The sequence below is a fragment of the Salvelinus namaycush genome, chromosome 7 (assembly GCF_016432855.1).
Source record: "Salvelinus namaycush isolate Seneca chromosome 7, SaNama_1.0, whole genome shotgun sequence".
Taxonomy (NCBI): domain Eukaryota; kingdom Metazoa; phylum Chordata; class Actinopteri; order Salmoniformes; family Salmonidae; genus Salvelinus; species Salvelinus namaycush.
The window spans coordinates 20,627,403-20,771,581 of record NC_052313.1 but is presented as its reverse complement, the minus strand read 5'-3'; the positions used below and the strand labels follow the sequence as shown (position 1 = coordinate 20,771,581).

General features: G+C 42.5%; 5 protein-coding genes and 1 pseudogene across 5 annotated transcripts in view; 2 read left to right on the top strand and 4 right to left on the bottom strand.

Annotated features, from left to right (window-relative positions):
* The window catches only part of LOC120050659 (patched domain-containing protein 3-like), a 23,326-nt gene extending 8,178 nt beyond the window's left edge, over positions 1–15,148 (bottom strand). The window contains exons 1-4 of the mRNA XM_038997237.1: positions 14,840–15,148; positions 14,489–14,616; positions 14,105–14,250; positions 7,039–8,558 (exon numbers count right to left, since the gene is read on the bottom strand). Of these exons, the coding sequence (XP_038853165.1) occupies positions 7,039–8,558; positions 14,105–14,250; positions 14,489–14,616; positions 14,840–15,148 (2,103 nt within the window). The remainder of the gene's footprint in view (positions 1–7,038; positions 8,559–14,104; positions 14,251–14,488; positions 14,617–14,839) is intronic.
* A 1,461-nt stretch (positions 15,149–16,609) lies between these two features.
* LOC120050658 (patched domain-containing protein 3-like) lies at positions 16,610–19,777 on the bottom strand. Its single transcript, XM_038997236.1, has 4 exons — positions 19,070–19,777; positions 18,700–18,833; positions 18,412–18,557; positions 16,610–18,132 (listed from the first exon to the last, which is right to left on the bottom strand). The coding sequence occupies exons 1-4, from the start codon at positions 19,775–19,777 to the stop codon at positions 16,610–16,612; spliced, it is 2,511 nt and encodes an 836-aa protein (XP_038853164.1).
* Positions 19,778–22,626: 2,849 nt separating this feature from the next.
* Positions 22,627–31,762, top strand: LOC120050656 (probable polyketide synthase 1). Its single transcript, XM_038997235.1, has 6 exons — positions 22,627–22,684; positions 24,271–24,424; positions 24,667–24,827; positions 24,929–25,135; positions 25,593–25,774; positions 26,183–31,762. Exons 1-6 carry the CDS (start codon positions 22,627–22,629, stop codon positions 31,760–31,762), a joined length of 6,342 nt encoding a protein of 2,113 aa, XP_038853163.1.
* Positions 31,763–35,032: 3,270 nt separating this feature from the next.
* LOC120050377 (retinol dehydrogenase 12-like) lies at positions 35,033–48,799 on the bottom strand. The gene is made up of 7 exons (XM_038996962.1): positions 48,630–48,799; positions 48,129–48,244; positions 44,973–45,128; positions 41,643–41,747; positions 40,369–40,578; positions 39,909–40,101; positions 35,033–35,555 (listed from the first exon to the last, which is right to left on the bottom strand). Exons 1-7 carry the CDS (start codon positions 48,638–48,640, stop codon positions 35,453–35,455), a joined length of 894 nt encoding a protein of 297 aa, XP_038852890.1. The 5' UTR covers positions 48,641–48,799; the 3' UTR covers positions 35,033–35,452.
* A 12,022-nt stretch (positions 48,800–60,821) lies between these two features.
* On the bottom strand, positions 60,822–64,659 carry LOC120050655 (annotated as a pseudogene).
* A 208-nt stretch (positions 64,660–64,867) lies between these two features.
* On the top strand, positions 64,868–127,407 carry LOC120050376. The gene is made up of 8 exons (XM_038996961.1): positions 64,868–64,929; positions 66,877–67,058; positions 113,362–113,489; positions 117,915–118,004; positions 122,233–122,368; positions 122,821–122,954; positions 123,612–123,817; positions 126,309–127,407. Exons 1-8 carry the CDS (start codon positions 64,868–64,870, stop codon positions 127,405–127,407), a joined length of 2,037 nt encoding a protein of 678 aa, XP_038852889.1.
* The last annotated feature ends 16,772 nt before the right edge of the window (positions 127,408–144,179 follow it).

Here is a 144,179-nt window from a genome sequence, read left to right as displayed (position 1 = left end):
GCTTAAACCATGTGATTAAACAGAAAATAATATTGATTCAGATGACCAACCTACTCATGATAGATTACGGAGACGAAATCGGCAGGTAAGGGTGCTCTCGAGCGGCTAGATGTTCTTTACCATTCGGCCATCAGATTTGCCACTAATGCTCCTCATAGGACACATCACTGCACTCTATACTCCTCTGTAAACTGGTCATCTCTGTATATCCGTCGCAAGACCCAATGGTTGATGCTTATTTATAAAACCCTCTTAGGCCTTACTCCCCCCCATCTGAGATACCTACTGCAGCCCTCATCCTCCACAAACAACACCTGTTCTGCCAGTCACATTCTGTTAAAGGTCCCCAAAGCACACACATCCCTGGGTCGCTCCTCTTTTCAGTTCGCTGCAGCTAGCGACTGGAACGAGCTGCAAAAAACACTCAAATTGGACAGTTTTATCTCCATCTCTTCCTTCAAAGACTCAATCATGGACACCTACTGACACTTGTGGCTGCTTCGCGTGATGTATTGTTGTCTCTACCTTTTTGCACTTTGTGCTGTTGTCTGTGCCCAATAATGTTTGTACCATCTTTTGTGCTGCTACCATGTTGTGCTGCTGCCATGTTGTGCTATTGCCATGTTGTGTTGCTACCATGTTGTTGTCATGTTGTGTTGCTACCATGTTGTTGTCATGTTGTGTTGCTACCATGTTGTTGTTATGTTGTGTTGCTACCATGCTGTGTTGTCATGTGTTTTTGCCATGCTATGTTGTTGTCTAATGTCTCTCTTTATGTAGTGTTGTGGTGTCTCTCTTGTCGTGATGTGTGTTTTGTCCTATATTTTTATTTTAATCCCAGCCCCAGAGGGTCCCTGCAGGAGGCCTTTTGCCTTTTGGTAGGCCGTCATTGTAAATAAGAATTTGTTTTTAACTGACTTGCCTAGATAAATAAAGGTGAGAAAATAGTAAAAAATAGTAAGTGTCCAGGTCCTGACCGGTTCCCATGCGAGTTCTATAAAACTTTCAGTAAATAACTAATACCACTGATCAGAGAGGTTCTTCATGAGGTGATAGAGCGCAATAAATACCCAGATACTTGTTGTGACGCAACCATCACCCTGTTAACATGCAAATGTTATCTTTAGATAATCTTCGGAACTCATTGCAGGTTGAATTACAGGTGCAGATATCAGAGGAGAGTTGGGGGAATATATGGAAAACACTATATAAAGACACAACAGTACATGTATCCGAACAAGGGAGTTTCAATTCAAAGTACTGCATCGTTTTTTTATGAGCTCTGATAAACTTAATACAATGAAAGAAGATATATCCGCTACGTGATGGAGGCAGTGTGGACAAATAGGTACTTTATCACATATATTTTGGCTAGGTCTGAAAATCCAGTCTTTTTGGTCTGAAATTCTCCATGTTATACAGGACATCACCGATATTATTATTCAACCAGACCCATGTCATCTCCTTCTAGGTGTTGTTCCTGTGAATACACTCCAGTCCTCTCCTCTTAAATTTATAGACGATCTTTTAGCAGCAGCACGGAAATGTGTAACAAAATGCTGGAATAATTAACATGCACCCTCAAAAGATGTGTGGTTAGGACTATGTGGGGAACTTGCTGACATGGAGAGAATGACATCAATCTTGCAACATAGACAGCGTAGGTATGAAGGTGTCTGGTCAGAGTTCCTGACATATCTTATTGGTCTTATTCCGTCATTTCTGTTTTTATTGTTTGTTTCTGTTGTTTTTCTGTGGTTTTACCACGAATTGTATTCTTATTCAGACTCTTGAAAAATTTGATCCATACAGGCAAAATTTACCCAGAGTGGCGCAGCGGTCTAAGGCACTGCAGCTCAGTGCTAGAGGCGTCACTATAGACTCTGGTTCGATTCCAAGCTGTATCACAACCAGCCGTGACTGGGAGTCCCATAGGGCGGCGCACAATTGGCCCAGCGTCGCCTGGGTTTGGCCGGGGTAGAAGAATTTGTTCTTAATTTTTAACCCACTTGCCTAGTGAAATAAAGGTTAAATAAAAAAACATGTGAATGTAATTACGCTCCTTTGTAAAGACAGCAAAGATATGTTGTGTATGTATGGTACATGTTCTTTTGTTTAAATGCACTAAAGTAAAACTACCAAAGAATTGGCAAATAAATTAACTTTATGTCCTAAAACCTCTGTAATGTTTGGGGCAAATCCAACACAACACATCACTGAGTACCACTCTTCATATTCTCAATCATGATGGTGGCTTCATCATGTTATGGGTATGCTTGTCATCGGCAAGGACTAGGCAGTTTTTTAGGATGGAAAGAAGTGGAATAGAGCTAAGCACAGACAAAATCCTGGAGAAAAACCTGGTTCATACTGCTTTCCAACAAACACTGAGAGACAAATTCACCTTTCAGCAAGACAATAACCTTAAAAACACGGCCAAATATACACTGGAGTTGCTTATCAAGATGACGTTGAATGTTTCTGAGTCGCCTAGTTACAGTTTTGACTTAAATCAGCTCGAAAAATATATGGCAAGACTTAAAAATGGCTGCCTAGCAATGGTCAACAACCAACTTCACAGAGCTTAAAGAATTAAAAAAATGAATAATGTGCAAATATTAAGAAGGCACTCTTCATATACTTAATAAAAATGTCTTCATGGCATGTTCAATGGAAACAAAGATTAAAACAACAAAGATCTGACGTGTTTCTGCTGCATGGCCTTCATCAGGGAGTACAAAGATATGATAATACAATGTCCTCTTTTGAACAGCTTTTTCCAATCAAACCTGATAAGCAATACTATACACATTAAAAAGTGAAGTACTGTAGATATGTTATCAAAATGCAAATCAAGGCTAGAAGCATAAGAACCCCTAGAAAGGTAGTTCTAACCTTGAATATGACTGGGCAAAGTGCTACGAATAGGAGAGCCATCTATTTTACAGTACACTAGATCACAGCAGACATGGACCACAACAGTCTAAACATAGCTGAGGGCAATAGAGCAAAATGTCCACTAGATTAGAGCAAATGGACCTCTCACGAACCCTACAGGAAAGGTGAGAAATCCATATCTTTATTTCAACCCGGGTACTTAGTGGCCTGGTTTGTAAATCCCAAAATGTTCCCTTTGGGTTAGCTGTTTAAGACAATCCCCTTTTCTAATTGAGGCCAGAACATGATCCATACCCATAGCTTGTAGGGAGGCAGGATCGCCATGGTGTAAGGACTTGTAGTGCCTTGCAATGGGGTAGTCTTCATTGCCTACCCGTACGGCGTACTTGTGTTCCGCTAAGCGGTCTTGAAGGGGTCTCTTTGTCCATCCAATGTAGAACACCTGGCACTGTGGACATTCCGATCTGTAGATGACATGAGCCGTGGCGACCCGTCATTCAGGGCAGAGCCCCACCTGTTTTGAGCCCCACATGTTTAGCACCCAAAAAAATATCTATATATATATTTTTTTCTTTTTTGGGGGGGTGGGGGCTTGCCTATTTTGCATGTTATTTTGGCATTAATACGTGTCACATATCAGTTTGCAAATAATGTAAAAAAATATATAACTCATTTGAGTTAATAAAGCCGCATACAAACATGGTCTCTTTTTTGATTTCTTGAGTAAGGCAGCTCCAAAATGCAGGTGTTTCAGCCAAGCTCAGTGCTTTCAGTGGTGGTGGGGCAAGCCAGGAGAAAATAAGAACATTGCGCCGTGATTGGCTCAGTTTTCTATCACTTATGGGGACACTACGTCACAGGCCAAGTCTAAGTCCTTAGTAAGGGTAGACATCGAACATTTAAGCCCTTTGGGTCCTACCATAGAGTTACATTAGAAGAGCCCTTCCAATAAGGCTCATGGTCATTGGCCACAGATAAAATGACGTCAAATCATGTTATATGTACAGTAGCTTTGCTTGGGCTGATCATGTCAACATCTTACTTTCAAAATCTTAGCTCGCAGTCATCATCATGAATCAAGCCGACAATCTACTGGCAAATCCTTTTAAATCCTTGTCATATGAAGAGAAATAATGAAGATAAATTATAGATAAAACGTATCGGTACTCATTGGCTATTGGACATAAACATTACACAACAAGTTGGAAATCGCAAATTCAACAATGAGTGGTTTGGAAGGAATCAGTGGCTAACTGCTAGAATTGCAAAGCAACCACTAGTCTGCTAGTCATTGGAGTGGCTGTGTGTTTTTTTCCAGAGTTCCCACCATAAATCCAGAGAATGCCAGACTTTGATGACAAGATTTGCCAACGCCAGGACCGCCGCTCCACTTTCCTGTTTAAGTGGGCACAGCACAAGGTGAGTCCAAAAACGTCTTGTAACGTTATGCTGCTCCATAAATGATGTAATATGCACGGGAGATATGTATATGCTATGTGTATGTTGTGTAGTAAGCTGTTAGCCCATGTGCCTCACCCTAATAATTTGGTCTATTTTCACCAACGAGGTATTGTAAACACATCGTTCGTGGCCGGTTTTGTCTTGTTTGCAGACTTTTTTTGTACAGCTTTGACAGTACTACTGATAGTAGTGGTGGTGCTTGACTTGCACGTGCAAATTCAGCACACACAACATTCTATAGTAGAATTGTGTTATTGACGTGTCAAATTAAAAGCTTATTTAACACAAAGACCCAAACGGCGTTCAATGTGCCTCACCCTAATAATTTGGTCTATTTTAGTTTGGCCTACTGTTCTAAGTTGGTGGTGCACATGTAGCCTATAACCTGTTTTAAAGAAATGTAATAATTGAATATTGTAGAAGCTTTCATTGTCAGCTTAGATACCCCCTTTATTTATCCTACGGTTCTGACTTGGTCTACAGGGAGTACACTGTAAGAACAGCCCAGTTCTGAATTCTGTCGCTGGACATTTCAAAAGTGCTGAACAAATAGTTATATTGACTACGTCCGTCGTCACTCGCTCATTAATGTCTTAATCGAAATGACGGATTGCCTCTTATCTGCTTGTTGTTCCCTTATGCCATAGTTTGTACATTTCAACAATCAGTAGAAACCACATTTGTTTAAGCAAGTCAGCCATATCAGCTATGTTTTTTTTAAATGCAGTAAATGAGGCTGAATGAACTGTTTCGCTGCCAGACAAGGCTCCGCTGATAGCCAGGTGTAGCAGTGATTGTCATTGTCCAAATTAGAAGCTACTTTGCTGTGAAGCCACATTATTTTTAATGCCTCATTACTCTCTTACTTCACACACACAAAATGTAACCCTAACTTCAGTTGCCCTAACTTCAAGTTGCAAGGAATGTTTGTTTTCTGTAATTTTGAACCATCCAAAAAGGTCAGATGCTTTTGTCTAATGACCTCAAATACTCAAGTCAAGACGAATAAACGTCCCACACCATTGGTTGTCTGTAAATTCATCAATATGCCTTACCCCCAAATGAACGGAAAAGATAAGCACAGACTAAAAACAGGAAATTGTAAGTTACTAACATTTTCATTCATGTTGTATTGAAAGATACAGATGGCCTTGGGAATGGCATCATTTTAACAACACTTTTGCAGATGTCTGAAAACATCTGATAGACTTTGATTTTGGAGTGAACTGTCTTGATCTGCTGTGGTATGCTGACTAACTTGTGAGACTGGATCAAAATACAACCGTATATCATCATGTACCTACTTGATTAACAAAACTTTTGGTTATAAAACAAAAATGTTGTCCTCACTACACATTTTAAAGAAAGTGTGGAAGGATCTACCTTAAAAAAAGGCCTAACAGGGCCTCCCGGGTGGCGCAGTGGTCTAGGGCACTGCATCGCAGTGCTAGCTGCGCCACCAGTCTCTGGGTTCGCGCCCAGGCTCTGTCGCAGCCGGCCTGGGCAGCCGGCCGCGACCGGGGGGTCCGTGGGGCGACGCACAATTGGCCTAGCGTCGTCCGGGTTAGGGAGGGTTTGGCCGGTAGGGATATCCTTGTCTCATCGCGCTCCAGCGACTCCTGTGGCGGGCCGGGCGCAGTGCGCGCTAACCAAGGGGGCCAGGTGCACGGTGTTTCCTCCGACACATTGGTGCGGCTGGCTTCCGGGTTGGAGGCGCGCTGTGTTAAGAAGCAGTGCGGCTTGGTTGGGTTGTGCTTCGGAGGACGCATGGCTTTCGACCTTCGTCTCTCCCGAGCCCGTATGGGAGTTGTAGCGATGAGACAAGATAGTAATTACTAGCGATTGGATACCACGAAAATTGGGGAGAAAAGGGGAGAAAAAAAAGATATATATAAAAAAAGGCCTAATAGTCAATACTTTTATTTAAAATGTATGAAATTATTCTGCATTTGCATCTAATGTATAGGCCATATGGTGTGGATGTTGGCAACAATCTGTCACTGAGAAGACTTTAGTCATTCTTGCTACTTAAATCTATCATCAAAAAGTCTACCTGGAATTCCTTCATTTCTTTATTAAAAACACAACTGAAACATCTTTATCCGATTTCACAATTATGAACAAATGAACATTTCATTTTATGTTACAGTACTTCTACATGAAACAAAATAAATGACAGAATCAGTGATAAGGCGGATGTGGCAATTGACATTTGATTTGAACTACTGTACTGGCCCCATCAGCATAGAGCTGAATGAAATAAAACAAAGGTAAAACATGAATGTGTGTTCATTTACACTTGACCATAATAGGTTATTCCCTCTTGTAAACGTTATTTGTACAGTTTTTAACCCATTTGTTCTACCTTTAATATTTAATTAATTCCTTACAAACAAAAAAACAGGTACAGTGGAAATGCCTTGTAAATCTGGCCTCAAGACAACAGTTTTAGGGGCAGTCTTCAATGTTTTCGTAAGCACTATTAGTTTTCCCGTTGACACTATGTGAATAATAATGTGAGCTTTGGTTAGAACTGATTGACCTTACATTTGAATTAGCTGCTACAGCCCTTAATTCACGCATATTCTTCATGTTGAAATCACCTGTGGTTTGGGTGACACACATCTGACCACTTTGAGACAAAGTGTTAGACCTACCATCATCTTTTTTATCACTGACTTTGCCTCCGCAGATTCCAAAGAAGGTCAGAAACACTGGGATAAACACTATACCATGGACCGCCCCAAACAAAATGACCAAGAACATGATCTTAAAGAAGGTTCTGAAGATGTAGCTCTCAGCAGCAGACAGCACCACCACTCCTAAAATAGTAGACACAGCTCCCTGTATGATGGGATACCCCAAGTGATAGACAGCATCTACAGCCTTCTTATTAGCAGTGACCTCTTTGCTTGAGACAAAAGCATAGGAAATGTGAGCAGAAAAATCCACTGAGAAACCAATGCAGATGACAAGATTGATCATGGATACAGAGTCTAGATTGACATCCCATAATGCCATGAAACCAGCAACACCCACTATGACAGAGGCAATGGCAAAGGTCACCCACAGAGAACATATGGGGTTGGGGATCAACATGAGGGAGATCACCAGCATGGCAAGAGTGGCAACCACAATGTTTTGGATGGTATTACTAACAATGACTGCATACTGGTCAAAGTATATGAAAGCAGGGTGGTAAACAACCAACTTTTCTGAACAACCATTAGCTGTCTCTCGAAGCTTATTCAACATGTTCTTTTCATCAACGGCTGTACTGACGTTGATTGTCTGAATAAACATACGCGAGGCAATTATGACTTTGTTTGAAATATTCACATCTTGTGTGAAATCTGATCGTTGTAAAAACGCAGGTAAACTATCCATGAAAATGGTTTCGTTATTTGGATTTATAACTTTCACATATTCATTAAGCCAAGAAAGGGTCATATTTTTTGCAACCAATGATCGACCATCCAACGTTAGACTCTCAAAACGTTCAAGACAATTATCAAGACGCTTTCGAGCAGTTTTGTCCCAATATTGAAACTTACTGTCAGTCACAACAACCATAACATTTGGACCATACTCTGAAAAGTATTGGTCCTCATTATCGTAATAGCTACCCACGTATGAGCTATCAGCTGCTAGGTTTTTAAGGTCTATGCCTTCTTGGATTTGGAAGCAACCATAGATACTTGAGCCCAAATATCCAGCATAGAGCAGGATCACAAACACCTTGGTCCAAGTCTTTGTTAGAAATGGCCCATAGTACATCTTAAAGAAGTTGTTAATTGGCATAACTTCCTCTTTTCCCGTTTCATGATCATAAGCTCCCCCTACACAGCAGAGGTTGTACTTTTTAGAGTTCTCCTCTGGTTCTGGAACCTTCATGCATGTCAGCCAGTGTCTGTTGCCCTTTTCACGACTCCCATTCAATGCCAGAAATGCACCAAAGAAGGTAATATTGTACAAGTAACAGAACAGGACAGCTGTGCCAGTATACATACAAAAGGATTGTACAGAACCAAATGGAGTTAACAGACCAATATAGAAGGCCAGGGCATCAGTTAGTGTTGTGATGGTGATAGAGACAGCTGCCTCTTTGTATGTAGCTGCCATACGGTCCTCTACGTTGTCATGAACTTGAGTCTGCTGCCAGCAGGAAATCATGATGAACATGTCGTCAACACCAATTCCTGTGGAGAAAATACACTCTCTTATAAAATGTCAAACCTAGTTTATACCGGTGTTCATTTCTGTGATCACATCAGAGTACAGGTAAATTGGGAGGTGCCGGAACAGAAAGTGAGGTACCGGAATGCATAAATATTTATTTATTGTATAATAAAGCATTGCATGCATATCATTGCGTTTTCGTAAAGAGCAGTAGAGTAGAGGCGCTTACAGAAATTGCACATATGGGGAACATTTTTTGCTTATAAAGTCCGGGGAAAGAATTAGCCTTTAATAAACGGATTTCATCCAATTCTTAATAATTTTACATGACTGGAGACTTTAGCAGAATATTTGTGATGCCAAACAAAGGATGGAAATGACAGGCTACTTTGATACTGACAAACTGAGATCAGTAAAAACAACCTCATCTTGAATAATATAGTCCTGAAAAAGCCTACCAGTTTCACTGACTCACTCACACAATGATGTGCAGCTCACTCACCAGCGAGGGCCGATGCGCTCGAGCCGAAAACCTATCCTACTGGGCACACACTGGTTGAATCAACGTTGTTTCAACGCAATTTGCCAACGTATTGTGACATGGAATCAACGTGTAAAATACGTGGGATTTGAAAAAAGTTATAAGGAAATAAACGATGTTTCATCTCATTTCAACCAGCGTTGTAAACATTGAAATTAGGGTAAAACTTCAATACATTGATTTAACCTGACTAACAGGTTGTTACATCAATTCAGTTGCCACATAATCATCAGAATAACTATGTACACTACCATTCAAAAGTTTGAGGTCACAAATTTCCTTATTTTTGAAAGAAAAGCAACAAAAAAATGTCCATTAAAATAACATCAAATTGATCAGAAATACAGTGTAGACACTGTTAATGTTGTAAAGGACTATTGTAGCTGGAAACGGTTGATTTTTAATGGAATATCTAAATAGGCATACAGAGGCCCATTATCAGCAACCATCACTCCTGTGTTCCAATGGCACGTTGTGTTAGCTAATCCAAGTTCATCATTTTAAAAGGCTAATTGATCTTTAGAAAACCCTTATGCAATCATGTTAGCACAGCTGAAAACTGTTGTGTTGATTAAAGAAGCAAAATTAGCCTTCTTTAGACTAGTTGAGTATCTGGAGCATCAGCATTTCAGGGCGGCAGGTAGCCTAGTGGTTAGAGCGCTGGGCCAGTAACCGAAAGGTTGTTGGATTGATTCCCTGAGCTGACAAGGTAAAAATATGTTGTTCTGCCCCTGAACAAGGCAGTAAACCCACTGTTCCCCGGTAAATAAGAATTTGTTCTTAACTGACTTGCCTAGTTAAACAAAATTTATGGGTTCAATTATAGGCTACAAATGGCCAGAAACAAAGACTTTCTTCTGAAACTCGTAAGTCTATTCTTGTTCTGAGAAATGAAGGCTATTCCATGCGAGAAATAACCAAGAAATTGAAGATCTTGTACAATGCTGTGTACTACTTCCTTCACAGGACAGCGCCAACTGGCTCTAACCAGAATAGAAAGAGGAGTGGGAGGCCCTACACAACTGAGCAAGAGGACTTGTACATTACAGTGTCTAGTTTGTGAAACAGATGCCTCACAAGTCCTCAACTGGCAGCTTCATTAAATAGTACCCGCAAAACACCAGTCTCAACATCAACAGTGAAGAGGCGACTCCGGGATGCTGGCCTTCTAGGCAGAGTTGCAAAGAAAAAGCCATATCTCAGACTGGCCAATAAAAATAAAAGGTGAAGATGGGCAAAAGAACACAGACACTGGACAGAGGAAGATTGGAAAAAAGTGTCATGGACAGACTAATCTAAGTTTGAGGTGTTCGGATCACAAAGAAGAACATTCGTGAGATGCAGAAAAAATGAAAGATGCTGGAGTGCTTGACGCCATCTGTTAAGCATGGTGGAGGCAATGTGATGGTCTTGGGTGCTTTGGTGGTGATAAAGTGGGAGGGTAAAAGAGATCTTGAAGAAGGAAGGCTGTCACTCCATTTTGCAAAGCCATCCCATACCCTGTGGACAGCGCTTAATTGGAGCCAATTTCCTCCTACAACAGGACAATGACCCAAAGCACAGCTTCAAACTATGCTTGAACTATTTAGGGAAGAAGCAGTCAGCTGGTATTCTGTCTATAATGGAGTGGCCAGTACAGTCACCGGATCTCAACCCTATTGAGCTGATGTGGGAGCAGCTTGACCATATGATACGTAAGAAGTGCCCATCAAGCCAATCCAACTTGTGGGAGGTGCTTCAGGAAGCATGGGGTGAAATCTCTTCAGATTACCTCAACAAATTGACAACTAGAATACCAAAGGTCTGCAGGCTGTAATTGCTGCAAATGGAGGATTCTTTGACGAAAGCAAAGTTTGAAGGACACAATTATTATTTAAATTAAAAATAATTATTTATAGGGGGAAATTTACCATGTGAATTTGTTAAAGAAATGGAATGCATATGATGTAGTCTACTCTTTACTCTTTATTTATCAGCACGCTCGACCTAGCACGCACGACCTACCTAACCCTAACCCTAACCCTAACCGTAACCCTAACCCTAACCCGGCCACCTTCCAGAGGTTAACTGCCAACCCAAGGAAATGTCGGCTCGGCCTACGGGAGGCTGAGTACCTGGGGTACACGATCGGGAGGGGATGTGTAAAACCTCAGGTGAAGAAAGTGGAGGTGATTCGGGACTGGCCCCGCCCCCTCAACAAAGAAGCAGATCCGCACGTTTGTGGGGTTGACTAGTTACTACAGGAGATTTATCCCCCACTTGCTTCTCTAGCCAGCCCTCTGACAGATCTGACCAGGAGACGTCTGCCCACCCAGGTGACGTCGACTGAGGATACGGAGAAAGCCTTCCAGGACCTAAAGGGAGCCCTGTGTTCTGGACCCATGCCGGTGACCCCGGACTTCTCCAAACCACTGGTGGTACAGACCGATGCGTCCGAAACAGGGGTGGGTGCCGTCCTATCACAGCTACAAGAAGGTGAGGAACACCCAGTCGTATACATTAGCCGGAAGCTGTTGCTACGGGAACAAAGATATTCCACTGTGGAGAAAGAATGTCTCGCAATCAAGTGGGCACTGGAGATGTTGAAATATTACTTACTGGGATGGCATCCCACTTATGTTGATATTGAGTTGAAAATTACGCAAACTTTAAAAATCGTTTTCATCCTATATTAAATAGTGAAAGTCTAAACATTCCTTGCACTTTCTTCAATTTGCTGTCTTAAAATTCTAGCGATCTTACAAATCTAGAGATCCTATAGAACATAAAATATATATTTTTAAAGAAAATTGATTGCGTATGTCTTCACACCCCCAGAGTTAATACTCGGTGGAAGCACGAATGGCAGCCATTACAGCTGTGAATCATTTTCCATAAAATTCTACCAACCTTGCATAACTCTTAGGGAAACAAATATTCATTGTTTTTGTCATAATTGATCAAGCTCAGTAAATTCGGAGTGAGGATGGGTTTTTGTAGGCTACATTGACATATGATTTGCTCAAAGGACACCGTCATTAAAATAGTAAAGCTTTATTGAATATTTGGAAGTTTAGAAGTAGTTACTATTAGCCCTATAAATAAGGTCCCAAATTCAAGATATTAATAACAATACACTTTTACCTTGAATATTTAATATGTTATTAATAATATACAGTACACTATCCAAACAGAAGATACATCTCTTTTAAATGTTGATATTTGGTTGCGTTCACAATTCAATATCCAGTTTTTCAGATTAATGATTGATATGTTGGATTCACGTCTCCATCTCAACCCAAAATGTGATTTTATTTGGTCCTATTCTTCAACTTAGATTATTGGTTGGGATGGAGATGTGAATATGCATATTCTTATAATATGTATATAATTCAATGTGAAATCAACCAGCCATCCTTCATATACAAGACAATATCCAAAGATAAAAATCTTGTCAGCTCAGGGATTCAAACCTTTTGGTTAATGGCCCAACACTCTAACCGCTAAGCTACCTGCCGCACTTAAATGTACCCGTAGGAGTCAATGTTCAGGCAGAAATCATTGGATTGTGGCTTCACGTTTCATTTCAATATACCTCATTATTTAGGTTGATAGCATGACATTGAAACAATGACGTTTATTCAAATAAAATGTGTCTAATCAAATCTAAAATTCTATATAATTTCAACCATCTTGAATATAGAATGAAAAAGATTTTTGTGGAATTTTCAATGTTTACAACGCTGGTTGAAATGAGATGAAAACAGTACTGGTTGATGACTTTTTTCAAATCCAATGTTTTTTCCATGATGACTCCACGTCACAATATGTAGACAAATTCTGTTAAAACAATGTTGATTCAACCAGTGTGTGCCCAGTGGGATCTTGCTCTTGTTTTACTTTGTACCTAGGCTACTGTTTGCTCAATAAGCCTATTTGGAAGTTGCTAAAATATTTTAGTAGCCTACAGACAGATTGGTGTCTTCTCTTTTCAGCAGGAGCCATTTGCTTTCCAACCTGTGTTTTCCTGCAATTGTATTTGAAATATTGCAAAAGGCCTGTTTCGGCTGTATGCTGTTCACTGACAGATTTGCCGCGCGTTCCTGACTGTAGGCTATGCCTTGTAATTGAGCTACACACAATTCACAGCTAGGTTATTTTTAAAAAGAAGCTATTGCTCCTCTATGGCTAAATTATAGGCCTATTAGTAGTATTCTGTAGTTTTACTCTGTAGTATTACTAACATTACTACTATTGTTACATTTATTGGTATTATTATTATTACTACTATTAATTCTACTAGTAATATAGTATTAGTAGTATTATGATTTATTACATTTCTTCCTGAACAGACAGCAGTAATTCTAAAACTTCGAAAACAAATGTATTTTAATTTATCAGGGGTGCTGTAGCACTTCCAGCACACTTCCTGCGGCTATGATTCAATAAGGAAATAAACGATGAAGTGCTACACTGGAGAGATAAATGTTGCAGACTCATGTCTATCAGAGCAGAGAGAGGGAGAGCAATCATAGAAAGTTAATCTCATTCTAGTTCTGTGAGAGACACAGGCACGCTTCTCTCTCTCAACACAGCAAGGACTATGCGTTGGTCTCAATTTAACATAGGCTAGCTACGATGTTGCGCCAACCATAAGCCCGGGCCGATGTTATGATAGATGATTTGTGCCACAGATGGTTTGTTTACGTTTCTACCATTGTGGCTATATGGAGTAGGCTTACAGCTCTGTCTAGTGGCCGCGTCATTGACAACTGTAGCATTCTAGCGAAACCTAACCCCGTTTCCTAACCTTAACCTCATTATCCTAACCTGCTACGTTAATTCACCTAACTTGCTGTGTTAGTTCTCCTAACCTACCATGTTAATTCACCTAACCTGCCATGTTAATTATCCTTACCTGCTACGTTAGGTTTCCTAACCTGATATGTAAACAAACCATCTGTGGTGACAAATCCTTAGTATCACCACACCGGCTCAAATTAAGCACTGGGTTTATTGTATAACAATGAGAGTTTGTAAGCTTACCCAGAATCAGGAATGGAGCTGTTGCCACAGTCATGGCGAAGGGCATCCCACAGTACAGCAACAACCCAAAACTGGACAGCACTGCCATACCAGCTGAGAGGACACCAAAGGTTGCCACCCACACCTTGTTCCTCACACAGTCCAACCTAGGGAAGAAAAACACAACATTCGTCCCTGTAGGTAAATGCTGATAGGTAGACCTAGTGCTCTCTGATATGCCTTAAAATCACTAATGCAGTCACATTATGGATTAGCCTGATTTGGGACCCAAATCTAGCTTCAGATAGACCTAATGAACACTGTTATCATGATTTTCAATTGAGGTGTCCTATGTTGACTGATCATTTTTGAATGGTATTGAAATGTAAAAGTTACAAAACATACCTCAAACAAGATATGATAGAAAAATTGATGGCCAGGGCATATGTCAATGAGAAGAGAGGAATGATTGAGTCAGAGCTCTTCTCAAACTCTTCCTCCCTTGATATGGATGTAAAGTAAGATATTGTCATCTGCAAAGACAAATATGAATATACAAATATCAGATATCCAGTTAACATATTAGTAAAACAACTCAAGATATTCAAATAATCAAATCATCATGACACTACATGGTTTATATGGAGCTTAATGTGGAGTGTGATCAATTCTGCAGGTCACTTGGTGAGAAAACACCCATCATACACAAATTGACCATTTTTAAAATTTGTTTCATCTCTAAAACAGAGTACTCACGCCTTCTTCTTTTTTCATCTTGGAAGCAGTCTCTATAAACTTCTTTAGCCACATGGTATTTCTAGTTTGGTTGTCTTCTTTTAAGAAGTAAAATAGTCTAATTGCCTCTGCACTTTCAATTTCAAATCCACTTTTCAGTTTCACACCACCAATTTCAGATGCAATGAAAATTGTGCCATTATATGGGTAGTTAATCGTTGTTGTGGTAACATCATTAGGAGTTTTTACAATATCAAAGATTGAATTTGACACACACTCACCACCTTTCTTAACACATAGATCTCTAAAAGCGAATGCACCAATTGTCATGCTTGTTACAATTCTGTCCATTTCAAATATGTTTGTAAAAGCAGTAGATGTGAGGATATTTTTTCCAGACTTCCCAATTATGAGAGATGCAAAGGTCCCTTCAGTATAGAGTCGCAAACGAGAGAAGTTACTATCACTCTGTGGAAAGTACTGTTTGACTACTTGTCGTTCATGTTTGGCCGGTCCATTCATAGGAGTAAACATCTCTTCAATGCCATTTGCTTCTCTGTCCGCAAGGAAGTAAAATCCTCCGCCAAGTCCCGCAGAAATGAACATGGGAAGAATCAAAAACCACCAGGGGTGTCTACCAACAAAGCCCCCAAGTATTTCAAATCCCCTAGCTATAGGCTTTTCAACGCAGTCTGTTTTGCACCTAGCCATTTTCTATTCTCTTTTTCAAGTCGTACTATGAGAAAAAAAACTTGGCTTGAAATATATCTGTATCTCTGTTGACATCACAGCCATAAACTATACTTCATCTGAACATAGCAACATGATAACGTTCCTCTGAAGAGCTCTAATCAGCAATAGATCAGACAGCATTGGATGTGATCCTTTAACAACCACGATGACTGCGTCAGGGCAATTCATATGGTTACATATTAACAAATAAGGTGGTTACCTATCCAGTTTACTTATTGTAGCTATGGAAGGTACTTCTCTGGTTTCCTTATAATAGTCCATCCATTAGTCAAGTGATTAGAGCGTTGGGCCAGTAACCGAAAGGTTAATCCCCGAGACGACAAGGTAAAATTCTGTCGTTCCCACTGTTCCCCCGGCGCCGAAGACGTGGATGTCGATTAAGGCAGCCCCCCTCACCTCTCTGATACAGAGGGGTTGGGTTAAATGCGGAAGACACATTTCAGTTGAAGGCATTCAGTTGTACAACTGACTAGGTATCCCCCCAAAGTATTCTGAAGATGAAGGAAGTAAACTGATTGCCATGCAATGATTGATTGTTAAGTTGATGAACACTGACGCACAGGTTCATTTGAAAAGTTTATGAAGAGTGGGTTTCTCTAGAATAGGTGAACAAATAAATAGATGACATCATAAGTTTAGTATGCAAATTCTGCACTGTTACTAACCATAATAATAATTCCCATTATTGATGTGGTCGTAATGACAACCGAGAGCATCTGCTGTTTGAATAAATATATACAAGACAATATATAATTTAAGATCATTTTATTCGCTTTTTAAAACACAATTACAACAAAGGTAAATATAAGCACACTGTAGTAACAATCAACACTGCATTTACATGACAAACTATTTTAAAAAGTATTCAATAAAAACAAAAAGATGACTCATAAAAATACATATTTTGATACCATTAAAGCAAAGTATGACATAATCACAAGATTAGAAGTAAGCTAAAAAGTCAGATCATTAAAACAATTTAACTACTATTCTACCAACCCTTTCAACCATGATTAGTGTGTTGTGTGTGAATCTTGGTCAATTAAAATTGCATATCCCAAAGAAGGTCAGAAACACAGGGATGAAAACGATGCCATGAAGTACCCCAAACAAAATGACCAAGAACATGATCTTAAAGAAGGTTCTGAAGATGTAGCTCTCAGCAGCAGACAGCACCACCACTCCTAAAATAGTAGACACAGCTCCCTGTATGATGGGATACCCCAAGTGATAGACAGCATCTACAGCCTTCTTATTAGCGGTGACCTCTTTGCTTGAGACAAAAGCATAGGAAATGTGAGCAGAAAAATCCACTGAGAAACCAATGCAGATGACAAGATTGATCATGGATACAGAGTCTAGATTGACATCCCATAATGCCATGAAACCAGCAACACCCACTATGACAGAGGCAATGGCAAAGGTCACCCACAGAGAACATATGGGGTTGGGGATCAACATGAGGGAGATCACCAGCATGGCAAGAGTGGCAACCACAATGTTTTGGATGGTATTACTAACAATGACTGCATACTGGTCAAAGTATATGAAAGCAGGGTGGTAAACAACCAACTTTTCTGAACAACCATTAGCTGTCTCTCGAAGCTTATTCAACATGTTCTTTTCATCAACGGCTGTACTGACGTTGATTGTCTGAATAAACATACGCGAGGCAATTATGACTTTGTTTGAAATATTCACATCTTGTGTGAAATCTGATCGTTGTAAAAACGCAGGTAAACTATCCATGAAAATGGTTTCGTTATTTGGATTTATAACTTTCACATATTCATTAAGCCAAGAAAGAGTCATATTCTTTGCAACCAATGATCGACCATCCAACGTTAGACTCTCAAAACGTTCAAGACAATTATCAAGACGCTTTCGAGCAGTTTTGTCCCAATATTGAAACTTACTGTCAGTCACAACAACCATAACATTTGGACCATACTCTGAAAAGTATTGGTCCTCATTATCGTAATAGCTACCCACGTATGAGCTATCAGCTGCTAGGTTTTTAAGGTCTATGCCTTCTTGGATTTGGAAGCAACCATAGATACTTGAGCCCAAATATCCAGCATAGAGCAGGATCACAAACACCTTGGTCCAAGTCTTTGTTAGAAATGGCCCATAGTACATCTTAAAGAAGTTGTTAATTGGCATAACTTCCTCTTTTCCCGTTTCCTGGTCATATGCCCCTCCTACACAACAGATATTGTACTTTTCAGGACTATCCTCTGGTTCTGGAACCTTCATGCATGTCAGCCAGTGTCTGTTGCCCTTTTCACGACTCCCATTCAATGCCAGAAATGCACCAAAGAAGGTAATATTGTACAAGTAACAGAACAGGACAGCTGTGCCAGTATACATACAAAAGGATTGTACAGAACGAAAGGGAGTTAACAGACCAATATAGAAGGCCACGGCATCAGTTAGTGTTGTGATGGTGATAGAGACAGCTGCCTCTTTGTATGTAGCTGCCATACGGTCCTCTACGTTGTCATGAACTTGAGTCTGCTGCCAGCAGGAAATCATGATGAACATGTCGTCAACACCAATTCCTGCGATCAACAGAGTATATTGAACATCAGTAGATCATAGATCATTAGAGGGAATTACCACTGTAACAAATATCACCAAACTTCATTAGTTACAATGTTACTACATGTTTAATACAATGTTGTTAATACAGTTATTACTGTGTAGTTACATAGGTATAAGGGCAACATAAGTGTTACCGTCTACGTAGTCTTGTGACTGACAAAAACATTAAAATCATGTGAGATTTGGTTGTGGGTTGTTAAGATTACTATTGAAAGGTTTCTGATAATAAACCTGACCCAGTATTAAGAAAGGAGCAGTTGCCACAGTCATGGCAAAGGGCATTCCACAGAGCAGCAACAACCCGAAACTGGACAGCACAGCTAGGCCTGCAGATAGAGCACCAAAGATGGCCACCCACACCTTGTTCCTCACACAGTCCAACCTGTAGATGAAAATATTCTTACTTCGTACGGAACATCACACGTAGCAATTATAAATAGTAAGTTAAATTAGTGTTTTAACATGGTGCACACATTTGCTGATTTTGATTCATTTAAAAGATGACACATAAGACATCAAATTACCTCAAGCAAGATACAATTGAAAAACTTATGGCCAGGAAGTATGTGACGGAGAAGAGAGGAATCACAGATTTGGAGTTTTCCTTAAACTCCTCCTCTCTAGAATTAGATGTGAAGTATGAAACTTGAATCTGCCGCTATAAAAACAAATGTAAGAACTGTGGGACCAAGTGAAAACTGTAGAGGGTTACATTTAGGAACAGATTATTTTACAAAACATGGATTTTTATATTTCAGTGAATATGAGCACTCGAATTATATATGGCTCAAATAAGTAAAGCCACTTATGTGGATATGGACAAAAGTATTTGACCAAACCTGGCAGTACGCCCAGACAGTTCTGAATCTGTAAAATATAATAAACTGTACTTACCTTATTCAATTCATCTGACAAGTTGGAAAACACTTGAGTAAACCCATGTAGCCAATCATCATTTTCTGCCTTGTTGTTTTCTCTGAGAAAGTAGAAGAGTCGAACAGCCTTTGCACTAACGATGATACTTGAATTCAAAACTACTCCACCAAGTTCTGTCCCCAAAAAGATTGTGTTTGACGTTGAATTATGATAAGGAAAGGTCAAGTTTGCCTTCTTAATTGCACTAGCTGTGCCATTAATGATATCTAACATGTCATTTGAAAAGCACCTGTTACTTTTCATGGCACAAAGTTTTTCATAAGTTTTTCCTTTTTGGCCTACCATCTCTCTAACTGTTCCATCTAAATATATGATCTCCTCAAATGCCTTCTCATTCAAGATATCGGATGACTTTGAAACAGCGATGAAAGACCCATAGCTCCCCTCGGTATACAGCCGCAAACGAGAGAACTCTGAATCATTCTGGGGAAAATGTTCTTTGACAAAATGTCTCTCCTGTTTTGCAGGCCCGTCCTTTGGAGTAAACTGGTCCTCTATCCCATGCGCCTCTCTCTCTTCAAGGAAATAAAATCCTGCCCCAAGCCCCGCAGAGATGAACAAAGGGACAAGTAGAAACCACCATGGATTTCTCCCAACAAAACCTCCAAGTTTATGAAACCAATTTGACACTGATTTTTCAATGCAGTCTGTGTGACACGAAGGCATGGTCACCGGTTAAGATTTAAAGAAGTTATTATCAAAATGTATTATTTTGTATGTATAGTCGAGAAAAAGATCTGTAAGGACCTTGCAATGATCACAGGTGCTTCAAATGGAACCCCTCACTAACTGGCAGCTATTTTGTGAGCTGCAACCTTAAAATACACATTCAAAAAGAGGAACTTGTCATCATGGGAACATGTTCTAACTGTAAAGAGCACCTGTGAAAATGACCAGGCCAATTATTAACTATTAAACCTGATGTGTTACGGCTTTATATCATTTGCTGTCATCTTCCATGAACTAGGCCTATAGTCTATGGCTATGTGAGCATTGAAAATAAGCTTTATTGGTGCATGTCCCCAGTTGAAAAGGTAGGATGTTGTATTCTACAGTACATACTAATGTGATCATGGATTCTTACGAACAGATAGTACCCATTTTCTGATGCTCAGCATGAAACTTCTTATCATGGGAAGTTGTGTCTTGTTTGTTTTAAACCTGTAAAGTTTACGACCATAGTTGAATGCACTGCTCTTCTGATGCATTATATTAAAGCAGTAAAACTCTAATTAGCTGCCATGTAAGTCAGGTACTGGCAGATTGTCACCCTATCACCTCGCCTTGAGTTTTCCATGTCCTCAGCAAATGTCTCTCTCCTCAGTACAAAATAGTACCACCCATATTATCACCAACACTACTAATGGTTCGTGGAGAATGGAATGATCAGCTAATTAGTAATGACTCATTCGATCATTACAGTGACAGTTCTGGTTTTCTATAATTTTGACAAACTGTTTCAGTCTTTTTGGTTCTTGACTACACCCCAAATATTTTACTTTCTAAACGTAATTAACATATTCTATATCAGGAAAAGGAAAAATGGATCTCAGATAAGCTCTTTTGAACAAATGTGGCTGGATAATCTGTCACGCCCTGGCCATAGAGAGGCTTTTATTCTCTATTTTGGTTAAGCCAGGGTGTGACTAAGGTGGGCATTCTAATTTCTTTATTTCTATGTTTTCTATTACTTTGTGTTTGGCCGGGTGTGGTTCTCAATCAGAGGCAGCTGTCTATCGTTGTCTCTGATTGGGAATCATACTTAGGCAGCCTTTCCCACCTGTGTTTTGTGGGTAGTTGTTTTCTGTATAGTTTAGTATCCTTACAGAACTGTTCGTTTTCATCTTTGTTATTTTTGTTCTAGTGTTCTGATTTAATAAAATATCATGAACACGTACAACGCTGCGTTTGGTCCAGTCATTTCCAGGAAGAGGTTCGTGACATAATCCGTTTTTCAAACAAACATAATTGTCATTTTACACTACCGTTCAAAAGTTTGGGGTCACTTAGAAATTTCCTTGTTTTTTAAAGAAAAGCAATTTTTTTTGTCCATTAAAATAACATCAAATTGATTAGAAATACAGTGTAGACATTGTTAATGTTGTAAATGACGATTGTAGCTGGAAACGGCAGATTTTTTTAATGGATTATCTACATAGGCGTACAGAGGCCCATTATCAGCAACCATCACTCCTGTGTTCCAATGGCACATTGTGTTAGCTAAGTTTATAATTTTAAAAGGCTAATAAATCATTAGAAACCCTTTTGCAATTATGTTAGCACAGCTGAAAACTGTTGTGCTAATTAAATAAGCAATAAAACTGGCCTTCTTGAGACTAGTTGAGTATCTGGAACATCAGCATTTGTGGGTTGGATTACAGGCTCAAAATGGCCAAAAACAAAGACCTTTCTTCTGAAACTCATCAGTCTATTCTTGTTCTGAGAAATGAAGGCTATGCCATGCGAGAAATTGCCAAGAAACTGAAGATCTCGTACAATGCTGTGTACTACTCCTTTCACAGAACAGCGCAAACTGGCGCTAACCAGAATAGAAAGAGGAGTGGGAGGCCCCGGTGCACATCTGAGCAATTGGACAAGTACATTCGAGTGTCTAGTTTGAGAAACAGACGCCTCACAAGTCCTCAACTGGCAGCTTCATTAAATAGTACCCGCAAAACACCAGTCTCAAAGCCAACAGTGAAGAGGCGACTCCGGGATGCTGGCCTTCTAGGCAGAGTTGCAAAGAAAAAGCCATATCTCAAACTGGCCAATAAAAAATAAAAGATTAAGATGGGCAAAAGAACACAGACACTGGACAGAGGAACTCTGCCTAGAAGGCCAGCATCCTGGAGTCGCCTCTTCACTGTTGACATTGAGACTGGTGTTTTGTGGGTATAATTTAATGAAGCTGCCAGTATATATTCCATAAATGTATATATTCCATAAAATAATCTGCTGTTTCCAGCTACAATAGTCATTTACAACATTAGCAATGTCTACACTGTATTTCTGATCAATTTCATGCTATTTTAATGGACTTTTCTTTCCAAAACAAGGACATTTGTAAGTGACCCCAAATCTTTGAACTGTAGTGTACATTTAAGTAATTTTTAGCAGACGCTCTTACAGAGTGTACTATTGTGAACGATGAGATGACTTTCCAGGAAAGGTTATGAGTAATAAGGAACTGTATCTGAAAAGGGAAAACCTGTGTGATAAAATCTGGATAATGTGATAAATTTACCAAGGAACTGTTTGACAAAATGAATAACTCATTCCCCCCCTGGCTTTCATTTAGAGCAGTGATTGCACTTCGGTATTTCTGTGGAACTGAATCAGCATTTCCTTAGAGGGCTGCTATCAGTCCTTACTGATATAAAGACAATACAGGTGAGACAACGAGCCAAAGGAACAGGAGGCAAATCGAGCACCTTCTATCTGAGCTGAGTTTATACTTGAAGTTTAGAAACAAGTGCATGCATTTCAGTGTCCAGCTGGTGTGACAGACAGCCAGGATGGAGGAGGAAGAGAGAGCCATTGCAGTGGTTGGCATTGGATGCAGCTTCCCTGGAGGTTTGACAGTTAACCTTTTTTGTGATGAAGCTAGTTTGTGATGAAGCTAATTTCAGTTTATATTTTCAATCACTTTAAAGCTAGAATCTGCAGTTGAAACAATAACAAAGCGGTTACCCTGCTTCTGTATTGGTGAAAAGCTGTGGGATGTGCCTGGAGAAATGCAACCACTCTCAAATTCCTAGACAGAGCTATGGATGCAAGGACTGACCATGATATCAAAAATAATAGTTTTAACCATGTTTTAAAGCTATACAAGTGTTAATATACATTTACGTTGTTTACAAACATTGGAGTAAAACTAGCTTATATTTTGGGTTCTGATGGGGTACGACAGTTGAGCTAAGGTTATGAGGTATTTATAAGTAATATTCTTCAAGAATCAATGGGTATACAGTCAGGTCGAAAATTATTGGCACTCTTGATAGATGAGCAAAAAAGCTATATTGCATTCTTAAACATTTTAGAACATATTTTTTATAATAATGCAATTCCTCAAAGAAACATATATATATATTTTTTTAAGATAAGGGTCATAATTATTGGCACCCCTGTTTTTAATACCTTTCACCTTGCGAGGGTAACGGCACTGAGCCTTTTTCTAACATGTTTTATGAGATTAGAGAACACATTTTAGACCATTCCTCCATACAGAATCCTTCGAGATCCTTGATATCCTTCTTATGCGCTTATTGATGGCCCTCTTCAATTCAAACCACAGGTTTTCAAAGGGTTTCAAGTCCAGAGACTGAGATGGCCATTGAAAGATTTTGATTTTGTGGTCAATAAACATTTCTTTGTGGATTTTGATGAATGCTTGGGATTATTGTCTTGCTGGAATATCCATTTGCGGTCAAGTGGTCCACTTGATCTAAGATCCCTCCCAACGTGTTCTCCAATCAAGAAGTTTTCACTTCTTATAGCACCATCCCACTGGGCACAGACGTCTAGTTTTGGTTTACATTTGGTTGTCAACTAAAGTTGATTTTAACATGAAATCAACAAAACATTTCACCATGTCATTGAATTTAGATAAAAATTTGGTGGGAAAAAATACAAAATTCCCTTAAATGTATGATTTTTTTCAAATCCAATCAGTTTTTCACATTGATTCAATGTCATCACAACGTAGATTCTAACAGTTTTATCCCTATGGGATATGAAGCTGCTTAATTTAGGTTGATTAATGAAATAGTTACAATGCCAGCAATGAAAACACCAGACTACAGAGATTACAACTATTACGAAACATCAGTTAACTTGGGTATTGATACATGCAATAACATGAATGTAGAAATGTTTATCCATGACCTAAAGCTAATTTTTAATCAAAAAACTTTAACATCTGTAGCTATAATTTGTTATGTTTTATTTATAGACAAGCTTTTGATGAAATTTGATTCAAAAACGATATACATTGTTATGAAAAACATTTTGTAAAAAAAAAAAAAAAAAAAAAATATATATATATATATATATATATATATATATATATATATATATATATATATATATATATATATATAGGTTTGTTAAAACAATTCCAATGTATTTCCCATTCTGATACAACACATATTCAATTCCAGGTGAGGGGCTTGACAATTTCTGGAAGGTTCTTCTGGAAGGAAAGAACTGTGCATTGCCAATCCCTAACGAGAGGTTTAACAGTACCTTCTGGTATGATGCTGACAACAGCAAACCTGGAAAGACTCACACTAGCAAAGCTGCTCTCATAGACGGGTTAGTATGACGTTTCCCTGACCCTCAGCATTTTTTTTTTTGCACTGCTTCGGTTACTCATAATTTAATAATGTACTGCAAATAATCAAAGATGCTATACTACGGTATATTGTAGAATTATATTCCTGGTAATGTGTAGTTGACCAACAAATGCTCTTGTCCCTGAAATCCCAGCTTCTGATTGCCTTTGTTGTATTGAATATTTTCCACTCTGGTTTACTGGTTAATGTTTTTATTCTTAGCTTTAACGAACTAGACCTGAGGTTTTTTGGTGTCACCGATGCTGAGGCCGACTACATGGACCCTCAGCAGAAACTCTTGCTGCACTGCACCTATAGGGCACTAGAGAATGCTGGGATGCCAATGGAGAAGGCTAGCGGAACTAGGACTGGAGTATACCTAGGTAATATAACTTTTTTTTCTTTACAGATAAGTGTGAAGTTGTGATTCGTGATACCATGATTGATACTAATATCACGTTCAATTCTCTATGAAACTCTGTAGGACTAATGAACAGAGACTACGATCTCACAACCGCCCACTACAATCCAGGCTTGACTAACCATTGGAGTGGCACTGGTAAAGCCATGAGTATTGCAGCCAACCGGATATCCTACACCTTCAACCTCACTGGTCCATCAGTTGCCATAGACAGCGCCTGCTCATCATCTCTTGTGGCTCTGCACTTTGCTTGTCAAGCCATAAAACAAGGTACAACTCTTATCAAATTGTGCGTAAGATAATTGCTTTACTATCATTAATAATTATGGGCCCCTGAGTGCAAGAGACGTCACTACAGTCCTTGGTTTCGAATCCAGGCTGAATCCGGCAGTGATTGGGAGTTCCATAAGCAGCACACAATTGGCCCAGTGTTGGCCGGGGTAGGCCGTCATTGTAAATAAGAATTTGTTCCTATCTGACTTGCCTAGTTAAATTATATATATATATTTTTTTTTTTAATAGATTGCTAGATTATTTTATATAGCTTCTTTTAATATGTAACCTAGATTTCATGCACACTACCCCTGTTACCTACCAATTGTGACCAGATGGAAATTTCCAAAACAATAAAGCAAAAGTTAGAATCATATGTTTGACTATTAGCTCAGTTTCAGCGACATGAAAAAGTGGCACCTGCAATTATATAAAAATGTGTTTGTCCTACCAGGAGACTGTGAAATGGCTCTCTGTGGTGGTGTAAGCTGTATCATAGAGCCACAAGTCTTTGTTGCTCTCAGCAAGGCAAAGATGATTTCACCTGAAGGCACAAGCAAACCTTTCTCCAGCAGAGCAGATGGCTATGGCAGAGGAGAGGGTTGTGGGATTATTCTGCTGAAGCCACTGAAACAAGTGAGTTCTTACGATTGATTTAGTTTTCACTCTTTGCAGTACAGTTCAAACATATTCAAACTGGCCAAACATTTAGCACAGTTGGCTATACAATGTGTCTGGGAGTATTTGATGCATTGACTGAACTCTCAAACTTTAACTTTGTCAAAACTTCTAGAATACGACTAACATATTACATATACTGTATTTACCATCCCTTGTCACCAATTGGACTTAGACTGCAATAGACAAGCTCTTGTTTCTAATTTTATGACTTTACTTGACAGTTTATTTGCAGATCTGCATATACTGTACAATTTGACGCACCAAGAGCCATTTAGGGTGGAGCCCAACAGTTCCATGCAGTAAAAAGTTGGCACAGACACTGGTCTATCAAACATGTTCTGTTGAATTTCAAATCTTTTACAGGCCTTGAAAGACTGTGACCATGTATGGGGCATCATAAGCAAAACTGCTGTAAACCAAGATGGCCACACTGTCACTCCAATCACCAAGCCATCCATGGTCCAGCAAGAGGAGCTGCTCCGCAGAATCTATTCACAGTCTGACCTGTCAACTGTCCAGTACATAGAGGCTCATGGGACTGGAACTCCAGTGGGGGATCCCATAGAAGCAAGCAGCATCTCCAATGTCATTGCCAAAGCCAGACCTCTAGGTTCAGAGACACTCCGCATCGGCTCTGTGAAAGGCAACATTGGACACACAGAATCTGCAGCTGGAGTGGCAGGGCTAATCAAGGTACTACTAATGATGAAGCATGAAACCATTGTCCCTTCACTGTTCTACTCTGAGGACAGTGCCAGTATAGACGCTAAAGCCTTAAACATAAAAGTTCCCACTAAAGCAGAAAAGTGGGGAAATGTAGGCTCGGTCGAACGGATTGCAGGGATCAATAATTTTGGTTTTGGAGGCACAAATGCTCACACAATTGTCAAACAGTACAACAACTCTCACACCCAAACAGCCGGGGTTGATAGATCTTATGAGTATTTTATCCTCTCAGCAGCCTCAGAAAAATCCCTTACCATGATGGTACAGGACACAGCTGAACAGATAAGTTCAGACAAAACAGTGGAACTCCAGGGTCTGTCATATACATCAGCCTGTAGAAGAAGCCACATGAAACATAAATACAGGAAGGCATTCACAACATCCTCTCTGGTTGATCTGAGAAACCAGCTGAAATCTGCTTTGAACAAAAAGATTGCCCCCTCCAAACTAGATCCAAAGTTAGTGTATGTTTTCTGTGGGAATGGTGTCGCCTACCAAGGCATGTGCAAGCAGCTCCTGAAACAGGAACCAGTGTTCAGAGAAAAGATCAAGGAGGTTGAGGCGCTTTTTCAAATGTACCAAAGAATGTCCATCACAGAGAGACTGGAAAGTGCATCAGTTGATGACGACTTTTCAAAACCAGAAGTTGTCCAGCCCCTACTCTTTGCCATTCAGGTTGGCATTGCCAGTCTCTTCAAGCACTGGGGCATCAAACCAGATGCAATTCTTGGCCACTCTGTTGGAGAGGTTGCTGCTGCCCACTGCTCTGGTCTCTTGTCCCTTGAGGATGCAGTGAAGGTGATCTATTTCCGCAGTACTCTGCAGAGTAAGGTCACAGGAGGGAAAATGCTTGTGGTCAGTAACATGGCTGTGTCAGAGGTCTTGAACCTCCTTCCCCCCTACTTAAATAAGGTTTGCCTGGCTGCTGCCAACAGCCCACAGTCCTGCACACTTGCAGGTGATGCTGATGCTATAGACAGTCTCCATCAAAAGCTAAGCAGTTCAGTCAAGAGTAAGAATCTGTTCCTCCATGTTCTAGACGTCCCTGCTGCATACCACAGCCAGATGATGGATCCCATCCTCTCTCAAATAGAGGACAGTATTGGCTCTTTACAGGTGAATCATGTTGAGACAGAATTGTTCTCCACAGTGACAGGGAAGGAGGTAGAGCAGCCAGACTTCAGCACAGGCAAATACTGGGCCAGGAACATTCGAGAGCCTGTTGCATTTGAACAGGCAGTGAGATCAGCAACCAAAGACAAGAAGAATGTGGTCTTTGTAGAGATAGGCCCTAGAAGGGCTCTACAAAGGAACATCCAGGAGACTCTGGGAAATGAGACACAAGTGCTCACGTCAGTGCAGCAAGATAAAGACCATGAGACAATGCTGGACACTGTGTCCAAACTGTTTGAGTTGGGGGTTCAGGTAGATTGGAACAAGTTCTACAGAGGTTGTGAGACATCCCCAACACCTACCCCAAGGTATCAGTTCGATTGTGTGAAGAAAGATGTCATCTTTGAGGCAGCACAGAAAGGTACATCGGGCAGTCATCCTGTGTTAACTCAGACAGGCAATGATGGAAAAACCTTCAGTTGTGATCTGGCCTCAGCCTCAGTGGCTTACCTGCAAGACCATAGAAACAATGATGTTGCCATTGTCCCTGGTGCCCTCTACGCTGAGTTGGGTTTGGCTGCCTTCATGGCCAGTTCCAAATCAAAGGTTCCACTCAACATGCTGCAACTCAGTGTCCGTTTTCAGAGTCCATTTCTCATTGCACCAAATTCTCCTGAGATGAGTGTCAAACTGGATCACTTTGAAAACGAGACAACGTTTAAGATACAATCTCCTACAGCAACGTATGCATCAGGCAGCATATCATGCAAGCAAGGGAGGTTGGCTGAGGAACAGTACATCTCTCTAGACTCAGTTTACAAGCGATGCACATCAACTATGAGTACTGATTACTTTTATGATTACCTAAGTAAGAGAGGGTTTCAGTATGGTTCTGTTTTCAGAAACAGGGGAGATGTGCACTATGGTGCAGACTTGATGGAAGCCATCTCTGTTGTAACTGTCCCTGAAGAACTACTGCCTCAGTTGCATGATTTCTGCATTCACCCTGTAGTGCTAGACTACTTGCTGCAACTGACTCCAATCACAATAGTGAATGCATTCATGGCAAGGCCTGGCTTCCCTGCAGAAATAGGCAGTTTGACTGTTCACGAACCCCTGCAGCCTGAAATGGTTCTTTATTTGAGAGCCGCAAATGTTGCAGCCGACCATTTCGAAGTATCTGGCTGTTTCACCGACAAAGCAGGTCGGGTCTTGGTTGAACTGAAGCATGTCATAGTCAAGTATCTTGGGAGCCAATCTAATGTTGTTGAAGAGTACTTCTTCCACAATGACTTCAGTGTTGTGTCTGATGACTACAAGCCCATTAATAAACCCAAGGCATTGGTTTTCGCTGACCAGATGGGTGTATCTGAAGCCATGCAAAAACATTTGAGCTCACAGTCGCAATACATCTCTTTCACACATGCCAATGATCTCTTGAGCCGTGGATTCAAAGCGCTGTTGTCAAAATTCAAAATCTCAGATTTGAAAAGCTTTGCAGAAATCTTGTTTGTGTGGAGCAATGACAATGTTACCTCCCACGAAACAGAGGCGATCCTGGAGAACATGGTAAACTGCTGTGAGATGTTCCGACAAATAGTCCTGGAACTGAAGGCTATGAAATTTCCAAATTCCATCAGAGCAATAACCTACCGGTCAGCAGAGAACACAGTGGACTGCATCAGCGCAGGCTTTGTCCTGTCAGGCATGACTAGATCATGTGCTGCAGAAATGGCAGATCTTTCCTTCCAGCTGATTGACATCAGCTCTGTCTCTACAGAGGACATCAGAGCTCTGTCTCAGGTTCTTGACTCATTCCCCTGCAGCAAATACCCAGAATTGGTGGTGAAAGATGGACAGATTCTAAAACCTTACATAGTGCACACTCCCACTGAAAGCAGTGACAACTCACAGGAAAATGTCCACTCTTTGAAGTCTGAGGAGTTCATCCTTCAGACTGCTAACCCATACAGAATGACAGGCTTGTCTGCCATTCCCTGTGATGTTGAGCATAAGAACATTGAGGAGAATTCAGTTGAGATTCAGCTCAGTAAGATTTGTGTTCATTCTTCTGACTACTTTCCTGTCAGTGTCTCTGACATGAACTATGGCCCGACAATGTACTGGAACAAACACACATCTCAGAACCACCAGCTTTTCGCTCTAGACTTCAGTGGCACTGTCACAGCTGTAGGGAAAGATGTGAGCAAACTGAAAGTGGGGGAGCATGTAGTTTCATGTTATCCGACAGCTGCATCTTCTAAGATTGTGATTCCTGAAGCAGCGTGCTACAAGACAAAGAGGCTCACATTTCTGAAGGAGGCACCCTGTGTGTCCTACTTTGTACTTGCATGGGAAGTCTTGCATCGTGCATTACCCAAAGTCAAACAACAGAGGTTGGGCATCATCTCATCCGTTCCTGACTCAGGTTTGACAAAGGTCTTAGCCCAAACTGCAAACAAATCAGGATGGAATAACATTATTCTGCCACAGTTTAGTGATCAGCTTCAAAATGTGAACAAGCTTGATGCATTTGTCCTTTTGCCTCCATTTGACAAATCTCAGTTTGAAAAAGCATGCAATGTTTCCGGTGTGAGACACATTGTTGCTGTATGTGAAAATGAGTGGCAATCCTCCATCTCACAAAATGGCTTCAGATGTGGAAATGACAATGTTCGCATTCAGACTGTTCAAATGTCGAACGCATTGGAAAGGGGATCTATCAGAGCAGAGAAGTCTCACATTTACCGTTGGCTCAAATCAATGCATTTGGACAAGAAGTCTTTAGATTTCGATACCACCATCTTTCAGAGAGTGTCATCCGGTAGCATTGACTTCCTGCCTGTTGAAGAGTCTGAATCATACTTCAGCTCAAAATCCCTGCCTTTTGTGGCACTGAGTAAAGATGATTCCAAAGGCACACTGTCCAACATTAAGTTGTTGCCTAAACCAAACCAGCTTTTCCAGAAAAACTCTGTGTACATTGTCACAGGTGGTCTAACTGGACTAGGGTTTGAAACAGTGAAGTTCATTGCACAGCGAGGAGGAGGTTATATTGTCATTCTTTCCAGAAGCAGTCCCTCGACCGACTTACAGCAGGAGATAAGCAACATTAAGAGTCAGTCTGGCGCCACAGTTGTCAGTTTGCAGTGTGATGTTTCAATCTCTGCACAAGTAGTGAATACCATTATTGCGATTAAGGAACGTTTCCCCTCTTGTCCAATCAGAGGGGTCTTCCACAGCGCCGTCGTCCTGCATGATGGGCTGATTGAAACTCTTGACAAATCTCTCTATGAGAAAGTCCTGAAGCCCAAAGTGAATGGAGCTCTGAATCTGCATCACGCCACAAAACTCTGCAAGTTAGATTACTTTGTGTGCTACTCCTCCATCTCTGCCTTTATTGGCAATGCAGCACAAACAAACTATTGTGCAGCCAACTCCTTCTTGGACACATTCTGTCAGTACAGGCGAAACATTGGACTTGCAGGACAGTCCATAAGCTGGGGAGCTTTGAACCTTGGTCTCTTGCTGGACAAAGACCATTTCCAAAGATTTCTGGCAGCAAAGGGGATGATGGTCATGGGGGTAGCAGAAATCCATGAGAGCCTCGAACAATGCCTTCTGCTGAACAGACCACAACAGGTTGTCTGCAAATTCAGTTTCAAAAACCTGATGCGTCATGTTCTTGCTCATAATGCCTCCCTAAACATACGTTTAGGCGCATTGGTGGATGAGGGGATAACAAAAGAAAAAGGGGAAGTTGCAGGATATGACCAAACTACCGTGTCCATGTCACCAAGTGAATACGTCAAGTCGGTGCTCAGGGAAACGCTTGGTGTTGAGAATGATGAGCTGAATGACGATTCTTCTCTCACCGCATTAGGCATAGACTCAATGCTAGCCATGACTTTGCAGAATCTTCTCTTTCAAGACAGGGGTGTGAATGTTCCCCTGGTTAAATTACTGGACCCCAACAGCACACTGTCTACTTTGGTAGCAATGCTGAAAGAGGGTGCAAACCAGGAATCGGAGCTTGGTGATGACCTTGCTTTGGATCTGATGGAAAAGAATGAGGAAGAAAGTTACATGTCTACTGTACTTTAGAGATCAATCAAATTTGATTATTCAATCAAATTTGAATTATTTAAAGCCCCCATGCAGTCTTTATGATTACATTTTTTGAATCACTGTATGTCTAATATATCACTGTGTGTGTAATATATCACTGTATATCTAATATATCACTGTTTATTTCATGACAATAACTCCAAACATATATTTTTTTAATCATTGATTTCCCTGAGCCTCCTTTTGCCATTGAAATGCTCAGTCAGATTGTGTAGACGTGTTGATACAAATTTAAATATATTTACATTCACAGCCCTGATTGACAGATAGGATCATCTAGACTGGTTACCCCTTCAAAGTAGGAGAATACATATGCAAATAAAATATGACTGGTCATTGGTAGGAATAATCAGATCAGATTGTGATGTCATGCTATGGGCCAAAAACGTCATCCCACCTGAACAGGCTGAAATTCAAGGTGGTCCCCCCCCCAAAAAAAATCTCTTAACTAAAAGTGCATTATCATAATTTTCACAATTTCAGAGTGTTATTTCGACCTCTTAGTGTGAAGAAATATATACATTTTTGCCTGCATTGCCCAGTCAGCGCTCTTTCATTGCATTCAGTTTACCTTGATGTTTAGCCATACAGAAGGCTAACCTTAGAATTGTTCATATTATTTGAATGATTAAATATCAATACTGCATACATTGTTACTTGAATAAAAATGATTTATGGAAAACTAGTGCAATATAATATGGGATATTTACAGAGAAGACAGTGTCCAAAATACTTTTGCGAAACAAAAATACTATATCAGGCTGAATTAATTTCCCTCTTTTTCTTTCATGGTAAAACGTTGACAACCTTTCAAATATATATTAATTTTTTTTTGAAAATACATATGTATTATCCTGACATAATCAACTTTTGTTATGTTTTGATTATAGTTTAATCTGCCATTTTTCTTTCAACCTTTCTGAGTATCATAGTCAATGTTAGATAATCTTATAAGTAGTGTATAATGCTTCTTTCATCTCATGCTATTGTTGTTTATTCTGGTTGTGTTCAATAATCTTTGTAGTGTGCAGCAGGTGGAGTAGCAATGAAATATCAGTCAAAGATGACAAAACTAAAGATTGGAATGTTAAAAATGGAGCAGAGGTTTAGTGATCTGGAAAATATCTATGTTCATGTCTTTAATAAACAATTAAACAAACATATTGCAAATTGTCCAGATCTGATGTCTTTTATAATTTACTGTATACAACAAAATATACATTTCAGAAAAGGAAACACACACTTACAATCATGCTGGTAGATAGATATTTTAATGCTCTATCATAATAGAAAAATAGACCACATTTAACAAGGAAAGTACATGATGCTAAAGGCATCCCTTTGTAATTGTTTAGAAAAATTATAGTATCATTTTAGAAAACTGTAAGTTAGAATGTTTTTAAAAAAACGTAGAAAATATTATTTGAAAGCCACTGTACAGTGGAAATTCATTATGAAATGCTGAGTTGGTAAATATCCTTAAAGGGTAAATCTGTATTTGAAACAATAACAAAGCGACAATCCCGCCACTGATTTAGTAAAGAACTGAGGAATTGGGCTGGGTTAGTGTTACCAGTCTCAAATTCAGAGCTGTTCGCAAGGACTGATCACCCATGATATCAATATTAGTTTTAACCATGGTTTGAGGCTATACAGTGTTTGTTTACAATTACATTGTTTTACTCTATTGCTTGTAAACAATCTCATATGTTGGGTTTTGATGGGGTACGACAGTTGAACTGAGCTCATTAGGCACTCAAGTTATATTGGGTATACAGCACCATTCAAAAGTTTGGACACACCTACTCATTCCAGGGTTTTTCTTAATTGTTTTACTATTATCTACATTGTAGAATAATAGTGTAGACTTCAAACCTATGAAATGACACACATGGAATCATGTAGCAGCCAAAAAAGTGTTAAACAAATCAAAATCTATTTTTTATTTGATATTGTTCAAAGTAGCTACCCTTTGCTTTGATGACAGCTTTTCACACTCTTGGCATTCTCTCAACCAGCTTCATGGGGTAGTCACCTGGATTGCATTTCAATTAACAGGTGTGCCTTGTTAAAAGTTAATTTGTGGAATTTATTTTCTTCTTAATGCATTTGAACCAATCAGTTGTGTTGTGACAAGGTAGGGGTGGTATACAGAAGATAGCCCTATTTGGTAAAAGACCAAGTCCATATTACAGCAAGAACAGCTCAAATAAGCAAAGCGAAACGACAGTCCATCATTACTTTAAGACATGAAGGTCAGTCAATTCTGAACATTTCAAGAACTTTTAAAATTTCTTAATGTGCAGTCTCAAAAACCATAAAGTGCTATGATGAAACTGGCTCTCATGAGGACTGCCACAGGAAAGGAAAACCCAGAGTTACCTCTGCTACAGAGGATAATTTCATTAGAGTTACCAGCCTCAGTAACAGACACATCTCAAAATCAACTGTTCAGAGGAGACGGTGTGAATCAGGCGATGGTCAAATTGCTGCAAAGAAACCACTACTAAAGACACCAATACGAAGAAGAGACTTGCTTGGGCCAAGAAACACCAGCAATGGACATTAGACCAGTGGAAATCTGTCCTTTGGTCTGATGAGTCCAAATTTGAGATTTTTGGTTCCAACCGCCGGGTCTTGTGAGACGCAGAGTAGGTGAATAATCTCCGCATGTGTGGTTCACACCATGAAGTATGGAGGAGGTGGTGTGATGGTGCTTTGCGGGTGACACCGTCTGTGATTTATTTAGAATCGAAAGGCACACTTAACCAGCATGGCTACCACAGCATTCTGCAGCGATACACCATCCCATCTGGTTAGCACTTAGTGGGACTTTTGTTTTTCAACAGGACAAGGACCCAATACACCTCCAGGCTGTGTAAGGGCTATTTGACCAAGGAGAGTGATGGAGTGCTGCATGAGATGACCTGTTCTTCACAATCACCCAACCTCAACCCAATTGAGATGGTTTGGGATGTGTTGGACCGCAGAGTGAAGGAAAAGCAGCAAACAAGTGCTCAGCATCATTTTTATGTGGGAACTCCTTCAAGCTGGTTGAGAGACTGCCAAGAACGTGCAAAGCTGTCATCAAGGCAAAGGGTGGCTACTTTGAAGAACCTAAAATAACACTTTTTTTGGGTACTACATTATTCCATATGTGTCATTTCATAGTTTTGATGTCTTCACTATTATTCTACAAGGTAGAACATAGTAACATAAAGAGAAACCCTTGAATGAGTAGGTGTGTTCAAACTTTTGACTGGTACTGTATATCAATGCGTATATATATCATTAATTTAAAAGTCCCAAAATTGACGTGGGAGTTAAAGATTAGTGATTTAATGTTGGTGATTACTTACTTATCGACAATAAACAGCAGTCTAATAATGTGCAATATTATATGACTATATATGTACAGTAGGGTAAAAAACAATATCAACCATATATTCCATCTCAAATGCCAGTGGCAATGAACCATGTTAAATTGTATTTACATCTACAAGTACTGTCAACTACATTTCAATTAAAATACCACATCATAATATGTATCCATGGGACAAAGGACTTTAATTTAAAATGCTGTACATTTGCTGTATTCTTCAGTGCTCATAGCATTTCAGTGCTTATACACCTCAAATGTAAACCATACAACTATTTGGGAGTTATTCAATCCCATGACAGAGAAAGCATCCGGCAGCTTAGCTCCCACAGTTTCTGGGCCGTGTCATCATCTGAAGCAGAGCTTGAGCAGTTGGCTGGTGCACAGTCACTGTGGGCACACAGACAAGACGATCATGTATCTAACACAGTTTAATATAAAATACTACATACAAATGCAATAATATTAGAAGAAATGACATGTATTGATGAAGCTGGAAGAATCGCACTCATCGATGTATTCTTTAAAACTAAATATCCTGCATGTGCATATCGACTGAGTATTCCTAACATTAGGAATACCTTCCTATACTGAACAAAAATAGAAAAACACAACATGTAACAATTTCATTAATTTTACTGAGTTACAGTTCATTTGAGGAAATCAGTCAACTGAAATAAATAAATTAGGCCCTAATCTACGGATTTCACATGACTTTGAATACAGATATTCATCCGTTGGTCATAGACAACTTCAGAAAATAAAATAAAAATGGGCCTCAGGATCTCGTCACAATATTTTTGTGCAATCAAATTGCCATCGATAAAATATAATTATCTGATGTCACAGTCATCTCTGAAGGTTAGAGTGTTTAACTTCCATGCAGTGAGCCTTTAAAGATTCACTGGACATCTGAGAGGCAGTGCTGAAGTTCAGCAGCACTCCATTTTGGTTTTCACCTGGTTGAGTGTTTCAAATCTCTCATCCATGGATGTCACAGCAGAGTCGATCACAATCTTGAAGTAGTAGTAGACTTCAAGGTTTTTCAGTGCATCCGTCACTGGTTCATCAGGAACCTCATAGCTGAAATGCCTCTTGCTGTTTCTCGGTCTCTTCACTTTTAGAACAGCCTCCACAAATGCTTTTGGCTCTTGTCTGGGCCTCCGAGAATCCAGTTTCCCAGTATGTAGTAAGGGAGGCCTTTGCATTTGAGATTAAATTGGAGGATTGGAGGAGCTTGTTCACCTTGTTCGTCATTGTCAGTATCTCACACCATATGACACAGCAAATCAAGAAGCGGTAGGACCCAACTTCCTCTGCAAGTGCTTGTGCCTCCACTTTGGCCACAGGATCGTTGATCGTCTGTCTGGCTTCCAGTAACGCCTCCCAAACCTCAGAAGCCTGATTGCATGAACACTTTGGAGCCTACTCACCCATCTTGTCACTCCATGACTTCACGGTTATGTTACGGTGTTTCTTCAAAGTCCATCTTTGTGTGCCAGCTGAAAAGGCACCAAAGAACTTTTGCACATGCCCAAAAAACTCAATTGCATCTTTTGAAGAATTGGCAGCATCTGCAATGACAAGGTTTAGAGTATGTGCTCCACATGGGACGAACACAGCTCTGGGATTTTTTTAATCAGCAGTCTGGCTTGTACTCCTTGGTGCTTGCCCTTCATGTTGGCCACATTATCATAAGCTTGCCCTCTGCAATCTTCAAATGGAATCTTCAGCTCGTTCAGCTTATCTAAGATGACAGTGGACAGATTGAAGCCTGTTGTAACCTCAACATTCACAAAGCCGAGGAAGTGATCCTTGATCTCTGGCTTTCCCTTTAAAAGCCACGCTTCTCAGAATAATGGACATTTGCTCCTGGTGACTAATGTCAGGTGTACAGTCCATGATAATGGAGAAATACTTTGAGTCTCTTACTTGAGTCACTAATTGCTTCCAGAATCTTGTCACTCACAATCTGTATCAGCTCAATCTGTGTGCGCTTCCCAAGGTAATGAGCATGTGTCTCTCCATCTTTAATTTTGCTGAGATGATTTTCCATAACGGGGTCAAATTTTGCCAGTAATTCAACCTCTTTTAGGAAGTTTCCATTGTCTGGTTGGAAGAGTTTGTCTGATGACCCCCTGAATGCTAGGTTTCTTTCAGCCAGAGACTGGGTGATACTTAAACGTGTAAAACAAAAATCCCACTATCTTTCAGCCTCCAAAATTGTCATTTGATCTGGTCAAGAGTCTGTCCCCGACTCACCATGCCAATTGCACGCTCCCTCAAATCTTGACATATCTGTGGCATTGTGTTGAGTGACAAAACTGCACATTTTAGAGTGGCCTTTTATTTTCCCCAGCACAAGGTGCAGCTGTGTAATGATCATGCAGTTTAGTCAGCTTCCTGATATGCCACACCTGTCAGGTGGATGGATTATCTTGGCAAAAGAGAAATGCTCATTAACAGGGTTGTAAACAAATTTGTTCACAAAATTAGATAAATAAGGTTTTATGCGTATGGGAAATTTCTGGGTGTCTTTTATTTCAGCTCGTGAAACCAACACTACATGTTGCGTTTATATTTTTTATTCAGTGTAATATTACGTTCTCCCTCCTTTGCCCTCAGAACAACCTCAATTCGTCAGGGCATGGACTCTACAAGGTGTTGAAAGCACTCCACAGGGATGCTGGCCCATGTTGACTCCAATGCTTACCACAGTTGTGGTCAAGTTGGCTGGATGTCCTTTGGGTGGTGGACCAATTTTGATACACACAGGAAACTGTTGAGCGTGGAAAAACCCAGCAGCATTGCAGTTCTTGACACAAACCGCTGCGCCTGGAACCTACTACCATACCCTGTTCAAAAGGCACTTAAATATTTTGTCTTGCCTATTCACCCTCTGAATGGCACACATACAGAATCCATGTCTTAATTGTCTCAATGCTTAAAAAATGTAAAATCCTTCTTTAAACTGGTCTCCTCCGCTTCATCTACTCTGATTGAGGTGGATTTAACAAGCGACATCAATAACTGATCATAGCTTTCACCTAGATTCACCTGGTCAGTCGATGTCAAGGAAAGAGCAGGTGTTATTTTTATATATATATACACTGCTCAAAAAAATAAAGGGAACACTTAAAAAACACAATGTAACTCCAAGTCAATCACACTTCTGTGAAATCAAACTGTCCACTTAGGAAGCAACACTGATTGACAATAAATTTCACATGCTGTTGTGCAAATGGAATAGACAACAGGTGGAAATTATAGGCAATTAGCAAGACACCCCCAATAAAGGAGTGGTTCTGCAGGTGGTGACCACAGACCACTTCTCAGTTCCCATGCTTCCTGGCTGATGTTTTGGTCACTTTTGAATGCTGGCGGTGCTTTCACTCTAGTGGTAGCTTGAGACGGAGTCTACAACCCACACAAGTGGCTCAGGTAGTGCAGCTCATCCAGTATGGCACATCAATGCGAGCTGTGGCAAGAAGGTTTGCTGTGTCTGTCAGCGTAGTGTCCAGAGCATGGAGGCGCTACCAGGAGACAGGCCAGTACACCAGGAGACGTGGAGGAGGCCGTAGGAGGGCAACAACCCAGCAGCAGGACCGCTACCTCCGCCTTTGTGCAAGGAGGAGCAGGAGGAGCACTGCCAGAGCCCTGCAAAATGACCTCCAGCAGGCCACAAATGTGCATGTGTCTGCTCAAACGGTCAGAAACAGACTCCATGAGGGTGGTATGAGGGCCCAACGTCCACAGGTGGGGGTTGTGCTTACAGCCCAACATCGTGCAGGACGTTTGGCATTTGCCAGAGAACACCAAGATTGGCAAATTCGCCACTGGCGCCCTGTGCTCTTCACAGATGAAAGCAGGTTCACACTGAGCACGTGACAGACGTGACAGAGTCTGGAGACGCCGTGGAGAACGTTCTGCTGCCTGCAACATCCTCCAGCATGACCGGTTTGGCGGTGGGTCAGTCATGGTGTGGGGTGGCATTTCTTTGGGGGGCCGCACAGCTCCATGTGCTCGCCAGAGGTAGCCTGACTGCCATTAGGTACCGAGATGAGATCCTCAGACCCCTTGTGAGACCATATTTGGTGCGGTTGGCCCTGAGTTCCTCCTAATGCAAGACAATGCTAGACCTCATGTGGCTGGAGTGTGTCAGCAGTTCCTGCAAGAGGAAGGCATTGATGCTATGGACTGGCCCGCCCGTTCCCCAGACCTGAATCCAATTGAGCACATCTGGGACATCATGTCTCGCTCCATCCACCAACGCCACGTTGCACCACAGACTGTCCAGGAGTTGGCGGATGCTTTAGTCCAGGTCTGGGAGGAGATCCCTCAGGAGACCATCCGCCACCTCATCAGGAGCATGCCCAGGCGTTGTAGGGAGGTCATACAGGCACGTGGAGGCCACACACACTACTGAGCCTCATTTTGACTTGTTTTAAGGACATCTCATCAAAGTTGGATCAGCCTGTAGTGTGGTTTTCCACTTTAATTTTGAGTGTGAATCCAAATCCAGACCTCCATGGGTTGATAAATTTGATTTCCATTGATCATTTGTGTGTGATTTTGTTGTCAGCACATTCAACTATGTAAAGAAAAAAGTATTTAATAAGAATATTTCAGTCATTCAGATCTAGGATGTGTTATTTTAGTGTTCCCTTTATTTTTTCGAGCAGTATATATACACATACATACATACATACATACATACATACATACATACATACATACACACACCTGTAATATTCACCACTCTCGGTTTCCAGTTCAGGTGCCACAGCACAGTAGATAGTGGTCTGAGCTCCTTGCACGGATGTCTTGGTGAAGGGACTGATCATCTTCATGATAGCTGCCTGAGGTGCGCTCAGGTGCCGCCACAGGTCAGTCTGAACCACGCCAGGGTGGAGGGAGTATGCCGTCACACCAGTGCCTGATAGAGGACAATTCAATTCAATACTTTTGACAAAAGGGTTGCAGCTTCAAACACCCTTCAGAAATCCTGTGGTAGCACTTTATTTTACGGTAACAGATATGACCAGGCATTTGTTATGAACTTACATGTTAAAATGGTAATCATGCAGTAATAACATAATATTCATTATTGTTTGATTCTTTGGGACTGCATGATTATAACTATGACAAACACCCAGAGAAACAGCTACAGTTTAAGCCTCAGAAGTAGTGGACAAACCCAAACCTTGTAGCTTCTTGGCCAGGGAGCGGGTGAAGAGGATGTTAGCTAGCTTGCTCTGGCTGTACGCTTTCTTCTTGTCATAGCCCTTCTCACTGTTGATGTCGTCCAGGTTGATGATGCCCCAGGAATGAGCCGTGGAGGACACATTGATGATCCTGGCCGGGGTCGACTTTTTGATCAGGTCAACCAATAAGTGGGTCAACAGGAAGTGGCCTAAGTGACAAGATGGGGTACTTTGAAAGCATTTGATTGGTAGATTTGATGTTGATTAGTTGTATTGGATTCATGCATTTGAACTGTGGTTGTGCAAAAATCATGTTCTGGTGATGGTCATCTTCAATCCGGTGCATTAGTTAGTATCACTTGTGATCTGACCTTTCATTACATCTCCTCTATATAACTTTAAAATGTGTCGACTGAACTTATAAATCATAAGAAAGACAATAACTGAATTTATTATCGCACTTCCTTATGCTACAGGTGGGTTAGCTGACATCAAGAAAAAGATGTGTGCGCTTCCACGGGGCAGAAGTCAGCCTGTTGTAGTGGTTCTGGATGGCCAGGTTGCTAGCAAGAAATTGCCAAGTGGCTCGTTTCATCTTGTTCTTGACACCTAGTCTTGTTTTGAGGTGTTTTCACTGATTTCATATCAATGTTAATATGCCCCAAAAATACGCTACAGTAGCTAGCTAACCAACAACTGTACCAATGTATTTGAGAGACAACAAGTGCTCATTGTGCAAATGTATCTACGTTTTCAATAAACATTGGAGACGAAAAATAGCTTACATGTTGTAAACAATCTAAGCCAACCCAGTTCGTTGTTCCCCATTATTTGCGCCTGCGTCTGTTTTGCTACTAAAAAAAACAACCCGTCTACAGCTGCACGGCTTCCTGGACAGAGATATACATAAAGCGTAAAACTGTAGTAAAATATCAATAACAGGACATCAGTACGTACAAGTCACGACTTGTATGAAATGCTGTGTGGTATGGAACTTTGCTCATCTGCCTTTGGTGTGAACCACATCCATTCATCCGTGTGGTTAATCATTAGTAAATGATAAATTTATTTAGTGAGACGTCTGTCCCCAAGGAAGTAAGCAGCTACATTGGCACTTCCTTATGGGAATGGGTAACGTGACTAGTACAGCTGTTTCACAGTTAAACACTCATCTCATGTATCAATGATTTGTCATACGTTCGTGCCATTTTAGAATTATGTGCCCAAAGGGGAATTTTACTCTCGCTTCCTTGTGTTACATAGTGTCACTTACCCATGTGGTTGACGCCAATCTGCATTTCAAATCCATCAGCTGTTTTCCCATATGGACACACCATGACACCAGCATTGTTGATGAGGATGTTGAGTTTCGTCTCCTCTACAGAAAATAATATTCAAAATGTTAAACGTCTAACTGTTGGTCAGGAGTGCAAATGAATCAATCCATTGTATCAATTAAGTTGGGATACAATCAAGCCTGTATATGTTGAAAAGAGCATCTGAGGTTTGCATTAAGCAGGTGGCTATGGTAAAATAACAAGCAGTATAGGGTAAATCCATTTCAATTCAATCCCTTTTTAACAGCATTCCTTTTGGATTTAAACAAAACGTTCCATACATGTTTGTCCATGGAAGAAGTGGTCAGAAAGTGACTATTTGGACCAGAATTGCAAAAAGAGATAAAAGGTGCTCAAAGTTGATCCATTTTGCATTCCCCACCATACCAAGAGACATCCATTATCACTGGAAACGAGAAATGGCTGAGTTTGATATAATTTAAAAGCTTACAGTGTTGTCAAACTATTTTATATGTTGAAAATTTCATAAAAATTGATATCTAAAAACAACTAAACTCAGATATTTTTCATATTCGCATTTGAGGTTGTGTTGTGCTCCGCCATCGGTTGAGACCAAAAATGAAGAGAGGGTGGGTGTCATTTCAATCATATAAATATAATTCACAGAATGGACCTATACATTCAGACCACTGTAAATTAGCTGGTACACCATTGCAATGTACATTAAATTGACATTTTAACTTTTAACTTCTTTTACTACCACAAAGATGACCGCTGGTCCACCCACTGTCGAATGGCAACTTAAATGGTCATGTCTATTCTATTATCTAAATTTCTATGATTTCAATAGGTTTCTTATGGAGGATAGACAGTCTAATTTAAAACAGATATTCCCATTCAGGTCAACATTCTCTGATGTGTGGACCTCCAACCATCATTGTCAAATCACATTTTATTTGTCACATACATGTGTTTAGAAGATGTTATTGCGGGTGTAGCGAAATTATTGTGTTTCTAGCTCCAACAGTGAAGTAATATCTAACAAGTAATATCTAACAATACACACAATCCAAGTAAAGGAATGGAATTAAGAATATATAAATATTTAGATGTCAGAGCGCCATAGACTAAGATCCAGTAGAATAGGACAGAACACAGTATATATGAGATGAGTAATGCAAAATATGTAAACATTATTATTAAAGTGACTAGTGTTCCAATTATGAACAGTGGCCAGTGATTGCAAGTCTATGTATAGGGCAGCAACCTCTAATGTGCTAGTGATGGCTATTTAACAGTCTGATGGCCTTGAGATAGAGACTGAAAAACAGCTTCTCGGTCCCAGATTTGAATCACCTGTACTGACCGCGCCTTCTGGATGATAGCAGGGTGAACAGGCAGTGGCTCAGGTGGTTGTTGTCCTTGATGATCTTTTTGGCCTTCCTGTGACATCGGGTACTGTAGGTGTCCTGGAGGGCAGGTAGTTTGCCCCCGGTGATGCGTTTGTGCAGATCGCACCACCCTCTGGAGAGCCCTGCGGTTGTGGGCGGTGCAGTTGCCGTACCAGGCGGTGATACAGCCCGACAGGTGGCTTTCAATTGTGCATCTATAAAAGTTTGTGAGGGTGTTAGGTGCCAAGCCAAATTTCTTCAGCCTCCTAAGGTTGAAGAGGCGCTGTTGCACCTTCTTCGCCACACTGTCTGTGTGGGTGGACCATTTTAGAGGAACTTGAAGCTTTCCACCTTCTCCACTGCGGTCCCGTCGATGTTGATAGGGGGGTGCTCCCTCTGCTGTTTCCTGAAGTCCACGATCAGCTCCTTTGTTTTGTTGACATTGGGTGAGAGGTTATTTTCCTGGTACCACACTCCCTGGGCCCTCACCTCCTCCCTGTAGGCTGTCTCGTCATTGTTGGTAATCAGGCCTACTACTGTTGTGTCATCTGCAAACTTGATGATTGAGTTTGAGGCGTGCGTGGCCACGCAGTCAAGGGTGAACAGGGAGTACAGGAGGGGGGTGAGGAAGCATCCTTGTGGGGCCCCAGTGTTAAGGACCAGCGAAGTGGAGGTGTTGTTTCCTACCTTCACCACCTGTGGCGGCTCGACAGGAAGTCCAGGACCCAGTTGCACAGGGCGGGGTTCAGACCCAGGGCCTCGTGCTTAATTATGAGCTTAGAGGGTACTATGGTGTTGAATGCTGAGCTATAGTCAATGAACAGCATTCTTACATAGGTATTGTCCCTCTTGTCCAGATGGGATAGGGCAGTGTGCAGTGCGATGGCGATGCATCGTCTGTGGATCTGTTGGGGCAGTAAGCAAATTGATGTGGGTCTATAGTGACAGGTAAGGTGGAGGTGATATGATCCTTGACTAGTCTCTCAAACCACTTCATGATGACAGAAGTGAGTGCTACGGGGCGATAGTCATTTAGTTCAGTTACCTTTGCTTTCTTGGGTACAGGAACAATGGTGGACATCTTGAAGCATGTGGGGACAACAGACTGGGATAGGGAAAGATTGAATATGTCCGTAAACACTCCAGCCAGCTGGTCTGCGCATGCTCAGTTTTGCCCGAATGCTGCAATCTACCCACGGTTTCTGGTTAGGGTAGGTTTTAATAGTCACAGTGGGTACAACATCTCCTATACACTTCCTGATAAACTCTGTCACTGTATCAGTATATTCGTCTATGTTGTTCTCGGAGGCTACACGGAACACATCCCAGTCGCGTGATCAAAACAATCTTGAAGCATGGATTCTGATTGGTCAGACCAGTGTTGAATTGTGGTACCATTAGAAAGTTTAAAATGTACTAAAATGGGAATTACATTTTTCAGTCAAAACATGACAATGGCAGGCACAACACAAAAACCTTGATGTAAAATAGGGTCTAAGCTACAGCATATGCACTTTAACACGTTTTTAGATAAAGAATGACTTTTGATTTAAAACATTTTTCCCCCAGAAATTATTAAATATTTTGACAACCCTGTTTGTAAGCTTTAAATTATACCAATCTGAACTGTTTATATTTTCTAGTGATGAAAACATGGATGTCTCATGGTATGGTGGGGTATGCAAAATGTGTCAACTTTGAAAATCTTTCTCGTGAATGTTTTGTCATTCAGGTCCAAAACGTCACTTCTGAGCACTTCTACAATGGGCAAATATGTATGGAAGGTTTTTGTTCAAATCAAAAGGGGTGCTGTCAAAAAGTGATTGAATTCAAATGGATTTTCCCTATAGAGACACCATGTGGAGTAACTAAGCAACTGAAAAAAGTTTCAAGTCATGTCTTATTCTCCCTCACCCTTGTTAATGGTCTCTGCAAACTCCCGAATGGACTTGGTGTCTGACAAATCAAGCTTCTTGATGACAACATTTTGGCTGCCAGAGCCTTCTACGACTTCTTTCAGGGCCCCTTCAGCTTTCTCCATGTCTCTGCAGGCCATGATTATCCTGGCCCCTATGAAGAAATTGTGGGGGGAATATTATTAAATTATTCCAGCTCAATCAGAATTCAACTCAGGATGTCAATCATACAGGCTTTTCAGGAGGATATTGGACAGAACATTCATATCTACATTAAAAAATATATATATTAGAAAATGTAAGGATCTCACAAATATCTGGGTAAAAATAACCATTAGCAACCCCTGCTGGACAGTCACACACACCAACAAGCCTGTCTGGGCATAAGATGCTATCCAGTGGTGTATTGCTATTTTTTTTAGGTGATATAATTCATCATTTAAAAAGTAAACATGTCAAAGTTTGTACCGACAGATGTATCCGATTGAATAGCATATCATTTAGAATATGCATAAAATGCATCCTCTGCCAACACATATCTCAATCAGTTTTATATCTTCTTGAATGACTATTTTGCGAGTGAATTAGAGCAGATGGTGTTAGGCTAATAGTTTTTCTTGTATTTTGTTTCAATCAAAGCATAGTCCATTCGGAAAGTGTTCAGATCCCTTGACTTTTTCACATTAAACCCTTATTCTAAAATGGATTAAAATTGTATTTTCCCCTCATCAATCTAAAACACAATACCCCATAATGACAAAGCAAAAACATGTTTAGAAATTTTAGCAAATGTATATAACATTTTTTTAAATGAAATATCACATAAGTATTCAGACCCTTTACTCAGTACTTTGTTGAAGCACTTTTGGCAGAAATTACAGCTTTGAGTCTTCTTGGGTATGACGCTACAAGCTTGGCACACCTGTATTTGGGGAGTTTCTCCCATTCTTCTCTGCAGATCCTCAAGCTCTGTCAGGTTGGACGGGGAGTGTCGCCGCACAGCTATTTTCAGGTCTCTCCAGAGATGTTCGATCGGGTTCAAGTTCGGACTCTGGCTGGACCACTCAAGGACATTCAGCAACGTCTCCCGAAGCCACTCCTGCGTTGTCTTGGCTGTATGCTTAGGGTCGTTGTCCTGTTGGAAGGTGAGCCTTCGCCCCAGTCTGAGGTCCTGAGCGCTCTAGAGTATGTTTTCATCATGGAGCTCTGTACTTTGCTCCATTCATCTTTCCCTCGATCCTGACTAGTCTCCGCTGAAAAACATCCCCACAGCATGATGCTGCCACCACCATGCTTCACCGTAGAGATGGTGCTAGGTTTCCTCCATATGTGATGCTTGGCATTCAGGCCAAAAGAGTTCAATCTTGGTTTCATCTGACCAGAGAACAGAGGTTTCTCATGGTCTGAGAGTCCTTTAGGTGCCTTTTGGCAAACTCCAAGCGGGCTGTCATGTGCCTTTTACTGAGGAGTGGCTTCCGTCTGTCCACTGATTGGTGGAATGCTGCAGATATGGTTTTCCTTCTGGAAAGTTCTCCCATCTCCACAGAGGAACTCTGGAGCTCTGTCAGAGTGACCATCGGGTTCTTGGTCACCTCCCTGACCAAGGCCCTTCTCCCCCGATTGCTCAGTTTGGCCGGGTGGTCAGCTCTAGGAAGAGTCTTGGTGGTTCCAAACTTTATCCATTTAAGAATCATGGAGGCTACTGTGTTCATGGGGACCTTCAATGATGCAGACATTTGTTGTTACCCTTCTCCAGATCTGTGCCTTGACACAATCCTGTCTCGGAGCTCTACAGACAATTCCTTCGACCTCATGGCTTGGTTTTTTTCCCTGACATGCACGGTCAACTGTGAGACCTTATATAGACAGCTGTGTGCCTTTCCAAATCATGTCCAATCAATTGAATTTACCACAGGTGGACTCCAATCAAGGTGTAGAAACATCAAGGATTATCAATGGAAACAGTATCTGTTTTTTTTAATTTTTAATACATTTACAAAAATATTTTCACTTTGTCATTATGGGGTATTGTGTGTAGGTTGATGAGGAAAAAAAATAATTGAATACATTTTAGAATGTAAGGATCTCACAAATATCTGGGCAAAATAATAACCATTAGCAGCCCCTGCTGGACAGTCACACAAGGCTGTAATGTAACAAAATGTGGAAGGGGTCTGAATACTTTACAAATGCACTGAATATCCTGCCTAGTGGCTCTGAGCTGTCTGTTTAAACTACCAGCACACAGCTCAGACACCCATGCATACCCCACAAGAGGCACATGAGAAAACTATTCAGCTTCAGCTAACCATCCTAAATTCTCATTAGAAACGAGGAGGAGTTTTTGGTGTAACAGTAATGTTACAGGCCTACTATGCTATTAGGTTCTGTTATGTAAAATGCTAATGAATCATTGTGTGATCGTGCAAGACATTGATTCAGCTTTAATCTAATTTTACTAAAAGATCACCATTGTTAGAAGTGGTCATTTATTTGTAATAATAATGATCTTCTATTTGTAATAATAATAATAATTGATGAGTATGACTATTAGGCGTAGGCAACAGATCATTTGTCATTTTAAGCGATTGGAGCCCCCTTCCTGGTGCTGAAAGGAAGTGAACCTACATCATTGCACAGACACCAGAGAGAAGACAGGGAAGAAACCACCATCTACCTACTACACGTATTTATGTGGTTTGTCATCCTATAGTTTTTCATTAAATTTTGGTAATTAATATAATTTATTTACAATGAATTCATTTTCCAGAAATAGTTTTACCGGCTCCGCTCCTCCACGGTCCAGCAGCACGACACTCCTGCTGCCACGTTGGACAAAGGTTGATATACTACTACGTGTTGTCTTATGATTACACAGAAGCTTCAGCAAATTGATGAGAATCTGTAACACAACTGATTCTACAAACTATGATCATGTGTTTTACTGCTTGGCATCCCAACATACATGAGCAAATATGGGCTCCAAAGCGTTTTGACTAGGAAGCGAGGAGAGGATTTGAGGAATCAAGAAAAAAACTATTGAGAAATAGCCCAAGACACATTCAACAGGTTATGGTGAAACATCTTGCATAACTGTTACAACACATTCCTGTATGGAAACATCATCATGGAGTATGTATCACTGTAGGCCTACCTCTCTTTGCCAGGTCCAGCGCTGTCTCTTTGCCAATACCAGTGTTGGCTCCAGTTATGAGCACTGTTTTGCCATCAAGTCTGTCTGTGGATGACCATGTTCTCCGGAAGAGATTTCTAAGACATTGAGGGAAATCACGTTTTTTCCTCTGCAATGACTCAGTAGGCCATAGGTTATGGACCCCTGATAATAAAAAGGTGCGGAACAACTCTACCTACATGGATAACGAATTTAAATGGAAAGACAATTTTCCAACCACTGTTGAGCTAACATTAGAGAAATATAACGTTAGGTAATTATCCACACAAATGCCAACAAGCCAGGCTATGGCAGTTTTGATAACATAAGTAACGTTATACACAAATATTTTCCACAACATAAGCAGCTCAGTGATTATACTATACGTACTTCTTGATCGGGTACAATTCGTTGTGAAATAGATACAAGTTAGTAAATTTGCCTATGCCAGAACAACATTTAAATAATTGCCGCTATACTCACCCAAACGGCATTTCGAAACAGAGCTACAAATGATGGTGATGAATTAATTCCGAACTCTTAATCCTCAATTGATTCGCCTATATTGAAATCAATACACCCGCATTTGCATCCAATATTTCGTATCTGATTTACAGCCAAGCTTCGACAGCATGCCAAAAGTAAAATTCTACTCATTAGCAGATAACTTTGATGAATGCGGAAGCAGACGTTTCATTGGCTGTCATTGTGTCACATGGGTGATTTTAGCCAATACAATCGTTGCAGGGAAATACAATACTTGGATTTTGACGAGACATGAGGCAATTCTGGCCACAAGAAACAAGAAGAAGAATAATATAATACACTTTTTTATAGAAATAATATATTTTTTTAGATAAAGGTACATTTTCTACCAAACATTTGTTGTATTTATATTTATATTTAATATGGATCCTCATTAGCCAAGGCAGCAGCTGCTCTTTCTGGGGTCCAGCAAAGATTAAGGCAGATATCATTTTTAAAACATATACATTTCACAACACATTAAGTGTGTGCCCACATGCCACTACTCTACTACCACATATCTACAACAAAAAATATATGTGTGTGTGTGTGTGTGTGTGTGTGTGTGTGTGTGCGTGTGTGCGTGCGTGCGTGCGTGTGTCTGTGCGTGTGTCTCTTCACAGTCCACACTGTTCCATAAGGTGTATTTCATCAGTTTTTTAAATCTGATTCTACGGTTTGCATGAGTTACTTGATGCGGAATAGAGTTCCATGTAGTCATGGCTCTATGTAGTAATGTGCGCCTCCCATAATCTGTTCTGGACTTGGGGACTGTGAAGAAACCTCAGGTGGCATGTCTTGTGGGTTATGCATGGGTGTCTGAGCTGTGTGCTAGACAGCTCAGTGCATTCCATATGTCAGTACTTTTTAGAAATACAAGTAGTGATGCAGTCAATCTCTTCTCTACTTTGAGCCAGGAGAGATTGACATGCATATTATTAATGTTAGCTCTCTGTGTACATTTAAGGGCCAGCCGTGCTGCACTGTTCTGGGCCAATTGTGATTTTCTCTTTGTGGCATCTGACCACACGACTGGACAGTAGTCCAGGTGCAATAAAACTAGGGACTGTAGGACCTGCCATGTTGATAGCGTTGTTAAGAAGGCAAAGCTGCGCTTTATAATGGACAGACCTCTCCACATCTTAGATACGGTTGCATCAATATGTTTTGACCATGACAGTTTGCAATCCAGGGTTACTCCAAGCAGTTTAGTTTCCTAATCTTCCTTCATTAATTGTGCATGCTCCATTAATCAAAATTATGTTTTTATAGTAGTGTAGTAATTGGATGAATAAATAGGCCTATGCATGGGACAGTAGATGAAATACGTATGCTTCGTGTAGGGATGAGGGAAATAATGATGGATGTCATCAGCTTTAGAAGAATCAACAATGGTATTGTTTCATTGGCTCATAGCTAAGGGACTTAACTCCAAGTTAGAGATATATAACTTAAAGACAGTATATATGTCAAACCTGAAGTTAAGTCCCTTAACAAGTTGGCTCGATGATGCTACCTGTTTGGACTGTTAGCGTGCTAACAATGATGAAGTAATATATCCTTGTGATATATCAGTTATTTAAGCCAATATTTCCTAATGTCTGACTTTTAAAGAGAGTGGGATGAAAGTGCTCAGACATTTCTCATGAGATCACATCCTGTCTTTGGTGACGTAGGCCAACGCCTATCTGTAAAGTTACATGTAAATGTATGTAAATTAAATGCACGAGTAGCTTTAATTCATAGTCAAGCATAATTGGGTGAATTCAGGTTGAAGAATTTATTGAAGATATTGACTGATAAAACCTACTTAATCTTTGCACTACGTGGCCATTAATGCCCACTAGATGGAGTACTTCAATCAATAAAACCTAATTTTGCCTTTCAAATCAAATCAAATCAAATTTGTTTTTGGTCGCATACACATATTTAGCAGATGTTATTGCGGGTGTAGCGAAATGCTTGTGTTCCTAGCTCCAACAGTGCAGTAATATCTAACAATTCACAACTAAACACACAAATCTAAAAGTAAAATCATGGGCTTAAGAAATATATAAATATTAGGACGGGCAATGTCGGAGTGGCATTGACTAAAATACAGTAGAATAGAATACAGTATATACATATGAAATGAGTAAAGCAGTATGTAAACATTATTAAAATGACTAGTGTTCCAATATCAACTAAGGCATTATTATTCCCGAGAGTCTTTCACTTGTTATTACTTTATTAGCTGGAAAAATTGCTAAACACCACCTTAATTCATGTGCAAGTTGTTGATGAAGAGAAAAATAGTTGATGCAATTCTGATGAAAAGGTGGTCTGGTAGGAAATTGAAAACATTTCAACATATGAAATGGGGTAAAGCACTGCGATGAAAACATGGGGCTTCATTTGAACTTCATGCTGACTTAGTTAGAGGACAATAGCAATGGATTATGGACAGGACGGTCACACTAGCTGTGCCAATCATTGCTTTAAGCCTATGGCCATGCTTTCTTGGCATCATATGCCTTTTGTCCTACAGTATGTGTGGTTCATTGACTAAACAGAGGTTTGGATTCTCTCCAGTGTATGCAGCCAGTATGCATAGCATGGGCATGGGCGTGATGGTGGGTTTTGGAAAGGTGCAGAGACCACTGCTGTGGATACCCCAATCTCTGACACACAGTTTGTGGAAATGTATCCTCTGAGGTTTGTCCATTTTGGGCTCCAATCGCTGTATAAGATGTGTAAGCAATTTTCTGCATCTAAAGCAGCTTGATTGGGAGCCATGTTTTCAGTCACTGTTGCTACTGTTAATGTTTTTCAAGGGCATTTGAATAATCCGACTGTATGTGTGAGAGTTTTAACGTGTTTCATAAGTCACCTTTTCTACCCGACTTAAGGTTCGAGTTTCATTCATAGTAGTCAGGATATAACATAGTCTTTGCAGTTGTTGAAGTTTGGTAAAGTGTTACCTTACATTGTCACGTTCCTGACCTATTGTTCCTTTTTCTTTTATTTATTTAGTTGGTCAGGGCGTGAGTTGGGGTGGGTTGTCTTTGTGTGTTTTTTGTATTGTCTAGGGCACAGGTGTCAAACTCATTCCACGGAGGGCCGAGTGTCTGCGGGTTTTCGCTCCTCCCTTGTACTTGATTGATGAATTAACATCACTAATTAGTTAGGAACTCCCCACACCTGGTTGTCTAGGGCTTTATTGAAAGGAAAAACCAAAAACCTGCAGACACTCGGCCCTCCGTGGAATGAGTTTGACACCCCTGGTCTAGGGTGTTGTATGGTTTAGGGGGTTAAGTAGAGTAGATGGTTTAGTGTTCAGTGTAGGTGTCTAGGAAAGTCTATGGTTGCCTGAATTGGTTCTCAATTAGAGACAGCTGGTTATTGTTGTCTCTGATTGGGAGCCATATTTAAGGCAGCCATAGGCTTTAGCTGTTGTGGGTAATTGTCTATGTCAGTGTGTAGTGGTCAGTGTAAGCACCATTTCTGTTTATATAGCTTCACGGTCGTCAGTTTGTTGTTTTGTTTCGTTCGTTGCTCTTCTCAAATAAAAGAAGAATGTATTTCTCACACGCTGCGTTTTGGTCCTCTCTACAAAGTCAAGACGATCGTGACAGAATTACCCACCAAACCAGGACCAAGCAGCGTGAAAGGATGGAACAGCGCTTAGTGGAGGAATGGACCCGGGAAAAGGATGAGTGGAGAACAACCTGGGAAGAGATAGACAGGTGGGCGTGCGATCCAGAGAAAGTGCCGGAGCCTGCCTGGGATTCGCTGGAGCAGTGCGAGGAGGGTTACAGGATTATGGAGCTGGAGAAAGGAGCACGAAGGCGCGGTAGGAAGCCCTCGAGGAAACGGCAAAAATTTCTTGGGGAGGGGCTCATGGGGAGTGTGGCGAGTCCAGATAGGAGATCTGCGTCAACTTCCCGTGCTACCCGTGAGGACCCTAAGAAGGAACCTGAGCCAGTCGGGCTGATATTGGAGGTGAGCAATGGGAATGATACAGAGACTGTTAAGGATTTATTGGGGAGGTTGGAGGAGAGTGAAATGAGGGAGCTGCTGTGTTGGTGCGTGAGGCACAAAATCCACCCGACAGAGCGTGTGCGGGAAGTGATGTTACCTGAGTCAGCTCTCCATGCTCGTCCTGAGGTGCGTGCTAACCGTCTGGGAATGACAGTCCCACGAACCAGGCCTCCTGTACGCCTCCCTAGTCCTGCACCTCCTGTAGCAGTTCCACGTGCTAACTCTCCTGTGGCAGCCCCTCGTACCAGTCCTCCAGTTCCGGCACCACGCACCAAGCCTTTTGTGCGTCTCCAGAGTCCAGTACATCTTGTTTCTCCTCCCCGCACTAGCCCTGAGATGCGTGTCCCCAGCCCGGTACCACCAGTTCCGGCACCACGCACTAGGCCTAATGTGCGTCTCCAGGGTCCAGTATGCCCTGTTCCTCCTCCCCGCACTAGCCCTGAGATGCGTGTCCCCAGCCCGGTACCACCAGTTCCGGCACCACGCACTAGGCCTAATGTGCGTCTCCAGGGTCCAGTATGCCCTGTTCCTCCTCCCCGCACTAGCCCTGAGATGCGTGTCCCCAGCCCGGTACCACCAGTTCCGGCACCACGCACTAGGCCAAATGTGCGTCTCCAGGGTCCAGTATGCACTGTTCCTTCTCCCCGTACTCGCCCTGATGTGCGTGCCCTCAGCCCGGTACCACCAGTGCCGGTACCACGCACCAGGCCTATAGTACGCTTTGAGAGTTCAGTGTGCCCTGTTGTTGTTCCCCGCACTAGCCTGAAGGTGCGTGTCCTTAGCCCGGTACCTCCAGTTCCGGCACCACGCACCAGGCCTACAGTGCGTCTCAGCCGGCCAGAGTCTGCCGTCTGCCCAGCGGCGTCTGAACTGCCCGTCTGCCCAACGGCGCCTGAACTGCCCGTCTGCCCAACGACGCCTGAACTGCCCGTCTGCCAAGCGGCGCCTGAACTGCCCGTCTGCCCAACGCCGTCTGAACTGTCCGTCTGCCAAGCGCCGCATGAACTGCCCATCTGTGTTGAGCCTTCAAAGCCGCCCGTCTGCCATGAGCCTGCAAAGCCGCCCGTCTGCCATGAGCCTACAGAGCCGTCCGCCAGACAGGAGCCGCTAGAGCCTTCCGCCAGACAGGAGCCGCTAGAGCCTTCCGCCAGACAGGAGCCGCCAAAGCCTTCCGCCAAACCGGATCAGCCAGAGCCTTCCGCCAGACCGGATCAGCCAGAGCCTTCCGCCAGACCGGATCAGCCAGAGCCTTCCGCCAGACCGGATCAGCCAGAGCCTTCCGCCAGCCATGAGCAGCCAGATCCGTCAGCCAGCCATGAGCAGCCAGATCCGTCAGCCAGCCATGAGCAGCCAGATCCGTCAGCCAGCCATGAGCAGCCAGATCCGTCAGCCAGCCATGAGCAGCCAGATCCGTCAGCCAGCCATGAGCAGCCAGATCCGTCAGCCAGCCATGAGCAGCCAGATCCGTCAGCCAGCCATGAGCCGTCCAGCCAGGATCCGCCAGAGCCGTCATCCAGCCAGGATCCGCCAGAGCCGTCATCCAGCCAGGATCCGCCAGAGCCAGCCAGCCAGGATCCGCCAGCCAGCCAGGATCCACCAGAGCCAGCCAGCCAGGATCCGCCAGCCAGCCAGGATCCGCCATCCAGCCAGGATCCGTCGTCCCTCAGTCCGGAGCTGCCGTCCCTCAGTCCGGAGCTGCCCCTTATCCTGGTGCTGCCCCTTATCCTGGTGCTGCCCCTTATCCTGGTGCTGCCCCTTATCCCGGTGCTGCCCCTTAGTCCGGTGCTGCCCCTTAGTCCGGTGCTGCCCCTTAGTCCGGTGCTGCCCCTTAGTCCGGTGCTGCCCCTTAATCCAGTGGGGTTAATGTGGAGGGTGGCCATTTGGAGGAGGCTACGAAAGCGCGTAGTGACTATGGTGGGGTGGGGACCACGAACAGTGCCAGAGCCGCCACCGTGGACAGACGCCCACCCAGACCCTCCCCTAGACTTTATGCTGGTGCGCCCGGAGTTCGCACCTTAAGGGGGGGGGTTATGTCACGTTCATGACCTATTGTTCCTTTTTCTTTTATTTATTTAGTTGGTCAGGGCGTGAGTTGGGGTGGGTTGTCTTTGTGTGTTTTTTGTATTGTCTAGGGTGTTGTATGGTTTAGGGGGTTAAGTAGAGTAGATGGTTTAGTGTTCAGTGTAGGTGTCTAGGAAAGTCTATGGTTGCCTGAATTGGTTCTCAATTAGAGACAGCTGGTTATTGTTGTCTCTGATTGGGAGCCATATTTAAGGCAGCCATAGGCTTTAGCTGTTGTGGGTAATTGTCTATGTCAGTGTGTAGTGGTCAGTGTAAGCACCATTTCTGTTTATATAGCTTCACGGTCGTCAGTTTGTTGTTTTGTTTCGTTCGTTGCTCTTCTCAAATAAAAGAAGAATGTATTTCTCACACGCTGCGTTTTGGTCCTCTCTACAAAGTCAAGACGATCGTGACATACATACAGCTTTAGTCACTGCCTGACCCCTCCAACATAATTTTTTTGTCATTGCCATATGAGAGATTCCATATGGAAATAATGTTACATTTTATAACAACGTTCATAAAAATGCAATTTTAGCAACATTTTTATACATGTTTTATATTATAAACGCTTATAAATTGCAACGCTTATAATGCTTATCGGTTGTTCCACTAAGTTTCACCGTATTAAAACAAGAGTGCAGTTCACGTAATAGGGTTGACCTTAAAATGAGGAACAGACGTACATGAAACCCTAATCACATGAAATAAATAAGAATCTTCAGAGATGATTTTGTCAAAGCAACAAAATAACTAGGGCTTTACAATGATGGTGAGATATGGATAAATTTTTTGATTAAGAGGGTTGACATTTTCCTAGAAGTGACAGTGTTGACGGAGGGACATGCCAAAATGCTGAATTATGGCACTTTAGCAAGCCTTTATTCATATTCCTTTTTTCTTGCATTCTCCATGTGCTCTATATTAAAGAGCACTTCATTTAATTTAACAGGCTTAGAAAAGTATATATGGATGCACAATTTCTACTTAAAATATAAAAGGGACACAAAAGGCACTCATTTTGTGGAATGACCCTTATACATGCTCATAAATGTTTATAAATATGTACAAATAATAAAATATTTATGAAATAGGCCTATTAATTATTTTTTTATGAAAGTTGTTATAAAGTGTTACCCTAATACTGATTACTGATATGTTTTCACTTATGTCTCATTGTTTATGATGGTTTCTCTCAGACGACACGGATACTATTATGGCCTGTTGTGATGATTGAAAACAATGATTTAGTGTCGAAAATGTTTCCTTCTGAGCATTCAGCGTCTGGTGTGTTAGGATACAAAATCATCTTGCGAGGTAAGACCCCATTGACAGCCCAGAAACATTTGGAATGAGTTAGCTTCTTCCTGACATATGGGCTTCCTGACATATGGGATACAAATGTAATGAGTCACTCCTCAAAGTGTATTTTCTTGCGATGTAGTTCATTACTTTTTAAGAGACAGTTGTTATTTCTGTGTAATATAGTATGATATAGTATACACCAACCGTTTAATTCTAACATTTACGTTTTAGCTTAAGTTCCTTGGGGTTGAGACAGATCTTCTGCTGGTAATAGTGAACCCAGAGGGGGTTTCAGGTGTATATCAGATATAAAATTGATAAACCAGTTTATTAAGACATATAACCACTGCTCCAAATCTAGCTTTGAACAGAGCCGATTAGAAACAGAAACCATCATCACCGGATGGATCTTCCTTTAATTGCTTCCATCCCTGTTTGAGTTTGTTTGTTTTCTAATGGTTCACTCACATTTGTTTTTCATTTGCCAGATTTACAACTTCACTACCGGGAGGACCCCTCCGACTTGATCCAAGATGTCACCCACTAGGGGAAGTCGTCTTGTGTGTCAGTGCAAAATGTGCTGATGGAGGGAAACTGGGTGTCTGTCTGGGTCAGGACCCAGGAGCCTAGGTTCTTCTTTCTGAGTTATGACCTAATGTAAACTGCCACTTGGAGCTCATATCCATGTGTGTGTGTGCATGAAACACACACACATGGACAATTATCACATTTAATAGAGGTGTGTTCTTTATTGAAGTCATTATCTCACCTTACAGGACAGACAGAGAAAAATACAGCACACACAAACACACACTGTTATGGTCTTTTGTGATTTTAGGGATGCAACATATTAAAAGAGGTTAGGGTGGTGACATGCAGAGCAAATTGGGATCTCAAAGCAGTAGTATACAGTAATGTGTTGAAAGGTTCCAGGTACTCTTTGTGCCAGGTACTCAGAGCACTGCCTAGCATGTTGGCCGGGTGCTGTGTCAAAACAGACACCCTGTGAATAACAGATCCCCTCTATTATCACGCCTGGCTGCCACTAACAGGACTAGACAATGTAGTTAAAACCATACGGCACCTGAGGCAAAAGCTTTAAAGCCTATAGCGTGTGTGTGTGTGTGTGCGTGTGTGTGTGTAAGTGAGAGTGGCCGTACAGCAAAATATTTAAAGCCTGTAGCGTGTGTGTGTGTGTGTTTGTGTGTGTGTGTACCACTTCACAGCATGCAGTGGTCTGTTTGATGATAACGTGTGAGACAAAACACGTCAGCGCCAGGTCTTTGGTAGGGTAGCTTAGATCCATTCAAAACACTGCACCCGGCTTGCAACACAAGCAGAGATGAAAGAGAAGTGTGCAAACCTACAGTACAAAATGTTGACAACTATGTAAAGGTAACCATACAAATAATACGTTTTGTCTTCGTATTTAGTCAGTTATTCTTTAGTCATTCCAATGGTATTTATTCAATGTCAATTCGAAGTGAAAAGTCTTGGTCTATAGACTCTACATTGTGTATGCCCTCCGGAGGTTTCTTACTGAACCCATTAACCTTGTATCTAGAGATTTACTTCCACTATGTTGCTCCTGGCACATTTGGTCAATCAGAAGCCTGTAGAATAAAATATCAGTTTATAAATGTACTGTGGGTATTTTGTTTGCTTTCAGTCTTTCAAAGGATATCATTGAGGCTGTGAATACTTTGTGAGATGTCACAAGTCATTCTTTGTTGCTTTGCTGTCCATTGTCCTTGGTTGTGAATCTCTAGTCTTGATCGTTGTCTTGTTCTAAGTCATGGGTGCACTACTAATTTTGACATGAGGTCAAATACTCAGAATGGAACTAAAAAGGTTGAGAAATAGAACAGAGGCAATATAGACTAAAGATACAAGATAATGTACATTCTCTTTCAACTGTTTCCTACAGAGTGCTGGTTGATGTGAGTTTGCATACAGCCCTCTTTTACTGAGTTGTGTGACTGAATAGATTAAAGAGATGAAGGGAAGAGGAAGTGGTCAGCCTCTCGCTGACCTTTCAGCTCCAGTTAAACATTTTCAAGTCTGCCGCTGACCAGTGGATGACTGGCTAGCAAGTTATGGTTGTTTCTGGAAATGTGGATTTTTACAGAAGTTAGACATTTGTGTTCAAAGGTTAAGAGGTCGATTTTGGAGGACAATATGTTAGTAACACGTTCTTTGAAGACAGTAATCAGGTTTCCATCCAACCTTTTTATGCGAGTACGTTTTGGATAAAAGAATGTCACGACAGGCCTGATGGAAACAGCAAATTGTTGGTAAACGTATCAAATGTTGACAAAAACAAAGTACGCTAAACAAGTTGGGATATTTTCGTGTCTTAAAAATTTCTTATGAAAGAAATGGCGGTGGAAACACTTTTATGCGCAAATATTGATATACCGTAATAACCATCATATCGAATTAAGCTTGGAGTCACGCGATGATATATTATGTGGTCCTCCCACTATGACTCTGGAAATCATGCAGTTTATTAGGCAACAGATGACATATTAATAATAATGTAATGATAATGAACCACCGGGTGGGGAAAGTGTACGGTGATGAGCTTGATTCGCCTTTCCAATAAATATTGAGGGTCTTATTCTGGTGACATGATGATTGATTCTTGGCTGCCGTTTAACAAATACAAATGATTTCGCTCTTTTGTCCATAATAATATCATAATGTATGCTATACCCGCACTATATCTGCGAGCTGTTGGCTAGAGAGCGCGCGTACCAAACCCATCAGTAGTTGCAAATGTGATGGAAACTGATTTAACTTGTATATTTTTTTCAGTGCATTAATTTTGCCACAAAATACATTTTTCTGTGTGCCACGTCATCACGCACAGCACATACTTTTATATGCAACAAATCCGTTTGATGGAAACACGTCTCTGGTGGGTACACTTGCATATTATTTTAATGCAGATTTTAGAATATTTACATGAAAATCTGTCGCCACTTGGATGGAAACCTAGCGAATGTCACCAATGCCTTCTGGCTTGCTGCAGTCAACTTTTCATTTAAGAAAATGTAAGAAACGCCTCTATGCTTGCCGCATATTTCTCCGGTTATGTTGCTGTGCTTTATAATTGCTCCCCAAATGAGTAAGTCAACATAGCATAACAAATAGAGGCCCTGTACCATCACAATAGTGCTATGTTGACTTACTCGTTCTGCAGAGAATGTCTACCTAGCTGCTGCCCGCGATTGGAGCAGCCTACTACTTTTAATTATCTAATATATTCAATCAGTCAGTTACACTGGACAGTGATAGATGTCAAACCCAAGGCTGCTGCATTCACTTATGTGAGTCCTATATGGCAGATTACACTGAAAGCGTTTTTCCATCCCAAAAATGTATTTCAAATAAATACATGTTTTGCAATGCACAAAAGGATTATGCTAAGGGATTTTCCTGAAATCCTGAAATCACCCTACTGCACATGGGTTATGAAAGTTGTCATAACGGTTTACCCTGTGTGTGTGTGTGTATCACGTCACAGCATGCACTGGTCTGCTTACATAATCTTCACCCCCTCCAAAACAGGATTACACAACTGTCATTGTCCAATGGGTGCCATCCTGTGAACACTTCAACTTTCAGATCAAAACCCACAATGCACTGTGCTCTGACTCACACTCTGTTTGGATTGGTGGAGGGGGGGGGGAGACAGAACTGGCAAAAAAACTCAATATATTACATCAAACAATAGTGAAACATAATGACACTTTTACAGCACAATCTCAGGACAAAGTGTGTTAGAAACATACACGGATGTGATATGCCAGGGTTGTTAAGGGTTTTCGAATATGAGTGTTAATTTCCGAAGTCCCTTGTGTGGGTCACTAGGAATGGCAGTTGCAATGCATTGCAATTGATGAGACAGTAAATGTTCATTCGTGTTTATTAGAACTGAATGTTTTGTCCCAACATTCAGCTTGAAATCAATGGCAATGCAAAATGAGGGCTTAATCAATGAAGCCCTTCACCATTCAAAACAGATGACAGCTGGATTAAAATGGGGCAGCAGTATGAGATGGGTTAATGTCATGTATAGAACCATACACTGAGCACTGTCCAGGTTGTGTGCAAAAGGCATGCTTCTGCTACAACGACTCGAGCTTACTAATGCTTGAGCCCAGACTAATCTTAAAGGGACTATGGTTAAGGATGCAATGGGATTTACTGTACATTGATTCTAAAGCCTGCTATAGCAGCGACTGATTGTGTTGGGAGGCCCTTTGGCTCCACCTGCCACAACATTGACTTATCACCCATTGACTGACAGATACTGTAGGTTATAAGGTTATCAGGCTAAAACACAGTAGATGGGCCATCTGAGCATCACTAAACATGTGCTATCAATTGAGCCATTCTGTTTTTAGTATGCAAATTGGTGTAATGATATGCGAATCTTCTCCTACTGTACGTATTAAATATTTAAAGAATATATTTATTTTTGTGATTAGTTCACTCAAGTTTATTTGCATCCTACTGGTCAGTGGCCACTTTTTTGTCTCTTTTGATTTATATTCTGTTCTTCAAAGACTGAAAATTCACACTTTTTTAAAAACTTTTGTTTTTGTTGTATTTCATTTATTTAAATACCGGTTGACTGAACATCACCCTGTGTTTATTTCAACACAGAGTCACTGTCACAACCTCAATGTGGATCTTCCTCTGTGTTTCGTCCTGATTTCGCAATGTCATCACCCAGCTGATGGTGTCTGTTTAACACTATAGCCTGTTGTCTCTCTGGCTCATCTGGTATACCTTGCCGATCTCCCCATTCTGGTTGGGGATGGGCGCCATGGTTGGCGTGTTCTTGGAGAAGGCGTACTTGTGCTACTACATGATGGAAATGTAGTCGTAGCCGGTTCCCTGGTTCAGAGTGGCAATCTTCCTGATGTTGTGCACCATGCCAGACTGGACATTTTCCAGGAGGACGGGAATGTGGTTGTCACGTCATTGTGGGTCTGCTCGTGGTTGAAGCCCAGGGCGTGCAAGCAGCTCGTCCTTGGTGGTGCCATGGTAGACAGCCTGGAACGTGCCAGAGACACGTCTGGGCGTTGGCGTGACAATCAACGTAGGATTGGCACCCTTTGAGGGATGGACAGGAAGTCTCTGTGGTTGTTGCGCTTGACGAAGTTGATGCAGGAGAAGCCGGCGAAAGACTGCAGACCACGCTTGATGATGGACCTCTCTCGGGAGGAGTACCCGTTGGTGATGGTGTAGGGCATGTAGACCTTGCTGTCGCTGGACTTGGGCCACATGCAGCCACGAGATGTGCAGGGGTCAGCGTCGTTGTCGTAGGCGAAGTCATCCACCACCATGTGCTCGCTGTGGGTACTGACAACGTCCTTGTTGGCCTTCTCCAGCAGCATCGGCGGCAGAGAGCTCCTCTTCCTCGGCCCAGGCAGCCACCACAAGCAGGGCCAGAGGGCCAAGAGTGTACTTTAAGGCAGACTTATCAGCAAACAACCTTTCGGGGAGTGAAGTGTAGTTTGTTTAGAGGTCCAGACACTGCACCTTATATAGTGCAATCTACAGTGGAAAACTGTCCCGCGACAGCAAGGTCTACATGCTCTAAGCTAGATCCCCCCCCCCCCCCCCCCCATTTTAGTGCCCCCCTCATGATGGCGGTGAGACATTTTGGTTTTAAAGTTCATTTCCTGCAATTCTACACATTTTGCCATGGGGTGTAGAGAAAATGTTGCAGATTAAAGCAATTTTTCTGCAGTTCTACACATTTTGCCATGAGGCGGAGGGAACATTTAGCAATTTTATAACACATTTCCTGCCATTCTACACATTTTGCCATGACTAATGCAATGTTAATGATATTTACTCCTGAGGTGCTGACTTGCTACACCCTCGATAACTTCTGTGATTATTATTATTTGACCATGCTGGTCATTTATGAACATTTGAACATCTTGGCCATGTTCTGTTATAATCTCCACCCGGCACAGCCAGAAGAGGACTGGCCACCCCTCATAGCCTGGTTCCTCTCTAGGTTTCTTCCTAGGTTTTGGCCTTTCTAGGGAGTTTTTCCTAGCCACCGTGCTTCTACACCTGCATTGCTTGCTGTTTGGGGTTTTAGGCTGGGTTTCTGTACAGCATTTCGAGATATTAGCTGATGTACGAAGGGCTATATAAAATAAATTTGATTTGATTTGATTATTTGGTTGATAGTGACTACCAAAATCAATAGGGGCCTCCTAGAGTTCAGGGCCCCTGGGCATGTGTCCTGCGTGTATTTAGCTATGATTACTACAAGTTTAGATAACTGGCTAGACTAATTTACCAATCTAAAAATTGTTAGCGGACATGGCTGACATAACCACATTTCGGGAACTTGCACCTTGTGTATTCTACTATTTTAATTCTGAACAGTAAGTTGAGACCTCGACTGAGTAAAAATATATATATTTTTTTTAATTTTTCAAAAAAAGAATAATGTATGCCTGGAGCCGGCCCTGTCGACATCTGGAAACCACCCTGAAGCCAATGTCTATCATGATTTAAGTCACAGAAGACAAGCATTGCACTCCAAGTCCTTACTGTTGCAGATCTTTATTTCATGAAGATGGTTCCCACTCTCACCCCACAGGGTGATATAATATGCTGGCATGTGAACTACAGTCAAGCAAGCCATTGTCTGGAGAGTAGGTGAGCTGGTATTGTTTAAATGGTTTGTACAGTATCCTACAAGCTTCCTCTTTGAGTTCACTTTCTCTCTCTCTCTCTTAACTTAAATCACACAGACACATGGTGGTAGAACCCTCACAAGATGAGTCCTTCATTCATTCATCCACTCTGTGTGTTTCCTTTCTCTTTTTTTATTCCACATGCAAGCCTTCCTAAGTGAATTTTCTACATAGGATTTTTCCTTTTTCTGGGAAGTCAGATTCCATGTTTTATAAGTCAGTGTGATAACCTTTTGAGGATAAAGCTTTATTCTGAAATCTGCTTTACAGATGTTTGTGTTCATCTACTTTGCAGTTGCTTCATTCATTAATGGCATGTGTGTTGTGAGCTAGAGAGACAGAGAGAGAGAGAGACAGAGAGAGAGAGTAAAGTATTATTTACACCCTTTGCATAACATTTACAACATTTGTGTGTTGATAAAAATAAGTCAAGAACAAGAAAGATGGGAGCTAATTAAAATTGGTTTCAGATATTTTAATCACATCAAAGGCCTCCGTTTTCAGTCAGTTACATAACAGTAAATTAATGACAAATGAGGTGAACGTCAAGTTCTCATCAGTGAATATAAAATAGCAATTACATAATAATATACTTTTTTACTTTTTACAGATTCAAAAAACCTATACAGATACAATATGACAATCACATCAATTGAATTAGTCTCTCACTGCTCCCTCCAACCTGTCTCTTTGTACAGTATATAGCCTTACATAAAGATTAACCTGTGTACACAAAGGGGCAATACATTTAATCAAAATGTACGTATAGACTATATAAAATCTCTTAGCATCTGGCAGCGACCTAATGCTAACTGAACTCGACTGGTTGGATGTGTTCTACGTTCGCTGCGTCTTTGTATAGGGCCTATAGCCTAGCCCCGGTTCAAGCTATTTGATCATTTTAAAACCATCATAATACAACACAGCACGCACTTATTTATGGGCTAGTAAACAAAATAAGACATTTCTGTACAACATTAAAACTCCTGGCGTATCCTTCGAATGAAACAACCTAGAATAAATGCCAAACGCACCATTCAAACCAAGTTGAGGAGATAGTATATCCAGCAATAGTTGACTGTTGGTGGTTTTGCGAATCCAAAACGATTCCAGGTAAGTGTCCAAGGATATTTCAGTGGCAATATATTTTTCCTAAATGCTTGCTCCAAATATCCTTTCCATTTCGGACAGCGCTCGACAGTAAAAATCTCCCTGCTACATAGAGATTTGTAGGGTGGTGCTTCGCGTGAGATCCCTCCCCTTGTGCTGCTCATAATGTCTCTCTCTCTCTCTCTCTGTGTGTGTGTGTGTGTGTGTGTGTGTGTAAATGTATGTGCGCGCGCAGTCTGTTTGTGAGGCAGTTGCGTGCGAAGAGCTCGACATGTCATTCAGAGGAATCCGCCACCTGAAACGCGAGGAAGTGAAGGCGACTCAATTCGGTATAAAGCATCAACCACATCTGCCTCGAGCTTTGAAAACATCAGTTCAGAGCTCTGGTAGACGTTTGCTGTATTTTCTCGAGGAATTATTATTGTTCACGTAAGAAGTCCCGTCTATAATATACCCATTCAATTTGAATGACCTATCTAACATTATACTGGAATTAAGTAATATTGACAGACCTTCTTGGTAAGTGTTTTAATTTTATGTTTTTTCTTTTTTTGTTCCAAGTAGCATTTTTTTAAATGACATTCAACGTTTTATTATGCTACATAATTTATGTATTTGATGCGAATAATTTCAGTGAGAGTTGGCAGCATAGATTTGATTTGTCTATAAATTTGCGCCTTTCATCATACTTACGTTTCACCAGTGTAAACGAAATATTGACGGTCTTTATAACTGTTGAGGACATAGTTATGCATTTTTCCTCTTTATTCTTATGACCTTTCTTTCTGATTACTCGATCTTGATAGCATCACTAGACTTATATGTTCTGCTTTAACATAATGTACTTTATGGAGTTCATTCGGCTGTTCATTCAACTTTTTGTAGCCTATGTCATATGGGACGCTGAAAAGTTTTCTCCATCTTCTCTGTAGCGCACCTGTTACCTTAACGGAGCGCAAGACCATGATACCACCGGGAGACTGCATGTATGCGGGCAGGAAAAGAAGGAAGCCCGTTCAAAAACAGTTAAGAATCACAAGTGTTCTCCATAATATTCTAATATTTGACGCATGTTGAAAGTTGTTTTATGGATTTTATGTGTTTTTCTTCTCCTACTTTTTTTTGCTGTTGTGATAGCCTACATGGCAGCCGAATAGTAAAATGTAGTTTATTATTTGTGTGATATTGTCGTATTTAAGTAGCATGCAGATACATTAGCTACTGTTATACTACCAACCAAACACTGGACGTTTTTTAAAACAAAATTAGTAAAATTTGCAAAAGTTTTGAGGAATTTAAAATGTTATAGATTTGCTGATGTCATATTTATGCTATTACATATCGAATATTCACATGGCTTTGGGTTGAATTATAAGTAATATATATAATCAATTTGGATTAATTCATTTTTATGTAAAGGTTACTTTTGATATTCAGGTTCTTATTCTTATGGGCATACAATTCGTAATATCAGTGCCATTTGCTGTTTTTTAGTGACAGCAGGCAGGAGTCGTTTGCAGATTATTGTGGTTGCTTGTGGTTCCAGACTTTTTCAAAGGTGATGCATAGTTAAAATTACTTGTAGGAAACCTGAGGGTTTCAAATGTTAGCCATAGAAAAAGACCGTATAGGCTAACCAAGCTAGCCGTCAGCTACTGTAGCACTTAACAGTTCAAATGTTAAACAGCAACAACAGGTTTCAGTGAGCTACAATTTATGTCAAATTTGAGAACACTATATGCATAAATGTAATTCAATTTTAAATGACTCTCAATCAATGATCTACATTGCTTTAACAGTATGACGGTTGACACAAATGTGAAATAACCTCCCATTTGGACTAGTAAACAACAGTGGCGTGACTGGTTTAATTGAAGCACTGGGTTTGCTTGCAAGAGAGTCAAGGGGTAGCTAGCTGACAGAAATCAGACTCCTAAGGATGCAGCACTGTTGATTCAACGTACAATTGTAAGGCAACCAGCTGTAATAGCTTTGTGAGTTTCCACAACAACATTCTCAAAGTCACAATCCTATTGCAGCTTGTTGCAGTTGTACATTGAACCAAGTCTCTTTTGAACCAAGAGGGAGTTCAGCTGACAGTACCTCTACCTTCTCTTCCCGTTGACCAGGACCGATGCAGGGAGGAGATAGAGTTTTCAGCCAGGGGTCAGCGGTAGTAGTAAGGGAACCTGTTGCACCCACGCAGTGGAGATCTCAGACGGGCACCACCGAGATGGTTTGGGGTGGTGATTTGAGTCACTGGACAGGCATGGGTGGTGCTTGAGGCTATAAACCCATCTGTGTCTGTAGAGGTTCTCTTAAGGGTCGCACACATCGCACTGAATGTGGATCTCCCATTCGTCCACCCGATCGTTCAGTGTGCTGTTGACGTCTGACTGACGTCATTTTCGCACGATTCTATATGTCAAATCGGTTTGCATTCGGTTCGCTAGCACTCCTGGCAGGCAAACGTGTGTTCAAGCCCTTAGAGTTATTATTGATTATCTGACACTGGCAATGCTGTTACCCCCTGTGTGTGTGTGTGTGTGTGTGTGTGTGTGTGTGTGTGTGTGTGTGTGTGTGTGTGTGTGTGTGTGTGTGTGTGTGTGTGTGTGTGTGTGTGTGTGTGTGTGTGTGTGTGTGTGTGTGTGTGTGTGTATGCAATTGCTGAATGAAACATGTATGTATATTGACCTCACATATTGCATGTTTCACTATATCAATGTGTTTGACTGAGTCATAAAGATGACTCTAATAAAACTCTTCAAAGAATATGAGTATCTTTTAATGATTTACAAAATGATTCCCTGTTTATATTCTGTTGCTACAACCATAACTCTTGGCCGTACTGTACCCAGAAGCATAGTACATCTCTCCGGTAACAGTTGAGCCTGCCAGATATTTTAGAATCAAACCGCTAACAACCCGTCACAATAAAAGACACTAAAATATTCCTGTTGTGTTTTCACCAGGAAACCGGCCACGGTGAGTGAGAAGTCCAACCCGTCAAAGAGGCACCGGGACCGCCTGAACGCGGAGCTGGACCGGCTGGCCAGCATGCTGCCCTTTTCCCCAGACATCATCTCCAAGCTGGATAAACTGTCTGTGCTGCGTCTCAGTGTCAGCTACCTCCGGGTCAAGAGCTTCTTCACAGGTAAGAAGACACTTCGTCCTCCCCCAATGCCTTATAGGGAGTAGAGACTCACCACAGAAACTACAGTACACTACAAAACAAGACACAGCTGTAAGTGTATGTAGTCGACTGCAAAATATAGATCTCAGTCTGTGTGTATGAGTGGAGATACATTCAGCAGTACATTCAGGAGAACTCCTCTCTTTTTAGGGACAGACATGAAGTCAGAGATCTCAGCTCCTGGGCACAGTGTGACAAGCTGAGAATATATCCTCAGTCTTTTCAATAGCAGCCTGGGAGCTTGTGTGGTTGTCTGGACCTACAATTTAAATATCCTGTTCAGGGTCTCACAGTTGTTACACAAACTGTTTGAGACACATGGTTATTCAACATATCCTCAGGCATAGTTTTAAGAACATTCTGGTTGTAAGAAAATGTTTAAGTAAATTGTCATTTAGCACACAAGTGCATTTGAACAGGTTATTTGATGTTCATTTGCAATATTTTAAATGTTGGTTGGATTGACGAGGGGTAATCAATGACATATATTATTAATTATATTATATTATTATTAAGTATATATGAATTATTTTAGCTTCTCTCCACTACTTCTTCAACAATCAACATTACTCTCCACTATCTTATACTGTAACGTTGTACAAATACTTTCGGGCTTATCATAACTTCCCTCCCTTTTTCTTGTTTTTCCTCCTCTTTTCTGTCTATCTCATGAGCTGTTCTCCGTCCAGGTCTTGGCTATTTTTATCAGGGTTGGGGTCAATTCGAATTGAGGGCAGTCAATTCAAGAAGTAAACTGACATTTCAATTCAATAATTGAAAACTGACATCTATTTTCAATGACTTCCCAACAAACTGAAGTAGAACCGATTGATTTCAAAGGTTGTTTGATATTTTTTTGCTTTCTATTCAAATCACTTCCTTAATTGACTGCCTTCAATTCGAATTGATGCCAACCCTGATTTGTATGCTCTGGACTTGATTTTTATACTCTGCACTAAGTAACACTGAGTTACAGTGTCCCTCCAGTAGAGTATCAACCAACAATCTGTAATACTTTAAAGTGGGGAAAGATGTTTTCCTCTCTGCCAGATGACCTGATAATGTTCTTTCTCTCTTTTAAGTCGTTACTTTCCCCTCAAGTCTCTTGCGTATTCAAACAATAGCGAAAACAGGCGGGTGCGTTCCAGCAACATCTATCATCAGTGTGTTTTGAGTGTCTGGCTCTTTTCGCTCTCTCTACTCCCTCGTTACTCCTCATCCACAGAGCGTTCAAATATTTATGGGGCACTTCAGAAAAAGACCTAAAAACATTTTGTGGGCCCGTGGCCTCCATGGCACTGAGGTCAAAACAAATCTCTCAGGAAACAGCTGAATGAGAGAGAGAGCCCAAGCGAAACACGTGAGAGACAGAAAGAGAAAGTGAGAGAGATTGAGAGAGCTCAAATTAAACACGAGAGAGAGAGAGAGAAAGCGAGAGAGAGAGAGAGAGAGAGAGAGAGCGAGCTCAAACAAAACACGAGAGAGAGAAAGCTCAAATGAAACATGAGAAAGAGAGAGAGAAAGAGAGACAGAGAGAGAGATCTAAAACAAAACACATGCTCAACCCCAATGCTTTTTTGCCTTTATTATGAACAGGGATTCTACCTGCTGAAGTGTGAGTGGGGCACAGGGGCAATGAACATAAATTGCCTCATTCAAGGCAATTCCTTTGAGGATGCAACAGCAATCACAATCACATCAGTGCCTGTTGGGCTTTAGAATGGATTGGTGTGAACAGGTATACTGTAGTCAAGTAGAGAACGATTTGGCTGGAATGACCAATTAGCTTGGAGGAAGGCAGGAGCAGGACTGATGTACTCTGCTGTCCTTTTCTCTATGACACTGAAGCAGGGTCAAAGCTCACATACCCTGATGCACTTCCCTGACCTCTCAACTCTTTGCATGGTGGCACCTTTTGGGGACCATTTAACCCCATTAACCTGACCTAGAGGGCAGTTTATCCATCACGCAGATCACAGGTGCTAAGGCTGTTAAAAGTGCCAGTGTGAGATGAAGACATGGTGGATTTAATGGATTTGATCACAGAGGGACTAGATATCATCAAAGCAACGTACAGTAGCTTGGAAATGTATCCTAACTTCAGTGGTGGGCATAGTGAAGAAATAATCATACAAAGGAATAGTTATTCTAATTTAGCCTGTTCTTATCTGTAATATGTAATACATGCCATTTAGCAGACACTTTTATCCAAAGTCACGTACAGTCATGCATGCATACATTTTACATATGGGTAGTCCCAGGAATCGAACCCACTATCCTGGCGTTGCAAGCGCCATGCGCTACCTACCGAGCTACAGAGGACAGTAGTCATGTTGAGCAGATTAGATGCTTTGATGCTTAGGTCTATTTAATGAGATCAATTATAGTTTGGCATTAAGCATTTGTCCTCCTCAGATCTCGATCATTCTCTGAATTGAATCTAGTCAGCTCTCATTTGTTACATGACTTCCTCGTAAAGACAGCAGGAATAGAACCACACATAAAAGTGACGCCTTGTGTCTGCGCTATCCTATTATATCTAGTGGTTTATTATTGGCCCCGGTCAGAATAGAAGGGTGCCGTCTTCCTTCCCACCACTAGGGGGACTAGAGGTCTCAGCGGCAGGATCAGGAGGGAGATGAGGATGGGAGGCGTACAGATGGGAGGATGACTGGAAAAGACAGAAACAATAACGACATATCTGGGCCGTATCCACAAAGCGTCTCAGACTAGGAGTGCTGATCTAGGATCAGGACCCCACCTGTCCATATAATCTTAACAATTGTTATCAGAAAGGCCCTAGATCAGCACTCCTACTCTCGGACGCTTTATGGATACGGGCCCTGGTGTCTGGTTTTGGCTGGATCAGGAGACAGTGGCTGATAGCGGTTATTTTCATACCAGGGGCGAACTAGCCATTTGGCATTTTGGGCAATTGCCAGATGGGCTGGTCCATTTTTAACATAGTTGGCTTGTCTTATTTGGTTTTTTTATGCAAAATGGTCATGTCCTGGCTAATAATGGGGCCTTGAGGAAGAAAATGGGCTGGTGTGGGGGCCTCAAAGAAGAAAATGGGCCGGTATGTTAGAAATGCCAGGGCTTATTTCTGGTCCCAGTCCGCCCCTGTCTCGTACCATTGGGTGGAGCAGAACAGAGTATACAGTAGTAAAGAGTGTAGTGTGTACAGTTGCGTGCAAATTTACCCTAAGGGTCTAAGGGAACTGGATAACTCACAGTAATTGGAAAATGTTATAAAATATTGAGGTTTTGTTTGTATCAAGCCTATAAGACCTATTGGCATTATGTGAGTGTAGAATACATACGTGATACTTACCGTATATACTGTATACAGGTATATTGTTTAATATACAACAACCTATTGGTTACTGTTCAATTTATATGTTAAGAGGTCATGATAGCTAACCACTGTGTAGTGCAGTACTCATTTAAATCAATGCAGATTATTTCCAGTGCTCTTGAGGACTGTGATGAGCATGGATGTCTGGTATTTGAACTTTGAATGTGTGTCGACTTGATCCATCTATCTTGTTCAGCTCTCAGGCCCTCTCCAAGGATTATGCCTCTAAGGTAGCTGCATGGTTGGAGGCAGTACAGTTGACTACATTAGATCCAGATAAAATATGGTTTGACTGAGTCGGCATACAATAGAATCCTTGTAGATTCCAATTGTATATCCTCACTGAAGGAAGTTGAACAGTATCCAATCCTGTCTCCCCCATGGGTTTGTGAGTAGTCAATAACTTGTGTGCCTCGACATAATGCAAAAGCTTTAGGTTACAATGAAGCCAGCACTAAACCTTTGCAGACATTTGCAGAACTGGAAGCAATCAACCTATGCTCAACGTAGCTCCTTTCTCTGTGTTTTCTGTGACACAAATCATAAAAGCCAAAAATGTTGCCTTGGTTTCCCCTATGTATGGTTAGGTGTGTCGTATTAGCCTTGATTACACATATAACTCAGGTCTCTAACCTAGTGGCTCCCAATGTTTTACTTTCTGACGCTGCTGAAGCCATTTGACCTGCCTGTGACCCAATAAATAGACAAAAGAATATGTTAAGCCTTTACCCAAAAGTCACTGACCATGACCCACTATTTGAGAACCACAGCTCTAGCCTCCCTCCCCTCCCCTCTGTGAGCGTGTGTGTGTTTATTTGTTAATTTGTTTATTCGGATCCCCATAAGCTTTTGCAGAAGCAGCAGCTACTCTTCATGGGGCCGACAAAAAAAAACACAAAACATGACAAGTTACAAAACACGAATAGATTGATAGACACAACTTTTAAATAGAACGATATACAGGCAACACAACAAACAAATTATATAAACAATACAATTAAGACATATATGTGCATGTGTGTTAGAGTGTGTCTGTGTGCGCATGTGTGTGTGTGTGTGTGTACGTGTGTGTGTTTATATGTTTACTCTCATCTACAACCTCCCAGTGTTTACAATGTTTTAATTAAACCAGATTACAGCACCGTATGAATCTGCCTGGGTTTTAGACACCAGATTGCTGTGTCTGTGACAGGACCTATCGTTGGGTCTCTGTTGTCAGAGCAGTGAGCTGTAATTCCCCACCATGTTTTAATGGCGGGTCACAGCCCTGGGATTTCAGTGTAATTAGTCAGCTCTGGGTTTACACTGCAGATTAAGTAACCGTTCTCTTTTGTCTTCTTGCTTCCAGTTATTCCCCCCATGTATTCTATATTCCACTAAGCTCCTCACAGTCTATCCCACACGACAGGTCTGAGTCCTTTCAATCTCAATCTCTTCAGTCTCCAATCACACAGGAATGTGCTTAACGCTGTATATTAGGAAGGGTAATTGAAGGGTAAACCCAGATTTGTAGGACATACACTGCTTCGGTAAAGATAACAATAGATGCATATCCCTGGGTTTCTAACGTGAACTAACAGGTTTGACAAAAACATTCAGCGTAATAATTTTACGGCATGTTTGCTAAGTAGTATGTTCTAGGTAGTGCTAGCTGCACAAATGTTGTGGGTTCACATGTACAGTCAATATACTATATAATGACTGTGCAATAAGGTGCTCTTGATAAGAGCGTCTGCTTTATGACTGTAATGCAACATAACGTAGCAGGAGGGACCAATAGAAACCCCCAAATAACTCTGCAACTTCACCAGTGAATCCCCATTGTTCCTGGTCCTCTGTGCTATCCACTATCACGCTACCTCTCAGATGTTATTTATTTTCCGTTATCAGGAAGTCAATAGGGCCTGTGATGAGGATCAGATGGGTTGAGTCCTGACCCAGTAATGAAGGACAGGCCCATCTGCTCTCCTTTCTCTCTTCTCCTCTATCAGTCCTGGGGATCTAATCCCTGCTAACGCACTGCAAGCTTCTGAAAGGCTGCAGGAATGGAAAGTGGCATATACTGAAGAACTGGAGGATCATTGAAATGGCTGTATTTTAGAGTCATATGATTTTAATCCAAGGCAAGACACTTATGCCATGTCTTGTAGTTATAGAATAACAATACGTTAAGATCAATAGTATCTGTGGAACATAATGAAAAGTGTGATAGAATAGAGAGATAGTTTCAAGATAGTTAGTTTCAAGTTTTATTAGTCGTATGTACGTAATGCACATGGTGTACGTCGTCCAATGAAATGCTTACTTGCAGGTTCCTCCTCGACAATGCAACAACAATTAAAAAATATAAAAGATAAGAATACGAACATAAAGTAAATGGCTCAGTAGAATAGAATGAACATTGTAGCATAAGTATAATACAGGAAGGAACAATTTATCGTCCAATATTTCCATGTGTTCTGGGGAAGGGGGGATGGGGGACAGTGTATGAACTGAGCAGTATAATAACAGCCTGGTAGCAGCAGTTGTGATGTGTGTGTGTGTGTGTGTGTGTGTGTGTGTGTGTGTGTGTGTGTGTGTGTGTGTGTGTGTGTGTGTGTGTGTGTGTGTGTGTGTGTGTGTGTGTGTGTGTGTGCCTGCTGGGTGCCTGCTGGGTGCACTAGCCTAGAATTACAGTAAAACATCTACAGTATGTGTATTGTTTTTACAGTGCAGAGAGATCAGTGTGGCTGTGTGACGGGCTGTGTGACGGGCTCTGTGGCTGTGTGATGGGCTGTGTGACGGGCTGTGTGACGGGCTCTGTGGCTGTGTAATCGGCTGTGTGACGGGCTCTGTGGCTGTGTAATGGGCTGTGTGGCTGTGTGATGGGCTGTATGGCTGTGTGATGGGCTGTGGGGCTGTGTGATGGGCTGTGGGGCTGTGTGATGGACTGTGTGGCAGTGTGATGGGCTGTGTGATGGCTGTGTGATGGGCTGTGTGATGGGCTGTGTGATTTCACAGCTGGGAAGTGTGAGACAAGGTTACAGTCCAGAGAGAATGCCACCCACACTCTCAACTCTAAAAGATTAACAATATCTCACAAGAGACCCCTTACCCACATAAGAGTTGCTCTGCTCAACCAAATTATGGAAAACAGTCCTAAGTGTATGATACTTTCTAGTTGCTATTTACTCAGAAAGACCATGACATTCTTGTATGTGTGTTGATGCTAGGCAAACAGCAGCTGAAATATGACATAGACATAGATAAAGAAGCATTAGTCATGTCTGTGTGCAGTGCTGTACTAAATAACCACTTCCTCCTCAGCACCCAGTCAGCATGCCTTGCTACCCAGGCAGAGCATTTCCACTTCCATCTGTGGGCTTGGTAGTCAAGCGATGGGAGGATGGCCTTACAGACAATTTGGACTGCCAGCCAAGGTGTGACTAAGGCTTATTTTGCCGACGTCTGTCACCGTCTCTCTTCTCGCCCCGGGCGGCGCGCCGTGCTCCTCGTGGCTGACTGATCGGGTTTCCCTTTCGCCCATCATCACCCCTACGGGGCCTGGCACATTGGGCTGGCACTCACACACACCTCCTCCCTGACACTCCCTCCTCTGGACAAGGGGAGGCATAAGGCAGATGGCTAAGGGGACAAATGGGACCTCCTGCTGCATCAAGGTTTTTTGCCACCTCTGGTTATATCTGTCACTGAGGGTTGATCAAATACAAGCCTGGGCATGTTCGCGTTAGTGTCTCAGCTGGCTAACAATTATCAATGCAAGATAATCTTTTCATTCTCAATTACTCTGTTTCCGGCCTCTCTGAGATACACCGTCCATGCTGAAAGATTCGAACAGAGTTGTGAAACCTAATCCAATCTAGAGATGTGATAAATTTAAGCTTGGCAGTAATCTTCGCTTCTTATAAACTGCTGATAGTGCTGCTGGGGATGTCTGACGGGGTCACACGTAGCGTTAGTGGATTTTTTAAGTTCCAATGAAAACACAACAATGATTTATAGAGATATGTTTGCGTATCTAATGTACCCAGTCCTCAGAGAGCATGCATAGTGCAACGTGGGACTTGAAGTCTGATTGAAGTCTGTTTGAGCTCCCGTCATTCTAAACCGAATCAGAAGGAACTGCAAAGGGCCATTTTGCTGCATGTTTAGGATGCGTTTCCCCCTGTAATTAGATTGGGTCTTCTACAGTCGTTATGTGCTCCCATTAGAGATGAGTAAGAGAACTAGTCTCATCCAGTGAAAACTGATGGGGTTCTATGACAGAGCCAGAGCAGTTCAGTTCAGTTCAGGTCCATCCATTGGTATCACAATAACAGTTGTTTAGTCTGACTGCCCTGTGCTCTTCAAGAGAGTGTACTATCATATTGAAATCCCCTAGGGCCACGTGCACACTCCTACACTCATGCATGCACGCGGGCGCACACACACGCACATAAATCCCCAAGCACGCACGCACGCACACACACACACACACACACACACACACACACACACACACACACACACACACACACACACACACACACACACACACACACACACACACACACACACACACACAATCACACACAAAAAACCTGTCTCCAACCTCGTTCCTTCCTTACACAACAGGTTGGATGTTCGTCACCACACAGTTACTGTAAATGTGTGGGATGAGGTCAATTATATTTCTATGCGTTACATGGTAAATCAAAATGTTTTAAAGGCCTCTATATTGGATTTCACACTTATTTTAACCTCTGGAACATGTGTTTCATTAGATCCATCTGTCAGTGTGGCTCTGTTTTGTGTTGAGAGGTTCAACAGCCTGCATTATCTACACTTTATCTGTGATAATCCTATAAAATCTTTCTAAATGTTGTTTTCCAACCTAATACAGATGTAGGATCTTAATTTGATCACTATTCTGTTTCTGAGAATTTTATTGCACTGCAGGAATTGCAGATGAGCTTTGTGATTTACATAAATGCACTGAAAACAGTATTGCACTTTTCATGTAGCCTACTTTTGGCAAGCTAATAGCCTAACCACTAAATGTTCAAATCCTGTTGCTGCAGGATTATTTTGCAGTGACAATATAGGCCAAAATAAGATCTTACATTTGTACTGTAGTCTGAGGAACTTTGTCAATATTTGTACTTTTTTAGATCAGCTTGTTGGCTTCGCACGCAGACTTGTTGACATTGCGCATAGTAAATTCAGACCTGGCTGTGTGCCAGAGGGGGTTGTCTGTGGAAACAATGTGATGTAACTAAATGTCAGGTACTAGTTGACATGAAACTAAGGACTGGACCTTCCTGCCACAGTGCAACACTTTGAGGAAACTGCTTTGGTAAGACATGTCTGCCTCTTTTGTCCTCAGCACTATAAATGAGCCAAGAATGGGGAAGAGGGTGGCTACAGGAACCTAAACCTCATGCTCAATGTACGTCAGCAATATGTCGGGCCCTAGACGTCCTCCGGTTTTAATCACGCCACAAAGGCCCTTGTGTCCCACTAAACTTTTCTACCTTGAGGTCGTCGATCAGGAAGTTGCCCCATACATATGAAACCTCTGGTCAGAGAAGTCCCTTAGTTTAGCACTATAGAGTGCAATGATGCATCAACATGTTGTTGACATGTAAGCTAAGACTTACAACAGGAGATTTCAGACAGTGAAAGTCTGTAAACTGTGTCAGTATTTGCCATGGGCACAGGATCAAACATGTCTCCACAATATCGAGATACTGTACTGTACATACAATATACACTGACTGTACAAAACATTAGGAACACCATTATATAGACTGACCAGGTGAATCCAGGTGAAAGCTATGATCCCTTATTGATGTCACCTGCTAAATCCACTTCAATCAGGGTAGATGAAAGTGAGGAGAGAGGTTAAAGAAGGATTTTTAAGCCTTGAGACAATTGAGACATGGATTGTGTATGTCTGCCATTCAGAGGTTGAATGGGCAAGACAAAAGATTTAAGTGCCTTTGAACGGGGTATGGTAATAGGTGCCAGGCGCACCGGTTTAAATGTGTCAAGAACTGCAACGCTGCTGGGTTTTTCACGCTCAACAGTTGCCCGTGTCTATCAAGAATGGTCCACCACCCAAAGGACATCCACCCAACTTGACACAACTGTGGGAATGATTGGAGTCAACATGGGCCAGCATCCCTGTGGAATGCTTTCGACACCTTGTAGAGTCCATTTCCCAACGAATTGAGGCTGTTCTGAGGGCAAAAGGGAGTGCAACTCAATATTAGGAAGGTGTTCTTAATGTTTTGTACACTCAGGGTACAGACTCACGACACTGAACAAGGGATAACAGTTGAAGTGTGCCGTAATGTTTTATCAATTAGTGATTGTGACAAGTTGTAGACATCCACCCCAAAAGTTAATGATGTGTGGAGTTGCACATCTTAAAAGCATTTAGAGAACAAATGTTTCACTATGCCGTGCCGTCTATATGGTTGGCTAATTGTGTAAATGACTAAAAGAGGCAACAGAGGCACCAATCTCCAGACAGATAAAGCATACTAATTGACCGTTCAATTGGTGCTTGTGACCAAACTGCCACCCAACTATTGTGTCACGGTGAAGGAACAATAAAACCAGACAATAAAGTCATCACTTGAACATTTATCACGATCCCACTACAAAGTAAAGACCGCAACCCTTGTAAATCCAGTACCTTGTGTGTCTCCTGTAGATACACGGTCAGTTATTTTGCACGCGATATATTGCGCCCGAGGGATCCTGGGGTTTCAACGTATCGTTACAGTTGAATGTCATGTGTCAAAACAGGTCTGACGAATTATCCAAAGTGACGAGCCGTTGCTGCTGTGCTGCGGTGTCAGAGAGGTGCAGAACAGAATCCTAGATAGGTTGCCCGTGGCCGCATTCCTCTTCGTTCCTCATCCTGCTGATTCCGTTCCACTATTCTTCCCTGTCACCCCAAACGTTCTTGAGAAGACAAAGGTCATTCCTGCCTATGTCAAAAAAAGTTGTCTTTTGAATTACTGTAACGTGGACTCTATTCTCATGGTGTTCTGACCTCCTGTATGTGTACATTCTGTCTAGTGCATAGTGAATGATGTTACAGCATGTACATACATTCGGAAATGCTATATTATATGCTTTTAGTGAGTCTTATAATCACCTATAAAGTGATAGCGGGTACTAAAAATGTGATCGTAATGCATTATAAACGGGTGTGGTTCATAGAAAGGCCTACTATTGTCTCCCTACTGCTAACATAACCCAGTGTGTCCAATCCAATGTCCGCCACAATATCTTCTTCCTCTACAACAACGGACATCTGATTGCTCATCTTTACATCTCTCCCGATTATCCCCTGCGATGGAACCTGAAGATGACCCGAGCCATGTATTTAGAGAGTTAGAATATGTACGTTTCATGACACTACAACATTCTATGGCAGCCATGTTAGCTCCCTATTACCAACACATGGGGAATATTTGAACAATTGTATGTATCTGAATATCTAGAATTAGAACAATATTAAAAATTCTAAAAAGGTTTGCTGAACCCCGTAAATGCATGGCTCTGGTGATGATGAGTGGTCCTCGTTCTTCCCCTGAATGAAGGATGAGGAGTGTTGTTAAGGCTCTGTGATTATCAACCCCACTAAGATATGTTTTAGTCATTTAGCAGACACTCTTATCCAGACCATCTTACAGGAGCAATTAGGGTTATGTGCCTAGCTCAAGGGCACATCGATAGTTTTTCACCCAGTCGGCTCTGAGATTTGAACCAGCGACTATTTAGTTACTGGCCCAAAGCTCTTAACCGCTTGGCTACCTCCCGAGACACAGTTCCCTCCAGTCACTTCATTCACACTCTGAGAGCTGACACCCCTGCTGCGTATTCCTATTGAATCCACTGTGTAGGAATCTCTTCCCATCTGCGTGTGCTTCACTGACTTGGAGCATCTCTCTCTACGACAGCTCCTGACAAACCTAAATGCCAATATTGCCCTTTTTTTTGTCGTTGCACACAATGCCATGGGTAATTATTTATGCATTGCGTGAGCAAGTTATGTTTGCATGAGCAACATAAGTATACGTGTATGCTTATCATTCCATTTGCAATGCAAATATGAATGCTTCTTCCTCCCGTTGAGGTAACTAATACGATAATGCGATTCTATCCGCTGAATTGAACATTCGTTGCAAAGAGCTTTTGACCTTGTAACTCAGCTCTATACAATACTATAAAATAGTGTTAACATGTTAACCTCTTGTATGTGTGCAGTAAGGGTCTGAATGGCAAGCTGGTGTATGTATTTAGGATCCTAATGTCTAACTCGTTGGCCGTTTGAATCAAAGGCGTGACACTCCCTTTGTCTGAGCTGACCTCTCCGCTTGAGTGGCCACTGGCGAACAAAGCCCACAGGACGCCCCCAGGATCACAAATGGCCATAAGTGAATTACCACAAATCCTTATTGAGGGGCCTCACACTGCAAACAGAAAACAGCAAACTGTTACTGTTACTGTTGAGCACCACAGAGCTGAGAACACAGCATGGCGGTTTGTTTGTGTGCCCTTCATATGGAACCGAGAGGCCCTTTGTTGGCCCAACACCATTGTTGGAGTCTGTCCTCTCTAATCACAGTCAAGCAGGCTGCTAGGCTCTAAGGTCAGACAAGCGAAATGATGTTCCCCTCCCCTGCATGTCACTTAGGCCTTTATACATCTCAATGTACTGGCAATGAGCTAGATAGGCAATATGTAGGAAGCAGCTATTGCTTTGTTTTCCATTTATATAGCAATTAATTCTCAGTTAGCAGCTCCTGCTGTTCATTCATATGTTTAGATTCATGTTTTGGGGGGGTTAATATGAATTTGCACTCAACAAGGTCTTCAAATGTTAATCAGCTGTTATAAAAAGACAATGTTTTTTATGACAAATGAAATGTTTATTGGGCTGGTTATATTTTATAATTTTTGGTCTTTTAAGACTGTAACAACCACCTGTTTTCCTCTGTGTAAGTACACTGTATTGTTTGCAGATGTGGTACCTAGTATTTAACTAGGCAAGTCAGTTAAGAACAAATTCTTATTTGCAATGACAGCCTACCCCGGCCAAATGGGACAAGGAAATCCCGGCCGGCAAAGCCCTCCCCTAACCCAGACGACACTGGGCCAATTGTGCGCCCCCCTATGGGACTCCCAATCACGGCTGGTTGTGATACAGCCTAGAATCGAACCAGGGTCTGTAGTGACACCTCTAGCACTGAGATGCAGTGCCTTAGACTGCTGCGCCACTCAGGAGCCCCATATGTAGAGAGTTCATTTGATAACTCATTGAGACTGTGATAAACGTGCCTCCCGAGTTGACGCGGCAGTCTAAGGCACTGCATCTCAGTGCTAGAGGTGTCACTACAGACCCTGGTTCGATTCCAGGCTGTATCACAACCAGCCGTGATTGGGAGTCCCATAGGGTGGCGCACAATTGGCCCAGTGTCGTCTGGGTTAGGGGAGGGCTTTGCCGGCCGGGATTTCCTTGTCCCATCACGCCCTAGTGACTCCTTGTGGTGGGCCAGGCACCTGCAAGCTGACTTTGGTCACCAGCTGGACGGTGTTTCCTCCGACACATTGGTGCGGCCAGCTTCCGGGTTAAGTGAGCGGTGTGTCAAGAAGTAGTGCAGCTTGGCAGGGTTGTGTTTTGAAGGACGCATGGCTCTTGACCTTCGCCTCTCCCGAGTCAGTAGGGGAGTTGCAGCGATGGGACAAGAATGTAACCACCAATTGGGGAGAAAAAGGGCTAAAAATGTGTACTTTTTTTCATCTTTATTTAAAATGTGTATTTTTTTAAATGTAATAACCCCTCCACCACCCACCCTCTTCAGAGGACAAATAACTTTAAAAAAAAATGTTAAGCTTTTTTGCTGCATATACATACATTTTACATATACATTTTACATACACGTTTTGCATGCACATTTGACATACATGGTACTTTTATATAAAGCAGTCACATAACAATAATACTTTACCAAACATAAGCTCTTTAATCCCCCCCAAAAAAGCCATTGTTTGACTTAAGTTGTTTAACTTAAACCTAAGCACTTCGGTATTGAAAGCTGTTGTATATGTATTCATCTTATATATTTTTTATCTGATATTTTAGATGGATAAATGTATTGATGGTGATATTTAAATGTGTTTTGCATGTCTGTCCAGTTTCCAGCTAAACACCTTTATTTTTCAAAGGTGCATTTAACCATGCCTTTCAGTAGATTTTGCTAATCAAGCAATTGATTACAACGCATCACCAACCATAGACCTGTTGGCAGGAGTCCGGTCTCCCCCCATTGCCAGTTTCCTATATCAGGACATATTAGCTATCACGCAGGATTTCGACAATTTGAGATGGGCGCTCACAACGGGCGCACTATTGGCAGTAATAGGATCCGTTAATGAATAAATCGAGGGGCAAGCTTTTCAGTATGGCTGTTCCAGCGAAAAGTAATGTCGGGGTAACAAGGTGGCCCTGGGCATGACCCCAAGTTAACAATGTGGGCAAAGATTGGTGTGGAAGAAGGGAGCGATTATGGAAAACCAGCCAATCAGTAAAGTACTGTACTGGACATTGGGTTACCATGCTGTCACTGGGTTCACCAGCCAATACCTACTGTCCTGTAAATTGATCTGGTTCTATGTGGTAATAGGATTAATTACTCCATTGGGGGTTAGGCTTAGAAAGCACAAAAAAATATGCAGAAAACTTTGTTATTTATATAATTTCCTGGACCACCTGTCTGTGTGACATACTGTATAACACAGAGCAATGGCAACGGAATGAGTGAAGCAGAAAATATTTCATTGTTGTATGAGAGAAGAGAGGGAGAGAAAGCGAGAGAGAGGGAGAGAAAACAGAGAGAGAAATGAAAAGAGAGAAAGAAAGTGAACTGGAGAAAGGAGCTAACACAAACAACAGTGGATGGCTCCAAGCACATAAGGGAGTAATTGCTCTGAATGAGAAGTGGCAGAGGACAGTTACGACTAATGAATGCTCCAGTTATTCGCTGCAGAACCCTTTGCGTGACTACTCCTTGGCAGGGCTCTCAAGCCCCCAAGCACAATTTGTAACACAGAAGAAACTAAGGTATGTTATAAGTGTTTGACAGTAAACAGGGCCACGCCAGGCCCTAATGCTGCCGGATTTACAGCCTCGGCCTCACTAGGCTTTTGAATGACATCACGTCGCTCAGCACTGCAGGGAGATCAGCTTTGAGGCTTTAAATGTCTAAAACTGAGCTGCCGGAGTAAAATAAAACAGAGAAAAGAAGCTGTACGTGAGAGATGGGTAGGGAAGAATGTATCAGTAGACTTCTGATGAAGTGTTTCTCTTCACAAGATGGAGTCAGTGGTGCTTAGTGTCTGCATGGCATTCCGTTGATTGATTGTTTGTGCCACGGTGTCAAACTCACCCTATTTCATCTAGTTGTGTCTTTTTGAGAACTGCAGTGTCATTTATTATCTGAGCATAAACTAATAATAATTATTTAATTAACAAGCTGAAAAAAAAATTATGTGAAAAAAAACCACATTTGTACGCCATTCATAAATTCTCAGCTTCAACATTCTAACAGCCAAGAGCTCCAGTTAAACACGTAAAGATTTCATAGTGATATTTACTTATTTATGGGCTGGCATTGGCACCTCTCAAAGACCCAACAGGAAATATGTTTGTTTTCTGTAATAGCTTCTGTCTCATTTCCAATTAAACAGCACTCAGTTACAAAGCGCAGCGCTGGCGTTTTACAGGCCTCATCCCAGATGTCTATCATTATAGCAACTGAAATTGAGCTAATCTGAGCTAATGAATTGGGCCTCTATGCCAGTTGTACAGCACTTTGTATTTGGCCACTGTACAAAGAGCACAAACACTCTTCCCCATTGCCTGTTAATGATGCCTACTGTACATGCATCACCATGGTTTTCTATGTAAGTTGGTCGCACACCTGAGCTGTCATGGGCACATACTTTAAGTGCCCATATCTGAAATAACAAAGTGAAACCATAGTCTAGCCTGGTAACCCGAACCTCTAGCCTACTAGCCCACTTTGAAGCAGTTACTGTCAAAATCATCCCTGATCCTGACCTTATTACAGTGAGACCTGGTGCTACGAATACAGATCGCTATAATAACTTACTCATGGGACAATGCAGAATGAATGACTATGACATCAAATAATACAATGTTTTCTTATTGTTACGGAATCCTTGATTTGATTTCGATAAATGTCAACTAGTACGATTTCACTCAAAAATAAACGACTAAGGGTCGAGGGCGTGCTATTTTCTTTTAACATTAGTTCATCAAGATGTGCTCCTGTACTAGCTACAAACGGGAGGTAGCTACAAGCGCAAAGGAAGAATTCCATGCCATGCACGGTCTGTTGACATGGCCCTGAGTATCGTGTTTAAATTGGCCAGCTGAGGAACAGTATGTTGTGCTCATATTCAGCAGCTGCTGGGGCTCCCTTGGCAGAGCACCCGTATAGGTTGCGTGCGATGCCGGGGAAATTCTCCACACTAATGTACGTACTAGTGTTTGTTTTCATCAGAGAGCCAGTATTAAATGTGCATCAACAGAGCAGCACCCAAACCCAACCCCAATCGGGACCTGTTGACCGTCGCCTCCCACCTCAGCCGTTGTCGACGATGTCATCGACATTTCATTAGGCGTTGAATGACACGTTTTTTTCTCACTCTTATCAGTTTCTCGCATGGGTTCACGAGATCTCCTCTTGGGGAAATGTGGAAGTTCTGAACCATAGAATTGAGAATTTGAACTTTGATCCAAACTTCCATATTCAGATGGAATTCTCTACCTGTAACAAATTCCCAGTGTTTTCTTCACAGCCGCCAACAGACATCACACAGTAGATCCACAGAGAAATTTAAGGGTGCAACACAAGAATCCATGAACATGACTCAGTCGGACCATGTAGTAAAAAAAGACCATAATAACATCAATTGAACGTTCCAGTGGCTGTTTGAAGTAACATCACCCCTATTACTTGATACAGTAAATTCAACATGCCTCGCGCTGAGACGACTCAAAGGGCACATTCATGGAGACGCAGACGCCCTTTCACAGAGGGAAGTCGGATCTACAGGATACCGATCCGTTCGCACGCAATGTCGTTAATGTATTTCCACATACCGTGGTTTAATCACGGCAATATCTAAATTATTTTCAATGATTCACTGCTTTATGGTGTGTTTTTTTCTCCTGGTTTACATTCACCGCTTGGTAGGTTTTACTATATAATTGTTTCCATTCTAGCCAAATGTCCTCATCTGCTTGCATGCGCCTATCCTATTAGGGTTTGGTACTTCCCTTATGCACTACGCTTTTCTGCGCGCGAACTACAGGTCAACACGGTCTAACTGTCTATCCATTCATAGTGACAATAGTGGTAGGTGGATTGTTTGTCCAGATCAGCAATAGGCTAATTAGCAATCATACCACACATAAAATCATTAAAAGCTGCACCAATGTTCTATAATCCACAAGAACAAAGAGAATAGCTGACAGGCAGCGGAGAGGCCAGTTGCGTCATTACGCACGAAAGAACAGTGAAGACATGAGACACGCAACTCAAAGCTCTCCTATTGATCTTGTTTAAGGACAATACAATTATTCTACCTAGACTAGCCTACAACACCACAATGCAAAAAATACGGCATTGTTGTTTTTAAAAGTGAGTACAAAATTATATGTCATATGAATAAAGGCGCAAGAGCCCTGTGAATTGAATGTTTCATTCAGTTATGGGTCTACTGTCGACAGTTTCTAAGGTCTAGGAAGGCACAGTATCAGGCCAGTCCGGCTGTATTTTTACTTCTGATGCTGAATGTGCTGTCTGTTGCGAATCATCATTCTCCCAATAATAATGTGGCCACATATGCTCTCAGCAGGCCCAGTTATTCAGGAATGTTTAACACGCGCTCTGCCTCCTCTCCAATCCAAGCGGCTATTCCTCGCACACCTACAACCTAATGCTTCAGTATAGCCTAAATATTTTGTCATTTAACTTTTAAAATGTTTGACCTTTTATGTGTGGCATAAACACAACCAGTCACAATGTTTTCATCTGTTTAGGCTACTTCAAAGTCTCCTGTAGGCTACCTGCGCACGTTCGTCTACTCCAAACTGTGCACCGGCCATTTAATGAATGTAAGCAGTCATTAGTTACAAAACACCAAAAAGTTGAATGACATTCAGAGATTGTCAAGCCAAGGCTTCCATACTGGGTACAATGTATGGAGGAATGTATTTTCTGTTTGTCAAGATTGACATAGGTCTAGTCTATGTGGTTGTGGTGTCGAAAACACAACCCATGATGTTGAAGCACCCGAAGTCGGTAATCAGTATGCAGTTATGATTTGCTAATTGGTTGTGTGGTGCATTGGCACAGAAACCTGTTGGTGGGAAATGATAAATATAGCATAGCTGATCACTGTCTGCAGCCAGCTATGATTGTAGTGTAATGAAACAGACAGGGAGAGAGCTTGTCTGTGGTGGTTGACAGACCCTCAACCTTCTGACTCGTAGCCCTGCATGGCATCGACAGTGCCACAAAACCATGTTGAAGTGGCAAAGTCGATATCCACATTTATAAACACAGGGTCGCTGCAGTTATTGTTATTTGTGGTTGTAATTATACGTTTTGAGTTAATTCATTGGGTGGGTTCAATACAAGGGGGGTGTCATGTGAAAATATCATTAACCTTGGGGAGGGGGGATGCATTTTGTGAGTGGTAATATCGTGAGTGACACATAGTATGATATTTTATCTTTATATGTGGAGACATTGTTGTCATTGGACTGGGCCCAGATGCAACTATATCACTTGTATTGGTGCTGTTATGATTCGTGTAGCAGATAAAGTGCTCCTGTCTTGTCATGTACTGCCTCCTTGACTCTTCAATTATTCCGACGGAGTTTACACCCTTCTGCCTCTGTGTCAACACCACTCCCTGGCCTAAGGGCCTGGCGAGGCCCACAACACGGCACCACACCTTGGTGTTCCCTCTCTCGTTCTCTCTCTCTCTCTCTGACTCTCTCGCTGAGTCTCTCTCTGTCTCTCTCTCTCCCTCCCTCCCTCTCGCTCTCTCTCTCGGTCTCTCTCTCTTCTGTCTGTCCTCTCTCTGTGTATCATGTATGCTCGTTCTCTCTCCCCCCCTCCTCTCTCTCTCTCGCGCTCTCTCTCTTTCGTCTGTCTTCTCTCTGTGTATCATGTATGATCTTTCTCTCTCTCCCCCTCCTCCCTGACTCTGTCTCTCTGTCTCTCTCTCTGTCTTTCCCTCTATCTCTCTCTCTCTCTCTCTCGCTCTCCCTCCCTCTTTCCCTCCCTCCCTCCCTCCCTCCCTCTCTCTCTCTCGCTCTCTCTCTCTCTCTCTCTCTCTCTCTCTCTCTCTCTCTCTCTCTCTCTCTCTCTGTCTCTCTCTCTCTCTCTCTCTCGTCTGTCCTCTCTCTGTGTATCATGTATGATCTTTCTCTCTCCCCCTCCTCTCTGTCTCTGTCTCTGTCTCTGTCTCTGTCTCTGTCTCTGTCTCTGTCTCTCTCCCTCTCCCTCTCCCTCCCTCTTTCCTTCCCTCTCTCTCTCTCTCGTCTGTCCTCTCTCTGTGTATCATGTATGATCTTTCTCTCTCCCCGTCCTCCCTCCCACCCTCCCAGATTTACCGCCACCTCTGGTCGTCACAATATTTGGGGTAGATTCACAGAAGGCTCAGGATTCTGGGTGCCTTGGGTTCACAAGTGATGACATAATATGAAAATCAAAAACAGGGATTCCAGGATGTATCTGGAAAAACACATCAAAACCTATGAGGCCATTTTTATTCGACATTACGCTCTGCATATACAGTATGTGTCAGCGTTATTTCCCTAAGATAATGACATTTCAAAGCATCCAGGAGCTCATGTGGACCAGCCATTAAATTACAGCGTTTGAAAAGAAAGCTAAGACAATTAGCATAGCGAAACATCAAATGGCCACAGCCACCCCATCTGTGTGGAACTGCTGGAGCTCGCTCGGTCTGTCCGGAGGTTTGGATTCAATTAAGTCGCTGAACTTGGCCACATGTGACAATTTCTAGCCCCGACCTTCACACGCAATGCACTGCAGCCTCTCAAATTGTGACTTCCACCCAACCCAACCCACCCCACCCCTACCTCTCCCACCCTCTCTTCAGTCTCAGTTGTTTTTGTATGTTGGCTGGCACAGTATGTCTGTGACAGGGTGCGGGCAGGGGAGAACATGGGAGTCGGACACAGGCGGTCAGTGGACAATGGTAGGCTTTGTCAATGCGCCATCGGAATTCGAGAGCTCCAGACAGCCATTACCATGTCATGGCCCAGTCTGACAGAAACACAAAAACCTCCTCGTTCTGTTGAGAGGAAAAAAGAGAGGGGTGTAAATAGGCGCTGAGTTTCAATGGACTAATTGACTGGTTAGGGCCTGACTTGTCAGAGTGGAGTGGAATCCAGGCTGTATCACAACCAGCCGTGATTGAGAGTCCCATAGGACAGCAGTGGTGGAAAATGTACTCAATTGTCATACTTGAGTAAAAGTAAAGATACCTTAATAGAAAATGACTCAAGTAAAAGTGAAAGTCACCCAGTAAAATACTACTTGAGTAAAAGTCAAAAAGTATTTGGTTTTAAATATACTTAAGTTTCAAAAGTAAATGGAATTGCTAAAATGTACTTCAGTATCAGCGCAAACTGTGGGAGGCCCCGGTGCACAACTGAGCAAAAGGACAAGTACATTAGAGTGTCTAGTTTGAGAAACAGACGCCTCACAAGTCCTCAACTGGCAGCTTCAGTAAATAGTACCCACAAAACACCAGTCTCAATGTCAACAGTGAAGAGGCGACTCTGGGATGCTGGCCTTCTAGGCAGAGTTCTTCTGTCCAGTGTCTGTGTTCTTTTGCCTATCTTAATCTTTTATTTTTATTGGCCAGTCTGAGATATGGCTTTTTCTTTGTAACCCAGCCTAGAAGGCCAGCATCCTGGAGTCGCCTCTTCACTGTTGACATTGAGACTGGTGTTTTGCAGGTACTATTTAATGAAGCTGCCAGTTGAGGACTTATGAGGCGTCTGTTTCTCAAACTAGACACTCTAATGTACTTGTCCTTTTGCTCAGTTGTGCACCAGGACCTCCCACTCCTCTTTCTATTCTGGTTTGAGAAACTTTGCGCTGTTCTGTGAAGGGAGTAGTACACAGCGTTGTACGAGATCTTCAGTTTCTTGGCAATTTCTCACATGGAATAGCCTTCATTTCTCAGATCAAGAATAGACTGACGAGTTTCAGAAGAAAGTTCTTTGTTTCTGGCCATTTTGAGCCTGTAATCGAATCCACGAATGCTGATGCTCCAGATACTCAACTAGTCTAAAGAAGGCCAGTTTTATTGCTTCTTTAATCAGAACAACAGTTTTCAGCTGTGCTAACATGATTGCAAAAGGGTTTTCTAATGATCAATTAGCCTTTTAAAGCTAACACAACGTGCCATTTGAACACAGGAGTGATGGTTGCTGATAATGGGCCTCTGTACGCCTATGTAGATATTCCATAAAAAACAGCCGTTTCCAGCTACAATAGTCATTTACAACATTAACAATGTCTACACTGTATTTCTGATCAACTTGATGTTATTTTAATGGACATAAAATGTGCTTTTCTTTCAAAATCAAGGACATTTCTAAGTGACCCCAAACTTTTGAGCGGTAGTGTGTATGTTAATACTTTTATTAAAGAGCAGCAAACACAGTTGTGTCATAGCATCCTGCCACCGTAGCATCCTGCTGAGCTCAGCTCACAACCGGCCGTGATTGGGAGTCCCATAGGGCGGCGCACAATTGGCCCAGTGTTGTCCGGGTTTGGCCGGTGTAGGCCGTCATTGTTAATAAGAATTTGTTCTCAACTGACTTGCCTAGTTAAATAAAGGATAAATATATATATTTTTTAAATAAAACAGCAGCAGAGACAAAGGGACTGCTGGCCCTTTAAGAGGCTTTGGTGAAGTGGTAGTGGTGTAGTGCAGGACGGCAGGCGGGGGATTGCGTGACTGCAGCAGTCTGGGCTCTGACCTCAGAAAAGTGGTTATGAAAACGATCTGTCGAACAGAGGAGCGCAGGAGACCAGCCTTGCAGAAATGAGCTTGAGCTTCCGCAAAACACACGCACGCACGCATACACACAAAAACACTTACGCAAATCTTTACAGATGAACCTATACAGACACATACTTAGACATAGAGAAGCATGCACCCACACACACGCATACGCACGCACGCACACACACACACACACACAAACACACTGCAATCATTCACAGGCAGCGGCCAGAGGGGGACGGTGTGATATTTTAAAAACAGACTGGCTCGGGTGCTGATCTATATCTCTGGAGTCTAATAGCCTGTGACTATTGAGGCAACCAAAATAAAGAGGAATTTAAACAGGAGGAGTTAAAAAGGGAGATGGCGTGCTTAGACGGCCGGGATATAAAAAGGGAGTGATAAAAAAAGGAGAGCAGGATTATTTCCGTCAGCAGGGCTCACGGAGCCTCCGGGTCAGGTATCCTATTCCAGTATGACGATCACATGCTGGGAAAATCAAGGAAAGATTCCTGTCTGCTGCCATAACTGTGTGGAAACTATCAGTTATGAGTGGATAAGTGAATGAATGAACGATTTGTCACGTAAACTGTCCCCAGTACAAAACTGCAAAGACTGTAGACACTTCTCTGTTGGTGATGTCATTAACTCCGACAACACCGTTCCTGACCCTCTCTAGTCAATGCTGAATTTACAGTCATTTAGTCTTTATCTCCTGCCAGAGTTGATAAAAACCCTCAAAGCCTTTAAAATCCTTTATTAGGCAGAGGTTATTGAGTTCAACAGGAGAGAGAGAGACACTCTTGCAGCGTTACATTAGATCACCGTGTATAGATTGTGTGTGAATGATAATGACAGCCTCCGCTGCAGTGTTGCACATCGAATCCCATGTTTGAATTGTTCGATGGAGAGGTAGAGTCAGAGAGAGAAGGGGAGGAGATGGGGGAAGTTGGGGTGGTGGGGGAGGTGGCGGTGACAGTTTTTCCCCACCGCTTTTTCCTGTTCACATTGTCAATATTTACATTTACATCCCTCCACCTGTAAATTGCTCCCTCTCCTCCCTCCTTTCCTCCCTCTCTCTAATGAGTGCACGTCACACTGGCTGTGCTGTGAATCTGTGGGATGAGAGTGTTGCTAGCAAATGAAGATGCATTCTGCGAGTGCAGTCAATGCACCCTGTGGAAGTAATACATTAAACTCTGATGCTACAGCATGATTTTGGTATGGCCTTTTCTCATTATGTTAAGACATTTATGGCTTGAGTCAGGATAGGGATGGTACGCTATTGATTTGAGTGTGTGCTGAGCTTAATCTTGGCAAAGAGGTGTAAAATATAAATATTGTGCTACACAAATGCTCTTTGGGATTTATGTACCATATACCAGCACAACTAATCTGCGTTTTGTTTGAAACGTTTTTAACAGTTTGGGAAGGTTAATATTTATCATATTTATTCCAGAAATTACTCACTGGTTTTGTTCCAACATTGCCCCCAACATTTAACCTATAGGGGCTTGAAAAATGAATAGACACAAGTCAAGATGATATGAAGAATGTTAATTCAATCAGTGTCTCTAACTATTCTACAAATAAAATGGTGAGTCACTATTCTTACATCATCCCCACTAGTCCAAGTCTTCGTCATGGGCAGCGGCGGCCATCTTAGTCATCATGGGCAGGAAAGAGGGCATAAGCATGGGACAGAACACAATAGGATGACTTCCCTTCCCTCTGGTGTTACACAGGAAATGACCTCCGCCAGCCCTGCTCTCCCCAGAGTCAAACTGTCTGTGTCCATTATGAGAAGAGAACAATGAGAGGGACACATGCAGATCCCATTCACTTTACAACCAATGACTTTTAGAAGGACAGTTTACTAGTGATGCTGCAGTCCCTGCCAGTTTCCCATCAGATCGTCCTCGTATAAGTTTAGGTATCCAGCTGCAGTCGTCTTAGATTTCCTAGTGTCATCTGATTAATCTCTAATTTCACCATTTTACTATTTTAAACTTTGACTGGGCTCTAAGGAACCATACTGCCGCACCTATGACATTCTCCCATTCCAGAGAAAATCTAGAATCTCCGTGAGGCAAACTTCCAAATTACACTGCTGATAAATTGGATTTAAATTATGTTAATACTTTCTGCGGAGTTTTGAGTGATGGAGCTATTCCAACTAGGGATATGCTGTAAAATCTCAATTGCATAATAAATCCACCATCCATGGAGATTAGTGCAATGTAATCAAATCAGAGAAACATTGTTTAAATAAACAGCTCAGAGTGCCAGGTTCTCACTTCTCTGATCCATCTCAGTATCTGACAGAGATCTTAGCGTCGACTGAAATGAAGGCTGTGATTGGTGAGAGGTGACATCACCACTGTTTTATATTTTGGGAATGACGTTTGACATGTTGACGGACAATACCAGGAGGTGCTGCCTATCAGATGATTGGTCCTCCTCTTTTGCAGAGTAACAAAAAGGCCATTGTGTACTTTATTGGGAACATTTTAGAAGCTGGTGGTCTTCAGTGTTAAAACCCTTGGTGCGAATTTCCAGGGTAGGACTACTCTTCTCTCAAACCTCGTGTAGGAATGAATTGTCCATGTGCACTGTAAATCCATTTTAGCAGTTGACTTACATTACCTTCAGAAAGTATTCACACCCCTTGATGTTTCCACATTTAGATGTGTTACAAGGAGGGATTTAAATAGAGTTTTGTCAACGATCTACACAAAATTCTCAGTGATGTCAAAGTGGGAAAAAAATTATAACATTTGTAAAAAAGAAAAGAAAAAACGAATATATCTTGATTACTAAAGCGTTCAACCCCCTGAGTCAATACATGTTAGAATCACCTTTGGCAGCGATTACAGCTGTGGGTCTTTTGGGGTAAGTCTCTAAGAGTGTTGCACACCTGGATTGTACAATAATTGAACAATATTATTTTTAATATTCTTCAAGTAGGTTGTTGATCATTCTTAGCCATTTTCAAGTCTTGCCATAGATTTTAAAGCCAAATTAAGGAAAAACTGTAACTAGACCACTCAAGAACATTCAATGTTGTCTTGGTAAGCAACTCCAGTGTATATTTGGCCTTGTGTTTTAGGTTATTGTTCTGCTGAAAGGTGCATTTGTTTCCCAGTATATGTTGGAAATCAGACTGAACCAGGTTTTCCTCTAGGATGTTGCCTTTGCTTAGCTCTTTTCATTTTCTTTTTACCCTAAAAAACCTCCTAGTCCTTTTCGATGACAAGCATATCCATAACATGATGGAGCTATCACCATGCTTGAAAATATGAAGAGTGGTACTCAGTGATGTGTGTTGGATTTGCCCCCAACATAACGCTTTGTATTCAGGACATAAAGTTAATTTCTTTGCCACATTTTTTGCAGTATTGCTTTAGCGCTTTGTTGCAAACAGGATGTATGTTTTGAAATATTTGTATTCTGTACAGGCTTCCTTCTTTTCACTATGTCATTTAGGTAAGTATTGTGGAGTAACTACAATGTTGTTGATCCATCCTCAGTTTTCTCCTATCACAGCCATTAAACTCTGTAACTGTTTTAAAGTCAAAATTGGCCTCATGGTGAAATCCCTGAGTGGTTTCCTTCCTCTCTGGCAAATGAGTTAGGAAGGACGCCTATATCTTTGTAGTGACTGATACACCATCCAAAGTGTAATTAATAACACCATGCTCAAAGGAATATTCAATGTCTGCTTTTTTTTTACCCATCTACCAATAAGTGACCTTCTTTGTGAGGTTGTAAAACCACTCTGGTCTTTGTGGTTGAATCTGTGTTTGAAATGCACTGCTCGACTGAGGGACCTTACAGATAATTGTATGTGTGGGTACAGAGATGAGTTAGTCATTCAAAAATCATATTAAACACTATTATTCGACACAGACTGAGTCCATGCAACTTATTATATGACTTGTTAACCACATTTTTACTCCTGAATTTATTTAGGCTTGCCAATAGAAAGGGTCTGTGGAAAAAGTCAAGGGGTGTGAATACTTTCTGAAGGCACAGTATATTGGGAGAAACGTACTGTTGTGAGCACTTCAGACCACACGTTCAGCATAAGCGGAGCACGGAGACAGTGCCCAGGAGAGACTTGGCTCTCCCAACACAGAATGACCTCCGTGGCTTCTTGCCTTGCGTGCAGAGGGTTTGTTTTGCATGGAGGCCACATGTTTTGACGTTGCATAACTCTGTAGTGTGGTTTGTAAATCATGAAGTATTTTGGGGGTATTTCTCGCTGAACATCTCCTCGGCTGCCCTTATGTAAACACAACCCTCACGGGACGTCCGGTGGATTCACCGTCCGGCACTGCGTTCAATAGAGAGGCCGTTCACCAAGCATTTATGAACGCTGCTGTCACAAGAGGAGACAGTTTATTATAGAACAAAATGTTGATAATAAGTTGTAGGAAAAAACCCTGAATGGGCGGGTGGCACGTTGCGCAACACCTATGGCCATTCACAAATGAGTCATGCGTCTTTACGGACATTCCGGCCTCCATAAATCCAAAATGGCAGCTGTCAGAGATCAGGCTCAATTAAAAGTGAATTAAACGGAGGGTCTTTGTGAAAACAGGGCAGCCTTTGTAGTGCTGTTTGTGTAGGTGGCTTTCATCACATGCTGTAACAGTATCAGATTTACGCCTCATGACTGGCCAAACCCTTCCCTCTTCTCTACACTCACCTCACCGGGAAATCGGATTGGATGAACCACATTATCCCTGACAGGAGATTCTGGATGGACTCAAACAGTCTTGGGTGTCTTTCTGGGACTTACCTCCGCATGGCAATCAGCCACACCAGTAATAAAAACAACAACAGGATTTTTGACAATGGGCGGGTCTAAACAGGCTAGTCACATTTAGGCCATGTCATCATATCAGAACTTTCTTCTGCACTACTATGAGGAACCAACAGTTCCCCGTAGATAACTATTTTAGGGCTAAACTGGTGTATTTGTTTAGTTAATCAAATGAATATGTTAACAAGGGCATAGGGATGTGGTAAAATATCTTCCTTCCCTGAAGTTGAACACAGAAAGTGTTTATCACTCTGCGACAGGTTGATATTCTATTAACCCTACCGTTCAACAGTTTTAGAACAACTACTCATCCAAGGGTTTTTCTTTATTTTTGCTATTTTCTACATTGTAGAATAATAGTGAAGACATAAACTATGAAATAACACATTCCAGGTGACTACCTCATGAAGCTGGTTGAGAGAATGCCAAGCGTATGCAAAGCTGTCAAGAGGCAAAGGGTGGCTATTTGAAGAATCTCAAATATAAAATACATTTTGATTTGTTTAACACTTTTTTGGTTACTACATGATTCCATATGTGTTATTTCATAGTTTTGATGTCTTCACTATTATTCTACAATGTAAAAAAAATTTAAAATAAAGAAAAACCCTTGAATGAGTAGGTGTTCTACATTTTTTTACCAATAGTGTACATGAACACAGTATTGCAGGATTATTATTTTGTTCCGCTGCAAATAAAACCCCTGTCAAGTCAAATCAAATCAGTATTTGGCAGAATGTGGTGTTCCTTTTTTCACTTTTAAATGTTTCCCGGCAGAACACACTGTGACTGTACATTTAACCAGAGGTGTCAGGCAGGTGTCCCAATATAAGAATGAATCAGCTTGGCACCTCTGAGGACACTTCTTGGATCAAGTGAATACAATGTTCTGTTATTGTTATCAAATGAGCTCTTATCTGAATGATGGGATATGGCTAAACTCCTACATCTGTTTGCTCCCTGTTCTTGAGTCGTGTGGCCTTCTGGCTTTGCCTGATAAAGCACAGAGTGGCTTTAAATCTATTAAAATGCAATTATCAAGAAAAGTGAGTCAAGATGAAAAAGACCACTTCCTTTTTCCTGTTTCATTTGAACTTGAAACACAGTACTTTATAATAGGCATGTCTCTAAAGCTTCTGTGTATGAACAGTAGTTCAGTATCACTCAGAGGTGTTTGTACTGTAATATAGGTGCTTTGTATGTATCCCTCATTTATTACTGTAAGTACAGCATGTGTATGGAAATGAATGTACTTTCATTAAGACATCAGAACAGCAGTTGGGAAACTGCCATTCTCTCCAAATGGCATGTTTGCCATTGTCAAATCCAGATGTACAGTTATGATTCTTCCCACAACGTTAAAACCTGTTCCCCTTGTGATTGCTCAGATCCGTCAGCTGTAACGTGAAAGAATTTGCATCTCCTGAGGATTATTAAAGTCACATGGCGATGTCGATATAGATAAATAGACTAGGGCTCAGTCGGCTATAGAGGTAAAGCCATGGGATTAATGGGGGTGATAGATGAATCAATGGCTAAACACCATTAAGTCTGTCACGGCATGGCCAAAACCTTTGCGCTCAGGCTAAATTGGGGGCCTAAGGGAGGGGTGGGATTTTGCCAGGTGGGCTGGGCGAGTGAGTGGATTCTGTACGCAATGAATCCATGGAGGTTCTGGATTTATTCGGCATGCTTTGAGAATCCCAGACCTCCGTGCCCCCCCACCCCCCATATAAAGCTGTCACAGCTAACAGAGATCAGGTGAAATCACACACACACACACACTTCTGTAAACACACACACATACACCCACACACATACACCCACACCCAAAGTCATCTGTGCCAGGAGGAGTGGAGCAGCAAGTGCATGCAGCTCCATTGCTCTCTCCATCTCTCCTTCCTCCTTTCTCTCACTGCTCAGTTATTCATTCATTTGTGACGCTGCACCCAGCAATAACAAGCAGAGGCTGATGATACCATTACGTCCCAATTGAATTATTCAGAAGGCTCTAAGGTGAGGATTACTGAATTACATCCCACTGGGCACAGATGTCAATTCAACGTTGATTCAACCAGTACGTGCCCAGTGGGGTACAGTCCCTATAAATCTGCAAGAATAGGACATTAAGAGTTACCAAAACCTCAGAGAAAACATTAGCACGAATGAGAGGGGCACCACAGCATTCTCTCTGTTCTGTAAATTATTATTCTGTTCTCTATCAATGAGAAAGCATAAATGCACTGAAAGAGCAGGTAGGTACAGTGGGCAGTGGCAGTATTTGGGCCTGTCTGCCATTGGCCTCTCTGTGGGCTGACATGACACCATTAAATCCCACTCCCTCTCAAGTCCACACTACTCTCCATGCTGCCCTGTCGCAGCACGTTAGCATTTGCACAGAATCAGCGACCGGACCGGCCCGCTCCCACTGTGCCACATAGGGCAAAATATTTGGACGGACTGAAGCTGTGGATGTCTAGGAAGAAGAAGAGAGAGGAGAGTGGTGATATGGACTGTTGTTCACCTCACTCAGGGGTGTTTCCCCCTGGCTCTGTGACTCCAGAACAGTCAAAACAGTCTGTGGAAGAAGCCTTCCTCAGACGACAACAGGCCCAGAGTCTGATTTTCTCAGCACAACTAGACTAGCATTGGCTCACCATATGGCCCAGGGTTAACTGGGTCGGTCCTCGCCGCTTATCTTTTATAAGAACCCCGGTCCACAAAGAACCACTAAGTTTCACCAAGAGCACAGTGAAACATGAACCCGCACCAACTGTCACTGCGACTGAGCCACATCTGGCCCTCTCCCATTGAGGTGTTTCAACAGAATCATTTCAGAGTGTAGGCCTATGACTTTTCTCACACATACCTTTTTAATGGTCCAATGGCAGGGGTTGGATTTGGCCCGTGCTCTTTTACGGTCCTCCTCAGATCTCCTCCAACCCTTACTTTTTCTCCCTGATGGGATGGTGTTTTTTTCTCTCCACGGTCCATCGCTTCTTTATTAGAAACTCTCTCATTGGAGATATAAGGGAAATGGTCGCTGATTTGAATGACATTGATGATTTAAAAAAAACGTTTTAACCACCTTAAACAAAGAACTCTCCTGGGCCTTATTGATCATTGTCAAGGTCCAGGGCTCAATGACACGTTCAACCTTCTGTTAAGTTTTTCTTTTTCTTTCTTTGGCTCTTTGAAATGTGGTCCGCGGTTGTCCAACAGTTGCAGTTGGTGGACTGTTGCATATTTATCTGCTCTCTGTTCTCGGACGGGATAAGGGCAGGTGCATGGAAGAGAGGGAGTAGAGTTTAGAAGGCGGACTACACCTAGCATTTGATGTCTCTTCATAAACTTTCCCCTGGACAGTCGATTTTCTTTTTCCAAGCTTATTAAACCAGCAGTCGTGTCATATGGAAAGTGTGGAGAGTGACCTTGGGCCAAAATCAGTCCCAGCTGAATGAGTAGAGATTCCACCCCAAACTCCAGAGACCCAGATGTAGCTCTTAAGGATACGTTACAACGTTCTATATAAAAATGGGACCACAGAGCAAAGTGGAAACAAATCAAGCGCTAGTGAATAGAACGACCACACACAGACACAGACAAGGACATAGACTGACAAATGTCCAGCTTTAAGAGATGAACAAATAGGTAAGGTATGCAGGTAACATGATGTATGGTAATATTTTTGAAGCAAAATATTGGTTCAGTTGTATTGATTTATGTCAATTTATGTTTTATCTTCTTGACATTTTCCAGCATTGCAAGCAAACGTGTTTAAAACCTTGTTTGCATATAGGTTAGAATAATTGTCCTCATTTAACTTGGCCGTCCAGTCACATTTGTACTGATTCGAGTATAGGTAAATACATTTTGCTATAGAAAAACAGATTGAAATTCAAATCTTTCACCACCTCATTTAACTTTAGAGCCTGTAGGAAGGGGTGGCCAGCATTTAAAACCCTCAGTGTTTCCAAAAGGGCTTTGATAATAGTCACTGGTGTTTCTGAATCACCGTCTCTATTATGAAATGGTTCCACAAGCACACAACAGACCTCCTTGACTTCCCCTAATATAATATTTGACTGGTTTGAACCATTGAAATGCAGCTGCAGATGGGAGCAGGATAGTTAACATGGTTACAAAGTAGGGGGGGTTCTAGATATGGAACAGATCCGCTTCAGATTTTCCATCAAATGCCAGACGAGTTTCCTCCATCGCTGATGGCAGTCTTTTGCCCGCTGCAGTGGAAAATCAGTTCGTGCAATTAATAAATGTAATTTAAGACAGACGTCAAGAAAAAAGAAACAGCATGTCTTTGCCCTTTGAAATGTAAAGCATGTCAACTTGGCACCCCGAAATTTGTTAATTGCGGGCTACTGATGTGACTAATTTGAGGTTAAAACTTTCCATTAGCTCTTTGCACGCTATCCTCGCGCCCCTCCCTCTCGTCCCCTCGTGCCCCCCTCTGCACTCCCTCCTCTCCCCCCTACTGCTCCCTTTCAGTCACATGGAAAGCAGTTGCAGCAGTACTGGATGTCTGGATAAGGTTGCTATCTGGTGCAAGTGGATATATTATGATGCAAGTGGATCGGGTGGGTCATTGGATGAAGTGTGAAGTCAGTGAAAATCTTGAGAGCACAGGTGGCCCCTGTGGATGCACCACGGTACGGTGATGTAAGCGAGCGCCGCCGTAACGTTACACCACACTGCTGATCTGGCGTCGGCTCGGGCCGGGTGAGAAAGTAAGGAGTTGAGCACATGTTGCCTCTGTCTGGCTCAATGCCTTTCTTGTGTGGCTCATCTTTTTTTGTTCCCTTAGCTGGTAAAGAGCATCAGAGAGCATCAGAGAGAGAGAGAGAGAGAGAGAGAGAGAGAGAGAGAGAGAGAGAGAGAGAGAGAGAGAGAGAGAGAGAGAGAGAGAGAGAGAGAGAGAGAGAGAGAGAGAGAGAGAGAGAGAGAGAGAGAGAGAGAGAGAGAGAGAGAGAGAGAGAGAGAGAGAGAGAGAGAGAGAGAGAGAGAGAGAGAGAGAGAGAGAGAGAGAGAGAGAGAGAGAGAGAGAGAGAGAGAGAGGTCACGGGTCTGGTCGGGGGAATTGCATTGGTTCTGCTTCCACAACTCAGTGCAGAACAGAGAGAGCTCTGATGGAAAGATAAAGGAAACCAAACAAACTAGCCACTGGTCACAGTGGAAGAGGTTCAGAGAGAGAGAACGTCCTCAACGGCCTCTCAAGGCTTGTGTGAGTTCCTCGAAGTGACACAAGGAGTATTTTTGAGCTTGCTGATACTTTGCGAAATCAGCAATGTTCCCCACTCTGGAAACATACTGAAGTCATTTGAAAGAGATTCCTGTGGGCGTGTCATAAATCAACTTCCACTGTAAGGAAAACATGAAGGAAACTACTGGCAGAGTGACATATAGGCCCTGTAATTGCAATGGAGTCACAGCAGTTATTTACTTCTCTGAAACTCATCATAAATGCAACTTTTTTATTTTTACCAATGCATAAAGAATCAGGTAACCATATTGCAGGTAGTTGCTGTAGTTTCTTATCAACATTTCAAACCACAAATACCCAAGACTTTGTCAAACCAACACACCATGCTAGCTATTCCTTTTAGAAAACGTTGTCATTGGATATCAATGAGACCACACCTGTCCTTTAAAATACACCTTCATTATGTCTGAGTGTACCATAACCACAGTCCTTTTCCTTTTTCCTGTGTGATTGATGTGACTGGGTCCTTCGTTTCTAACCAGCACATCTTACATTCAAAGACTTGAGGTGATAGGAAAAAGTCATGAAAATATTCTACCAAGGCTATATAGCCTTTATGTTCCCATTCAGTAGTTTTGTATGAAGCATTCGTATATCAATAGCATCTGACTGACATCATGTCTGTATAACATTCAACTGCAACATCAAGTGCATCAGCCCTAATGCATTTTAGATAGATCTGTCTATAGGACTCTGGTACATAGTCTATGGCTGCCACTACTGGGGATGTTAGCTAACCACATGGTCTGGCTGCCCAACAATTGGGCCCCACTCCAATCATCTAGCCAATCATGGGCCCCGCTCCAACAATCCTAGCCACAGGTTTCTTCCTTCAGTTGCTAGCAAAACACCAACCCCAAAAAATGGTTTATTTGCTCAGGATGATAGGAGAACTTCATTACTGTGGCAGCGATAATTACCAGTGTTATCTGGCAAAGCGTGCCGCACATTAGGGCACACATGCAACGTATCCAATTTCTCTCCTTTTTCATCTCACTAAGGTTCCCACATGTTCTCAGGACATCCTGTAGCACGGCTTCATGTCTTCAAAGGTCCTGATGGGTCTAGATTAGCTTTCTGTCTCTAACATTGAGACAGGATCTGACAGATGATCCTTAAAACAGGCTTTGAAGGAGCGCCCTATAGGGCAACATAGTGAAGTCCACGTGTTTCCAATATAACTTAAATGAACTTTTCTCCACTAACAGTGATCATGGATGATCTACAATATTGATATGCAAAATGTAAGATTGCAGGTCGCCGTTTCAGGCCATTCACTCTTTACAGGGAGTTTGTTAACAGTGGCCCATTCTCGTGACAAGGTCTGGGCGAAATCTCTGGCACCCACTCCCCCTAAATATTGCCTGTGAGATTCATTTTTTGATCGTCATTTGGTCTAAAAAATAACGGCTTTAAGCTGGATTCACCATCCCATTGAACACCCGTCTACCCTCTTCTTTTAGGCTTTGAGAAAGGGAATGAGAAGACCTTTTCTAATTTCCACTATCCCATCACAAAAAGTTCTATACTGACTGGCATCGTTTTCAATCCATAAACATTTAGGAATGAGAAGAAATGTAGTTTCTAGCATTTCATTTCGCCCTCTACCTAAATGAGGGATTTAAAATCGCTGTTTGCATACACCTGCAACGGGAATCAAGTCTGACTCACATGAAAACCATAATAATATTTAGGATAATTTGTGCCAATTCACCTTTAGGATATGAGATGCTAGGCATCAGTGTGAGAGAAAAAAGACCGAGGCAGGCCAGGCCTTGCCAGAATCTAGAATGCTGAGCTCTTTATTGAATAGTGCAGATAATTACTCCATTCACTGTTTTGGAAGAGGGAGACCCAGGCCAAAAGCAGCTGGAAGTTGAGAGGCTGCCAGCTTTCCATGGGCCGTTCTGTGTCAGTAGTCGGTGGAGAGGGACATGGCTGTGGCAGCTCCAAGGTTCCAAGGTCTAGGCCCCCTGTCTGTTTTCCTCCTCTCCCCAGGATACAGCTGCATGATTCAGTCCCTGACAGGGCCGACAGGGCCTTGGAGCTCCCCTTCTCCCCCCCCCAATCTGGGCCTAGCTAGGCCAGGCAACTGTCCCTATTGCCCTCCGGAGGTCTCCTGCTTGTTACTCTATGGCACGATCCAAAATCAGGGAAGCCTCTGCTTGACTGGAGCTCCGCTGGCAGGCTGCTCACTGATGCCCTGACCTAGCTGCTCATCGGATCAGCAGTAAAACCCAGGCAGATTCATACACTGCTGTAATCTGGTTTAATGAAAAACATTGTAAACACTGGGCAGTTGTAGATGAGGGTAAACATAGAAACATAGAAACAACCACTCACTCACTCACACACACACACACACACACACAATAGGCATTTTAGAGGTGTCCGTTTTGGGGATTATTCTCACAGTGGACTCATGTTTAGGATGGCAATTATTCCCCTCAGAATATCACAAGCCGTGCACATCAAAAGCTTAAGGCCCAGCCCCAACGGTCCATTACACGTTGATCTCGATCGAGAAGCGATTAACACAGATGGAACAGCTGTCGGGTGCTGTCCTGGTTGTTTTGGGTAACGAGGGACAAATTCAGGAGAGTAACTTATGTTCAGCTATTTCATCATGCACTCAACTGATCCACTGTTTCACTCAGTGAGGTTATTTGATGTTACTGGTGGAGACCAAGGGAGAAGGATATGAAAAGAGAAAGGGAGGAGTATGGAGGGATGGGGAGCGGTAATGTGGAGGAGGTTTTGAATTGACCTCAGAGGTGATGCTGTTACACCCCGGCAGCTCCCCCTCGGGCTTCCGTGAGAAGAGCTCTGTTTTTTTTCCTAGTAGAGGGAGGGACCAGCCCCAAATCAGATCACGTGGTAATATGATAATCGCATGGCTTAGTTGCCTCGCAGCTCACCAACAACACCAAAATCCCCTCCTCCTCCTCCTCCATCGCTCCTCCTCCTCACCCCTCTGGAGAAGGCGGTTGGGATAGTAGCATAAAAATCCTCTCCTTCGCCCTCCTCTTCTCCTCCTCCTCCCAGACGGTTGGAATAGTAGCTCCAGTGGCCATGGCTGTTAGACAAACCATTAGCCCCTAGCGGCTGCATCCTGCATCTCAAATGAATCTAGTCAGTTTAGTATTTCGCCCTCATGTTTGATTTTTTCATAAACAACATTGAGCATGGAATGTAGCGGAAATGTAGGGGGGCATAGATTGTGGCGGAAATTCATTTGCATGTATAGTGAGAAAAATGTGCCTATATTGAGAGTGACAGTAGTTAAGTGGAACGGAAGACAAGTTATTGTATAATGTGTACACTGGACGCTAAAGCTTCATTGGATGAGCAATATATACAGTACCAGTCAAAGTTTGGACACACTTACTCATTCAAGGGTTTTTTCTTTATTTTTACTATTTTCTATTGTAGTGAAGACATCAAAACTATGAAATAACACATATGGAATCATGTAGTAACCAAAAAAGTGTGAAAAAATATATTTTATATTTGAGATTATTCAAAATAGCCACCCTTTGCCTTGATGACAGCTTTGCAAACTCTTGGCATTCTCTCAACCAGCTTCATGAGGAATGCTTTTCCAACAATCTTGAAGGAGTTTCCACATATGCTGAGCACTTGTTGACTGCTTTTCCTTCACTCTGCAGTCCAACTCATCCCAAACCATCTCAATTGGGTTGAGGTCGGGTGATTGTGGAGGCCAGGTCATCTGATGCAGCACTTTTTTCAAGACTCTTCTTCTTGGTCAAACAGCCATTACAGAGCCTGGATGTGTGTTGGGTCATTGTCCTGTTGAAAAACAAATGATAGTTCCACTAAGCGCAAACCAGATGGGATGGCGTATCGCTGCAGAATGCTGTGGTAGCCATGCTGGTTAAGTGTGCCTTGAATTCGAAAAATAAATAATTGACAGTGTCACCAGCAACGCACCCCCATACCATCACACCTCCTCCTCAATGCTTCACGGTGGGAACCATACATGCACACATGGTTTCTTTGCAACAATTTGACCATGAAGGCCTGATTCACGCAGTCTCCTCTGAAGAGTTGATGTTGAGATGTGTTTGTTACTTGAACTCTGTGAAGCATTGATTTGGGCTGCAATTTCTAAGGCTGGTAACTCTAATGAACTTATCCTCTGCAGCAGAGGTAACTCTGGGTCTTACTTTACTGTGGTGGTCCTCATGAGAGCCAGTCACATCATAGTGATTGATGGTTTTTGTGACTGCACTTCAAGAAACTTTAAAAGTTCTTGAAATTTTCCGTATTGACTGACCTTAATGTCTTAAAGAAATTATAGACTGTCGTTTCTCTTTGCTTATTTGAGCTGTTTTTGCCATAATATGGTCTTGGTCTTTGTCATGCCCTGACCCTTTTATTTTTAGAGCCTTTTTATGTCTCTATTTGGTTTGGTCAGGGTGTGATTTGAGGTGGGCATTCTATGTTTTGTTTTCTATGATTTTGTGTTTCTATGTTTTGGCCGGGTATGGTTCTCAATCAGGGACAGCTGTCTATCGTTGTCTCTGATTGGGAACCATACTTAGGTATCCCTTTTCCCCTCTTTTGGTTGTGGGTAGTTGTCTTTGTTTGTGGCACTATAGCCCTTTAGCTTCACGGTCGTTTTTTGTATTGTTTATTGTTTTTGTCGGCGTCATTCAAATAAAAAGGAATACGTACGCTCACCACGCTGCACCTTGGTCCACTTCCTTCAACGATGGCCGTGACAGTCTTTTACCAAATAGGGCTATCTTCTGTATACCACCCCTACCTTGTCACAACACAACTGATTGACTCAAACGCATTAAGAAGGAAAGAAATTCCACAAATGAACTTTTAACAAGGCACACCTGTTAAATGAAATGCATTCCAGGTGACTACCTCATGAAGCTGGTTGAGGTAATGCCAAGAGTGTTCAAAGCTGTCATCAAGGCAAACGGTGGTAACTTTTGAAGAATCTCAAATATAAAATAGATTTTGATTTGTTTAAGACTTTTTTGGTTACTACATGATTCCATATGTGTTATTCCATAGCTTAATACAATGTAGAAAATAGTACAAATTAAGATAAACCCTTGAATGAGTAGGTGTGTCCAAACTTTTGACTGGCACAGTATGTATATAAAAAAAGATATAAATATATAAAAAATATATATATAGACACACACACAGTACATCAAGAGAGAGAGAGAGAGAGAGAGAGTTCAGCAGGGCTGGCTGTGTAGCTCTGGTGGGGGCCTGCGTGACTCCCGTGGCTTTTCCCCTTTTAGCAGGCTTGCGTGATCTGGTGGTCGCTCGCCGTCAAGCTCGTGAGCCTCAACAGCCTGCAGGAAGATCGCACCAATGGGGATGCATGGGAAAATAACCCCCATTCTCTTCTCTCCACCCGCCTTACATTATAATGAAGTGATTGGAATAAACAGGGAAAACAATGTTTGTATGTATAAATAATGCTGGCTGTGACATGTGAATAGGGCGAATGGGAGATTGTCGAGAGGGCTGAAGTGGGCGGTCACGAACGAGGCACATGACATTGAACAATGTTGTGTATGATGTTTTATGACATGCAGTATGTCAAATCCAAAAGTCACATACAAGCCAGAAGAAAATGTCACGCAACATTTGTTGACTGCACTGATCATATTATGTCCATAATACGATCCATATATTGTTATTGATTACACATTGATTATTGATTTGTTAAGAATCAATAACTGGCTATTCTTTGATGTTCCCCCATGATATTGTGAGGGGCGTAAGGGGGGGGGAGCATCATAAACCACAGCAACAGCTAGAGGCCGGGACTAGGAACTGCAAATAAATGGGCGTAAGGTGGTAAATGTGCTCACAGTTTAGGGATTAAGTGATCGCCGTGATCCGGATCATACATAATTCATGATCACCATTAGCATGTCAATCTATCTTTGGTCCACTTCGAGGTGTTGTGTGACAGGTAGATTGTCGCTCGGGCTGCAAGGTCCGTCCGCGCCTTGTGAATCAGGTTATTCCTCGCTGCATAGAGAGCCGATTGGCCGGTTGCCAGGTGGTGCCCGTTTACTGTACCTCTTTCATCAGAGGCAGTATTAACAATGTCAATGCCAACAGGGTCCATGACTCTTCAGCTCATTGGCTCTCTGTCTCCCCTCATCAGTAATGTTACACAACAACACTAGCTTATTAAGCCTCACGCTAACTCTTAGCAATCTGATTAGTGTGGCCAAAAAGTAAAGTAGGTGGTGCTTATATATGTCCTCTTTCACACATGTACAAGTGTGTAACCGGTAGTGTAAAATAGAAATGTGTTTTTTTGCATATCCCACTCATGAGACACCCTCGGAGAGTGGGGTCACGGCCAGGGATCAGTCATTGTTGATGGTGACGCTGGAACAATTAGGGTTAAATTCAAGGGCAAATCGACAGATTTTTCACCTAGTCAGCTTGGGAATTTGAACTAGCATCCTTTCGGTTTCTGGTCCAACGCTTGAACCGCTAAGTGTGGCTGATGTGGCTTGTGACAGCAGCCACACTTTAAATATTGTAAAAAAAATATTATTTAGCTCATTAGTCCTCTTACATAGTTTATGCTAGAAATGCCATTCAATCTTTAAAACGTGTAGACTGGTCTGGAATAGAGTGCTTGCTTACAACTTTTTGATACCATTTATACGTTTTAAACTATATAACTTTTATTAAACTGCATCCACTTTAATGGGATTTATTCAACATTCTAAACCTCCCATTGTGAAAAACTCAAATTCTGAAACTGTGACTTCCAACATTCTATTTACTGTAAACAATGTCACTTTTGACACAAATCAGCTACTTTGACCACTTTCCTAGCACTGTAGTCAAAATTGTAGATGGTATGATATCTTGGTCTACTTCTCTGCTATTCAAATCTGAAATCAGAACAGAATATCTCCTACCAATCATACGGTAAAGCTGTTTTAGTAACAACATCAACTACTTTGTCTCAACTTTTAGAAACAACTGACATTTTAACCACTTTCCCAATCAAAATAGACAAAACATGTAAATATATGACATCTGTCTACTTCTCTGCTATTTAATTCAGAACACAAATAACTTTTACAAATCAATAGATACAATTGTTTTTGTCACCGCATCAACTACATTCATTAAGCTAACTTCCCACTGTTGAATTTACTGCCATATAACTTTCAGAAATGTCAAATTATAGCACTGGCGGAGCACATTCTAAGCATGAGATGAGTGAGTGAACATTGTGACGTTTGACACAAATCCGCTACTTTGACCACTTTCCCAACAAGTTAGACAAAAAATTTGAGCGTATTAAATCTTTGTCTACTTATCTGCTATTTAAATCAGAAATCAGAACACTTCTTCCACTACCACAAAAATACTTTTAAAGAGCTGAAGCAAGGCACACAATTTTCCTTAATGGAAAATGACCATCTAATTATCATTAACCTACGCTCTGCTGTGCATACTGCTTGGCTATACTAACTCTTGATAAAGATATAAACATGCATGCAATAGGTGTGGTGGCGGCCGGCTGAGGATGTTGAATGAAACTGAAGAGAACAGTTCAGTGCTCACATATGCTTTCCCACAAAGCTGTTTTCCTTCGCGTTAATGTTAAACAGGCACGGTAGCGCAACATGAAAAGATGCAAAGTCCTACTGGCAGAAGGATGCTGCTGTAGCTCAGGTTAGCATAGTGAGCGCGCATTGCGTGTTGTGGGTGCCTTACTGCGGTGCTCTCCGGCCCAGCTCCCATATGGATTCACCTCGCTGGACCATCTGGGCGCTATTATTTCCCTCAATGGGCTGAAACGGACCATAATCTTTTTAACAGATTACTTCTCTTGTTGTGTGGAGAAAGATTCCAAGGGCTCACTGTTGCAATACTTCATCAGATGAAGGTGACGATAACATTCCAAGTGAAAACACATCTTTCTGAGACAGGTGTCAGGTCCTGGCCTGCACTGGTTAGCTAGAAAGTGTAACCTCAAAACAGACCAGACTAAGTGTTGACCAGTTAAGTAGAAGGACAATACTAGCCGTGCTTATAAGCGTATGCGCTTTCTCTTGTGGATAGGCTTCAAACGTCGGAATCCATTGCTTGCGGTGAACTGTCCAAGCTGTCTTTAAACCTGCCCTTCTCCTCTTTCTCTTCTCGTGATGGAATGTTGCTCCGCATTCAAGATACAAAATAGAGGGCTCCAAAATGAATCATTATTTCCAAAACGAATAATTCTTAGGACTAGTGCGTTGTTTGACTTGTCTTAAGTGTTTCCCACGCAGGTAAATAAGTAGAAGAACTGTAAAGCTATATTCAAGGGATTCACTGTCAGGTTCATCGTTGTTGTTGTTTTACCGGCAAAACATTTTCTCCTTTTAAGTGAGTTCTTAACTCACGGCTAAAGTAAAGTCTCAAACCATTTTCATAAAGAAAAAATTGCAGAGACGATTCAGCTTTCACATGGATTGAATATACTGAATGAAAAATAAAAAATGTGATCTGCTATATAATTCTTTAATGTTCTGGAACTGAGGCCTTGGGCCCCAAAGTAGAGTGTGTTTTACTCTGACTTTGATTAAGTGGATTTACTTTAGGACCTTGGACCCTACCAAACACTTACAATAACTCTGCTACAGAGCCAAGATCACACAACATCCCATATGACTCTCACTCCCCCTCTCTGTATTTGCCATCATTTCAAAATGCTATAAAACATGGATGGTTTCTACTGTACACCACATTTGAAAACACGTCTATTTCAGTCCCAAAGTTGTTTGTTTTTAGTGTAAATGGGAGCTTTTCAATTCAGATTGTGCTCTAATAAAACTTCAAATCAATTACATTTTTAGAGTTTAGAGCTTACTAAATGAGTTTACAGCTTACTAAAAGAGTTTACAGCTTACTAAAAGAGTTGACTCGCATGTGTGTACGTACATTAGGCCTATATTTTGTAAATACATTAAAGTTAGTTTAAGAGAAAGTACCCTCTGTTCATTCTCCTTTTAAACAATTAATGAATCGCTGGTTAAGTATGTTTACACCCTGCTTGTGAAAATGAAGATTATGTAAATAGAAAAGTACAGCAATAGCCTCTTTATTGTGGCAAGTTGCAATCCCCATTTGTAGTTTTATTATCCTGCAGTTTTCTGAATGTTGCACTCCCACCATTCTTGTCAGAACATGAATCAAAAGGAAAAGCTATAAATAGCTTTTGACGGACACACACACACACATACACACACACAAAGTCGGTTATTAATGGGTGTTGAGGCCTCAGACAATGCAGTGTGTGAGGTCTCCAGCTCCGGTTTTATATCACTGTAAAACGCAACCCCTTGGTCTCTCTCTGTTACATGAATAGATGGCTAGTCCCAACCCATATGACTGGGACGGGAGAGAACTTCAACGGGCAACAAGATATTGTTGATAAAGCAACAGAGAAGCCAGTCCCCCAGCCCCTGCCCATAACAGAGTCAAGCTTTATCGCAACGACCCTTGGCGTCTGGAAGAGGAGGAACCCAGAAACAAATGAATTAGCAAGTTTAGTTTATCAAAGGAAACCGTTATTTACTACAGATAGAAATAGAACTGCTGTATACATTCAGGCAGTCAGAGTGCCGCTGCGGCTGAAACAATGGAGTTGCCCATTGATTCCCAGGGAACGTTCTCACCGTGTGTGTCTCCTTCTTCTAATCCTGTCTGGGAAACTAGTGGAGGGTAAGGAAAATGACTCACGGATTGGTCTATCCTGGTCTGACCTGCAGGAGATGAATAAAATATGTGACTGATATCCACATAAGGAACTTTAAGATCACTGGCAAAACAAACCATCAGATAATTGAATGGCGCTTAAGTAGGCCTATAACCAAATGGAAATTCACTGATGATTTCATTTGGGCACTAGAAAAAAATGCTTCCTGCTTAATTTCCTCATCTCATGCTAATGCATACACTCCTTGTGGCCATTTGCTTAAATGTATTTGCATGTTGTTGGTCTTCCCAGTGGAGTGGATAAGTAGCGGAAAACATGGATTTGGTTTGTTTTCCCATTCCATGACATGGAGCATTCCGGAATGTTATTGAGGCCACATTTCTGCCGTGGTGGTGGTCAAGGCTGTCATTTTGCCATGAGATCTTTTGCTCGAGTTACCTTTAGCTTCAGATATGTCAGGGTAATATACAAACCTATGGTAGTCTATTTTGAATGTCAAACAATATACTGAATGGAAGTAGCTGCACCAGTTATATGCCAGTAACATTCAAGCCGTAAGCTCAAACATTTAAGTTACTGTATGTTTTGTCAGTTAGGACAGGGGTCTATGTAGACACTTCCATTACCCTCCAATTCTGAGCCAATTATAACAGCAATGGAAGCAATCATGTTTCTATGAAAACCTCTGTTTATATGATATAATTTTTTCTTTGTTCTGATATCACTTTCCTTTGCTCTGTATCTTCAGCTACAAATGAGCCTTTTGTTTTCATGTGCTCACAGAGAAGAGAAAAAGTTCCCTCTAGAGATATGGCTTCCGCTAGCTGTCCTGCTCTCCATGAAATCACTCACTTGATTCTAATCCACAGTGAAAGATGAAATGTGTGATTTTCCCCCCCAATTGGAGTTGGCTTTTGTTTTATGAAACAGAAATGGAGAGTTGCCAAGTCTAGGTTACAACAACTGGTTACAACAACATATTCACTGAGATATAACTATCTTTTACATGGAACAAACTTCCTTTTTATGTTATAAAAACAACATGTCAGATTAAGGATTTATAGTTCTAATGCGAACGTGGCATTTGATTTAGAATGACAACAATAACACAAATTATACTACAGTGTTATGGCATTATAACAAGGCAATAAAACTCAGCAACTGAACCGACAACAAATGGCTTCTGTTTCTCTGCAGAAACTACAGCGGAACAAATCCTCTGCTGAAGTAGCTGCCCTCTTCCTTTAGTTAGTCCGTCCTCAAATTCATGCCACATTACCTAAAAAAGAGAGTTCCGCATATTCGATACATCATAATGAAGAATTAGGTTCCATTACACTGCAGGCTTAACCTTTGCAGAGAGCATTCAGTGCTTGCCAGCATTCATCAATATTTAACAGCTGTTGTTATTATGAAATTCTTTATAGGCTAATGTGGCTTGCCGGCTTGCACGCAAGGGTTTGGCCAGATGCCAGCGCTCTGTCAGGGACCAGAGAGAAGATTGACAGACGGTTAGTTTGCGTGACAACGGGGCTTCGGTCAGCCAGCTCCTACTCTGCCTGTACAGCAGCTCCCTCCCCTCTCCCTCTCCTCTCTCTCTCACTCTTCCTCCCTCTCTTCTCTCTCTCTCCCTCCCGCTCTTCTCTCTCTCCCCCCCTCGCTTCTCCCTCTTTCTCTCTCCCTCCCTCTCTTCTCTCTCTCGCTTTCCCTCCCTCTCCCTCTGGTGTTTCTCATTCTGCTGTGGATTTCCTGAGCTGCAGAAGGAGGGAGAAAGGGGAGGCAGGAATAGGCAAAGGAGGTGGCTGTCAGCCAGTTGCCTTCCCCTCCCCAACCCCACCACCCCATCGCCTCAAGTGAAGATATGTGTGCTCTCTCTGCGTGCACGCAAGGCCTTTCAGAGGGGAGGGGAACAAAGTGGAGCTCTCACATGTGACTGGAACTCTTTAAAAGCCCACAGGCTCTGCCAAAAGATGGCACCCCTGTAATATTTACAGGGCTGGGAGCTGAACGCTAGGCCTTCCCATGGAGCAGCAATAAAAGCCTGCACTTCTGTGGAGACTTGGCAATACTATATTGACACACAGGGAAAATGCAAGACAGGGCTGTTTTGATTTTTTTTAAAGTCTCGTAATGAATTCACACTTTTTGAGCAATTTGTATGAATGAATATAGATCTAATGAGTAGACTACTAAAACAGTCATTTTAGGCTTTCCATCCCATTCAACCCCAAAAATGGGGACCAAATTACTCAAGAAATGTGAGTGCTTTTTTAAATTTATGAACTGCACGGGTAGCAATCTCAGAAAGCTTGTGAGAGGATACAGACAATGAGATATGACACTTTCCAGCTTTGCACGCAATACCTATAATTCTACCCTCCCTCCCCTCTTCCCTTCCTTCTGAACCCCAGACTGGTTCTCTCAGTTGCTCATTGCCTTGTGAAACATACCTTTGTGTGCCTATAATGGGCTATTACACCAGGAATAAGAGCGTGTCGCATGGTGAACAGATGAATTAATGATTTGATCTCGTGACATGTCACGCCACAGCCTCTATCTCCGCTTCCTCGTTTGGTAGACGGGAGGAAGTGGGTAAGAGAGGGATGTTACACGTAAAGAGGGTGCGTGACGAACCCCACTTTTTCCGCCGCACTTGGCTCCACCCGCAGAAGCTGGCCCCCCTTGCATCCCCCAACACACACCCCAAGCCACCCCCATTGTTAGGCAGCATCCACGGTAGCCCAAAGGTTCTGGCGTTAACACCCTGCTTAACACGATCAAGTCAACAGATGCCATCTCCAACACGCACACATCACCACCACCACCGTACTAGTTTGTCCTCCTTTACTCATTAGCAGCCAAAGCCTAGCCTACTCATTGGAGCCTTACCAAAACGAGCATCCTTGTCCCCCCCTTTCTACTTGAACAAGCACTGTGGATAGGTCAGGGGAAGCGCTAAGTTGAGATGAGGTGCTGATTGAAGAAAGGCAAGGGAATCTCAGCTTACTGGGCCTGAGGCTACTGGAGGAGTCCCCGGCCATGGATGCCCAAGTATAGTACCCATTTGAGTTATGGTACCCATTTGAGCACATAGGGCACCTCACCTCCTCCCCAATGTGTCCACTTCACAAGTTATGTATTTGACTGATGGGTATTAGCCATGCATTAGATGATGCACCATATATGACTATATATGAAGTCCTGTGGTTTTAGGAACACACCTGTAATGTTCTTGGCTCAACCACAGACTGCTACTGACATTTGAGGGCTGTATTATTTAAAGCAGGGAGAGTAAGAAGGACCACTTATACCCTCATAATTGGGCCTCTAGTATACATATCCTGGCAGTGGTCACCTCACCCTAAACGGAGTGTCTGAATAGAGAGCATATAAACGTTGAATCATTAGGTTTTCTGTTTTCTTTGAGACAACACCAAAACAAGGGTAATGAATAAAGTCACTGTTGGCTGAGGAAGCACAACTCCAATGATTAATCATCCAGTATGTTTGTCTTTCCGGACTCGTATCCTCTCCAAGGCTTTCGTAAGGGCTAGAGTAGAGTGTGAGTGTGTGTGTGTGTGTGTGTGTGTGTGTGTGTGTGTGTGTGTGTGTGTGTGTGTGTGTGTGTGTGTGTGTGTGTGTGTGTGTGTGTGTGTGTGTGTGTGTGTGTGTGTGTGTGTGTGTGTTAGAGAAAAAAACATGGTCATTGAAAAACTCTGATTCATTACCTGCCCTGGTTTCCACCAGTCAGACTAAACTGAGGTGACTGTAGAATACGAGTGCGTGAGGGGAGAGTAGGTGGTGAAGTAGGTAGGATACGCCTTGTGTATTGAAGTAAAGATTCAACCTGTGGTTAAAAGAGAGAAGGAACATGGACGTATAGCTCTAGCCTTTGTATCATATTATGAATTGAAAAAAAAAGAGAAAGAACAAAACACAAGTGGGGGGTTCAAATAGCTTGCATGCCTCGGCCGGAATTAAGTGCAGGGAAATTGTCGGAAGTCACGAAAAGTTGCTGCTCGCCGGCGTAGCGCTGTAGAACCAGCGGAGGTGTGGAAGAAACGAGGGAGGGGTTGTGGCTGAGTGGAGCATAGGGAGCGGGTTAAAATGAGTCCTGGGTGTTGGTAGAATACACCGTAAGGTCCTGGCGCTTGCTCCTTCATTGGGACCATGGCCCGGTGAGTGTGCGTGACTGTGTAGGTTTGACAGGCCGGCCACTGATCCAATCTGTGTGGAGTAAGGTTGGGGTCAATTCCAGCCAATTCAGGAAGTACACTGAAATTCCAATTCCCTTCAATGCTTTTCAATGAGGAAAATGTGGAATTGGCATTTGGTTTACTTTCTGAATTGACCATGTATACGTTCAACAGCGAGTAAGAAACCAAATAAAATAGGATAGTCTGTGTGTTTTGTCTTTACAGTGCAGGATAACAGGAGAGCTCTATGGGTTTAATAGTCTCAGGGAAATGTTATTGCCAGTGTGTGCGCACTGTTTCGTGCCAATCAGTTCAGAAAATGCCATTTTGTGAGGTTTTTCCAAGGTAAAGAGTGAGCCATGTGGTGGAAATGTGTCTGGGGAATCCCGTAAACGTTGCTCTTCTTAAATACCCCATCCTCACTGCTTAATACTTGTATTTAACTGGGAATATTTTGTGTCGGCTTATGCCTAACACATGTTAATGATTTACCTTTCTCCTCTCCCATACAATACAATTGTATGTATCGATGTTGACATGGATTTCCATACTGATAAAGCTAGTTGATAAAAAATGTTGGGCAAATCGCTTGAATTTGTCCACCACTAACTAAGAACAAGTTAAGGTCAAGTCTAGTCATAGAGAATAGACACTTTGTAACTCTTGTATTATGTGGGGACTCTCCATTTATGAGTTTTTCCTATCTCATATTTTCCAGTGACTCATGAGAAGCCGTCCAACAGAAAACATATCAGTCCAGCCACCAACCCCCTCCCCGAGCCCAGAAAAGACAGCCTGCCTATGGCTATGGGCAACAGCATAACAGAGAGTGGGCTCCTTCTTGAGGTAAGCAGCCAAATGTGTATGTGTGTGTATGTGTGTGTGTGTGTTGTCATGGTTAGAGAGTGTACCTGTCACAACAGTGACACAACAGCGAGGGGTGAGGGGCAGGGGAAGGGAGGGCTGTTGCCCATGCTCTGACCTCCGCTGGAGCGATCTAATATGGCATGACGGACGTGGGGATGGTGGATAGAGAGGGAATGGATAAGTGCAGTTTAGCTCCAATAGATACCAGAGTGGACTCATCATGACCAGTTGGCCCCCTGCTGAGTTGCTGACGGGAAACTGACTTAAAAACCCAGAGCCATGGAAATGGGCAGGTTAGCATTTTTCACCATGAATCTTATTCTGGAGGCAGCATTGGTGGTCACTAGCTGGCACAGCCACAAAGTCATGAAATTGGATTTTAAACCTAACCTTAACCACACTGCTAAACCTAATGCCTAATCCTAACCTTAAATTAAGACTAAAAAGCACATTTTTGTTTTCATGAATTTGTACAATAACCAATTTTGACTGGCCCGTCTAGCGGAAATCGCTCAATTCTGCCTCCAGTGCAAGATTCATGACAATAAATGTCAACTTGCTGAAAATGCACTGAGAGAAATCTCAGTCGCTGGTGCTAAAATGAGAGCATAAGAGGAGAGAGGAGGTGCAAGATTGAAGAGTAGTCTTGCAAAATACGAGATGTTGTTAAAGTGTCTGTACCACTGCATTATGAAGTGACTGACTCCATACCAGCCAAACAGGTGCATGGCTGATGAACGTGAACAACAGTATGTTCGTGAGAGGCCCAGCTCAACTGGAGCTAGTCCTGAGCTATAATACACACGTGAACAACAGTGTGCTCAGATCATTGTTTGTGATCTAATTAGGCATTCAATGTGCTAATCAGTGTTTATTAAACACAGGGTTATAACACTATTCCTGACACCAAACACCCACCCACCCACCCGACCAACCAACAAACCCACCGACACACACACACCGACACCGACACACACACACACCGACACCGACACCGACACACACACACCGACACCGACACACACACACACACACACACACACACACACACACACACACACACACACACACACACACACACACACACACACACACACACACACACACACACACACACACACACACACACACACACACACACACACACACACAAGCCCAGTGAGGCTTCGGTTAAAGTGTCAGGCTGTCACAACACAGGTTATAAACAGAGTCGATTGACTGTGGCAATAATATGTCGCCTCTTGTTGCATGACTTGAGAAATGACTCGCTTCGCGGTGTTTGCCATTGCTGTGGCAACGGGCTCCCCTGGGGCAGCGAGAGGATGCCAGTGAGTTTCCCCTCTCTTTCCCTGCCGGCTGCCGCAGATGACTCAAAACACTAGGAACAGCTCTTTTTCACCGTGACCCTGGCACTGCTGCTTTGATCTCGCGGTGACAATGTGAGAGAGGAGGAAACCTATCAAATGTGTGGAAACAAAGGCATGTCACCCCTCCACCCCCCTCCCTCTCTCTCTCTCTCTCCCTCAGCGCAGCCCTCTGCCGTGTCCAAATGTAGTGAGCGTATTTTTGGTAATGCGTGCAAACTGCCTCTTAAGAGTTGTAAGTCAAAGCTTTTAACCTTCCACCTCGTTTATAGGACCCACGAGGGTCTTTCGACTTTGAATTTGAAATGTTTTCTTGTCCGGGCCAGGAGCAGGTGCAAGTTTCCATTACTTAATGCTATCGGAATTCCATGAACCGGGAGAAAAATAAATGCTGGGAAGCAGTGATTTTAAAATGCTCCCCCTCTCGCTTTGTGAAAACAAATGGAAGAGAGAAAGAGAGAGAATTCCAACCAGGGGATAGTATTGATAGTGTGATACAGTGGCATCTGGCTAAGAGAGAACATATCATATCTGAGGGGTTGGCTAGAGTGCTGCAGCATCATGAACACAGTGACAGCTCTGTCTATGAACCATCTTGGTGTGTAATGTATTATGAATTCATTAATCAGCACGTATGTATTGGGCTGTTATAGTGCTATGAATGCTTTTAGCAAGTCCTATTAAGCACTGGTGAAACCACATTAGGAATCAAATAATGTGATACCAGATCTACATCTTCATTATGAATTGTAATAGACATTTACTAATACACAAACCATTTCCTATATCCAGTACCATCATTACCCCCCCCCCCCCCCCCCCCACCCCCATACACCTGCGTTAAAGAACGATAATAGATATTCGTGCCGAAATGCAAGAGTAGCTTGTCACGCACAGGCCTGCTGTTTTTGCTGAGCAGTGCTTGGTTACACCATGCTTGGTTGCTGGGGGAAGGGGAGTGCATTTACTAGGTCAGCAACCCCCCTGACTGTTGCAGGAGTGTGCCGTTTAAACCTGTCAAACACTGTCTTCATCCACAATGCTACACACAGAGGGGAGGGGAGCCTCTATCTATCTATACACACACACACACGCACACACACACACGCACGCACGCACGCACGCACGCACGCACGCACGCACGCACGCACGCACGCACGCACACACACACACACACACACACACACACACACACACACACACACACACACACACGCACTCAGCACTCAGCACTCAGCACGCAAACATGCAAGTACACATACACACGTCTCAGAGCCGTACCTGTATACATTAGTGCATTAGCAGTGAGCGTGCACAATAAACAGGGGATTAAATGGCATGCCAGTGAAATGAGCTCACCATATAAGGATCTGGGAAGGCTCAGTAGTGATAGAGAGACATGTCATACATCAGTGGGCAATTACCAGGGTGGATTGTCTTCGTTTCTCCCTGTAATCTATGAACATGGTTTTGTTATTGTTTTCAACCTGGGGTGTGGAGGATCAGTAGTGAATTTAATTTAATAAAGTTTATTAAATTTAAAGTGATACTTCGGGATGTAGGCAAGGAAGCATTTTATCTACTTCCAGAGTCAGATGCTAACTAGCATTAGCTCAATTACTGGAAGTCTGTGGTATCTACTAGCGTATTAGCAGTTACCATAGACTACCAGTCATTGTGATAGCGCTTGTTAGCAATTGCACTAACGCTGGTTAGCAGCTTCCTTTAAACTGCACGCTGAGACATAAAAATGGTGGCCACCAGTTCATCTGAATCTGGGGAAGTAGGTAAAGGTCTTTATTGCCAAAGTCCTTTAAGTAATTGCAATGTTTTTTGTGGTCAACATATTTATCTACACACAAAATCAAACACACTGTCAAATTGTTGTATCGTCAAATTAGAAAAATGTACATTGACACAGGTGTCAAGGGTGTTAGTATGTTATGGTAGAAGCTACATTATTTAAGATACATTTCTTGCATTGTCTCATAGATCTTCTCTTTCTTGTTCTTTGTCGTCATCCAGACGTTCCCCTTCTAAATGAGTTAATTGATCCATAGTCCTAATGCATCATGCAAGGCATCACAACTCATTCACTAAGATAATGTGATGGCCATTTTGAAGTTACACCACCAAACACACGGCCCTGGGATTAGCTTTTCAGTAAAGCGGTTAAATATGTCTGTCACTCAAAATGAGGGAGCACTAGGGAATTAGGACATGAGCCAAATAATGGTGAGAAAGAAGTTGACAAAGAACAGAAGCCTATTGAAGTGTGAGGCGTGTTGTAAGTTTGAGGTTGAGGAAACAGAAGGCCAGTGGCTGTGTATGTTGTGTTGTGCCACTCTCTGTATGAACGGGGCGGCCTCAGAGGGCAAACATAAACCTCAGCCCACAGACAGCTACCACACCAGAGCAGACCAGACCACCCCTTATCCATCATGGACTGTACACACACACACACACACCCCAAACATACAGCAGTATTGAAAATAGATCAATACATAGCCAAACAGCAGCAGTAGTAGTCCCAGTGCTAGCCTGTGTTAGCCAGGACTGGAGCAGTGTAGCAGCCTGGGCTGACCTGGTGTTGCTCACAGTAAACTGGAGGTGACAGGGTCTGGCTGGAGCACAGCACCAGTCACGCGATCGCCGGAGACTTGGACCCAGTACAAACACTGGAAGTTCATAAATTACAGTTTGGGGAACCGACTCCTCCGCTTCCACCGCCCTCCCTCCCACCTCAGTTGTGGACAGCCTGTTGTGAATGAGCTGTATGAATCCCATTTAATGAATACTTTCAAAATGAGGGCAGTCGATTGAAAACCTCTGTGATGGAGTTGCTCGGTGTTGTCATCTTTTGGGTGTTCCTTGGGAGGGCTTTTGGAAGACAAACACAGTCAGGAAATGTAAAAACTCACCCTCGTATCTGTGATATTAAATTGCCAATAACCCAAACAAGATGAGCCAAGCTCCAAAGCCAAGTGCCGCTATCAGGATTCATGCAAACTAACCTTTGTCTCTCTTTTTCCCCCTCTAGTCCCTGACTGGCTTTGCGCTGGTGGTGAGCAGTGATGGAATGGTCTTCTATGCCTCCTCCACCATCGTCGACTACTTGGGCTTCCATCAGGTATGTCTCATTGTTGAGATTTTTAAAATTAATTTTATATATTTTATATGGTCTTCCAGGGCATGTTGGTAACAGATAACAGACGTTAATTTAAAGGTACTTCTGCTGACATTTACCACAGTCGTGAAGCAGCGATTAAGGGCGACAGCCAGGCTAACTAGAGTAGCGGGACTGTGTCTGTACTCTGCACATTGAGAGAGCCCCAAGAAAGTTGTGAGTTAAGACAGGGGCCATGGCCTGGTAGAAACTGTTGTCCCAATGGGGGCCGGCCACAGCAGCAGACACATAAAAGAAGATAGTCACAACAGTTCAAAATGTTGAGGTGTTTGTCAAAGGCCTAGTTTACCCTGCCACTGTCTCTTGGCTTTCCATCCCCTGACCTCTCTTAGCCTCTCTCTTCCCTTCTCTTTGCCCCATCTCTCCATCCCCTGACCTCTCTTAGCCTCTCTCTTCCCTTTTCTTTGCCCCATCTCTCCATCCCCTGATCTCTCTTCCCTTCTCTTTGCCCCATCTCTCCATCCCCTGACCTCTCTTAGCCTCTCTCTTCCCTTTTCTTTGCCCCATCTCTCCATCCCCTGACCTCTCTTAGCCTCTCTCTTCCCTTTTCTTTGCCCCATCTCTCCATCCCCTGACCTCTCTTAGCCTCTCTCTTCCCTTCTCTTTGCCCCATCTCTCCATCCCCTGACCTCTCTTAGCCTCTCTCTTCACTTCTATTTGCCCCATCTCTCCATCCCCTGACCTCTCTTAGCCTCTCTCTTCCCTTTTCTTTGCCCCATCTCTCCATCCCCTGACCTCTCTTAGCCTCTCTCTTCCCTTTTCTTTGCCCCATCTCTCCATCCCCTGATCTCTCTTCCCTTCTCTTTGCCCCATCTCTCCATCCCCTGACCTCTCTTAGCCTCTCTCTTCCCTTTTCTTTGCCCCATCTCTCCATCCCCTGACCTCTCTTAGCCTCTCTCTTCCCTTTTCTTTGCCCCATCTCTCCATCCCCTGATCTCTCTTCCCTTCTATTTGCCCCATCTCTCCATCCCCTGACCTCTTTTAGCCTCTCTCTTCCCTTCTCTTTGCTCCATCTCTCCATCCCTCTCTATGTTGGTCTGTTACATTATTTGGTGGGGTGTAAAGAACTCCCTGAACCCTTCACCAGAGGGAAGAGGTGACAGGGAGGTCAGCTCAGCAGCACCACAGGCTCTTCAGAGAGAGAGAGAGAGAAAGGTTCTGAGGCGGTCAGGAGGTAGTGACCGGGACGGGCAGGCGTAAGACGAGGCGAACTCCAGCATCTCCGACTTCCTCCGCGACGTTAATTATTGATGTTATCAACTGGGCATGCCTGTCCTCCCCTACTTAAATCATTTCCCCTCACAGTCATGGATAAAGTGCTTTAACACTATTAGCAGCGCCCCCAGCTCCCCAGACAAGGCAGCCGTTTGAGCGCGGGAGATTATTCTGCAAGAGTGCCTGCACTTGCCTTACAAGGAGTCGGGTGCAATAACAGCGTCATTAAAATGGAATGAAAACTGAAGTGGTCTGAAAGTGGTGCCTTGCTGCGTGCCAGAGACTTTAGCCGTATGTCACTCCGGAGCTGTGAGTGCTCGGTTCATGACACAACCGCGTTTACAGACAAATTCAACTGTGTCCGGTTCAAGTGGCTTTGTGTCATCGTACCTCAATTCTGTAGAGGATTGGGGAAGATGAAAATTATATTTCACAAATTATATTTCACAAGTGGTGTGAACAATAAGGTTTCTGTGACAGTGTTTGGTCCTGACATTTAGTGTCAGTTAGAACCACCTACAGAAGGATGTTGCATGGTCTGACATAGAACTGTGTTAGAAAATAGTCCAACACAGAAGTTTTACATTTCACAGTAGCCCATAAGTTGTCCTAACCAACACACATACACACACACACACACACACACACACACACACACACACACACACACACACACACACACACACACACACACACACACACACACACACACACACACACACACACACACACACACACACACACACACACACACTTGTGACTATAGATCACTCAGTATAAATCATTGTTTTCCTTTTAAAAAACATGAAATGAATCCTTTAAAAGGTGTGTAAGTCTGCTCAATTTTCTAATACAAAACAAACTTAAACTCATAATATGACCAAAAGTATGTGGACTCCTGCTCGTCGAACATCTCATTCCAAAATCATGGGCATTAATATGGAGTTGGTCCCCCTTTGCTGCTATAACAGGTAGCGTTCTCTTGGCATCCGCCAAACCCAGATTCGTCCGTCGGACTGCCTGATGGTGAAGTGTGATTCATCACTCCAAAGAACGAGTTTCCACTGCTCCAGAGTCCAATGGCGGCGAGCTTTACACCACTCCAGCCGACGCTTGTTATTGCACATAGTGATCTTAGGCTTGTGTGTGGCTGCTCGGCCATAGAAACCCATTTCATGAAGCTCCCGACAAACAGTTATTGTGCTGACGTTGCTCGCAGAGGCAGTTTGTAACTCGGTAGTGAGTGTTGCAAACAAGAACAGACAATTTTTACCCGCTACGCGCTTCAACACTCCCATTCTGTGAGCTTGTGTGGCCTACCATTTAGCCTCAGCCGTTGCTGCTCCTAGACGTTTCCACTTCTCAATAACAGCACTTACAGTTGACCGGGGCCCCTCTAGCAGGGCAGAAATTTGACGAACGGACTTGTTGGGAAGGTGGCATCCTATGACGGTGCCACGTTGAAAGTCACTGAGTTCTTCAGTAAGGCCATTTTATTGCCAATGTTTGTCTATGGAGATTGCATGGCGGTGTGCTACATTTTAGACACCTGTCAGCAACAGGTGTGGCTGAAATAACCAAATATGCTAATTTGAAGGGGTGTCCACATACTTTTGTATATAGAGTGTAAATCATACATGTACACTAAATAAATACTATAGTTGAATATTTAATTTATGGCTTCTAACTGTCAAGTTGTGGCATTATGTATACATCATGCAGTTGGGTGTGATTGTGAGAAGAGTCTGATAATACCACTTAAACCTTGACAAAACATTCCAGGCATCCATAATTAAGAAGCCATAAAGAAGACAGACACACTAATAGGCAGCACTGAAGACAAATATAGGACTGTTTTTAGGGACGACACCACAAGAAAGCACTGGAATGGTGCAGAAACAGCATTGTCGCTTTGATCCTATTTGTTCCGTTGTAATTACGCTTTTGAAGATCAAGACGCGAGGGCCAGGGAAAATATCACTTATTCTTTTTTTTTACGAGAGAATCTCACACAATAGACACCCGATCTGTCTGCCGGTGGGAACTGTGGCGGCGCTTGCCATGTGCTTCAGTGGGAGGAATTGTTTTGCAAGGCAAATGTTCAAAAAACCTTGCGTGTCTACAATGTGGAAATTATGGGGGGGAGGTTGAATATTTCAGTGGGGATCTGTCATTTCCCTGACAGAAAGCACAGCTATTGCTGGAAAGAAAGAGGCATTACAAATGCGGGCTGGGTTGGGTTGTAAGGGGGTTTTCAGCAGGGCTGGGCTGGGCTGCTCTTCAGGAGCTGGTGTCACGCGATGTTTGACAAACAGGACTTGCCCTCGCTGGCCCCGTGGCTCACTGACATCGGAGAACCACTGTAAATGTTGCCCGTTGTGTAGTTTAGTGGAAGAATTCCTTGTGGAATTTCAGCAGCAGCACACAAAATTGTTTTAACATATTGGCAACAACAACCAGCTGATCTCAGAGAATCTTCCAGTAAATATGCCACTTTTTCAGAGGTGTTGGGGATATTGCTCTGAATACATGATTTAGCTCAAGTTGTGTAAAGTCATTCACTGCAATGTTACACTTCAGTCATTCAAACAGTCACATTCTTTAAACAAAGCGTAATATATTATTTTATATTCCAAGTTATTCATAAGTTATTCCAACCACAAAATGTCCTAAACAAGATTCGATCCAGCTTTGAAACTCTTACAAAATCACACCAATCCAAATCCGAGCAACAGACAGACAGATTAGCAGCCCGTTAGCCAGACCCATAACAAAACTATTTGGGTCTGTCACTTTTGGCGTCACCTCCAGAACCCTCTGCGTGTGAGGTCGTTGGGCCAATCCAGTGAACCATGGCAGAGGTTAAGTGTCGAGGGCTCTGGGTTATGGGTGGGAGTAATGGCTAACAGTTCTGGGGCCTTGATGTGTAATTGTCTCGATCTCTCCCTCCATGCAGACGGACGTGATGCACCAGAACGTCTTTGATTATATCCATGTAGATGACCGGCAGGAGTTCAGAAGACAACTCCACTGGGCCATGCACCCCAGCCAGCACGGCTCATCCCAGGACCACCATTCAGCCGCAGAAACGGGTGTGTATATAATTACCAGCAACAGTAAAGGTAGGAAGGGTCACAGGGTTTTAGTGGAGGGAGGCCCTCTGCCTAGCAACAGTGGGAGTGAGCGGGCAGAAATGAGGAGCACTGATTCAGCAAACAGTAAGACTAGACTGTTAACTGTGCTGTTAACTCTATTCACATCCACTAACCAGACTGTGATTAATGGTCAATGTAGGAGCGGAAAGTCCCCATCAGACTATGCTCGATTATGTTAGATAGGCCTTCGTATTTCTCACAAACACACCTCATTCCAATGCCACCTCTCCACCACAGGGATAAGGTGCGTGTGAGAAATATGAAGGCCTATCTCTAACACAATAGACTCTGCAATTGTTTACCTTTACTGTAAGTCTTTTAAAGCTTGTCTACAGTAAGAAACTGGAAAACCGGCAATATAGTGAATGTTAGTTTATTTATTTTTATAGGAGAAGACTTTGTGGTGAGCAGCCTGTTCCATTCTCAGGAGGCGGGGGGAGTTGCTCCTGAGTTCTCCTCCTTCCTCAACCGCTGTTTCATCTCCCGTGTACGCTGCCTGCTGGACAGCACCTCTGGCTTTTTGGTGAGTGGACAAACCCATCCAGAGAACCCACCCAGCCATGATGCCTCTAATGCGAACTGACTGGGATGTACTTACCAAAGAAAGATCTCCCATTTGGTGTCATGTTTGTTGAAATTGTAGCTTGAGTGTAGGTATACATAGAATGTTCCCATATCCCGGACATAGCAGGCCAGAGGATTTGGTGCTTGGACACAGATGTATTTACTATTTGCAGCCATTGGTCCACCTTCCATAGTTCTGACCAGAGTGGTTTGGAGGTTTGGATCCGTCAATGGAAACGGATGGGGCTTGAAGTTGGCCTTGATTTGAACACTGTAGGGAAGGTCAACAGAGATCCTCCTGTCAACGGGTCCATTTCGATGGCAGGCAAAGACAGCTTTGGTCGTTCTGTTAGTTCTCTAGGCTGTTGTGACTGAGTAAACTTGGCTTGCATCGAGACTTTTTTTCATTTTTCTTCATTACCAAAAGTGCTGAGATCAGACAAGTTGTCAGCCATAATTCATTAATAGCATACCATAATAGTGCTTCAAATTATAGTGTCCTAAATAGCATCTGGCAAAAACAAGTTCTCAACAAGAACATGTTCTTTATACCTATTTTGGGTGCTAAACACTCCACCTCAAAGTTGTAACCTCTAACCTTGTCTCTCTCTGTTAGACCATGCAGTTCCAGGGGCGGCTGAAGTTCCTCCAGGGACAGAAGAAGAAGTCGGGTTCGGGGGCCCTGCTACCCCCGCAGCTGGCCCTGTTCTGTGTGGCTGTGCCTCTTCTGCTGCCCTCCATCACAGAGATGAAGATGAAGGGCATGATGATGAGGGGCAAGCAGAAGAGCGGAGGGGGCATCATCCCTGCACTAGATCATGGGTAAGGACGGAAGGACACAGCTAGACTCTGACATCATCATATAGGCTTACACTGACTATACTTGTAAATGTACTCACTTTCTAGGCTTCAAGTGATTTATTTCAAACTCCCATTTTTTATTGATGATCAGGGCTATGTCATGCCTTATAAGGTTACTACTAACTTAAACATTTACGGATGGGAGATGGAAGTCCTTGGAGCATGGATCAGTAAATCTAGTTTTGCCTTATCTGCAGACCAACCATTCTCAGACCATTCTTTCATTTCTCTGAACAGCAACCTCAGTGTGGTCCTAATAGTTAGATTCGGGACAGAGTTGGCACAGTCCAAGTGTTTGGAGTGAGAAAGGGGCAAGGTCAGGCAAGGAGCCAGGCTAAGCTAGGCCCAGCACATTAACTGGACAGATCTGGGTCACCAAGGGCAAAGGCTGCCTTGCTAACCAAGTATTGGGCTCAACCCCCTGTTCGCCTAGACCAATCAGAAACGACCTGTGACATCAAGAACAATAGCTTCACACAGAAGCTGGCTTCTATCTCTTTCCACCCCCTCAAACACAAATACCACACAAACACGCACACACACTAAAATGAGCTTTAGACGGCTCAAAATACTCAATTAGGACAACAAATGGATTTTCTGTTTTTGGACGTGGGCCTGTGCTTCATGGATCATTAGGGAGGAAACCTGGCTTTGAGGGTAAAAGTTGAGTTGGAGGGCACACTCAGTAGTAGTCAGCTAGGGCCCTACCACCCCCTCTTGTGTTCACTATGAATAATGTGTAATATCTCAAAAATAGTATCCTCTTTTCACTCTTCAACAGAGGTGGTTCCAAAGTTGATATGAAGAAGTACAAAATGGCATACTTTTCTATTATAAATCAACCCTTTGTAACTGTAGGGGGATAGTGGTGAAGCCCTAAAACAGATATGTTCAGGTTATACTGTACGTACATGGATCATAGACTTGCACCTGCACAACATCTGATTCAAACATTGTAGAAGTCCTTCAAAGCTACGATGAGGTGACTGTTTAACGGACTTTTCTTTCATGAGGCAGTACAGATATTTCAAAAAAATACATTCCACCAGACTTTGATATTATTCCAGGTATATTTAATATATTACTTGTTCTACCATAGAACCATGATGTTTCATGACACAACGCTTGTTCAGAGTATAAGTCCAATACACATTACTTACGGGTTAGGGATTTGACAGACTCTGATACTAAGTTATCCTTATGTAAGACATAAGTCTGCACACTTTATAAACCTGAAGCATACCCTGGCAAGAGGCAATCCTTGCTTCTGAGGGGAATCGACGATCATACGTCAAAAGAGCTTCCCATTAATTCCAGTTAAAGCTGTTATGAAGCGACCTCCGAGTCTCCTCCACGACCTCAGTGTCTCCTCCACGACCTCAGTGTCTCCTCCACGACCTTGGTCTCCTCCACGACCTCAGTGTCTCCTCCACGACCTTGGTCTCCTCCACGACCTCAGTGTCTCCTCCACGACCTTGGTCTCCTCCACGACCTCAGTGTCTCCTCAGTCCATGGTTCTTTTACCCTCCGCCAAAACCAGCTAAATTACAGAATTGAATGACGAGTTGAGGGAGAGAGACAGAGAAGGAGAGATATTGTTTGTGGTGTTGAAAAATGACAGAATGGGTTATGCTCTCACCAGCAGAGTTCACTAAAGAGACATTCAATAGGTTTTGGTCTCTGTAGGCCTAGCCTCAACATGATGCACAGACTTTAGCCCAGAAAGTGTCATTGAACCACAGTCAGGGTCTTAAGAACTAAACATGTATCTATTTATCACAGAGGGCATTGAAATACAATTTGTAGGGAAGGAAGATAACGCAGTTCTCTAGGCTAACTGATCCCCAGCTTTGGCAGGGAGTTATATAATCTGCCTGCCTGTGTTTAGATCCTGGAAAAGATTAAATAATTCCCAGAAATAAATATGGCTTCGTTTTTGTTATTCTGAGAATTCGATGTCAATGTTGTTGTTGACTTGATTATTTGAACGGACAAAACGGATAGCTGAAAGGACATGAGAAATATACGATTATTATAATCCACACACACTGTTCTGATGAGACAGGATAAAGCGGGAGAATTGTATTCCTCTCTTGTTGACATAGCAAAAAAGTATCTTGTTCCCTATACGATCATCTCTCTCGTATTGATGTTTATATTACTGTGTATAGTGATGTGTGTTGATGTGTTTAGTGATGTGTATAGTGCATATTGATGTGTGTTGATGTGTATGCATGACTCTCTGTCGAAATAAAAGTTGCATGAATATAAATAAAATAAACACAATTATTTGTACTGTAATGAACAGGAGGGATAATCTGTAGAAGTAATCAGATGTCATTGCAACTCTGACCTAAAACAGTTGGGGCTGCAAAAATGGTTTGATTTTAGATCTAATACATTTTTCATTATCTCCCTACCTCTCTTCCTCCCCTATTCCTCCATGTTGCAGTGAGAGAGAGGAGCACTTCAGGAGGCACGCTGGCAGTGTGGTGATGGTGGATGGCGGGGACCCGCTGCTCCTCAACTGCACCAACCCCGGGGGGTCCCAGCAGCGCCTCAAGTACAAGTCGGAGGGAGGCTACTACGGCCAGGACGAGCCCCTCAACTACTGCAAGACCTCTATGGGCGGCGTCCCCCACCACAAAGGCCCAGGCCCGGACTCCCCGTGGCCCATGCGGCCTGCCTCAGGGACCGTCCGAGCTGGGCAGAGTGGCGGCTACATCCCCTCGAATCGACTCGGGAAGGCGGGCCACTATGGTAAGCCCTACCGCATGTCCCCCAGCATGTGTCATGGAGGAGGGCGAGGTGGTGAGGTCTACGTGCCCAAGATGTACGGGAGCCTCCAGACCCCCGACGGCTCGGACCCCTACTGCTTGGGAGAGGCGGTGAAGAACGAGAATGGCTACGGCGAGTGCTACGATGGCCGCCTGCTGCCTGAGATGCCCATCAAGGTGGAGCAGGACTCTGACTCGGAGAACGGCTGTGACGCCTATGGCCGTCCGTGGACGTGCCGGGAGCCCGTGGATCGTCGCTACGGCAACGGCTACGGCGACAACAACAGCCTTCAGATGAAGTCGGAGGCGGACTACTACGAGCAGTACTCGCCGTGCCAGCGGGGCAAGGCGGGTATCAGCCCCATCAGCCCACCCTACAACAACGGCCACTTCCAGAACTATAATAACGTGGGGGGCGGCAGGCCCTTGAAGAGTGTGATTAACAAGGACATGTCCCAGTTCAGTCCCCAGAGGCTGTCCCACTCAGACCCCCTCTGTAGCAGCCAGAGCATCAACTGCATGGACGTGTATGCAAGCGGCCCCGTGGAGCACAACAAGGGCTACATGCAGCAGGACTACAAGCTGGGCTACGAGTTCAAAGGTCACGGACTGCTCCACGCCATAAAGCGGGAACCCATGGACTCACCCCCGTGGTCGGACGGCAGCAGCAACGACATGAGTCATCCCATGGGGCACTCTCAGAGGAACGTTATGCCACACTGTGTGATGAACGCTGGGCAGCACAAAGCCACCCCCTATGTTTATATGCAATAGACATACATCCATCCCACACTTCCTCATTCACCAGCATAATACATTGGCAGAAGACATTCAGGATATGGCTCAGGTTTAAAGACTAAGTGTTGAGACAATCACAGAAAGGTATTGGGGGATCCTACCCCTGGATTTTGTTTTGATGAATGGAAGAAATTGTAGTTACTATCCGAAGCACTTTTGATGTAGTGATGCAAATTTTCTAGTCACATTTCTGTTTGTGTTTTGTGTTGTCTCCACCTGACTTCTCTGGTAGGCTGTTTAAAAATGTGATGGTAAACTGTATAAAATGTACACATTCGTGATGGGTGATACAGGATTATGTTACAGTGAGTGTATGTGAATTTGCAATTATGTAAATATTTGACCTCAAGAAATTATTTCCTGTCTAGAAGGTTTACCCAAAGAGGGTTGTGCATGCTCTTTTTAGTCAGGTTTTGTAAATCAATTGAAGGATCATTTGAACATGGTACGCATCAGTCTGAATACACTATATATACACAAAGAATGTGGACACCCCTTCAAATTTGTGGATTCGGATATTTCAGCCACACCCGTTGCTGACAGGTGTATAAAATCGAGCACACAGCCATGCAATCTCCATAGCCAAACTTTGGTAGTAGAATGGCTGTACTGAAGAGCTCAGTGACTTTCAACGTTGCACCGTCATAAGATGCCACCTTTCTAACAAGTCAGTTCATCAAATTTCTGCCCTGCTAGAGAAACTTCATAACAACAGCACTTACAGTTGACCAGAGCAGCTCTAGCAGGGCAGAAATTTGACGAGGAAGAGAGGTAGGGAGATAATGGTCATATATTAGATCTAAAATCAAACCATTTTTGCAGCCCCAACTGTTTTAGGTCAGAGTTGCAATGATCTGATTACTTCTACAGATTATCCCTCCTGTTCATTACAGTACAAAGAATTGTGTTTATTTTATTTATGTTCATTCAACCTTTATTTCAACAGGGAGTCTAGCGAAATGTTAAGCCACACAAGCTCACAGAATGGGACCACCAGGTGCTGAAGTGGGTAGAGCGTAAAAATCGTCTGTCCTCGATTGCAACACTCACTACCGAGTTCCAAACTGCCTCTGGAAGCAACGTCAGCACAATAACTGTTCATCAGGAGCTTCATGAAATGGGTTTCCATGGCCGAGCAGCTGCACACAAGCCTAAAATCACCATGTGCAATGCCAAGCGTTAGCTGGTGTGGTGTAAAGCTCGCCGCCATTGGACCCTGGAGCAGTAGAAATGCCTTATCTGGAGTGATGAATCACTCTTTACCATCTGGCAGTCTGGAGGACGAATATGGGTTTGGCAGATGCCAGGAGAACGCTACCTGCCCCAAAGCATAGTCCCAACTGTAAAGTTTGGTGGAGGAGGAAGAATGGTCTGGGGCTGTTTTTCATGGTTTGGGCTAGTCCCCTTACTTCCAGTGAAGGGAAATCTTAACGCTATAGCATACAATGACATCCTAAACGATTCTGTGCTTCCAACTTTGTGGCAACAGCATACACAAAGCGAGGTCCATACAGAAATGATTTGTCGAGATCGGTGTGGAAGAACTTGCCTGCACAAAGCCCTGACCTCAACCCCATTGAACACCTTTGGGATGAACTGTAACGCCGCCTGCGAGCCAGGCCTAATCAGCCAATATTAGTGCCCAACCTCACTAATGCTCTAGTGGCTGAATGGATTCAAGTCCCCACAGCAACATCAACTCTATATTAATGCCAATGAATTTGGAATGAGATGTTCAATGAGCAGGTGCCCACATACTTTTGGTCATGTAGTGTTTATTTTTTTTAACCTTTATTTAACTAGGCAAGTTAGTTAAGAACAAATTCTTTTTTTCAATGAAGGGTTAACTGCCTTGTTCAGGGGCAGAACGACAGATTTTTACCTTGTCAGCTTGGGGATTTGATCCTGCAACCTTTCGATTACTAGTCCAACGCTCTAACCACTAGGTTACCTGCCGCCCCAGTGTATGTGTGTGTTTGAGTGTGTGTGTCCAGTGTGTCCAGTTTTGCAAGAAAGGGAATTTATTGCATGGTTTTCAAATCTTTGATTTAATCCTATTCTTATACGTCTATGCACACAACTCAATCAGCTCTAGTCACTATTGTAGAGAAAGATAATGTATTGATTTCTATGGTCACTATTGCCTGTTATGTTTCATTGTTATTACTACAAAATACTGACATCATTCTCCTCCAGTCCCACCCTGACAGGACACACAAGTTACTGAATGTTGTGTAAGTTGGCAGTTCATTGTCCTATCATTCAAACTACTTAACAGAGGTTAAAACACGGTCACACTCATGTAAAGTAATCCCAGAAGGAACTGTGTTCAAAACTGTTTAAGTTGCTTTCCATGCATGCTCTTATAAATTATGAACAAAATCATGTTGCTCTGCTCTACACAAAACAAAACACGTCAACTTCAGTCTCCACAATAGAACTTTGTCTTTGACAAAGTCAAAACAACTGATGTTTTCTTTCAATATTTCACACATGAAGCTACTGTAAAGATTTTGCTGCACTACTTGGACTGACTCATCATCGATTCAATACCTACCTAGACATGATGTCGAGTTGACATGCACATTGTAAATAGCTTCACCTTTGAGATTTAAAATGACTTTTATTTTTGTGTTAAATTCAGTAAATGTCCAATGATTCATATTTATTGTCTAGCCAGAATTGTATATTTAAATCCAGACATCTGGGAGCTTTGCGCTGTTTCACGAAGGACAATAAAATGCATTTTTTGATAAAACAAGTAAATACACAATTAAGATCTCTGGCTAACTTCGTAGCTGCAAGGCAGCAAGTATGTATTTGCGGCAACTTGTTATTTTTCAGTGTTTTTCAAAAACAAGAATTACCTAATAAAAGATCATTCTTAAAGTGATGCTCCAGAACTTTTGTATAATTTCAGCCAGTAGTTTTGAAAGTGGTACTCACGAGCCAAAATGGGTCCCCGTTTTTTGTGTACTAGTTCATCCAATTGTGTACTACATCATCCATTCCCTATGATAAGTTACATCCTGCAAAACAAAACAAAAGATATATATACTGTATATATTTGCAATTCATATGATATGTCACGAATCCAATTCATACAATATGTTACATATTTGTTGTGCTTGAGATCCCGGACTGCATATTTATGGAAGACAGAATTGCATATTTAAGGAAGACAGAATACCGGTTCCTCTTTTCCTGTTGTCAAACCAAAACATATTGGGTATTATGGCAATATATTGTGCACAATTAATTCATTTTTTACAGAAATCAGAAATCACGGTAACAAGGTCTGCAAAGGCTCTCTTTAGATGACATGGCTGTCTTTTAACTCAAAAAGGACATTGCAACATTTTGCCAGCAGTTTATTATCATGCTATTGTTTATTGGCATTAATAGCTAGCTCTTTAGTGCCATATTTCAAACTGCAGTCTTATTGTCTTTCTCCATTAGAAATAGATGAGAGGAAAAACAGATACAGTATGCAGGAGCACTGCCCACTTTATGATGAATGCGGTGTAAATGCTACGTGACAGTTCCTTTGCACGACTACGGGAATGGAACACGAACCACTTACCACAGTCTGGGAAGAGCTGGAAACAGGGGAAATACTGTACCTTCCTATATTAAGTCAAAACCGTTAATGTCATGACACATTGTAGTAAATTATATGATATAGGGAGCCAGGCAAGTGGAGGAGGGTTCTCACTGCTTGGAATGAGGCAAGAACCTTGACTAACCTTATGATTCAAAAGACCAAAAACATAACAAAACTCAGACATGTACTGTATATTTCAACACCACACCTTTGAGCAGATACAAGTAACAACATGATAATGGATAGATGGGATGATCCCTCCGTGTGCGTGTCCAAAACAGGCTAGCAATCTGTCACTTTTGATTTACAGTATCCTAATCAGGAATGTCAATTAACAACCATTAGCTTAGTCATTCTCACTGACTATCTGCAGTGCAATCACACCAGTGGAAAGATCACAAGGGCCCCCAATTATATACGTTTGACACATAGTTAAGGACGGGTCAGAGCTCAACACCTTTGCTGTACCGAGCCTCAGATCAATGCTAAAAACGAACCAGATATATATAACTGACTCAGTGCCATGTGGTAGACCTAATGAGCTTGGATAGGATAATGATGACCTTTGGTCTCATCGTCTGTACACAACTCATTTACCTACTTTGTAACTGTGCAATACAACTCACATTTTACTTGTCACTATGTGAAATACAGGACAAAGACTGAATTGAAGATCCAATGAAAAGCTGGACATGACAGCACCGGACATACTGTAGACTGGGTACTTTACAAAATGGTCATGTGACGCTATGATTGACCCTAAGCCGACTAGCCAGCTGGAGGGCTGTCCTCCTCATTGGTTTAGGAGGAAAACCAATCCTCAGAAGAGGATTACCTTCTTCCTTCCATCTTGCTATATCTGCGCCCTAATTCCCCCATAACAACCTTGTGTGTCCTACAAGGGCCATTACATTCCACGTCAAAAGTCAAAGTGGGATAGAAGGATAAGCACTCGTGCAGGTCTGCAGTCACATGTTATTTGAGCAAAAAATCATTATAAACAGTTTCTGTTTACTCTTGGTATGTTATTAATTTGATAAATATGTGTGTAGCTAGCCTGAGGACCTCACCTCATAGTTAAGGTTAGATAAGGTAGAAGTGGCAAAGTAGCCAATGGTTCAGGTGACCTATTTACCTTTGGTTTATGTTGGTGTAGTGGGAGAATGAGAGAGGGTGATACTCTTGTGTAGCGACTTGCAGGCGCCGACGCCCAGCATAATGATTCAATCTCGATTTATTGTATGAATGGCTGACCATATGTTGGCTATCACAAGACTCAAACACACGTTTTTCGGTGGCAATCTTCAGGGCGGGACATTCCCATAAAACCCTGGAGCACGGACACCCTTGGAGGTGTGAAGACAAGAAAACTTGAAACGACAAAATTCATGTGAATTAAATTGTTGTGTTTGATTTGTTTCAAGAGCTTATAAAGAGTTGTTTTTACTCCGGAAAAATTAACTGTGTCAATTGTTTGACCTACATATGCAAGCAAATAGCATTAGGATATCGTAAAGCATTTTGGAAATATAGACCTGTAAGTATACAGATACAATCCACTATTAATATTTTTGATGAACGTCAACGTCACATTTTGCTAGCTATTCAATAGACAATTGTATGTCAAATTTGCTCTCATTCAGTGCTGTATAGTCGTACATACAGTAACATGTCTTTTGATGTTGTGGCTATTGTAATTTTCTCTTAGGAAAACACACCCTAAACTCAGAAAGTGCAGAATAATGCCTTCCTAAGCACATGTAACCCAACATTGCAAGCTCTGATATCGCTCAAATTTGGAACTCAAGTAGTCAGTTGTCTGCCCTACATACACAAACGAACAACATTACAAGATCTTAATGCATCTTGGAAATATAGACCTGTAAACACACAGATGTAATAGTTGGAAATATCAAATATGAATATATTTTGATGAACGTTAACTTAACTTTTTGGTTAATATTCAAGTCAAATTTGTACGGTCCTGCCTGACAAGAATGCATACAGTTCAATTTTTCTTTACATTTTGTGTGTAAGGCAAGTGGGCTATTTTTTCTTTTTCCAGTCAAAGGTTCCTCTGTGGGTTTTATATGTTTAGTCCCTACTCTTGCAAAAACGTTAGGCGGCCCCCATAAATTTGACTACAAATCCAATATGGAGTCCAAAATCCAATATGGTTGCCACATTAGCAATAAATGGTGGTTTACCCACCTGTATATGGAAACGTTTTATATTAGAAATGTTTCACATTTGTGTACTGTGCTTATGAACTATACTCAATACTATTTTTGTGTACTTAATTTATGTTAGGAATCCAATATTCCCACCATATACACTCAAACACCTTTTGTCATTGACAAGAATTGCCATCAACTTAATGGGCCTTCACATGTCAGGATTTGCACCTCTCCAATGTTAATGCCATCCTGAATCTCCCAGAACTGTCCTTGATAGGTCCACTGCACCATCAGTCCTCCCCTTAAGCAGTTACTAGAGACAGAGACACTATGGAACTAGACTGCCACATGTCAGGAGGCCATTCAACAGCCAAAATGCCATCTGGAAATTGCTGGAGTGCATTGTTCCCATACGTACCTATTTGGCTACCAACCATGGCTGGCCAGCCCACCTAAACTGGACTCGCATGTGCCGAATTAGCTTTCATTTTGCGATGACTCATGCATTGGTTTGGGAAACGGCAGTAATCCCAACAAGGACATATGCCATTTATGGCAAACAAGAGCTCCCTTAGGATGGTAGAACTTGCTGTATGTGATCGTGTACAGTGGCTGGGAATTGGCAATGAGATAGTGGTCTTTGTGCACCATGCTAGATCAGCTCCACCTCCTCTGCAACCCTTTTACTGTTCATCAAAGCCCAGGGATCATCTTCAAATGTATAGTACCAGTCAAAACTTTGGACACACCTACCCATTCAAGGGTTTTTCTTTATTTTTACTATTTTCTACATTGTTGAATGTGATGTTGATGTTGATGTTGACATCAAAACTCTGAAATAACACATATGGAATAATGCAGTAACCAAAAAACGTGTTCAACAAATCAAAATATATTTTATATTTGAGATTCTTCAAAATAGCCACCCTTTGCCTTGATGACAGCTTTGCACACTCTTGGCATTCTCGCAACCAGCTTCACCTGGAATGCTTTTCCAACAGTCTTGAAGGAGTTCCCACACATGCTGAGCACTTGTTAGCTGCTTTTCCTTTGTGGAGATTGTGGAGGCCAGGTCATCTGACTCTCCTTCTTAGTCAAATAAAGGGTTCTCTTTCTTTCTCTCTCCACCCCAGGGACTCTTGGGGCATGGCTTTTCAGGCTATGACTTCTTTCTCCCTCTCCCCCAAGAACTATGGGCCATGGCACAAGTCATGGTTTCTTTGTCTCTCTCTCTCTGATCATGCCTAGATACTGTTTTGCTAATGTCAGTGTTCAAATCAATAAAATCAAATGTTATTAGTCACATGCGCCGAATACAACAGCTGTAAACCTTACAGTGAAATGCTTACTTACAAGCCCCTAACCAACAATGCAGTTAAAAAATACTAATAAGAAATAAAAGGAACAAGTAATTAAAGAGCAGCAGTAAAATAACAATAACAAACCTAAACTCAGCAAAAAAAGAAACATCCCTTTTTCAGGACCCTGTCTTTCAAAGATAATTAATAAAAATCCAAATAATTTCACAGATCTTCATTGTAAAGGGTTTAAACACTGTTTCCCATACTTGTTCAATAAACCATAAACAATTAATGAGCACACACCTGTGGAACGGTCGTTAAGACACTAACAGCTTACAGACGATAGGCAATTAATGTCACAGTTATGAAAACTTAGGACACTAAAGAGGCCTTTCTACTGACTCTGAAAAACACCAAAAGAAAGATGCCCAGGCTCCCTGCCCATCTTCGTGAACGTGCCTTAGGCATGCTGCAAGGAGGCATGAGGACTGCAGATGTGAACAGGGCAATAAATCGCAATATCCGTACTGTCAGACGCCTAAGACAGCGCTACAGGGAGACAGGACGGACAGCTGATCGTCCTCGCAGTGGCAGACCACGTGTAACAACACCTGCACAGAATTGGTACATCTGAACATCACACCTGCGTGACAGGTACAGGATGGCAACAACAACTGCCTGAGTTAAACCAGGAACGCACAATCCTTCCATCAGTGCTCAGACTGTCCGCAATAGGCTGAGAGAGGCTGGACTGAGGGCTTGTAGGCCTGTTGTAAGGCAGGTCCTCACCAGACATCACCGGCAATAACGTCACCTATGGGCACAAACCCATTGTCGCTGAACCAGACAGGACTGGCAAAAAGTGCTCTTCACTGACGAGTCGCGGTTTTGTCTCACCAGGTGTGATGGTCGGATTCGCTTTTATCGTCGAAGGAATGAGCGTTACACCGAGGCCTGTTCTCTGGAACGGGATTGATTTAGAGGTGGAGGGTCCGTCATGGTCTGGGGCGGTGCGTCACAGCATCATCGGACTGAGCTTGTTGTCATTGCAGGCAATCTCAACACTGTGCGTTACAGGGAAGACATCCTCCTCCCTCATGTGGTACCCTTCCTGCAGGCTCATCCTGACATGACCCTCCAGCATGACAATGCCACCAGCCATACTGCTCATTCTGTGCGTGATTTCCTGCAAGACAGGAATGTCAGTGTTCTGCCATGGCCAGCAAAGATCCCGGATCTCAATCCCCTTGAGCTCGTCTGGGACCTGTTGGATCGGAGGGTGAGGGCTAGGGCCATTCCCCCCAGAAATGTCCGGGAACTTGCAGTTGCCTTGGTGTAAGACTGGGGTAACATCTCACAGCAAGAACTGGCAAATCTGGTGCAGTTCATGAGGAGTAGACGCACTGCAGTACTTAATGCAGCTGGTGGCCACACCAGATACTGACTGTTACTTTTGATTTTGACACCTCATTTTTTCAGGGACACATTATTAAATTTCTGTTAGTCACATGTCTGTGGAACTGGTTCAGTTCATGTCTCAGTTGTTGAATCTTGTTATGTTCATATATATTTACACATGTTAAGTTTGCTGAAAATAAACGCAGTTGACAGTGAGAGGACGTTTCTTATTTTGCTGAGTTTATGTACATGTAGGTAGAGTTATTAATGTGACTATGCATAGATAATAAGAGAGTAGCAGCGGCTTAAAAGAGGGGGGGGGGGCAATGCAAATAGTCTAGATAGCCATTTGATTAGATGTTCAGGAGTCTTATGGCTTGGGGATAGAAGCTGTTTAGAAGCCTCTTGGACCTAGACTTGGCGCTCCGGTACCGCTTGCCGTGTGGTAGCAGAGAGAACAGTCTATGACTAGGGTGACTGGAATCTCTGACAATTTTTAGGGCCTTCCTCTGACACCGCCTGGTATAGAGGTCCTGGATGGCAGGAAGCTTGGCCCCAGTGATGAACTGGGCCGTACACACAACCCTCTGTAGTGCCTTGCGGTCGGAGGCCGAGCAGTTGCCATACCAGGCAGTGACACAACCAGTCAGGATGCTCTCGATGGTGCAGCTGTAGAACCTTTTGAGGATCTGAGGACCAACGCCAAATCTTTTCAGTCTCCTGAGGGGGAATAGGTTTTGTTGTGCCCTCTTCACGACTGTGCATGGACCATGTTAGTTTGTTGGTGATGTGGACACCAAGGAACTTGAAGCTCTCAACCTGCTCCACTACAGCCCTGTCGATGAGAATGGGGCATGCTCGGTCCTCCTTTTCCTGTAGTCCACAATCATCTCCTTTGTCTTGATCACGTTGAGGGAGAGGTTGTTGTCCTGGCACCACAGGGCCAGGTCTCTCATCCCCTCCCTATAGTCTGTCTCGTCGTTGTCGTGATCGGTGATCAGGCCTACCACTGTTGTGTCATCGGCAAACTTAATGGTGTTGGAGTCGTGCCTGGCCGTGCAGTCATGAGTGAACAGGGTGTACAGGAGGGGACTGAGCATGCACCCCTGAGGGGCCCCTGTATTGAGGATCAGCACGGTGGATGTGTTGTTACCTACCCTTACCACCTGGGGGCCGCCCGTCAGGAAGCCCAGGATCCAGTTGCAGAGGGAGGTGTTTAGTCCCAGGGTCCTTAGCTTATTAATGAGCTTTGAGGGCACTATGGTGTTGAATGCTGAGCTGTAGTCAATGAATAGCATTCTCACATAAGTGTTCCTTTAATCCAGGTGGGAAAGGGCAGTGTTGAGTGCAATAGAGATTGCATCATCTGTGGATCTATTAGGGCGGTATGAAAATTGGAGTGGGTTTTGGGTTTCTGGGATAATGGTGTTGATATGAGCCATGAGCAGCCTTTCAAAGCACTTCATGGCTACAGACGCGAGTGCTACGGTTCGGTAGTCATTTAGGCAGGTTACCTAAGTGTTCTTGGGCACAGGGACTATCGTGGTCTGCTTAAAACATGTTGGTATTACAGACACGGACAGGGAGAGGTTGAAAATGTCAGTGAAGACACTTGTCAGTTGGTCAGCGCATGGTCACAGTACACGTCCTGGTAATCCCTATGGCCCTGCGGCCTTGTGAATGTTAACCTGTTTAAAGGTCTTACTCACATCGGCTGCGAAGAGCGTGATCACACAGTCGTCCGGAACAGTTGGTGCTCTCATGCCTGTTTCACTGTTATTTGCCTCGAAGCGAGCATAGAAGTAGTTTAGCTCGTCTGGTAGGCTCGTGTCACTTGGAAGCTCTCGGTTGTGCTTCCCTTTGTAGTCTGTAATGTTTTGCAAGCCCTGCCACGTCCAACGAGCGTCGGAGCCGTTGTAGTACGATTCGATCCTAGTCCTGTATTGACGCTTTGCCTGTTTGATGGTTCGTCGGAGGGCATAGCAGGATTTATTATAAGCTTCTGGGTTAGAGTCCCGCTCCCTGAAAGTGGCAGTTCTATCCTTTAGCTCAGTGCGGATGTTGCCTGTAATCCATGGCTTCTGGTTGGGGTATGTACGTACGGTCACTGTGGGGACAACGTCAATGACTGATGTGGTGTACTCCTCAATGCCATTGGAAGAATCCCGGAACATATTCCAGTCTGTGCTAGCAAAACAGTCCTGTAGCTTAGCAACTGCTTCATCTGACCACTTTATTGACTGAGTCACTGGTGCTTCCTGCTTTAATTTTCGCTTGTAAGCAGGAATCAGGAATTGTAATTTAAGCCATTCATTTTACAATGATATTAAATATCTGTCTTTGATATAGACAATTCTCAGACCTTTCTTGATTATCCTATTACTTTAACTCAAATATAGTCTCTTGCATATTGCTAAATCATCTTTATGCAGTCAAATATTCAGTTGAATATACTTTGTTAGCATACAAATGGCATAGTCTTATTACAGGTTGCATGTGAGATACTGTATATATAATACAGTATATGATAAATATTGCCCCACTACATTGGATGACCTTTGACCTCATCTAACATGAGGCAAAACCATCTGGAAAACATATTAATCTACCACAGATCCTATAAGGTAATCATCTAAAAATGATAGGCCACCGCTGAGAGGTCATTTGGTTTCATCATACTATGTTATTTAAAAAATATATATATATATTTTACCTTTATTTATCTAGACAAGTCAGTTAAGAACAAATTCTTATTTACAATGACAGCCTAGGAACAATGGGTTAACTTCCTTGTTCAGGGGCAGAACAACAGATTTTTACCTTGTTAGCTCGGGGATTTGATCTAGCAACCTTTCGGTTACTGGCCCAACGCTCTAACCACTAGGCTACCTGCCGCCCCAAACAGAGGAAACGTGCAGCTCAAAACCACAACTTCTTGAATACTGGTTATTTATTAGGCCTAGTCCAATGTATGGTAATTACATAATTGCTATATCAAATCTACACCGGATCACATTTCTGTAAATTACCACTTCTAAGATATCCTTGAAGGACATGTGTTCATCTCACCGCATAATCTGAATGAAAGTCTTTCTACATGGTCTAATAAAGCCTAGGATTATCATATTGTAAAGATTTCCTAAACAGCCATGCCAGCTGGTATGAGCTGACCAATCATACTGGTGTCGGCTGACCAATCATACTGGTGTCGGTGTAACCGATGTGAAATGACTAGCTAGTTAGCGGGGTGCGCGCTAATAGCGTTTCAATCGGTGACGTCACTCGCTCAGACCTTGAAGTAGTTGTTCCCCTTGCTCTGCAAGGGCCGCGCCTTTTGTGGAGCGATGGGTAACGATGCTTCGTGGGAGGCAGTTGTTGATGTGTGCAGAGGGTCCCTGGTTCGAGCCCAGGTAGGGGTGAGGAGAGGGACGGAAGCGATACTGTTAGATCGGCTGACCAATCATACTGCTGTCGGCTGTAGGTTAGCTTGTTGACCAGTTGTATACATAGCCAATTAACTGATCAACAACAACAAAACACACTTATACATAAAAAAAGGTATGCACGCATGACTGCAAGTCTCTTTGGATCTGCTAAATGGCATATATTATATTAATATTACTATCCCTCAGAGTCCTCCTGCAGGTGATCATCTCAATGCATTATCATTCCTCAAACATATAGCTCAAAGCTACATAGTTCAGAACACACGTATGACCCAAAACTTGACAATAAATGGGTGTCGCCAGAACAAAATGAAAAGCAACAGAGCAGCTCGTTACTGATGTTGTGCAATAAATCATAGGTGACTTCCATTGATCTGGCTTGCCTCTATCTCATGTGGTCGTTTTCATACTAGCTCAGATGACAATGTATCCTACATCCCTCTGCCCTTTCACCCATGTCAATTCTACAGTCTGGGATAGTGAAAAGGTTATGATAGAGCTTTGCCTCACAATTCTCTACCTTTCAGCTGAAATACACTCCTCTTCAAAAGCATTGGATTGTTGTGGGCATGGTCTAGACTAGAGGGAGTTTCCGCCATAGTTCTTACACCACTCCTTTGCACTTGAATCCATGAAGGGAAGGGAACAAGAACACACATAGAACATAAGGATAGAAAATGAAGAGCTGTCCCAGGCAGTAGAATATAACCTCGGTTTACTGGCTTTCTACATTCCGTTCTCTCGATGATCCATAACATTGTCTGTTGACAGTCATTCCTGACCTCTCCTTCTTCTGCAATGTATCGTGGCAACTCTCACATTCTAGCTTCCAAAGGGGAACCAGGATTCGTTCACCGTGTAGGGCTTAAATGACACTAGTAGACGCGGTGGTCTCAGAAGAATGGGTTTATCCCCCAGAGCCTGGGACAGACTGGCCAAGTTATTAAGCACGGCTTTAGCTCAGCAGTCTATATCACGGTTCCAGGACAGGTGTTGTCTGTATCAGTGGCAATGTGACTGTAGCGGATTAGAGTGTGTGTGTGTGTATGTGTGTGTTCGCGCGTTTAAGCCATAGTCTTTTCCCACAGCAGCTGTGTGGAGCACCATGAGTCTAGAAAGATAGACTATGGCACTAAATGTTCCATGGCACTGGATGCAGTGGAGGCTGCTGAGGGGAGAACGTCTCATAATAATGGCTGGAAGGGAGCAAATGGAATGGCATCAAACACCTGCAAACCATGTGCCTCTGTATGGCACCGCTGTGCCCTCCATCTCAGTGCTATGCCAATAGCCTCCACCTCCCACAGAAGATGTGGGATCTGCTCAGCAAGCCCGTCCAGACCTTCACAGTGAGTCCCATGCCCCTCTCAGGTAAATCCCCCCCACACACCAGGGATAAGTGGCTCCTGCCCACTGTGCCTAAAGGGAGGTGGCCAGGACCACGTTGGGACAGCAGGGGATGCTGAATGGGGGGTAAATGTAAGCCACTGTTAAAAAAGTAGGTAGCGTAGCGGTTAAGAGCATTGGGCCAGTAACCGAAAGGTTGCTGGTTCGAATCCCCAAACCGACTAAGTGAAAAATCTACCGATGTGACCTTGAGCAAGATACTTAACCCTAATTGCTCCTGTAAGTCGCTCTGGATAAGAGCGTCTGCTAAATGACTCAAATGTTAAAGTAAAAACAGTGATAACTGCATCCAGGCTTTTAAGCGTTGGTGATGTCAGATGCTGGGTTGAGGTAACCACCTGACTTAAACAGAGATTCATGTAAACAAGAATGTTCTGATGAACCCGAGAAGGAGCTTTCGAGCTAAGCCAGTAGTTTAGTTCATATACAAAGACAATACATAAACATCACTATGGTGGGTTTCATTTGAATTCCAGACATAGTTGAGATAAAAGCATCACCTTCTTTCATGATACACAGAGGGCGAAGACAGGATGATCAATGAGTTCAATATGCTGTCCCCCAACAATACACTCTGTGTGCGCTGCAACAATACAGACTCCCAGATCAATATCACAAGTGCCAGATTGTCGTCTCTTCATTTATGCTGTTGTTGTCGTCCAAACAAATATAGAAAACTAAAAAGGCTACATGAGTAAATAAGTCAAAGTAAGAGTGAAAAACAGAACACTAACATACTGGCTGCCTAGTATGCTCTGGGGTGAAGTTTCCCCTCAACCTGGTGTCAGAGCATTTTATATTATTCTGTACAGTGGTGTAAAGTACTTAATAGTACTTTAAAGTATTTTTAGTTAAGTCGTTTTTTGGGGTATCTGTACTATACTATTTATATTTTTGACAACTTTTACTTTATTACATTCCTAAAGAAAATATTGTACTTTTTACTCCATATATTTTCCCTGACACCCAAAAGTACTTGTTACATTTTCAATGCTTAGCAGGACACAAAAATTTTCCAATTCACGCACTTATCAAGAGAACATCCCTGGTCATTCGTGCCGCCTCTGATATGGTGGACTCACTAAACACAAATGCTTTGTTTGTAAATTATGTCAGAGTGTTGCCCTATCCGTAAATAAAAAAAAGATAATTGTGCCATCTGGTTCACTTAAGTATAAGGAATTTGAAATGATTTCTACATTTACTGTTGATACTCAAGTATATTTTTGCAATTACATTTGATACTTAAGTACATTTAAAACAAATACTTTTACTCAAGTAGTATTTTACTGGGTGACTTTAAATTTTACTTGAGTCATTTTCTATTAAGGTATCTTTACTTTTACTCAAGTATGATAATTGGGTACTTCTTCCACCACTGATTCTGTACGCAAATCCGAGGCACTCCATTTAGTATGATGTTACGTTTCATATGGTATGTATTCCTTTGCGGATGTCCGTCATGCATTTTGTACAATAGATTACGAATTTGCAAAAGGTACATGTTACGAATTTGCTAAACGTATGATGTTACGAAATACAACTTGTTGTTGCTAACATTAGCTAGGTGGCTAACACTAATGTTAGATAATCCATCCACCTGACAGGTGTGGCAAATCAAGAAGCTGATTAAACAGCATGATCATTACACAGGTGCCACTTGTGCTGGGGATCATAAAAGGCCACTAAAACATGCAGTTTTGTCACACAACGCCACAGATCTCTCAAGTTGAGAGAGCGTGCAATTGGCATGCTGACTGCAGGAATGTCCACTAGAGAGGTTGCCAGTGAATTGAATGTTAATTTCTCTACCATAAACCGCCTCCAATGTTGTTTTAGAGAATTTGTCAGTACGTTCAACTGGCCTCACAATCGCAGACCACGTGTAATACACCAGCCCAGGACCTCCACATCCGGCTTCAGCTGCGGGGGAGGGGTATTTCTGTCTGTAATAAAACCCTTTTGTGGGTAAAATCTAATTCTAATTGGCTGGGCCTGAAATTGTTGCGTTCATATTTTTGTTCAGTATAATTTGAGTCTCCCAGATTCCCGTCTACTATATTATGTCTACTCTATAAGACCAGGCTGTTCTCCTAGGTACAGATCTAGGATCAACTACCCCTTCCCCTAATCCTAAATTGAACCATTAGCGGAAAATGCTAAACTGACCCAAGACCAACGTCGACTTCATCCTACTCCGTATGCCTACATGAGAAACAAGGGCATGTTTAGCAGCTGCGGAGCTACCATGACATTAATTAGCATTGAATGGTGGCACATACAGTAAGTAGCATGCAGGAGTGCCATTAGCTAGCTGTCACTGAGAAACAAAGGGACTATATGAGAGAATGAGTTGTGTGCTACACCTCATCCCTCCAGCTACAATAGTACATCACTCTCTGTGACAATAGCATCTGAGTCACTTAGCATTCAAGGATATAAAAGATCCAAGTTTCTCTATGAAACACACCCTTTTGCGGTGATATGAGTGTAAGTGCGCTGTATAGAAGTTAACATGTTTAATACTGAACCTTGTCAGGACGCAGGCGACCTTGTGACACGACATCTGACTGACAGCGCATGACTGACTGCGCAGAGGAGGCTGTGCAATTCAGTACAGCAGAGAGAGAAAGGCATGGGGCTCGGGGCAACAATGACGCAAAGGAGAACCTTTGATGTGCATTGACAGCCGTATAGAGGAGGGGGAGGAGGATGAGGAGGTTGATCCATGGAGACCTTAATCCTTTTCCAGCCAGGGTTGCGTGACCGGTTCGCCCCCACTAGTCATTACTCCCTACACCATTGGCTCTAATTGGTCACACCCACCGCCCCTCCCGTCTTGTCATTGGTCTTGATGAGCAAGGACCTTGGGGATGATGTCACAACCGCGGACTCCAGCAGATGGGAGCTAGTCACGCAACCAACCCAGGGCCTGGAGTAAATGTGTCAGTGCTTAAAGAGAGCCCTCATTACCAGGTAAACACTGTAGATTAAAGGAACCGAACTTAGTGTTTCCCTATTGAGCAGGATGTTTTGTGCGTTGTTGAGGAGGTTCAACTAGGCGAGGCGGCTAAATGAAACAGCATTGGAGACGTATTGGGTGCGGGTTAGGTTTGGCTGGTGGGTGTGGAGCTGGAGAGAGGGCACTGAGTGCAATGGGTGTGACTCATGACGTGGGAATGCAAACTCGCAGCAGAGTCACGCACAGGCATGAAGACACACACACAACTCTGTCAGGGGTCACTAAAGTAAGCGGTCATAACCCAAGGGACGGAGTGTAAACTCACCCTTGCTTGTGCCTCGTTCATGACCCTCTGGCATTTTGGCCCTTGTTCTACTTACTCAGAGTAAGATTAACTCGTGGATACCATTTGTATGCATCTGTGTGCAGTATGAAGGAAGTTAGTGGTAGTTT

What these genes read in the sequence shown, in the direction of transcription:
- LOC120050656 (XM_038997235.1), top strand. Translation starts at nt 22,627, where the DNA reads ATGGAGGAGGAAGAGAGAGCCATTGCAGTGGTTGGCATTGGATGCAGC. An exon ending in AAAGCTGCTCTCATAGACGG is followed by an intron (nt 24,425 to 24,666) that starts GTTAGTATGACG and finishes TTTTATTCTTAG; the next exon opens with CTTTAACGAACTAGACCTGA. An exon ending in TAGGACTGGAGTATACCTAG is followed by an intron (nt 24,828 to 24,928) that starts GTAATATAACTT and finishes GAAACTCTGTAG; the next exon opens with GACTAATGAACAGAGACTAC.
- LOC120050658 (XM_038997236.1), bottom strand. Translation starts at nt 19,777, where the DNA reads ATGCCTTCGTGTCACACAGACTGCATTGAAAAATCAGTGTCAAATTGG. An exon ending in TGTCAGATGAATTGAATAAG is followed by an intron (nt 18,834 to 19,069) that starts GTAAGTACAGTT and finishes TTGTTTTTATAG; the next exon opens with CGGCAGATTCAAGTTTCATA. An exon ending in TCAATTGTATCTTGCTTGAG is followed by an intron (nt 18,558 to 18,699) that starts GTAATTTGATGT and finishes TTTCATCTACAG; the next exon opens with GTTGGACTGTGTGAGGAACA.
- LOC120050376 (XM_038996961.1), top strand. Translation starts at nt 64,868, where the DNA reads ATGATACCACCGGGAGACTGCATGTATGCGGGCAGGAAAAGAAGGAAG. An exon ending in GGTCAAGAGCTTCTTCACAG is followed by an intron (nt 67,059 to 113,361) that starts GTAAGAAGACAC and finishes CATATTTTCCAG; the next exon opens with TGACTCATGAGAAGCCGTCC. An exon ending in ATCCCTGCACTAGATCATGG is followed by an intron (nt 123,818 to 126,308) that starts GTAAGGACGGAA and finishes TCCATGTTGCAG; the next exon opens with TGAGAGAGAGGAGCACTTCA.
- LOC120050377 (XM_038996962.1), bottom strand. An exon ending in GCTGGACCTGGCAAAGAGAG is followed by an intron (nt 45,129 to 48,128) that starts GTAGGCCTACAG and finishes ATTTCTTCATAG; the next exon opens with GGGCCAGGATAATCATGGCC. An exon ending in GAGAGTGGTGAATATTACAG is followed by an intron (nt 35,556 to 39,908) that starts GTGTGTGTATGT and finishes GTGTGCCCACAG; the next exon opens with TGACTGTGCACCAGCCAACT.